The sequence below is a fragment of the Ceratotherium simum genome, chromosome 5 (assembly GCF_057802395.1).
Source record: "Ceratotherium simum simum isolate JZ-2026a chromosome 5, ASM5780239v1, whole genome shotgun sequence".
In the NCBI taxonomy this organism is placed as follows: Eukaryota; Metazoa; Chordata; class Mammalia; order Perissodactyla; family Rhinocerotidae; genus Ceratotherium; species Ceratotherium simum.
Genome location: NC_141904.1, coordinates 81,968,248 through 82,112,426, shown reverse-complemented (window position 1 = coordinate 82,112,426; position 144,179 = coordinate 81,968,248). Strand labels below are relative to the sequence as shown.

The 144,179-nt window shown below is 44.0% G+C and overlaps 2 protein-coding genes, 2 non-coding genes and 2 pseudogenes across 16 annotated transcripts in view; 3 read left to right on the top strand and 3 right to left on the bottom strand.

Moving 5' to 3' along the window:
* Window positions 1-14,714, bottom strand: part of LOC101392062 (EF-hand calcium-binding domain-containing protein 12-like) — a 58,683-nt gene extending 43,969 nt beyond the window's left edge. For both annotated transcript variants that reach the window (XM_087431390.1, XM_087431389.1), the window contains exons 1-3: window positions 14,457-14,714; window positions 8,702-8,824; window positions 7,789-7,949 (exon numbers count right to left, since the gene is read on the bottom strand). The gene's annotated coding sequence lies outside the window, so the exon portion shown is untranslated. The remainder of the gene's footprint in view (window positions 1-7,788; window positions 7,950-8,701; window positions 8,825-14,456) is intronic.
* Window positions 14,715-37,152: 22,438 nt separating this feature from the next.
* On the top strand, window positions 37,153-133,286 carry LOC147917111 (serine/threonine-protein kinase MARK2 pseudogene; annotated as a pseudogene). Of its 9 annotated transcripts, XR_015552276.1 has the most exons (4): window positions 37,680-39,213; window positions 55,566-55,942; window positions 108,876-109,011; window positions 110,386-133,286. The product of XR_015552276.1 is annotated as a serine/threonine-protein kinase MARK2 pseudogene, transcript variant X2 (transcript). The 9 variants fall into 9 exon arrangements; XR_015552280.1 differs by lacking the exons at window positions 37,680-39,213; window positions 55,566-55,942 and adding an exon at window positions 37,153-37,538; XR_015552275.1 differs by lacking the exons at window positions 37,680-39,213; window positions 55,566-55,942 and adding an exon at window positions 37,153-37,585.
* LOC147917114 (U6 spliceosomal RNA) lies at window positions 51,815-51,921 on the bottom strand. Its single transcript, XR_015552394.1, has one exon. It is a non-coding gene; the product is annotated as a U6 spliceosomal RNA (small nuclear RNA).
* Window positions 71,544-71,650, top strand: LOC147917113 (U6 spliceosomal RNA). The gene has a single exon (XR_015552380.1). It is a non-coding gene; the product is annotated as a U6 spliceosomal RNA (small nuclear RNA).
* LOC147917112 (ELAV-like protein 2) lies at window positions 81,460-82,848 on the bottom strand. 3 transcript variants are annotated; one of them, XM_087431387.1, is made up of 2 exons: window positions 81,971-82,848; window positions 81,460-81,931 (listed from the first exon to the last, which is right to left on the bottom strand). In XM_087431387.1, the coding sequence occupies exons 1-2, from the start codon at window positions 82,681-82,683 to the stop codon at window positions 81,601-81,603; spliced, it is 1,044 nt and encodes a 347-aa protein (XP_087287513.1). In that variant the 5' UTR covers window positions 82,684-82,848; the 3' UTR covers window positions 81,460-81,600. The 3 variants fall into 3 exon arrangements, with proteins under 3 accessions (XP_087287513.1, XP_087287514.1, XP_087287512.1); XM_087431388.1 differs by having other exon boundaries at window positions 81,460-81,928; XM_087431386.1 differs by having other exon boundaries at window positions 81,460-82,848.
* Window positions 133,287-135,786: 2,500 nt separating the features above from the next.
* LOC147917110 (serine/threonine-protein kinase MARK2 pseudogene) lies at window positions 135,787-138,365 on the top strand (annotated as a pseudogene).
* The last annotated feature ends 5,814 nt before the right edge of the window (window positions 138,366-144,179 follow it).

Sequence of the window (144,179 nt, the reverse complement as noted above, 5' to 3'; positions counted from 1 at the left end):
TTTAATCTAAGCACATTCTAGTACAATGAAAGGGCCCAGAGAACTTCTGGAAGTCATATCCAGAACACCTTAATACTTCTAAGTACAAACATTCTGGGCAAAAATCAGATTACTGGCTGTCCCAAAACTTATAAATATTTGCATTCCAAAATTTCTTTTACAATTTACTTCTCAGATACTTAGATGTATTTTCCTACAGAAATACTATTACAAATAGCAGTTATATTCTCAGGGCAACCCACAAGTTTATTCAATTCATAATAAACTCGAAATAGAACACTCACTATACAAAGAGTTCAACAAGCGCTCAGCAATGTTTCCATGGCAAGACTTTCCAAGTTCCAGCTTAATCCCCCAGAAGCATCTCTTCCCCAGCAGCGCACCTGGACTCTTCCTCGCTTCCCCACTTCCTCACCTGCCTCAAATTAGCTGCTGCAGCCACAGAGCTGGGAAAGGTCATTGATGCAGGCCTTAGGGGAGAGGAGCTGTACCAGACCCACAGGACTTGCCTCAGCTGGATGAATACTTGGAGAGCCGTTTCCTGCCCACGGACCCCAGGTCCCTCCCTCCAGCACCCTTGAGTCACCCACCCTCTTTCCTCCTGCTAGCCCCAAGGAGTACCCTGCCCCCTCACACACACACACACAATTCTGAAAGCAGCCTGATGAAGTAGAAAACCATGACTCTGGAGTTAGACAAACCTGAACTTAAAACCCAGGTCAGTTTCATGGTGCAACCTCTCTGACCCTCAGCCTCCTCAGTGTAAAACTAGTCTAGTGACAACGCCATCGTAGGGCTGGGTATTAGCTCTCCTGCTGCTATAACAAATTACCACTAACTTAGTGGCTTAACACCACACAAATTTATTCTCTTACAGTGCTGGAGGTCCGAAGTCCAAAGTCACTCTCACTGGGCTAAAATGAAGGTGAAGGCAGGGCTGGTTCCTTTCCGGAGGTTCTCAGGAGAATCTGTTTCTTTGCCTTTTCCATCTTAGAGGCTGGCTGTCCTCATTCCTGGGCTCACAGCCCCCCATCACAATGCCTCTCTTCCCTTGGCTTCCATCATCACACGTCCTTCTCTTGTTTCACTGTGACTCTATCACCTCCCTCTTACAAGGATCCTGTGATTAGACAAGGCCCACCTGGATAAGCCAGGCTGATCACCCCTTCACAAGATCCTTTATCACATCTGCCAAGTCCCTTTTGCCATGTAATGTAACATATTCACACGTTCCAGGCATTAGCCTAAGGAGATGGGGGGGGCATCATTCTGTCTACTCCAGGCTGTTGTGAGGATTAAATGAAATAACACAAGTAAGGCATCGAGTACAGAGCCTGACACATTCAGTAACGTGAATTTCCTTTCTCTCTGTCCCTGTTCCACAGCTGTTCCCTGTTCCTCACTGGCTGACTTCCTATTGAGAGTACATATCCTCCCTCCCCTTCAGTGTCCTCACTTGCTAGCAGGAATAAAAAGAAAGAAAAAAAACCAGGGATTAAAATGTCCCACTTCAGCATTTCACCTGGACCAGATATAAAGTCATATAATCTGTGAATCTTGGTAGACAACTCTACATTTCAGGGGATAAATGGACTGAAGTAACCACAGGCATTTCAAAACACTAATTGCATGGAGAATAAACCCAGACTCTTACCTTACCACAGCTCAAAGCTCTGCATCATCTAGCCCATCTTGTGCTTCAACCTCATCTCCTACCTGCCCCTTCTGGCTCAAATACACCTGAGCCACACACCAGACTTCTTTCCATTTCTGGAACTCCGAGCCTTTGTTCATATACAGTATCCTTCTCATCATTCAGGACTCAGTGCAAATGTCACTTCCTCAAAGGGGCCTTCCCTGGGCATCCTAGCCAAAGGAGGACCCTCCAGCCTCTCACAGCGCCCCATCCTTTTTCTTCACTTGACACTATCTGAAATTATCTTGTTTATTTGTGGTTTACGTGATTACTGTCTGTCTCTCCACTAGAATATTCCAGGAGGGCAGGAGTCTAGACTATCTTCTCCCTCACTGTATCCCCAGCACTGTGCCCAGCATTCAGTATTAAATCATTCATTCAGCAAATAGTGCCTGAGGGCCTGCTCTGGGCTAGACACTGTTCTGGGTGCTGAATGTCCAATGATAAACATACAGACACGGTCCCTGCTTTCATGGAAACGAGAAGGAAATGGTAAGAAGGCTGTTATCCCTCCTTTCTCCTCCTCCCCCTTGCCTCCAGATGCAGGCCTCCACATACAGCTATGCAACTGCACCCCACAGAACGTGAATGTGCACAGCAGGACAAGCCCCACACAGGCTTGTCCCATGCACAATCACACGCAGTGGCCCTGCTCAAGGTGGACGCTCAAGAGAAACTAAAACAAACTAAAAAGCAAAGTAGAGAAATCTGTCTAAGGCATCACTCAACCAAAGGGAAGGAAGAAAAGAAGATGAGAAACGTTAAAACTACAGCAGGAAAAAAGTGGTTCTCTTTTTTTATAAAAAGCAGTGTTGGCCACTATTATTAGAGCTATTTAAAGATGGGCATTGCCAAGAAAAGGTCCTGTAAGATTTAAATCAGGCTTATGTAAGTTTCAGCAGTGTTAAGGTAGGGACTGCCAGAGAGAAAATGAAGAACCGTGTGCACATCTGGCCAGTGTGTCTCCTGGAAACAACAGCCTCAGGCACCCAGTGCAGCTGAGGGAAGGAAAGGCCAGCAAGCCAAGTCCTGCGGCTGCCGGCAGCAGTGGTCCGGGGAGCCTGCTGGGTTGGTGCTCACAGACTCTAGGATGGTTGCTAGTGGCAGCCGCCTCTGTCAGAAGCTTGCTGTGAAGCCCTGACTTTGAGCAGCCAGGGCAGGTTTCCAAAGGCGCCCTGGTGGCTGGCAGCAATTTCGGGAAGGAAGGAAAGTCAGGTGTGTGTGGGTGTGTGGGTGGGTGGGTGGGTGTGTGGGTGTGGTGTTGAAAGAGAATTTATTTCAGCTAAAATATTCTGAGGTTCACAAGCAAACCCTATGTGAACAGTTGGAGGGGAAAAAAATGAAAGACTATACCCCCTTAAAAAGGGTTAAATTATTCATTTAAGAGAAGATATCTGCGGGCAGGCCCGGTGGTGCAAGTGTGCGCGCTCCGCTGCGGCAGCCCGGGGTTTGCCAGCTCGCATCCTGGGCGCGCACCGAGGCACTGCTTGGCAAGCCATGCTGTGGTGGCGTCCCATATAAAGTGGAGGAAGATCGGCACGGATGTTAGCCCAGGGCCAGTCTTCCTCAGCTAAAAAAGAGAAAGATTGGCAGATGTTAGCACAGGGCCGATCTCCTCACAAAAAAAAAAAAAAAAAAGAAGATATCTGGGTATTGGAATTATGGATGATGGTTTACTTTCTTTGTTATATTTTTATAATTAATATATTTTGCTTTTATCATCAGAGAAAATAAAGATATTTTTCATTTAAGAGGGAAAAAGATAAACTGTAAAAATACTGGTAAAATACAAGTAGTCAACAAAAGTTTATGGGCATTTTCTTATCCAAACGCAGAACCAGAGAAACTCTAAACTTGTGAGAAAACATTATTTGAGAAAATGGTGAAGTTTCTTAAATATATTATTTTAAATTAGAAGAGATGTTCTCAAAGCTCTTTTTTCTGCAGTAATCATTTCAGTTTCTTCTAGCTGCTTTACTAGTAGAAATAGAGTCATATTGTTAATCCTACATGATCACTCGGTTTTTAACCACATTGTATGAATGTTACAAATAGAGCAGTTATAAATGCAAAAGAACTCTGCAAGTACTATCAATGATGCAAGATTTCTGTGGCACTATCTCATAATACACATCTACCTTAATACCCCAAAGAGGATGTCCTTTAATTCTTGGCATCTTGGTTTACGTATGATTTTTGAAAGTTCTGATATTTCCTAATTGTTATGAATGACACCAAAGTCCTCAAATTCATATAAGAAAACACAATATTCTTTAAAGACTACATATGTCCATTGATTTGTCCACTGGTAAAATGTGCACATATAACAGCAATGATGCCACGACGGAATGGTCAACGCGGAGCCGATACACACGAGAGCCCAACATGGTGCCTGGCACAGGGACACACACAATAGCTCCTAGCTCTTGCTACCCAGACCCCTGAGGTCCCCGTCTGTTACCCAAATCCCCTGGAGAAGGGTGAGCTGCAGGATTCACACTTTTTGAAGAGTTCAGAAAAGTAATATGGTACACACACATACCAGATTTTATTTAACCCCCTCTAAGGAGACTGGGGCAGCACCCCGTATTGAAATATTAACTATTTCTACGGCAAAATTTTTGAATATGCACACTAAATGGGCTTAAAAAAATAACTATTAAGGGCCGGCCCTATGGCTTAGCAGAGTGCACGCGCTCCACTACTGGCGGCCTGGGTTCGGATCCCGGGCGCGCACTGATGCACTGCTTCTCCGGCCATGCTGAGGCCACGTCCCACATACAGCAACTAGAAGGATATGCAACTATGAGGTACAACTATCTACTGGGGCTCTGGGGAAAAAAAAGAAAAAGGAAGAGGATTGGCAATAGATGTTAGCTCAGAGTCAGTCTTCCTCAGCAAAAAGAGGAGGATTAGCATGGATGTTAGCTCAGGGCTGATCTTCCTCACAAAAAATAAATAAATAAATAACTATTAAAAGACTCACATCAGTTCAGACCAGGTTTGCCACCAAACTAAACATGAAAAAGCTTTTAGCTTCAGAACTTTTTGTGACCCCAGTATTGCACATGTGTGGTCAGAAACCTGTACTACTATAGTGTTACTATTTATGTTACCCTCAGAGTTTTCTCACACGCACAGCTTTTTCCCCCTACGTTGAGGAAAATATGCATTCAAATTGTTTAGTATAGCAATCTTCATTCAATTAAAATTTGAAAAACAATTTAATGATTTTAGACAGTCAAGCTAAATGCTCAAAAATACATAATAAACATTAAATTCAGTGGTTCATTTCCAAGGGGAAAACAGAGGGATGCCATCAGGAAGGGATACACGGTGGCCTCAACTATGCTTGCAATGTTTTCTTTTTTAAGCTGGGTAATAAGGTCTACAGGGATTTGGTGCATTAGTTAAGACAGTGAAGAAGATATAAAAGAATGTTATAACTTTTATCTTAAATCAACCTAAATTACTTATTTAGTGAACATCTTCACTAGATACAAGAACTTCTGACCCAACAGGGACTTGGCCTGGGCTCACATCATGGCATTCCTGCATCTTCTCAGCACCTGGCAGAAATCCCTTGAAAGGATCTTCTCTCAATAGCAGCAGCAATTAAGAAACCAAGTTCCCTGGCCTGAGGAAGCACTTTCAACCCGAATGTACAATCTGTACTTAGCCTGAGTGTCTTTTACTATCATTCCTTTATAGCTTTAAATGGGCAAGCCTAAAACAGATTGACCACAAACTAGCTCTCAGCCAAACAACTGAGGTCCATTCAGTGTAGTTTCTGCTGTAGACAAGACTGACTCTATTCTTAATACCTCAGAGATGACCAGGAAACGTCAAAAGGGAGAGAGAACATGGAGACCATAATTCAGCAGAAAAGCAAATAAGGTTTCTGAAGGAAGTATCTCATCAGCATTATTTGCTCTTAAGTAAATCCCAATTTTGTTCCCTTTAAGGAGTCTTGAGAGCATTTTATATTTTTCAAGGGAAGAGGTCTTTCTAGCATCCTATTCTTTTTTTCAAAGAGTTTTCACAACGTAGCATCTCCTTAAATTTTCTATATGGCCTTATAAAGTCAGTGAGCAAATTTATCCCTGTTTTACAAAGAGGAGACAAAACTGGTTTGTGGTCAAATAATTGGCCTGGCATCCCCAATCTAAACAGAGGTAGAGAGGGACCAAAACATAGGTCCTTTACCTCTCCTTAGTAGATTCCAGCATGTCATACTATAATAAACCACATTCTGAACAGGTTTAACATCCTCTATCCAGATACAAATGAAGTTTAAAAAAACAGTTCATTGCTGTTTCCTTCATTTAAAAAAACCATTAAGACTTCAAGTTAGTGGCTCACAAACATTTGCATCATTTAACATTCTAGGGATGCATTTTCTATAAAACAACATAAGTACAAAATAATCCAAAATCTCTCCTCTCCATTTCATTCATTTCAATCTCCCAACATAGCCTAAGATAAAGTAGAATTTCCTACGTTGTTTGAGCAAGACAAAGAGTGATGTCACTTCTTTTCAGCCTAACTGACAAATGATTAACGAGACTACATTCAACCTCGATGAAGAGTAAACAGACAAAAGTGCCTATTGCACACCAAGAACTAAACAATTTGATCAAAAGACACAAACTCATTTTCATCAAGAACACTGTGTGTCATTTACATATGTTATGAGAGGTTCAGGGGATTCGATCGGAGACGTAAAAGAAACTTTTCACTCCAAACAAATGGACCGAAGGTATATTTTATTATATAGAGGAGAGTAAAGGCGAGAGTCTGCAAACAGATCTGAATAGGTCAAATAATAAGAGGGAAAAACACCACCTCAACTGGAAAGGGAAAACATCCAAGTCGACTGAAGGGAAATGACACAAATTAACCAGAAAGAGAAACACCAGGTTGACGGAAAAGAGAACACATCAGATCAGTTACTTACAACATCCATGCCCCACTGCCAGGAGTCCCTTCAATTGACACGGCTGGGTGGGAATCACACATCCTGGGCAAGGCATCCCTTCCACAGGTGGAACTCTCACCAGGCCTCAGTTTCCAGCAGTTTTTATAGCATCAGTAATTTTCAGAGTAAGCAGTTACCGAGTTTGCAGAGCAAGCATTCAGCGTTCCCATGCACAAATGGTTATCAGTGGCGTATGTGCACTGAGCCCCCTGGCTATCGTCCCAGCCCAGCAGTTGTGTACGTGCACTGTTCTCTCTGGTTGTCATCCCAGCCCAGCACAGATGGCCAGTCCATCCCGTGCTACGACACCCAAAGAGCCTTGAAATGTTACAATTTGCAACTCACTGGGAGAATAGCCAGTGCCCACCACAGAGAAAGTAGCTTTATATTTTTTTGTGTGCTGGTGGCTGTAGGTCAATGGAACGGCCAAACATGGCTGTACTCATGTCAAGACAACATATAAAACAGAAGAGACATCATGCCATAAGTACATCTTTTTCATTTTTCACAAGTATAAAACATAAAGCTTTCCAGGAAGTATGAGAAGAGAGAGGTTCCATTTTGTATTTTGGAAACTTCACGTCTAGAATACTGAATGAGGTGGAGAAAAGAGAAAGTAACAGGACATCTTACAACTGTAAGCACAGTATGACTGGGCAGAACAGCCAATGCTACAGAATGGAGCGAACATCTGTGTAATGACTACATAGAAGGAGCTGCACTTCATGCTCTAAATACGTCACCTCCTACAATCATCATAAAAAACCTCCAAGTATGGGGGCCAGCCCGGTGGCGTAGCCATTAAGTGCGTACATTCTGCTTTGGTGGCCTGGGGTTAGCAGGCTCAGATCCTGGGTGCACATTGACGCACCGTTTATCAGGCCATGCTACGGCGGCGTCCCATATAAAGTAGAGGAAGATGGACGTGGATGTTAGCCCAGAGTCAATCTTCTTCACCAAAAAGAGGAGGATTGGCATCAGATGTTAGCTCAGGGCTACGCCTCCCCACCAAAAAAAAAAAAAAAAAAAACACCTTCAAGTATGATCAGAACTGAAATTAATATATCCCAATGGTAAAACCCTACATACCAAGGTCTTTAGAGAGACAGCATACCTGCAACCACTGAAACACTCCTGATCATAAGTTTCCAAATCCACAGCGGCACTGTGGATTCAAAGCACTTTTGGATACCTCTTCATAGGTGGACTCTTCAATTTCCCAGTCAAACTCTTCATCGTCATCTTCTACCCCTTCCTCAGGAACCTCAGAAGCACCTAAACGTGTGAAATATTAATTTGCTAAAGTACTGGATTTTCTAGGTACAACTTGGGGAAGAAAAAGTATAGGAAAAAACGCCTGTTCCCATGCACCAAAAGACATGTATAAGAATATGCACAGCCCTACTCTTAATAGCCAAAAAAATGGAACCAACCCAAAGGTCCATCAATAGCAGGATGTGTATAAATAATAAGTGCAATGAAAGCAAACGGACTTCAGCTATATATGGTGAATCTCACAAAAATGTTCAGTGACAGAAGCCAGACAAAAAAGAACACATACAGTATAAATTATGTATACAATTCAAAAACAGGCAAAACTGAGGGTAGGGGTTACCCGGGAGAGGAAGGAGGGAGAAGTCACCGGGAGGAGACACAGAGTAAGATTCCAGGGTGTTGGAAATGTTCCATTTCTTGACCTAGGTGGTGGTCACTTCATGTAACTAATCAGAATTGTACACTTCTGATCTCAGCTCAAGAGGCCAATATTTTTCCAAAGACAGAGATCTGTTTCAGTTGGTCCAAAAAGGTGACTGACCTACTAGTTCAACAGAACTCTTTATGTGTTTAAATTACATGTCACCAAATGAGCTATTTTCACATGTTTTTACATCACCTCCTTATCTTGTCACCTGAAGTATTTTCTCCTATTTCCTATTTGCTATATCCCTTTTCCCCTAGAAACACATAACATTCCAGATATTCTGTCTGTTTCTATCTTTATTTCCTCCCAATCGTAATAGACATACCTATTTCTTCCACAAGTGGTTTTGCCATCCTGGATTTTCTTGGTGCCAGAAGAGCAGTTAACAGGTTCAGGCCCTCAAAATGCTGGCCAGGAGTTTCCTTGGGTAATCAAATGGTAAAAATACCTTGAAGATAAATTTGTTTTATGCTTAGCTAGATTAAAATATGCAAAGACTTCACAAATATATCTAAGAAATATATATCTTGGTAAAATAGAATTCTATTTCATAGAGCTCCGCTGATTCAGCTGTCACCTCTATAAGAAATTTATGTGTTAAAGCTGCAGAATGTTTTAGTCTTATGCAGTATCACCTTAACCTACTGATAATATTACAAGTCCACGTCAAAACTTCTACAACTCAATGGCCTGAGAAGGTCATAACTTAGAATTAACCAATAGCTACTTATAAAATTTATTTCTGGACTAGAGGGGGAAAAATCAGGATATCTAATCCAATGGAGAATAGCAGTAGTCTCAAAAATAGACAAAATCTTAATTAAAGCAATTATACCTTAATAAAATTCTTTGATGCCTCAAGAGGTATATTCCTAAAGTCTGCCTAAGGCAGACTCAAATTCCTGAGGGGGTTTATCCACTTCATCTAGGCTCTCCTATGAACTTAGCACATTATTGACTACTCTTACATTTCAGAACACTTGACATCTTTTAGTGTACTGAACTGTATTCTATATATCAAATACAACTCAAGCCAAATATTTCCACATACACAACCTTCCTAAACCCGTGTACATTTAAAATTTAATAACTTTCCTTCAATATACAACTTATCTGCAATTAATAGCAGATTTACTATCTAGGAAAGTAGTTTCATTATACTTCATTATCACATTAATTATATTGTTTTATGGGTTAGAACTCTGTGATTTAACTCTTTCATCCCATTTTTCCTCCCTTATCCTAGTTAACTGAGATCAATAAATATTCACCGAATAAACTACACAAGAGTACACAAAGTATTCTTATTCCAGATCCAGCAACAAAGGAAAATCCAGTGGCTTCTATGACCGGAAAATAAATGGTCATGGCTAGCTGAAATGAAGGGCTTATTAACCATGAGAAGAAAATTCAATCAGCTTTTAAATGCCACCTATGGACAGTTTCTCTCTCACCTACATATTATTAAATTTTACGTTTGAAAATTGTACAAGAAAGATTTGATTCACAGCTAAACTCACCTACATCTTTTATCGCCTCACACATTTTTTTAAACACTTACTAAATGTAGGGGAAGTAGGAAATAAAACTACTAAAAAATAGAAACACAGTATTTAACTAATTGAACTTGACTTTGAAGAATATTGTGAAATACTTTAAAGGACTGAAGAAATTGTACTTGCTAAGAAATCTATCAATAACAGGCACTGGACATTAGGAAACAATCAAGAGTGACAGGGACAGACTGCACTAGCAATACATGTACAGATCCCCATAGTATCTTGAAAACTTTTTATGTAGTCACTCTAACATGAAGAATCCAAAGAAAAAACTAACAAAAATCCCAAAGGCAAAGCCTTTATCTGCATCAGAAGACCTTTGCTTGCTTCCATTTCTACAATTCTTCCAGGAAGGGGTAATCTGCAGATTTAATATAAGGTCTCATGAAGTCCTTAAATTACAAAGTAGCATAAGTGATTATCAATGATTGTAAACATTTACCATTGAAATCCATCAACCATTTTAAAAGGAAATTCCTCAGCATTTCTTTAACATTTTACAAACTAAACAACTTAGATTTCTTCCCTAAGGAGAAAGAAATCAGAGACGACTTATCTATTTGAATACCCCCTAGTCACTGATAAAACAGAGACTTAAAAAGAAAAGCTAAAGTAACTATTAGTTATCATGTGTTATAATACTTCCCCCTTCCTAATGAATGAGAGTCATTTATATACCTGGTGCCTGACCCAGCAGGGGCCCAACAAAAGTAGACTAATGGCTTTCAAAAAAAAAAAAAAAAGGGGGCCGGCCCCTTGGCTTAGTGGTTAAGTGCACGCGCTCTGCTACCGGCGGCCCGGGTTCGGATCCCGGGCGCGCACCGAGGCCCTGCTTCTCCGGCCATGCTGAGGCGAAGTCCCACATACAGCAACTAGAAGGACGTGCAACTATGACGTACAACTATCTACTGGGGCTTTGGGGGGGGGGAAGGAGGAGGATTGGCAATAGATGTTAGCTCAGAGACGGTCTTCCTCAGCAAAAAAAAAAAAAAAAAGAGCCAAAAAAAGGGAAACAATAAAAAAAAATTTGTTAAATTGGGCAAATTACTACTAAAAAAAAAAGCAGAAAGAAAAAGTGCTTTTCTCAAATCCCTCATTATTACTATACAGGGATTTCCCCCTCTTTCATACTAAACAAAATGAACTGATTTCCCTGTTTCCAGGTTTACCCTGGTTCAGTCACTCTTTCACTGAGTCACCAAAAGAATTTTTCTAAAACAGAAGTCTATTACTTTTCCATTTGAAAAAGCTTCTATGGCTACCCAACACTGACTAGGTAATTTAAACTCATCAGTGTGGCAGGCTGGCACTATTCTATTCCAAACTTATCATCTGAGCCTTCTTTCCTCCCATAACCCCCTCTCCCTTACTTCCTACTATAACAGTGATAATAATAATAATAAAACCTTGGCAGACCCCAAAAGGCCCAGGGCTTCACAACCTAGTCACCTCGGACCCCAATGTTTCCTGGAGCTACAATGCATTTTCTTTTTTTAAAGATTTTATTTATTCAGTTTTTCCCCCCAAAGCCCCAGTAGATAGTTGTACGTCATAGGTTCACATCCTTCTAGTTGCTGTACGTGGGACTCGGCCTCGCGTTGGACGGAGAAGTGGTGCCTCGGGGCGCTCCCGGGATCCGAACCCGGGCCGCCAGCATCAGAGCGCGTGCACTTAACCGCTAAGCCACGGGGCCGGCCCTACAATGCATTTTCTGAACCAAGATCCCTTCAAAGCCCAGTATAAGGAGCCAGTTTATGGATAAATCAGTTTGTTATAATGGTTACAAACACTAACTTTACTATCAGAATCAGAATTGAGTCCCAGCTCCGCCATTTACCAGCTCTGTAACTTTCTTTGTACAAGTTAATTAACTTCAAGGCTCATATTCCTCATCTGTAAAAAGGGAAAAATAACAGAATCTATCCCAGGGTTACTGGAAGAAGGAGATGATAACACAAAGAGCTTAGTAGCTGGCACAGTAGGTGAGCGTTCAGAAGATGTAAGCTATTATCAACTCCCTTCTCCTAAACTCTCTAAGTGTGGAGCTAAATTCTTACTGTGTAATAGTGAAATCATATTTGTTCAAAGATCTGTCTCCCTTGTTAGACTCTTGATTCCTCAAGGAGAGGGGCAAGGTTTTACCCATCTTTGGTATACTATAGCAAACTGCATTCTCAAAAATGACCCATCTCACATGACTCCTCCCAACAGTGGGGTCTATGTCCCCTCCCCTTAAAACTGAATGGGCTTCTGGAACTGTTTTAATCAATACAATAAAGCAGGGATGACACTGTGATTTCTGAGGTTAGGTCATAAAAGGTGATATAGATTCTGCCTTGCTCACTGGGAATACTCACTCTTGAAAACTTCAAGCTACCCTATTAGAGGTCCAACTCCCCAAAGGAATCAAAACTAGACCCTGCAAAGAGACCACACAGGGAGGTCCTGAAACTACATGAAGAGAGGTGCCTTCCCCCACTCACCCCACCAGTCCCCAACTGCTCAGGCCCTTGTGGTTCCAGGTCCTGCCACCATGTCACCAAAACTGTATTAAAGACATCAAGCCAGAACAGCCCAGCCAAGCCCTTCCCAAATTCCTGACACACAAAAACCAGGATAGGGAGTTAAATGATTGTTATTTTACACTGTTAAGTTTGACTGGTTATGCAGCAACAGACCACTGGAACAGCAGGCCCTTAGTACTAATACATACTATTTATTGAACACATGGTTGATTACCAGCATTGTAATAAGGACTATGCATGCACCATCTCAATCTTCACATCAACTCTTTACGAACACTAATATTAGTCCCATTTTACAGATTAGGAAACTGAGACTGAATTACTTGCCCAAAGTCAGAGAACTGTCAGTGTGCTGAGACCCAGGTGTGCCCAACTCCCAAGCCTCTGCTACCCAAGGAATGGACGAATCTGTGTGAAGAATACTCTTTAAATTGTTTCATACATAACCTCGTATATTGTCTTCATCAAAACTCCCAGACTTACGCACAGTGGTTTTTATGTTGAAATTTTTATTTTATTGTATTTATTTTATTTTACAATCCTATCTCATTTAAGAACTTTCCTCTAAGCCTCTGATTCCTCATCTGTAAAGTGAGCAGATACTAGAACATACTTTATAGGACTGGCTAAAATCAAATGAAGTAATCCACATAAAGCACTAACCTGGAGTAAAAATTCAATAAATGTTTGCTATCACCACCATCATCTGCTTCGCATTCTTCACGTCTTGGCTTAAAAATCACCTCTTGAGAAAGGCTTTCCCTGGCCACTTCAGATAAACACAGGCTCTCTTATTCTCTATCAGCACACTTTATTTTCTTTTAGAGCACTTAACCACAATTTGTAGTCATATGTTTACTTGTTTGTTTATTATTTTTCTCTCCCCACTAGAATGTAAACTACATGAAGCACCATCACACCCCCAATAACAACAAGAGAAACTGGTATATTCCATGAGCTTGATAAATAAATCAAAGGAATAAATGAGTAAAGAAATAGGCAAGTGCAGTATATTCAAGTAGGTGAAGCAAGCTAGTCCTAATAGAACTCTGAGCAAAACTGGTTCAGGCCCAGTGAAGGAAACAGCTTGATTTAAGAGGAAGGTTTGTATTAGGAAAGTACTGGGCAGGAAAGGCAGGCTGGAGCTACACTTGAATGCACAAGATTAGGAGAATAGATTTTCCCTCATAGGAAAGGGGAGGGGGCAAGGGGTTGACAATGTTTAGGGAGAATTGTGTCCTCTGGAAAACGGGGCTAATAATAATGCCTATCTCCGCGGATTGCTGTCAAGATTAAATGAGATAATGCACACAAACCACTTAACGCATAGCTTGCCGGCCATGTGCAAGCCGAGCTGCAACTGTTAGCTGTTACTACTGTTGTTACGGTTCTGCGTGGAGAAAACGCCAACAGACAAGTGCTGAAGGCCCCTCACTGAGACTTGGGGGACGACAACCACAACTAAAGGGCAAAACCAAACAGAGAAGTAGCAGGCGACGAGGAGGCAGGAGAACGAGGCTACTGTGGCGTCAAGGGGGCCAAGGGAGCCGAGAACTTCAGGAGGTAGAGCGGTCACAGCCAAGACATCCATCAACAGAACGTGGACTGAGAAAAGTCAAAGGGACCGGTCAGTCGGGAAGTCAGCGCGCGCTGTCCCGGGGCAAGGAGGACTAAACAGAGCGAAGGAAAGAACAGAAACAGCACGGGGACGCCGTCTCAAACGCCACGTTTTTAAGCGGCTCTGAAATCGCCTTAATGTGGGATTGAAGAAGGCTTACGACGGGAACAAGCGCCGCAGCACCCAGAGCGCACGCCTGGGAGAGGGCACTTCCTCAGCACCGAAAGAAGCCGCGAAGATCTCGGAGAAGGCAGTCGCGAAATCGAGACGCGCTCCCTCGCCTTCTCCTCCTCCCTCGATACGCAGTTATCTCACGAATGAATGAACGAATGAAGCCCCAACATATGCTCTTCCCCGGGCCGAACACCCCGAACTCGCCTGAGAAAGTACAGCTCGGCGGAGAACTTGAAGTCGACCCCCTCGAAGCAGACGTCGAAGGCGGAGACCCGGCGTACGGCACGCGGATGGCGACAGTCATGAAGTCGGGGTCCTGGCTGAGGGCGAACGCCGGGGTCAGCGTCGCCGCACCGGACTCACGTGCTCAAGTCGGTCACCCTCGCTGCCGCCACAGCGGCGCCACTCAAAACTCCCCAAAAGTTCCCCACGCGCGGGTCCCTGTTCCGCTGCTCACGGCGCTTCCGGCTCCAAGCGGAAGTGCTCCTGCGTGAAAGAAGTCCCGCCCCACGCCGATCTCCATGGAGGCAGGGCGCTGTTAGTGGAGAGGTGGAGACAGGGCCTGGCGAGTCGGGCTTTGTGACCGGGGTCGACCCCGGGTCATACTTCAGAAGAACCGGGACCAGAGTCCACCTGAGACCCACCAAGCCTCTTTCGAGGTTCTTAGAGATGATTTTAACAAGCATTGGCTTTGCAGACAGACCTGCGTGTCATCCCTTCTTGGCCTCTTCCCAGCTGTAAGGCCTTGGGAAAGTTACAAAACCTCTCTGCTTCAGATATCTCTTCTATAAAATGAGGATAATACTAGAACCTAGCCCCATAGAGATGTTGTGAGGATAACGTGAAATTATGCATGTAAAGCTCTAACAACGTACCTGGCAAGTTGTCGACGCTAAATGTGTTGGAGCAGTCGCCGCAGTAGCCACAGCAGCAGTTACTGCAGTTTGCCTTAGTTCTCACCTGCCTTGTCAACAATTCCCCTTTCTCTCTCTCTCATTCTCTGCCGATTTCTCTCCCCTCCCTTTCCCCTTCCTCTCCCCCTGTACATCCCTCTCCCTCTCTTTTTCTGCCACTTTCTCTCCCCTTCCCAATTCCTTATTTGAGTAGAGTTCTCTGCTTTACAGAGCGTCCATCCCACTAATCTCGTTTAACCTGCACTACAAACTCCGAAGAATACGACTCAGAGAGGTTAGGCAATATGTTTTATACTCATGCATTTTACAGTTATCAGAACCCAGAACGTGCGACTCTTAAACCCTGTTGGTGCCTGCAGTGACAAACTGCAGTGCCTCCGTACTTTCCCCTCTTTCCCTTTTCTCACTCTTCTTGGACTTGTTTGAGGTCCTCTCTTTTGTCTCTTTTCCTTCTCTTCCTTGCATTTCCCCCTTTTAGTCTGTGCTCCTCATACTTGCCCAATGCCTCTCCCACTAGTCCCCCTCTTCCCCTACATATTCCCTTGCCCTTCCTTCCCTCTCATTTTATTTCCTATTCTTTCACCAGTATCTAGAATAGTCCAGGAAATAGTATTTATTTCCTGGTTTTAAATGTCAGTGGAAAAGGAGTGAAAGTCATCTCCTGGAACAGTGGATCAGATAGCCTCAAAAGCCTTTTCAACCTCCAATTTTTTATGTCTTGAAAATTAATCAGGACTCAGAAAAACATATTAACGGGAGCAAATACAGTAAAAATTTCAAAATAAAAACCACTCTGCTTAAATCTGAGAGTTTTGATAAAGACAAAATAAGAGGTTATAAGTAAAACAATTTGAAGAGTACCTTTTACACATTCATCCAGTCCTTGTGTAGCAGAGGGATTAACTGAATACTTACTAGGTGTTAGCACTGCACCAAATCCTTTATAATGATCTCATTTTCCCCTCCTGACAGCTCTATCAAGTAGGCATTATATATCCCCATGGTTTGCACAGGATTACATAGCTAGTGAGTGGTACAATGGAACTTGAAACCCAAATGAGTCTGATTCCTGGACCCAGGCTCTAAAATACTACAGAGCTGACTCCTTCTAATATTATCACCTACCCAACTTGTTCACATTCTAAGGTCAAGACTCCCTGCTTTAGACCATACTGAGCCTTGCAAGTAATAGGCACTTGATATTGAAAATGAATTGATGCAAACTTGGAATTAGGAAAGCTCTCAAAAGGTCCCTTGAGATAGGTCTTTGGCTGGATCATTCCAAATTAGCTTCTTTAGAAAGAGTCTTTAAATCTACCATGGGACCTCATTCCTGTATGTCACAAGCATTAATATTTTTAAATTATTAATGCCAGAGAATTAACTGAGGCTGAAGCTGGCCTATCCTCGAGGAAACTCTAATTGAAAGCAGTTTACAAAGTAGAACTGTGCACTTCCTAAATGTTTTATTCTGTGTTTGGCAACGCACACACGCACACACACACACACACACACACACACAGGATTACAACACAGACAAAGAGACTTTTGGTTCATTGCTGCTGTTATTTATAAGAAATACATATTGCATCTGCTGTTGCACAAGATGCTGATAGTTGCAACTATATAACAGGGCTTTCTTGTTTTATTTGCAAGCTGTAGTTCACTCTATTTTTCTATTTCTAGTTTGTGGTAAATTACACAAGTTACAAGTTCATTCTCTTTTTTAAAAATAGTTAAGATAAAGTTCCCTTGATTACTGTCCAACTTTGGTCCTCTCTTCTGCTTCCGCAAAGGTAATCCCTTTGGCCACCCTTGCAGACCTTTCTATATTTCTATGTACGTTTCTAGGTACGCTGTTACTTTATGTTTGTGCATGTGTGCAAGAGTCCATTATCACACTATAAATGTCAATCTGCCACATTATTATTTTTCTTGGGTACTTTTGTTTTTTTCTTTTTTGTATGTGTGAGGAAGATCAGCCCTGAGCTAACATTCATGCCAATCCTCCTCCTTTTATTCCCCAAAGCCCCAGTAGATTGTTGTATGTCACAGCTGGACATCCTTCTAGTTACTGTATGTGGGACATGGCCTCAGCATGGCCGGAGAAGCGGTGCGTGGGTGTGCGCCCCGGTCAGAACCGGGCTGCCAGTAGCGGAGCACACGCACCCAACCGCTAAGCCACGGGGCCGGCCCCCCCGGGTACTTTTTTAGATATATCAATATTGATTTATAGATCCTGTTGAGTTCATGTTTCTAGATATAGACATTGCTTAAAAATAAATACAGTATTTCAACATTTCATGTTAACTCTGCTTTAGAGGAAAAACAAACAGGAATGAAATTTTTCATCATTTTTTGAGCATTCTAAGTTGTATTTTTGTTTTTCCACTTCCTTAAGGCTTACTTTTGGATAGCTTTTCACTATTTTTAAAAGTTTTTTCCCGTGGCCAATTTATTGAGGACAAGTACATAACCTGCCGTCTCTGATGATATTAAATTAGCCCCTCTTCTGGTCTAACAACCTTGATTGTGATCCATAAGTTTCAAAATTAAATGTTAAATTTAAAACATATTTTCTATAAACAATTCCAATTACAGCCTTATTACAAAGTTCTGTTGTTAGAAAAGTCTTTTAATGGTGAAATGCTCCTTGTTTCCAGAGGGTGGCATGCATATAGGTGAGTAAGACAATGTTATCTCAAAGAAGAGAGTTTTAACCTTGGTTGGAAATAGCTTCCTGAATAAGCTGTTTATAACTGTAGTTCATTCTCTGAGCCATTTTAGGAAGTGGTGTGATCTTACAGAGAACTTGCAAACTACACCTTAACAACTATTACTATTTTGGTATACATCTCTTCAAAGTTTTATTCTATTCATAAAAGTATAGAAAGATTTTAAACAAAAATGGTATCACACTCTATATTTTCACTTTTTCCACCTAACGTAAAATTATGATATTTCCATTTGACTACTTTTTTGTCAAGAATGTTGTAACACAACTGTATCCTTCTTATTTATCAGTGTTAAGTATTATAACTCAAGAAATAAGGTGATGATTCACTTTGAGAAAGGAAAAAAATGAAACTAATAGAATCGTAAACATAGATCACAAAACTAGAATGAAAATACAAAAGTTAGAATACAAACTAGATAACATATTTTGAAGTTTGAAAAAACGTTATCCTTTCATATAACAGTAGTCAATACAATGGGACTAGATATCCTGAATTTTGCAATTCCAAGTTACAAACTGCTTCTAAGAGGGCTTGGATGAATTCATGGATAACTTACAGATAAATACTGGATTGTAAAAGAGGTTTAAAGGATTGTGACAACAGGATACAGACAAAGCAGACCATGAGTCTGACACTGGTGTGTTTTAAACCTCTTTATGGGGGCCAGCCTGGTGGTGCAAGCAGTTAAGTGCGTGCACTCCGCTGCAGTGGCCGGGGTTCACCAGTTTAGATCCCCGGCGCACACCAATGCACCGCTTGGCAAGCCATGCTGTGGCGGCATCCCATATAAAGTGGAGGAAGATGAGGCATGGATGTTAGCCCAGGGCCAGTCTTCCTCAGCAAAAAAAGAGGAGGATTGGCAGATGTTAGCACAGGGCTGATCTTCCTCACACACACAAAAAAGAACACAGTGTTGGCAATAACACAGCACAGTAATGCGTATTTCAGGTAGGATTTTGTCCAATTCCAATTTAGATAAGCTCAATAAAGTTCTGAAGAAAATCTGAAACGGTTACAGCTGACTCCAGTAAGCTTTTTGACAACACTTTTGTGTGGTGTGTAGCTAAGGGCTTAGCAACATATGTTCCAATGCTGGTCCCACCCCTGAGATGAAGTGCAGATCACGTGGGAATGCTGACTGGCCAGCACCTTGAGCTCCCTCCATCACTTAACGTCGTGTATCTAATAGACATCTACAGAGGTGCTGTTTGGGTGCCCTGCCCACGTGCCCTTTACAGAACCAGGAGTCCATCTGGCACTAGCAGCGAGCGCTGTTAATGGCGTGCCCCTGACCCTTTCTCCAAAGAATTGCCCTGGCCCAGGGTTTCTCCACCTCAGGTGTTTGGGGCCGGGTAATTCTTTGTTGTGGGGGGCTATCCTGTGCATTGTAAGATGTTTAGCAGCATTTCTGCCCTGTAACTTCTCAATGCCACTCCCAGCTCTGCTGTTGCGACAATGACAAATATCTCCAGACTTTGCTAAATGTCTCCTAGGGGACAAGATTGCCCACAATTGAAAACAATTGCTCGAGGGCTGGCTCCGTGGCTTAGCGGTTAAGTGCGTGCGCTCTGATGCTGGCGGCCCGGGTTCGGATCCTGGGCGCGCCCCGAGGCACCACTTCTCCGTCCAACGTGAGGCCGAGTCCCACGTACAGCAACTAGAAGGATGTGAACCTATGACATACAACTATCTACTGGGGCTTTGGGGGGAAAAACTGAATAAATAAAATCTTTAAAAAAAAAAAAAAGAAAACAATTGCTCGAGATTGACGGGATGCTCCAGGAAGCAATGACCACACCACCACCCCCTCCCCCAGACTCACAACCGTGAGGACTGATGGGGGGGTGCAGAAAACCTCCTTCAAGGAACAGATGACCCAGGTGTGTTCCTTATAGGATCAGGCCAAGGCTTGATTTTCCCCAAGCGCACATCTTTGCTCAGCTCTTCCCCTTTCCCTATCCTCCTTCACTTCCTCCGTTACAGGTTTCTCCTGAGAATGCCCCCTCAATAAGTCACAGGGATCCAAATCCTTGTCTCAGTCTCTGCTTCTAAGGAACAGAAGCTTAGGCCTAGGGCACCTGACCTATAACCACATCTTAAGGAATCCCTTAACATTCTTTATGCTCCTGCAAAACTACTTAAGTATCTACAATATGTACGGAAAATACACGACTCCAGTTTTTATGTTACTTTTTTAAAAGTTCTCCTAATCTAGTTATCCTTAACCTAACTAATCTTTTCCTTGTTCAGGGTGAACATGTTTTTAGTCCGTCATGCAGAAGTCATTTAGATGCACCTCTTTCGAAAGTTTGGAGTATACATGCATACATACTCTAAAGATGATATACACTCATACATTAAATATTCCAAATTAAAGAATAGCTTGCATGATTGTCAAACATAGAAAAAATAATAAACACATTAAGATTCAGCTTTTACATGCTTTCCGTGTTTGATGTTTTGACGAAGGGAAATGAAGTGAGAGAGAAGACAGAATCTGTAGATGAAATGAGGCCACAGGATGAAGTGAGAAGAACACAGTGTTTTTCAAATCACACAAACCAGAGAACCAATGCCACCTGTGCTTCTGATAAGCTTCTTTATCTATGGATAATGACAAAGCCTACCACATAGAGTTACTATGGGAATTAAATGAGTCAATTTATGAAAAGTGCCTAGAATGCTACCTATAATATTATATGAGATGCAATGTAAACACTGAATCTCATTCTTTCACCCTTGTTTATATCAATATAACATATTATACGTCCTTTTGTGCCTAGTCTCCATTTATATGAGGAAATGTGTATTTCTTACTCTCTTCACATTATTTTCCAGCTGAAGAACTATTGTATTTATCAGCATTTTCTAGGATCATTGAAGTAACAGATTTCAGAGACTCTGGAGTAACGGGAAAGCAAACATTATCTTCTATACTCAGAAACAAATGTTAATACTCAACCAGCTGATCCTACTTGAACTCCAGGCTCAGATCATCAAATCAATTAGAATATACAGAAGTTAACTTTGGCTGGAAAAACTTTGTGTCTGCAAGAGAATATTCTGGAACTTTTTTATCTGGAGAGACAGAATTTGGGAGCATATTGCTATAGAAGACGTGTTAACACAAAGTTGCTCAGGCTCTGAGTCTTGCTAACCTACTGTGATGGTTAATTTTGTGTCAACCTGACTGACCATGGGGTGCCCATACATTTGGTCAAACATTATCCTGAGTGCCTCTGTAAGGCTGTTTCTGGATGAGGTTAACATTTGATGGGTGGAACGAGTAAAGGGAATTGCCCTCCTTAATGTGGTTGGGCCTCCTCTAGTCAGATGAGATCCTGAATAGAACAAAAAGGCTGACCCTACTTCAAGTAAGAGGGAACTTGTCTGATTGCCTTGAGCTGGGACATCAGTTCTTTCCTGACTTCAAACTCGAACTGAAGCTCTTCCTGGGTCTCCAGCCTGCCAGCCTTCAGATTGGAACTACACCATCCTCTCTCCTGGGTCTTCAGCTTGCCCACTGCAGATCTTGGGATTTGCCAGCCTCTATAATCACGTAAGCCAATTCCTTATAATATATCTCCAGGTAGATAGATAGATAGATACATATGATATATGTATATGTATATGCACATCTGTATATAAATCCTATTGGTTCTGATTCCCTGGAGGACCCTGACTAATACAGCTATCTCGGAGAAACTGGGAGAATGAAAGAGCCTGGTAAGGGTCCTCCCCATGGCACAGTTAATGATCAAGTTCACTGTAGATTATCTTCAATATTTGCTGTCTCAAGCAATGTCTCCAGCTCTTGATTGCTGTATCATGCTAAAAGCGTACAATCACTAGAAATATCTAGAAGATTTGGCTGGCCTTTGAATATCTTCCAAGGAATTGAGGTAAACAGATTTCTGAGTTGTTTCTGCAGAAATACATATTGCAGATTTTTTCTCCTTGACATATTCAGTGACTGTTTTTTTTTTTTTTTACATTTGTAAGGAAATGTTTGATCCATCTCAAAATTATTCATTAAAGACACTGTAGGGCCGGCCCCATGGCTTGGCGGTTAAGTGCGCACGCTCTGCTACTGGCGGCCCGGGTTTGGAACCCCGGGTGCGAACCGACGCACCGCTTCTCCGGCCATGCTGAGGCCGCGTCCCACATACAGCAACTAGAAGGATGTGCAACTATGACATACAACTATCTACTGGGGCTTTGGGGGAAAAAAAAGGAGGAGGATTGGCAATAGATGTTAGCTCGGAGCCGGTCTTCCTTAGCAAAAAGGAGGATTAGCATGGATGTTAGCTCAGGGCTGATCTTCCTCACAAAAAGAAAAAAAAAAAAAGGCACTGTAGAAGCTGATGCATGCTTCAGTGATTTTGAAAATAGTCTCCCCACGCTCTCTCAGTCTCTACACACATGGGCGCACACACTCCTGTTCCATCCATAGGTGTTTAGATGAGAAAAGGAGCATCAGATTTTATTTAGAATTAAAATACACTAATCCCATTTTATTGAAAATAGGTTGAGGGGCCGGCCTGGTGGCGCAAGCGGTTAAGTGCGCGCACTCCGCTGCGGCGGCCCGGGGTTCGCTGGTTCGGATCCCGGGCGCGCACCGACGCACTGCTTGGCAAGCCATGCTGTGGCGGCGTCCCATATAAAGTGGAGGAAGATGGGCACAGATGTTAGCCCAGGGCCGTCTTCCTCAGCAAAAAAAGAGGAGGATTGGCAGATGTTAGCACAGGGCTGATCTCCTCACAAAAAAAAAAAAAAAAAAAAAATACAGAAAAAAAAGAAAATAGGTTGAATTTTAGTCAACCAGCTGCTGTCAAAATCTGCACCACACTTTTTTTTTTCAGGTAGCTTATTTTCTGTGGAAATTTTTTTTCTGTAGAAAACAATAAAATTGCTATCTATGGTTCATTTTGCACAATCTTTTGGAATTTTAGTAACAGATGAGCCACAGTGTAAATTTTTTACTAAAACAGGTCTCCAGAAGCAACATAAATTTGAGAAAACTATTCATTATGTAGATAAGCTTTAGTCAATAATACAGAATTAACTTTCTGATGTGACTCTTCTAACTGGTAAACAGGGCTGGATAAACAACAAACTTAAAAACTTACTCTTTTTCTCTCCCTTACGTCTAAAGGAAAACAAGTCTTCACTTGTCCTTGTTAACAGATAATTTTCAAAAAAGATAAAATCATGGTTCTCATACAGATATAAAAATGAACAGTGTTAAGAACATTATTTAGGGGCCGGCCCGGTGGCGCAAGCAGTTAAGTGCATGTGCTCCACTGTAGTGGTGGCCTGGGGTTCGCCGGTTTGGATCCCAGGCGCGCACCGACATGCCGCTTGGCAAGCCATGCTGTGGTGGCGTCCCATATAAAGTGGAGGAAGATAGGCATGGATGTTAGCCCAGGGCCAGTCTTCCTCAGCAAAAAGAGGAGGATTGGCAGATGTTAGCTCACGGCTGATCTTCCTCACACACACAAAAAAGAATATTATTTAACTCGTAATCAGTGAGAAAACTAGGCAGATGTTATAACTTGTTCAGACAAGAATCCAAAGCTTAGACACATTTATATGTGAAAAATATTGAAATAAGTACGCAGATGGATGCAAAACTGGTTTTTCCACAAGGAAGGGAAGAGAGAGTGGAGTCAATTGAACCTCTACCCAGACAGGAAAGAATTTGTACGACTATAGACAAGAATTACTTTGCATTGTTATCAGTTATCTATAATTTACACAGTTGCAAAATAGCTTCCATAGAATCAGAATGAGATACCCAAAGAGTCATCCTCTAGGATCTAGACAATCCATAGTTTTCCTATAAAGCATAAATTTTTCTTTACATTCAAAAATGTAAACTTAGCCCAGTCCCTACAGCTGTTGAGGAGCAAAACCATTGGCATTTAAATCTGTTTTGGTTGTTTGAGCATAGACCAACCAAAAATTTCATAGAGCTTCAAAGAAACCCCTCATCTAAAGTCTCACTCCTCCATCAGCCTCCATCTCACTCCCCCATGCAGCAATTCAAGGACTCAGATCAAGTCTAAAAAAAGAAAGCCCAACTGCTTAATCTGGTGAGGTTGGACTCAGAGGAGTGGGCAGGGGTAGCCCATGAGAGCTGGTTGGAGACGAAGACGAAGAAGGGGGGTGTTGATGTTCTATTGTTTCTCTACCCCTCACAAACTAATCCAGGATTTAAAGATTTTATTTATTCAGTTTTTTCCCCCCAAAGCCCCAGTAGATAGTTGTATGTCATAGGTTCACATCCTTCTAGTTGCTGTACGTGGGACCCGGCCTCACGTTGGACGGAGAAGTGGTGCCTCGGGGCGCTCCCGGGATCCGAACCCGGGCCGCCAGCATCAGAGCGCGCGCACTTAACCGCTAAGCCACGGAGCCGGCCCTAATCCAGGATTTAAACAGTGAAAATAAATGTGGGCTTCATTATTCAGCACCATCATATTTATACAGGAATCTATTACTTCTACACTCAGTAATCTTCTTTTTAAAATTGTGGTAAAATATACATAACATAAAATTTACCGTTTCAACCATTTTTGAGTGTACAATTCAGTGGCATTAAGTACATTAACACTGTTGTGTAACTGTCTCACAGTCATCCATTTTTCTCCTAGTTGTTTATGGGGCATTTCTAAGAGGACACCGGAATGAGGCAGGAAGAGGAAGGAAGCTATAATGTGTTTGACGTAAAGAGATCTCCTTGTCAACATGTGTTTTTAAAACATCCATCTATCATTAATATTTTACCATCTGTGAAATTTAATATGTCCAGTAAAATTGGCCTGAAAAAAATGGTCTGAAATTTTGAAAAATCATGACAGGCCTGGGATCTGAGGCTTGTTCGCAAGTGAAAGTCTTTCTATGAGTCCACCTTTAAAAAATTCTCCAACATGTCTTTTTTCTGCTAATATAGAGAGATGAACCTATTGCTATACAATAATAAAAAAACAGCTAAGACTCCATAACAAAGCGCATGCGTGTCTAGATGTCATTGGCCATGATGATGTTTCCTGTTAACCTCAGTGGAGTCACACTTAGGACCTGCCATCATGCCTGTGGGATTTCCTGCCTATAATTTCTTCAATATGAGAAAATCATTTTACCGATTCCTGGATGCTTTCCCCAGCTTGAGTCTCTGCTGCCTGATTGGAGCCCACTACCTGGAACCTACCTCTAATCAGATTCTATCATTCATTTAAAACAACAATAACAACAACAATAGCTCTCAATTATAATGTGCTAAACATTCTCACAACTCATCAAGCATGTAGTATTATATTGAAAATGTATAGATGATGAAATTGAGCCTTCAGTTGGTTAAATAATTGACCCTTGTCATGAAGCTATTAAGTGGTTGTGTTACCGGATACATACCCAGGTTCTTTACCCACCACACAAGAGGGATCAAATAAAACTAGAACACCAGGCTTATGGCAAGGAAAGAGTTTTTATTTCGGGTGACGTCAGCCAGGACACGAGAGCTCTCGAATTTGTCGTGTCTCCCCAAAAGATGAGAGGCAAGTGGTTTTAAAGGTTGTGAGAGAGAGCATGTGCTGGGGTTTTAGGTAAGGGAGGGGGAGCATGTGGACGTGCTGGCTGGCACCTGCCCATCAGCTTGCGTTTGACCTTGAAGACTGAATTTCTTTCCCTTGACTGTCTGGACTTTTCCGGTTAGTTTTCATCTTCAGCCTGCATTTGGCCTTGTGAGGCTGAATCTTGATGTCTGGACCTTGATTTCCTGGGAAAGACAGTTCACTCATATACTAAGGAGGGACAGAAAGACCTGGTTAGTTTTAAACAACAGTTGATTATGCTGAATATGCACCGCTGCGGGTTAGCAAAGCTTATCTCAAAGTTTTTGCTCTCTTCTAGCCCAGGGAAGATTTTTAACCTCTTCATGCTCGGTTTCAGTTGAACTTTAATTGATAGATAATTCTTTCATTTCTTCACTCATGCTTTTATAAAATATTGCAGCTGGGCACTGACAAGATGCTAGAGCACAAAGATAAAAATATAAGAATTCAGGCCTTAAGTGGCTCAGTTGTCTGTAGAGTCAGACGTGTTTAATCAGGTACCTGATGGATCTAGACTGGAAAAATTGTGATTTGAGGAATTTATAAGCAGTTTTTGCCCTATCCAGTGGATATTGAAATATCTTTAGGGAAGTTCTTTCCTTTGTTCTTAAAAATGACCCTTTAATGACCCTTTGATGTTACACTGTAGACAAGGAATGATGAAGCAAGTCTCTACCTTGTTCTTAAGCGTCCTGATCATTGGTGAGCTGATTTCAAATCAGATGCTTTGAATCCACATATTATGTAAATCACACTTGCCCTGAATATTTAGAAAATATTTTCTACTTAATTTTGGATTTAGATCGACCCACATCTGAAGATCTTTATTTGTTCTTGGCATATCTTTGTACTTTTGCCCAAGAATTTCCTCAAAGGATAGATTGGTCTAAATCTATACTATAACATGATGGATGAACAGGAGGGATCTTTTCTACTCAGACAGAGCGAATATTGCAGTAAGTTATCAGACCAAATTTGAAGAAGGGCTACCCAGAGTGAGTGGGTTTTGTCCTAAGAATAGTGTTATTAAAGGCTGAATGCCCCGGGCTTGGGATTTGTAATTTGAGTCATTGTGTGTCTTGATCAGCTCACATGGTGAGAGTACATTCCCCGGAAGGAAGAGGACAAACCTATTATCAGTCGTCCCAGACAGGCATTGGACTCTGGTCCAAAGGGCAATTGGGCCTAGACTGTAAAATGCAGAAATGCCTGAAGCTTCACCCTGGTGGGAACTGACCCTCACTCTGCAGATAGGGCCTCTGCCCACAGCTTCTGTCTCACGGCTTCTAAGGTTTACCAATTACTGCTGGAGGTTGTTCATTCCAGGCGATGCACTCAGGCTATTCCCAAACCTTCTGTAAAACTTGGTTAAATTTCAGAGCCCAGTTTTAGTTGTACTATGGGGAATAAGCAACTTTGCTTCTTCTAGGAAGTTGGAATGGGAATATCTGCAGAGGTCACCATCAGATTTTGGCTGTCCCTACAGATCGGTCAATCACAGCTTTTTACATGTTTCTTTCACTTGTGCTTTTCATGATGATCATTTATTCATTTATATTTGTCTGTCTAAATCTTTATATTATCTTTCTCCCCTGACCAGACTCTAAGTTCCTTGAAAGAAGGGATTGTTTGTATGTGGTTTGTCTAGCACAGTGACCCATTACAGAAGAGAGGCTCAAAAATTTCTTGAATGAGTGAAGCAGTGTTATAGTGTTATTTACAGCAGAGCTGGCAGTAAGATAACAAGAAATCAACTAGAAGAAGAGAAGAAATCTCAACTTAAAATCAAGTTTGCTTAATTTTGGAATTGAAATGGGAAAATGCCCATAGGGATTTTAATTACAAAAAACAGTAGAAGTCAAGTCATAGTTCAGTATAAGGTTGCATCCATGTGCAAGGGAGGACACGGTCCCACTAAATAAATTTAAAGGAGCAGTGGGAGTCCCAATAAGAAAGTTGCTTTATGATTACATTGCATGAGGGCCGGCCCCGTGGCTTAGCGGTTAAGTGCTCGCGCTCCGCTGCTGGCGGCCTGGGTTCGGATCCCAGGCACGCCCCGACGCACCGCTTCTCCGGCCATGCTGAGGCCGCGTCCCACATACAGCAACTAGAAGGATGTGCAGCTATGACCTACAACTATCTACTGGGGCTTTGGGGGGAAAACTAAATAAATAAATAAAATAATGATTACATTGCATGAAATAGGACAATTCACTGTGCTTTTGATAAATACACATATGTGTGAGCCTAAAAAAAGTCTTAGTCTTCATATTATATACTTATTCTTAAGTCATGCGCCATGCTAATAATCATAATTGGTAGATAGCATGAACTAGGTGATTTAAGATAACATATGCTTTTTTATTTTTAAAGGAAGGCACTTCTCAAGAGGTTTTCTACTACAAGTATAACAACTAAAATTCATTATTCCACTGTTTTAAAGAGTGAGATTATGTTATAGTTGTTTCTATACTTTACAACAAACTGGAAATATTTTGGTGTCTTAGTCTGTTCAGGCTGCTATAACAAAAATACCAGACACCAGTATTTCTGGTGGTTGGAAATCCAAGATCAGATGCCAGTGTGATTAGGTTCTGGTGAGGGCTCTCTTCCATGTCTCAGACTGCTGACTTCTGCTGTATCTTCAGGGGCCAGCCTGGTGGCATAGTGGTTAAGTTTGCATGCTCTGCTTCGGTGGCCCACGGTTCACAGGTTCAGATCCCAGGCGCGGACCTACACCACTCATCAAGCCATGCTGTGGCAGTGACCCACATACAAAACAGAGGAAGATTGCCACAGATGTTAGCTCAGGGCCAGTCTTCCTTAAGCAAAAAGAGGAGGATTGGCAGCAAATGTTAGCTCAGGGCCAATCTTCCTCACCAAAAAAAAAAAAAAAAGGCAAAAAAATGCTGTATCTTCACATTTTGACCCTTTTTTGCTGGTGGAAGGGGCCAGCAAACTCTCTGGGGCCTCTTTTATAAGGCACTACTAGTATTCACGAAGGCTCCCCCTCACGACCTAATCACTTCCCTAAGGTACTTCCAAATACCATCACCTTGGGGACTAGGATTTTAACGTACAAATTTGGGGGAGACACAAGCATTCACACCATAGCACTTAGTTTTGTCAAAAATAGGAGGGCTGGAAAAGTGAGAAGATTCAGGGAAATTTCAAACAGTCACAAATTTTACCACCCAGTGAAGAGCCACCTTGATGTTTTCATCAGTAATAGAGTCAGTCAACAAAAAAATGCATCATCTGAGGCCGATGCAAGGGTACTTCACATGCCAGCAAGTTATCCCCCACTCTAAAACGGCAATTGTAAATTCTAATGTGATTGTGTAGCCATTAACGTTACGATTAAAAAATACATACTATTCTAGAATAAAGATTTTTGCTTTGTTTCTTTCAAAATCTAGCATTCTGAGTATTTGCATTATGGATTTAGTTAGTATCTGAGGAGCAGCAGAGAGAAATTCATTTTAAAGTTACAAAAACATGGGGCCGGCCCCGTGGCTTAGCGGTTGGGTGCACGCACTCTGCTGCTGGTGGCCCAGGTTCAGATCCCAGGCGCGCACCGACCCACCGCTTGTCTGGCCATGCTGAGGCTGCGCCCCACATACACCAACTAGAAGGATGTGCAGCTATGACATACAACTATCTACTGGGGCTTTGGGGGAAAAATAAATAAATAAATAAAATTAAAGTTACAAAAACATGAATATAAAGTTTAGGTCTTATCCATCCGATCTCCAAGGAGTTTCTGAGAGAAAGATAACTGTAAGGGAGTTAACATCGAGGGCATTTGTTTCCTTCTTCTTTGATTTCTCTCCACCGTTGGAGGCTGCCTTGTAAAGGAAATAGAATGCATAGGATTCTACTTCTTCAAATCTTTTTTTTTTTTTTGTGAGAAGATCAGCCCTGAGCTAACATCCATGCCAATCCTCCTCTTTTTGCTGAGGAAGACTGGCCCTGGGCTAACATCTGGGCCCATCTTCCTCCACTCTATGAGGGAGGCCGCCACAGCATGGCCTGCCAAGCGGTGCATCGGTGCAGGCACGGGATCCGCTGCGCCACGGGGCCGGCCTCTGCTTCTTCAAATCTTAACTTGTGAGAGCTCTTCTGGAAATAGCACCTTTATTATCTTCATGTTACCTGTATCTTTTCTTTTTTTCTTTTTCTCATGTCTGTCTGTTATCTCTCCAGTAATCAATTGTGCCTTCCATGCTCCATAAAGTAAATGAAGAAATGTGATTTGGTAGATCACCCCAATGGACTGTGTCGTGCTAGGCAGAAGCAGAAGTTTGCCACCCTCTCCCCACCCCCTTAATAGATTTTTCAGAAAATTCAGCCCCAGAAAAGCATTTATCTTTTGCGGCTTAATCTTCTTAAGGGTACCATCAACATTCTCAATGATTACCATATTCTAGTTCACTCGTGTGATTGCCTTTTGTGCTCTTTGAGGAAGAACAGTGCAGCCTGTTTTCTCTCAGTGTTTTCCAAGAGCAATTTTGTATCTTGAGCACAGGCTTCCAAACATCTTCTTGAACACAACGAACTCTATTCTTCCATTCCACGTGGAAGAGTTGTACCAATAACCACCCATACACATCACCGGATTGTGAGGACTAAATAGCACCCTTAAAATATCAAACACATCATTTAAAATCACATCAATCGTTTAAATTCTGTTGTCACAGTTGAAACATTTGAATTGGAAAATTTAAGCATTAACGTTAAAAATACTATAAAAATACCCAATATGAACAATTTCCCACCTTATGAAATTTCATTTCAAAGTCCACAAATTTCCAGAAGACTTTACCTTTTTTCCTAAAAGTTTTAATAACGGGATTATTTATGCTTTTAAAATTGGACTTGAAAATGGAACTCAACAGACACTTGATCTCAGTTGTGACTTTGTAACACTGTTGCAAGAAACAAACTAACTGGGCCCTGAAGAGGTGTCTAGCCAGACATAATTCCCTACATTTCTAAACCTCCTTCCTAGGTCACCAATATATTGACAATATTATTATAGACTATGTGTGTAAATTCGATATTTTCTACTTTAGTCAATATGTAATTCAATATTTATATTTAAAAGACATTAAATTTGATCATGATATTTTTCTATTTAGTTGTTCAAATGAGCCTGCTTAGGTTTTTATTTCTGTTGGTAGAAAGCTTGTGTTTGAATAATAAAGCAAATAGTAGACTAAATACTGTGTTTGATTTTTAATTGTTGGTAGTCATTTATAGCCATTGATAGTTATTTATAGCCAAGGTTGTTGACTTTTTCTTATTATTTAATCCATAACCATTTAGAAGTTTATAAAATAATTTTTATCTATCTATATGTGTGCTGAAAGCCCAACATAATTTGTTTTTTTTTTTTAAGATTTTATTTATTCAGTTTTTTCCCCCCAAAGCCCCAGTAGATAGTTGTATGTCATAGGTTCACATCTTTCTAGTTGCTGTACGTGGGACTCGGCCTCACGTTGGACGGAGAAGTGGTGCCTCGGGGCGCTCCCGGGATCCGAACCCGGGCCGCCAGCATCAGAGCGCGCGCACTTAACCGCTAAGCCACGGAGCCGGCCCCCAACATAATTTGTTGACTAAACTTCACCTTTGATTTCTTTTGAAAGTAAAAGGGAAGCAGATGGAAAACACTTTTGCAAATAAGAGACATACCAAAAAAAAATGTGTTTCAATGGAAAACTATGTGTCTTCTATAAAAATTAGATAAATATCAGTATCACATTCCAGCCCTGTTCTATTTAGTTATTCTTTATAAATTGTAGGTAATTGATAATTGTACAGCCTGTCTCCTCCAGAAGTGATTTCATTGATTTCCTCCACCCTGTGGAAAAGCTAGTTTTGTCTCCATTTGCAATTCATCTCAACATACCTTTATTCCGTACTGTTTTGACCTTTACTTTCAATCGGTTGTGGCTACCTCATACCGTGAGTAAAATAAGTTCTTTAACACATGTTCACTTTTTTGTGTGTGTGAGGAAGATCAGCCCTGAGCTAACATCCATGCCAATCCTACTCTTTTTTTTTTTTTTTTTTTTGCTGAGGAAGACTGGCCCTAGGCTAACATCCGTGCCCATCTTCCTCCACTTTATATGGGACGCCACCAGAGCACGGCCTGACAAGTGGTGCATTGATGCGAGCCCAGGATCCGAACCCGGGCTGCCAGCAGTGGAGCGCTCGCACTTAACCACTACCCCACAGGGCCGGCCTGGCATATGTTCACTTTTACATCTGTATCAGAGTCGTGATTTTACCATTTTCTGGAAATTTTCTTTCAACAGAATTTTCCAAACTAAGATTACTGCCACAAGTTGGATTATCCAGAGCAGATGCTGAGGCAGAGACTGGGTATGAGATGTTTATTAAAGATTAATAACTGACAGGGAAAGAGAGGAAGCAGAATTGGGCAGAGGAGCAAGCGGAATTGCAAAGCAGGCCTGCGATTGCCTCTGCCAATGTGGCGGGCAGCCCGGTCAAGAGTCCTCCGTCAGCCCCTTACCTCCCCTGCCCCAATCACGGGATGCAGGCTGCCCCGAGAAGCGTGTCGACCCAGGAGGCTCTCTGCCACTAAGGCAGACCCTGCATCCATCCTTCTTCCTCTTCCACATGCATAGACTTGACCGAAGGACACCTACACACCACCACGTAACTTCTGATCCGAGCATCCGCGCTGTTTACCAGGCGGCGGAGCCGGCACAGGAGGCGGCTGGAAGCTGTTTCCCCATGGGACTGCTGGCCAGCAATAACTCAGCTGCACTTGGGAGTCACTGCGAAGCACAGAAATATAGCCCACTAATCCTATACACAACGGATCGCCTTAACCAGATCCCAGAAGTGCCTGCAGGTTCCTCCAAACCGTGGACACTGGAGAAGTGCAAAGCAGGAGTGAAAAGAGATGTGATTTATCCAACTGCCATTGTAAAACATCTTCCATTTGCCCATTTCACAAAAACACGTAACCATGTGAACGTGTGGTGGGGTCCTCCCGATGGCTTGGAAGGGCTCCTTCTGAAACTTTAGCACCGGTCTCTTCCCAAGCTCTTCCAAAGTGTGTGTGTGGATGCAGCGTCCTCAGGGAGCGGAGATGACAGAGTGACTGACCCTGCCTGAGGAAACAAGAGAAAACTCGACCCAGGAGACATCTGATCCTGCAGGCAGAGAGGAGGCAGCAGGCAGAGAGAAAACACTGGCCTTAAAAGTCAACAGGAAACACTTATAATGGGTGTAGCTTTAAATATCTGGTGTGGATCAACATTCTGAATTTGCATGTTGATCTCAACTCTAGCTATTTTCTGAAAACCAACTACACGTGGCTGACAGGAATGTAAATAGTCTGAGAATAGACTCTTTCATTAGTTTATTATTTCCTCCATGAACTTTTGCCTGAAGAACACACTTGCCTTGCTTCACAGTAAGGATGAGGCAAGTACTTAGGCTGGATTTCTTTAAAGGAGACACCGCAAGTTATCAATAATGTCCTGCTTGTAACATTGATCAAAGAAATCAGTGTATCTTTAATTCCTCTCCCAGACTCTTATTCCTGTGCTGTTTTTATTTCTTTATTTCCAGTCCTCCAACCATTTCCTACCTTCGTAATACACACCACTTTTTACAACTGAATGTTTGTGTCTCCCCAAATTCATATTTTGAAATCTAATCCCCAACGTGATGGTATTTGGAGGTGGGGACTTTGGGAGGTGATTAGGTCGTAACGGTGGAGCTCTCATGATGGGGTTAGGGCCCTTGTAAGAAGAAGCCTTAGAGGTGGCTCTGTCCGCCATGTGAGGACGTGGTGAGAGGTCCGCAGTCTGCAACTCAGAAGGCGGCTCTCACCAGAACCTGACCATGCTGGTGCCCTGGTCTCGGACTTCCAGCTTCCAGAACTGTGAGAAACAATTTCCTGCTGTTTATACGCTACCCAGGCTGCAGTACTTTGTTATAACAGCCCAAGCTAAGCCACCATTAAATAGGAATCCCAATTCTCCTCCTTCCCAACCCTTTCCTAATGGGCCCTCTGGAAAACCTCCTCTGAGAGAGACTTCTCCATGTTCTTTACGTCTTTCTGCCACAGTTTTGCCTTAACTGAGATCAGATTCCTTTTCCTGTTGAGGGAGATCCTTGTTTCAGCTCCTAAGCTTAGGCTAAGCATGCAGTTTACCATCCCAGCCAGGAAACTTCCAACGGTGAAGAGAGGGGCTCTGTTTCTTATACCAGGATAACAGGCATAAATTTGAACTGTCTGGGGAAAACCAGGATGTGTGTCACTGCCTCAGCCCCAAACCACATGGGACTAGAGCTGCATAAGAACAAAATGTACAGTCTCTGCAATCTCCATTGTCACATCCAAAAATGTTTTCACTATTGCTTAACAATTCTTCATCCAGGGAACTGCATTGCTGGCCCAGAAGAGGGTGGACAACCACAGCTCTCAGGCCAAATCCCGCCCAGTGCCTGTGTTTGTGAATGAATTTGTATCAGCACACAGCCACACTCTTCATTTGCATATTGTCTGACTGATATCAGCTGCAATAGCAGAGTTGAGTAGTTGCAACAGAGACAGAATGGCTTGCAGCCTAAAATATTTACTATCTAGCTATTTACAGAAAAAGTTTGCCCATGCCTGGACTTTATGAACTTCATGTGGGCCAGGGATGCATATGTCTATAGGTCTTATTTACCATGAATATTTAAACAATATGCCAAACACGTTGTAGATCCTTAATATTTGTTTTATGGATGAATATCAAAATGCAAAAATAAAGCCACAGTAACTAGTAGAGTGTGGTATTGTACATGAACAGACGGATCAATCAAACAGAATAGAAAATACAGCATCTCTGTAATATTTGTTAGTATTTAGTATATAGAAATACAATATTTTCTACAAAAGGAAAAAGATAGCTTATAAAATAAATGAAACTGGAAAAATTTAAACTATTTGAAAAAATTATATATTTACATTAGACCTTTTGTGTGCAAAGAAAAAGTTGTTTAGTTAGATAGGACCCCGCACCTGAGAAACATCTGCCACTGCGTTAACGCTCCCTTCCCGCATCTGCAGACGTGACTCCACTTCTGCCCTGGACTGGGCTCCTCCCTCTCCACGCACTCAGAGCTTTCGCTCCATCCGTTTTGTCCTCTCCCTCCAGGACCTTCAGTCTCTGCCTCTCCTGACTTTTCCTCAAGAGGCAGAGGTTGAGCATGAAGCTCTTGAATCAAACCACCTGGGTGTGAAACCTGACTCGAGCTCTTTCCAGCTCGTTAAGTTAGGCAAGTGTCGTAAACATTCTGTACTTTACTTGGGTTCTCTTAAAAATGAGAATAGTTATCTCATAGATGCTTCATAAGTTTGTAAAGTGCTAGCTCAATGTCTGATAAATAGTAAGTCCTTGATTAAAATTGACTCTAAATAAAATAATATTTAAGGCTCTCATCTAAAAGTATGAAATGTCCCGTGACCCTATATTTCCCTCTATATGCCTTTTCCTTCACAGTCAAGCTTTTGGAAAGAGCAATATTTCAAATTCCAATACGCTCTTTTGCCTCCATTTCAATGAACTGCTTCTCACCATGGCCTCTGACGACCTAATTTCCAACGGCAAGGAAAATAGTTCAGGCCTTACATTTCTTGAAGACACTGCTGCATCTTTCCCTGTCAAGTACTAGACCCTCTTGAAACTCTATTCTCTCTTACCATCTGTGAAAATTTTGATTGTCTGCCTGCCTATCTGATTAGTCTTGGTCTCCTTTATGGTTCCTTTTACCTCTGTCAAAAATTGTTTATCTCCAAATTTCTGTCTAAGTCCTCTTTTCTTATCAGTCTATTCCCTCTCGCTGAAATCTTAGATGAAGAACTCTCTCTATAGATCTACATCCAGAGTATGTATCTTTTGATCTCTGGAGTTGCAGCTACAAATGCCTTCTGTATGCATCTAATTGGATTAAGCCACAGATACCTCAAACTCATCTTATGCAAAACTGCACACCTCATCTTTTACCTCCACCCAATATTGCATATTTTTAGTAACAGTCTCACCTTTTACCTAACTGGTCAAGTGAGAAATCTGATGGTCCTCTTGTTCCTTTTGCAGTTTTGGAGGAATTATGATATAATGGGAACAGGGTGTATTTTGAAGCAAAAACAACCTGGCTTAATTCTAGCTCTTCCAACTACTTACTTGGTAATCTTTGGCATGTAAAAAAGATTCTTTGATCTTCAAGTTCCTCTTCTGTCAAAACGGGGGCAGTGCTGAATCCTCAGATTTGTGTGGATGAGTAAATGGTAACATATATAAAAGTACCTAGTGTGAAACACATAGTAGACCTTCAAAAAATATTAGTTTGCCCTGCCTCTCTCCTGTTGACCACACATCCGATTCATCACTTCCTCAGTCCCCTTCCTATGTCTTCAAATCCATCCCTTCTTTTCCGTCCCCATCACCACTGCGTTACATTAGTCCTTCATTGTTGCTTGCTTGGATTGGCAATATCTTCAACTAGTTTTCCAATTTCCAGTCTAAACATTCTCCAATTCATCCTTTACTCTATGACCAGAATGTGCTTTTAAAAATTTATGCCTGATTATATCGTTCCATTGCTTTAAAAATCATCACTAGTTCCTGGCAACCGTCATTAAAATAAATCCAAACCTTGTGACCATGCAATTTAAGGCCTATTATATTCTAGTCTCTGCCTATTCCTCTCATCTCACCTCTTGCCACAGCCCCCTCCTGGTCTGTGCCTCCCACCTAGTTTTTGCACAAATCATACTCCTGAAATGTACTTTTCCCAATTCTACCTAAAACTCCTTATCCTACAAAGCAGTATTCTCACAGGGTGGGAGAAAACTTTCTCCAAAGTAGAGGATGCTCATCTGAGAGGTGGAGGCTTTTCCAGCTATGTCCCCTCCCGGCTTGGAGATTCTGACCCATTGCCTATAGGATGACACACCATCCCACACACTTAACTGAGAATCATTGTAATAGAAAGCCACTGCCATAGAAAGACACCATGTTGCATCCTCCACATGAGCCAGGGAAGAAAATAGTGTGTTATTTGATAACTTTGTTTTGTTTGTTTGTTATTTTTTTTATCACTTTGTTGTGATATCACTTTGTTATTTGATACCAGTTTGAGTTATCAAACTGAGTTACTTATCTTACCTCTCCCTCTCCCATAGACCCTTGTACTTACCTCCATCATATTATAGGGGAAACGAAATTATCTTTTAAAGTGTAATCTCTCTCATTAGACCGTGAGTTCCTTGAGTGTATCCCAGTTTGTAGCCCAGTGACTAGTATATAATGGGCACAATATCAATTTCAAAAGTGAAAATTGACTCCAATCGACATATTTACTAAAAGTTCAGTCAAAATTAGTTGAAATTATAAAGCGCGTGGTGGGTAGGGGCGGGGGTCGGGAGCGCGCTCCGGGAGTGGTCGCGGGGCGGCAGGGAGCGGGTGGTGGGGGCGGGGGTCGGGAGCGCGCTCCGGGAGTGGTCGCGGGGCGGCAGGGAGCGGGTGGGGGTTAGGGCCGCGGGGGACGGGAGCGCGCTCCCGGAGAGGTCACGGGGGGCAGGGAGCGGGTGGTGGGTAGGGGCGGGGTGGCGGGAGCGCGCTGCGGGAGTGGTCGCGGGCGACGGGGCGCCGTCGTGGGCGGTGGCGCGGACGCCGGCTCCCCGGGCTTCTGGGACCTGCGGGGCGGCCGGCGGCGGGAGGGCGACGGTCGTTGTACCCGGAGCCCCGACACCCGGACTTGTGGGGCGCCGAGGGGCGCCGGGAGCGGAGCGCGCGCTGTGCGGCCCCGGTGCGGACAGCGCCCTCCTCGCCCGTCGGGAGGGGCGGCGGAGGTGGAGCGCCGGCGTCCGCGGAGGAAGCGCTCACCCGCGTGGGGCGCGCGCGGCCGGAGGGCGCCGCGCTCTCGTCGGGCGCGAAGGGCCGCACGCTGAGCGCCGAGGCCGAGGCGGCGGTGGAGCGCAGTGAGGTGGGGGACGCAGCCTGCGCGAGGACGGCGAGAAGGCGGCGCGCGAGGTCAGGCGGCTGCTGCTCGTGAGGGGCCGGCCGCCGGGCCCGGGGGCGGGGGCCGAGGGGCGGCGGGGTGCCGGCGCGGCGCGGGGGCCGCCGCAGACGCCGGGGCGTGCGGAGACCCGGGGGACGCGTCCCGGCGGCCGCGGACGCGTGTGGTAGCGCCGGCGGTGGTGTCTGAGGGAGCGTGTCCGGAGCGGGGCGGAGCGGGGCGGGCGCGCCCCCCGGTCCTCGGCCCCCTCCTCCGTCCGGGAGAACGCCCGACGGCGGGGCGGGAGCTTCCCGTCCCTGCTTGTCCTGGTGTGGACCCCCCAGGGCCGAGGAGTGGATCTCGAGTAAGGCCTTTTCTTGGGAGTGGGCTCAGCCGTGTCAGGACGAAGGGCGTCCTCGCGCTGAGAGACCCCCTCCCTCCACACCCCCCTTCCTACCAGGCGCGCTGTCGCGGTTGTGGTTCCCGCGGCAGGAGCGCCGGGCTCTGTGAGGTCAGCGCACCTTCTGCGGGGCCTGCGGGGCTTGCAGTGTGTCTGCTGTCCACTTCCCACGCCGCCTGGGTCCGTGTGCAAGGAGCGCTGAGTGCGCTGAGCCCGCGTGAGGCGGCGGCTGCGCTGGGCGCTCCGCTTCTGTTGCTGGGGGCCCTGGAAGCCACCGGAGTTGGGTAACACTTGCTGCAGCGAGATGCTGGAGCGGAGAGAGCCGATGGGAAAGGTGCGAGAGGGTCGCGCCGGCGACAGGACTGTCCCCGCCGCCACAGATTCTGAGGGACCAGGTTGGCCGGGTCCTCGCCAAGGCTTGCGTTTGTTCTCAGAAGTGTTCTCCTGGTGAAACGCTGTGTGGAGGTCTTTCCGAGTTTTTTGAAAGGAGAGAACATAAAGAGAGGGAGCCAGGGTTGTGGCTGAGGGATGCCTCAGGAAATATTCACAGCCTAAGATTTGTGGCTGTGAGTTAGGGTTTTCTTTTGTTTGCTTGTGTCAGGGAAGAGGGAGAATCTCCCTCCGCCCTTTCCCTCACGGTTCTTATGGCTGGCCAAGTAATTAAAAAGACAGGTTAGTGGGAGAAAATAATACTAAGTTTAATAACATGTATACATGTGAGAAACCAGGGAAACTGAGTTTCTCAACACAACAGCAGAGATTCTCATCTTAAATACTATGTTCAGGTTGTTGGGGCTGGAGGGAGTCAGTTACTGGAGATTACCAGAAAAGCACAGTAAACAAGAGTAAGGTTATTATGCAGATTTAAGGCCTCACGTTTCACATTGATAAGTTTTTTTAGAGATGAGGCCATGCCCCTTCTTGCCAGTAAAGAAAGGGAGACACCTTTACAAATGGAGATTTCCCTTATAAATGTAAATGTTTGTCTGGCAACTCCTAGCAGGGCAACCTAGAGAAAGTGGCCGGAAAGAGACAGAATTTTTGATAAGAGGGCCCTGTCTTGACATGAGTACAGCCATGTTTCGCCGCTCCATTGACCCACAGCCACCAGCACAAAAAGAAATATAAAAGCTGCTTTCTGCGTGGTGGGAACTGGCCCTTCTCCCATGGAGATAGTTGAAATGTGTAAAAATTTCAAGGCCTTTTGGGCGCCGCAGCCTGGGGCAGACTGGCCATCTGTGCCAGGCTGGGATGATAAGCAAGGTAAGCAATGCACGTACACAACTACTGGGCTGGGACGACAGCCGGGGGCGGGGGGGCGGGCATCAGTGCACGTAGGCCACTGATAACCATTTGTGCGTGGGAACACTAGATGCTTGCTCTGTAAACTCTGTAACTGCTTATATAAACTGCTGGAAACTGAGACCCGGTGAGAGTTCCGCCTGTGGAAGGGACGCCTTGCCCAGGACGTGTGATTCCCGCCCAGCCGTGTCGATTGACAGGACTCTCCCGGCAGTGGGGCATAAATGTTATGAGTAATTGATTTATTGGGAAGTAATTGATCTGATGTGTTCTCTTTTGGGTCAACCTGGTGTTTCTCTTTCCGGTTGATTTGTGTCATTTCCCTTCAGTCGATCTGGTGTTTCCTTTTCCGATCGATCTGATATTTTTCCCTCTTATTATATGACCTGTTTGAATCTGCTGCTATCTCAGCCGATATGGATGTTTTCCCTTTCCAGTCGAGCTGGTGTTTTTTCCCTCTTATTATTTGACCTATTCGGATCTGTTTGCAAACTATCGCCTTTACTATCCTCTATATAATAAAATATACCTTCAGTCCATTTGTTTGGAGTGGAAAGTTTCTTTTACGTCTCTGATCGAATCCCTGAACCTCTCATAACAGGCCTCTTAGTGCCTTTCCTATTGTAACATCTGTTCTACATTATATTACAGCCATCATAGTAACTCCTTCCTGGAACAGGTCTTCTATGTTAAATTCTTTAGGCAGTTAGTGGGGGAGGTCAAATGTCCATCAGAGTAAACAATCGAGGTAAAGAGACATATTTCAGGGTGGCCAGATCTTGATCTCCCACACTGGTTCCCCCCCACACCCTGTAGTATTTAGGTTGATGAAAGGTTTCTCCGAATCTTTGTTTGCACTCCTAGCGCTTGCTTTTAATTTTATATCAGTTATAATAAACGACAAGTATTGCAGAAACCTGCTTTTAGTAAGCTTCTGTCTCATTGGGATAACGACTGCAAGGAAAAGGGTGGTTTTTTCTCCAGTACTAGTAGTCTGAGAAGCAGCAAACTTGGCATGACTAAGAGTAATAATGATCTGAGTCATTTTGCAAGCAAAGTGTGAAATAACTTTTCATTTTAAAGACCTGGGTGGCTTTCTTTACCCTCGCCCCCAACATAAATCTTTCTCAGTTAATACTGTTTAAGTTTTTACGTTAAAAAGTAGTACTGGAGCCGGCCCCGTGGCTTAGTGGTTAAGTGCGAGCACCCCGCTGTTGGCGGCCCGGGGTTCAGATCCCCGGCGCCCACCGACGCACCGCTTCTCTGGCCATGCTGAGGCCGAGTCCCACATACAGTAACTGGAACGATGTGCAACTATGACATACAACTATATACTGGGGCTTTGGGGGGAAAATAAATAAATAAATAAAATCTTAAAAAAAAAAAAGTACTATATTTTGACGAGGTCAGTGTATTTGTAGTGTATTGTGCGTAGAAGAGAGACACCTTGGTATGGAAACGTGTAGATGCTCCTCTTATGAATTGAATGTGCTTGAGGCAACAATGCAAAAAGAATGATTAAAAAGTTATTTTCCTGCTGTTTCTGCACTCCTGCTCTGATACATTGTTTATAGTGTATTGTAGTGTGACTCTTAGTTTGAGCCAGTGGTTCAGCATGTTTAAAGCAGTTGTAAAATGAACCCTCTGGGGGTGGTTTATGCTTTAGTTAGGTGTCTGTTAGAGAGAGATGGACTGGGATAAAGGTCCAGGGAGTTAGTTTTTGCTTGTGTTCAGAAGAGATCGGTGTTTCTCAGTCTTAGCCCTGTTGGCATTTGGGCAGGATGATTCTTTGTTCTGCAGGCTGTCTTGTGCACTGTAGGATGCTTGGCGCATCTTTGGTGTCTACCCATTAGATACTAGTAGCAGCCCCCTCAACCTGTGACCCTAGAAATGTCTCCAGATAGCCCCAAGTGTCCCCTGTGGGCAAAAATTAACGTCTGCCAAGAACCACTGTTCTAGATTAACAAGTTAATATAGCTGAATGTGTAATGAAGCACCAAAAGTTGCATCTTTATAGCCAAGTATAGAGTTATGAGAAAGTGGAGCTGAGTCGTGATTTTCAGAAGAAATTATGGAACTTTTGTTTCTCCATACCAATAATGTCAGAAAGATTTCTAAATGATTTTTAAAAATCTTTAGGTGACTGAATGCCTTCAGCTGTCTTCTCTGGCTTCAGTCTTGGCCCTGCATCTCTTCTCTGTGGAGAGATCCTGTTGCGTCCCTGTCTCGTGGGCCCGGCACTCCTCCTCCTTCCCCTCCGTGTGGGTCTTGCTCGCACTCTACTCTACCGTTTTGCCCAGAGTTCCAGCGCTCTAGTTCCTATAAACAGAATGCTGGCTTACTTATTTCGTAAATCGTCATTCTTGACATGTTTGAAAACATTTTTTTCCCCCCTGATTTGACGTTAGCAGAAAGTGTTGACCTTTGGTTCTGAAACCTTTGGTTTCTGGATGTTTAAAGTCATATGTGTAAGCAGCTCAATGAAATCATTCCATATACAACACGGCAGCTGAATCAACTAGAAATATAAAATGGTTTCTAGGTAACCTATAACCAGGGTTATTTCCATTTACATCAGGTCTTCTTCCTCTTCAGTTATTTTGTTTCTCTCATCTCATAATGTTTTTTTTTTTCACTTCAGGCAGGAAGCCTCTAAAATATATTTGATAGTATATAAATATTTCATCATATTGCATTTTTTCTTCAGGCATGTATGTCTTTTTAGACATCATGGTTGAGGGATTCAGGTATGAGACCCACATTGTTAGTAAAAAGATTTGGGGCCTGGCCCCGTGGCTTAGCGGTTAAGTGTGTGCACTCCGCTACTGGCGGCCCGGGTTTGGATCCCGGGTGCGCACCGAGGCACGCTTCTCTGGCCATGCTGAGGCTGCGTCCCACATAACAGCAACTAGAAGGATGTGCAACTATGACATACAACTATCTACTGGGGCTTTGGGGAAAAAAAGGAGGAGGACTGGCAATAGATGTTAGCTCAGAGCCGGTCTTCCTCAGCAAAAAGAGGAGGACTAGCGTGGATGTTAGCTCAGGGCTGATCTTCTTCACAAAAAACAAACGAAAAAAACCAATTTGGGTAGTGGGTATCTATTATAATTAAAAAAAAAAAAATCAGAGGTATTTCACTATCCTTATTAGGAGCAGTGAATTAGGCCTTGGAAAAGAGAAGACTTTGTCTAATCATTGACCTAAAGGAAGTTAGGTCAGCATTTGGGTGGTTCAAGTCTTCAGGTTTTAGTATTAGATTCGGTTTTAGGTATTAGTATTAGTTTTCAGGCTTTAGTATTAGAAGAATAATCCTAAATAGAGAAGCTTATTTTAATAATGAAAATTTTCTTTCCATTGTATATGGCTAATTGTCTCGGGGAAATACATTTTTTATTGTTGTATCTTTGAGGATGTTATGATTTGTTATCCTTTTAAGGGCAGCGTCAGTAGGCCTGGGCTGTTGTTTCAGGGAGACGATCTTGTATACATGGGTACATATTAAATACTATTCTATTTTAGTATTCAGAGATAGAAGGAGTTAGATAATAAAAGGAAAATGTTCATGAATTAATTCTTCATAAGTCATTTCACTCCAAAGTTTTGAGTTTTTATTCTCCTTCACTCCCCCTGATCATCCTTCCCTCCACTCCACTCCTCCTCACAAGTAAAAATCTACAGCCTCGTCTCCTCCTGTAGCTCGGTTTAAGTGTTCTAGGTTGAGTGAAAATGAGGAGAGGGGTCAGATCCCTTCTGCTTGGTGAATGTTCCCCGCCCCGTTGTCACCACCAACCAGCTGTGTGAGAGGCTCCATCGTTAATCTTTTCTGTTCCCTGTGAACTTGCCCTGTGACTTCCTTAGCTGACAAATGCTGGTGTTGCCGCACTGTGGATTTTGCATTGGTTTAGCTGTTTCTTAGAACTGGCTCAGGATCTTAGCTGTCGGAAAGCCCACTTCCTTGAGTAGATGGACCTGGTGTTGCGTGGGTTGTGTGCTTCTCTCTGTCTCATCCACCTCGTATAGAAGTTACTTTGAGAGAAGCCGCACGTGGTATTGCGGTATGTTCTGAAAGGGCTGATTTTCCTGTGTCCTCCGTTTCTGATTCTCGCATTTACAGTTGAGGTTCTGCTCCGCCTCTTTCCTGCTTCACGCCTTGGCCCCCAGCCCGCCCGTTCTTCCTACCGTAGGTGTCATGCTCATTCCTTCACTCAACCTGTGTTGACTTCTCCATTGCCTGCAGGATAAAAGCTTCTAGACCTGGCTTCCCTCTGTCTTGATACTCTTCCTCAGGGCGCCCTCCTCCTCCAGGCAGAAACAGCTGACATACGGGGAAGCACGTTTGCACTCCGGCTTCCAGTGCAGTTGAGCCTTATGCCCTGCCTGTCCCCCCACCAGCTCGAGCACTTTACAGGCAGAATCTCTGTGAGTCATCCCTTGTATCCCTGACATCCCATTTACTTTGTGATGTGCGTAATTAATTCTTATTTATGTTAATATCTTGTGTAGGAGTAGAACTTACCTAGAATATAAATCTTATACTTTGCCATCTTCTGTATTGATGGGAATATATAACTACCCAGCTAAACGAAAAACGAATAGTGATAGTATGTGCTGACCAAGTTCTCTGCCTCCATCGCTTCCCTCTCCATTCCATTCCTCCATAACAGACTATAGCTATGGCCTTAGACCTAATACTTAAAAGCATTTTTTTCCTGCAAGATCACTAAAAGCTTTAAAAGCCTCACAACAATCTTGAGATTCCTCTACAATTTACAGATGAGGAACCTGAAGCTTAAAATGTTAACGGTCTTGTCCAGATCACCCAGCTGGTATCGCCAGAGCTGAGATTTGAAACCTGGTCTTCACCCCATATCATGTTGTTGAAGATGAGTGCATTTCTTCCCTAAAGCATAGCAAGTCTTAAACTTTCATCCCAATATCCTGTAAAATAAGCAGATAAAATTTAGACTTGGCTATTCTACCGCTGATTGTTAATCTACTCTGTAACACAATATACAGAACAAGATGATTTGCTTTTTCCTGAGCTTTTGGCCTCGAGACAAGAAAGAACAGACCAACGGTCTCCATACTTGTTAAATTTGCACACCTGTCAGGAAAAAAAAGTTTTGCATACATTGCTCATATATGTTGTTTGCTTATTTGTTTATTCCTTTATAAAGAATATAAGTATGTATTAATATATATAATAGGTTATAATAGTATATAAGAATATAGTACATAATATAAAATAGAATCATAATATTCTGGTACATTGTAGAGTACATGACTACATAATAGATACCAATACTAGTAAATCTTGTGCATTCCACACATGATATAGAAACTACTGACTTTGTTTTGTGAACTTAATTCATAACGTCATCTACTCCTGCTGTGACACCTCCTGACCCTCGTTGACATCATAATGGAGAGTCTGAGGAATGTGTTATAAAGATCAGATAAAGGAAAAACAGGCTGTTTTTGTCCCCTCACCCCTCATCTCTTATTTGGACTTTAATGATCTGAAACAGGTTTTAGATGTCCTTGGAACTGAAAATAGCAAGATGCATCTTCTCTAGACTAATTTTATGATTTCATTGTCACAAACTAAGGGTGACCTAAGAAACAACATATGTAGATACTTATTTATTGCCGAAGAAAATAGCTTAGTAAGATCTAGGCAAGCTCAAAGCACTGTGTTGGATATATAGTATTTACTACTGATACTTGATTAACTTATATCCAAAAATACCAACCAACAATATTAGCCAATTATATAATGGTATATTTTCACTAATTTATTGTGGAAGATGCACTAGGAAATCACATAACTTAAAAAAATAATAATTCCATGAATGGTTAATTAAAAGTATCAAGTTGTACTCTTTAAAAAATATCCAAGCTAAAGTTATGGTGGCTCTGCTCTACGGTACATAATTTTGTCATATTGAGCAATATTTTGTCTGTATAATAGAGTAGATCCAGTATATTTTCTACTAGATATTTACAGAGGTGGGTGGTGTGATGTTGAACTTCTCGCAAAATAAAGGGAAAAGTGTCCTAATTTGTGCCATGTTCCAATTCCGTGGCCAACCAAGCTACTAACCTGCTGTTGCCGAACATGGATTTGTGAAGAGATGTGCAGAATCAGTTCTCAAAAGCTGGTACCATCAGGCTCCAGCTCACCACTAGATGGCTTATCTTGCTTGTTCTTCTGTTAATTACCCTTCCTCAATAGCTTAGTTTCACCCTGTTCTATTATTTTATTTTATTTTTTTTTTGTGAGGAAGATCAGCCCTGAGCTAACATCCGTGCCAATCCTCCTCTTTTTGCTGAGGAAGACCGGCTCTGAGCCAACATCTATTGCCAATCCTCCTCCTTTTTTCCCCTCAAAGCCCCAGTAGATAGTTGTATGTCGTAGTTGCACATCCTTCTAGTTGCTGTATATGGGACTCGGCCTCACATGGCCGGAGAAGCGGTGCCTCGGTGCGTAACTGGGATCCGAACCCGGGCCATCAGTAGCGGAGTGCGCGCTTAACCGTGAAGCCCACCCTGTTGTATTATTGATAAGAGTATCAAATGCTTTTGGAGAGTGAGGTGGAGCTTAAATAAATCATTTATGAAGAAACATCTTTTTCAAGAATCTCATTTTATGTAACTTGTTTATTATTATTTCCTCATAAGTTGCTTGCTCTGTAAACATGTTAAGTAGATTAGACATTAAACAGAACAACAAAATTCAAAACCAAACAATTTATATGTATTTTTTAGCAAAATGGATAAAATGGGGCCTTATTGGTGCATGTTAATTGTATTCATGAATTTATTTTTAATTTAATTCACCAATTCAAGGACTACTTAAGGTTAAGTAGTTACCTAAGCTACTTAACAATGTTTGAGGATGAAGACAAAGCAAATGGAATAATGTAAAACTCTTGAAATGATTTTAGAAGGTACTGATTACAATAAGCCTCTGCCATCGTAGTTATAATGGATAATATGGTTTAAGCAATGAATTTTAGACAACTCCTTTCAGATATTGCAAAATGTAACAGTACGTAGCAACCTATTAATATGCCATTTTCAATTCATGATTATTATAATATTACATTTATTTATATTTACTTTGCTTTAAAAATCTGTAAACATAAATTACACATAAAGGAAGTAGGATATCTTCAGCTGAACAAACTCAATGGAAAAATGTTTGGTTTGTAGGCACTTGTTTCCAACAAAGAGAGGTGAAAATGCAGTGACAGGGATCGGCAGTGTGCGGACTGGACTGATTTATTGAGAACAGCGGGTGGCTAACAACCAAACTTAGAAGCTGGTGTCCCTGAACACTGTGTCTGTTCTCTAGGTCAGGGCTTTAATTTTCAAAGGGAACCAAGTGTAGAAGTAGTGAGTCCAACATGAATTGAGTTGTGAATTCATCAGCAAATTAAGTATAAATCTGATATTGCAGTAAAAAATTATAAACACTGAGCATGCTATTTTTAGTATTAAATGTAATATCTATTTTAAATCAATATAGTTTGCAGATGAATATCCGTGAAGTGAGGATATGCTTTGAATAAATAACATTTCCTCACAACAATTGTTCAGGAACCAAGTGGGCTCGCCTCCTGGTGAGTTAAATAAGACTCTACACCAGTGGAAGTTGTCTCACAAAGTAAAGTGTATTTGCAGCAAGGAGGCCATGAGGAATCATTTCCAAAGTCATGGGTCCCTGAACAAAGGGAAGCAGGAACTTTTATTTCAGATGGGGAATGAATATTCAAAAGGGAGGGGCCAGTATTGGGTGCACAGGCTCAGTTGGAAAACACGCTTTCAGATAGTGAGGCGGAAGCTCCTCCTTGAGAGAGCTTAGCATTAAAAATAAGGCAGAGGGGGGCCGGCCGGTGGCGCAGTGGTTGAGGCACGCGCTCCGCTGTGGCGGCCTGGGGTTCGGATCCCGGGCACGCACCGGCCTTTCCGCTTGTGGCAGCGTCCCATATGAAGTGGAGGAAGATGGGCACGGATGTTAGCCCAGGACCAGTCTTCCTCAGCAAGAAGAGGAGGATTGGCGACAGATGTTAAGATGTTAGCTCAGGGCTAATCTTCCTCTCACACACAAAAAATAATAAGGCAAAGTTCATGAGTGTAGCCCTTGTGGTGAGGGTTGGTCAGTTTCAGGCTGGTTTCATCTCCTTAACATAACAAAAGGGAAAAAAAAAACAACTTGGAAAAACAGTCAAATGCTTCCAAACCCACCCTTGAGTTTCTCAGGGCTCCCCTGGTCGGTGACACAATGCCTTAATATTAGTTGGATAGAAAGTATGATGGAAGAAGGCAGAATGTTCTATTCTTATAGTGCAAATTGAAAAGATATCAGGAAGTCTGAATTCTAACCTCAATTTATCACTATAGGGTATATAATTTTGTTTCCTTTTGCCTTTTATTTTTCTAGTCAGATTCTTTACTAAAAAAGTCAAAGGAAAACTTCCAATGATTGAAACACTTGAATTCCTTCTGAAAAAGGATAAAATGTTTATGTAAATAGTCAAAATTATTACTCAAATTAGTTCTTACTTGTAAGTTGGGCGTTAACAAAATGACAACAGAAATCAGTAAATCTATAATAAAATATAACTCCTTTCATATTTACATATGTAAACCACCCCCTAAAGCAGCAAGTACTTTTGTGTAGTTTTAGATGAATTCAGTGATGGTGTAAATGTAGCTTTGCAAAACAAATTCCCAGACCATAGGTTTGGGAATTAGTTTGAATATGTATATATGTAACCAGTGAAATGTCAGTGGATAAACGATGAAAGTTCTTTGTGTAAAAACACTTTGAATGCTTTCGGAAAACTTAATAAGGATGAATCCCTAACAATTCCTATAACTTAGGTATGAATAAGATACCTTTAAGGATAGGCAGACAGTAACAAAATAATTAAAAGAAAAGTGAAAAAATAGTAGAAATAATAATAGAAAAAGTAAGAGGAGAATTTTAAAGCCAAGATTGTTTGATATCTTTAATTCTTATTCAACTTTAAAGAAATTGGAACGGTAAGAGATTATGCATCATGAAGTATATATAAAGAAGATATAAAGAATTAATTACAATTGCAATTATTAGCTGTTTACTTAAAGAGAAATTCTTGGGTTTATATCTGAAGATACTGGTGAATCAGTATACATCTACGTATCTGAAGATAAAGTATTTAAATAACTTATTCATCCTTCTACAGAGTGTTTTTTTTTTTAAAGATTTTGTTTATTTATTTATTTTCCCCTCAAAGCCCCAGTAGATAGTTGTATGTCATAGCTGCACATCCTTCTAGTTGCTGTATGTGGGACGCGGCCTCAGCATGGCCGGAGAAGTGGTGTGTCGGTGCGCACCCAGGATCCGAACCCGGGCCGCCAACAGCGGAGCATGTGCACTTAACCGCTAAGCCACAGGGCCGGCCCTCTACAGAGTGTTTGATACCCTGTTTTTTTTATTTTATTTATTTTTTTGTGAGGAAGACCAGCCCTGAGCTAACATCCGTGCTCATCTTCCTCCACTTTATATGGGACGCCGCCACAGCATGGCTTGACAAGCGGTGTGTTTGTGCGCACCCGGGATCCGAACCTGCGAACCCCGGGCTGCCGCAGCGGAGTGCGCACACTTAACTGCTGCGCCACTGGGCCGGCCCCTTGATGCCCTGTTTTAACTAACTTTTTCATTAACTTATCATTTATGTGTCACAATAACATTGAAGAAAGTGTTTTCACTGTAAAACATGAACATAATTCTAGAAGTATAAATTCTAGAGCTACAGCAATCAAATATCAAAAATACGTGGAGGACTAAACCAGCTTTTAAAATCAAAACGACTTGATAACAAAAGTCCATTTGAAATGTAAATAGTTAATTCCATCTATTCCTTCGCTATCGTGAATTCCAAAATACAGGAAAATATCGGTTTGTTTTTTTCCCCTCTCAGCCGCATATGTCCTTTGCTGCTCTAATCCAGTACCCAGGTCATGTTCCTAGGACCTCACCTAGGACTTCAGTTTCCAACTCATGAATTTGCTCTGCATTATGATTCAAACAGTTATCTTGGATGACTTTAGTGTCTGTGTGTATGATGATCCCTCTAACACTCTTGTATAGTCTGTTTGACACCAAGGCTCAGTCTTTATGTAAAGCTGATGTAGAAACCTTTGACGCAGGTGAGGTTTTCAGGGATAGTGTACCTTCCGAAACACAAGAATCATGAGCACGGGATTCCAAACAACACTAGAGAGCAGGGAAATACAGGACCATAAAGGACCTGAGGGGAAGCAGCCACAGAGATGGAAAGAGAGACCAGAGTTACAGCCTCATGAAAGAGAAGGGCGGTGGAGGGGTGTTTCCGGGGGCCAACTGCACAGTGTGTGCAGTGTCTTGTGATATAACCCCCTTTCTTTCTTAGCTGTTTTTTTTTCTTATGAAATATATGAATGCCATAGCTTAAAAGCAAAGATTTTAAATAAGCACAAATAGAAGGGAGACGAATTACCATTTTTGTTTCTGTCATTATGGTATTTTGTCACCAGTTAAGGAAGCTCAGGGGTTCTTTGCCAAGGACCTGCAGCTCTCAGAGGCCCACATAAACCTTGGCGTGAAAACAAGGCCCTGCAGTGCTCAGAACCTACTGCTAGGTTAATTGCCCTTAATTAACTGGTGTATCTTACTAAAAGACAAAAAGTGTTACACTTGACTCGATCTTCTGCTGAGTCTGTGGCTCCTTCCCAGAAATGTCTTCTGCTTTCCTCTGCAGTTCAAACAGAAAATCCCTGGGGCCTTCTTTTCTAACCCAAATGTTTCCCTTGAAAACCCAGAAGCAAAGGTGGCAACGCATATCTAAATCCCTGTCTTCCTTTCTTCTTTGTTCCCGATAGATCAGACTTTCTTAAGAATAACTGGTGTTTCCAAAGTGATTCGTGGTTCTAAAACTCAGTAAGCAGTGCCTGCATCTTCCCTACACCCTCAGATTCTTTTTAACATTTTAGCCCAAAGCCACTTTTAGCATTTATCCAGAGACAGAGCGCATTTAAAGACAGTTTTAAGCAGTAGTTTCCTTTTAGTGAATCCGTAGTTAGCAAAAATATTAGCATGGAAAATTGTATCTGTTTTATGTGTTGGCGTTTATTGTCCTATAGATAAAGGCAGTATCTGAAACGTAGGAGGCAAAATGGGCAGACTGGGGACCATGGAAGTAATGGGCAATAATTAAAGGGCAGCTGTTATCAGGCGCTATGATTGAATAGTTCAAATCAGAGACAAATCTTTCCTTTCTTTTCCATCTGTTAGGTGCTATATTTATGTCTCAAAATACGAGTCTAATAGATTTTGTTTCATGCAGTGATGGGAATGTAAATTTGAGGTTATATAATATAGCATAAAGTAAAATCATCCACATTGCTTTGAGTTGCCTAGAGAGATGAGCCATTGTATGTATTTTTACTGTTAATTTCTAAACTGTTTAGATTTTAATCATTATGAATGTCTTTGGGGAGTCATGAGTAGACTTTGTGCTGTGTATTGTAAAACATTAATGTTGCCTTATGTAATTTCTTGAATAAATTTGCTAATTTCCAGATGGTTATAATACCACTCACCTTTTGCCACGCCAGCTATCATGTGATTTGTTAGTTATTAAGAATGCTTATAACTCATTTATTGAAGTCTATATTGTCTCCAATATGCTTTTTTTAAATATAATTTGTGTAGGATTTTTTAGTAGGTGACATTGGATTTTTAAATTAAAAACCAACCATAGAGCAAAAGTATAATTTTGGCTCTTCTGGCATTTTCAAATAAGTGAAGCCATAAGATGATGTTGCGTTACAGGTATCACTAGGGAAGCTGCTTGTTTAGATTGATGAAAGAGTTTTAATTCAAGGAGGAAGAGTACCTAAGGGAACCTTTGACTATAAAATTGCAATATAAATATTTCCATGTTTTTTATCAGCTCAGCATCTTTAAGTGTATCATTTTAGTTGTTCATGTTTTTAACATAGGGCTTGAAGTGGAAAGAGATGAATTGACATATTCCAGTTCATATACCAACGTTAGACAAACTGAATTTAACTCAAGGGCTTTATTTCCAACATTTTTCTGTGTTATCCTGGATTAGAGGTTAATATTTTTCCTTGTTGGTTTGAAAGGAAAAAAACCTCACAGAGTGATGAAAATTTTAATATTTTACACAAAATGTTTTACACACATAATATTTAAATTTTATCTAAAGCATAGATATTTCATTAAATTTCAGCTGGAAATATTTAAAGCTCAGGCCTTATTCTAATGGAACACATGATACTGATTTGTGTCTATTCAACTGGCTGGTATTCACTGGAAAGTAGTTCACTAATTAAAAGCAACAGTAAACTCAAAGAAAGTTAGATCATGATTTTCAAAAGTTTTCTGTAAAAAGTGATAAAATTTATTTAAAAGAAGGTTGTGTACCATATAATGTGAATTTTCTATGGAATTTTAATGTTTTAAATAAAACATTTCCATATCAATAAGTGTTCATTTTATCAAGAACAATGAGTTCAATTTAAAGAAATCCCTTTTATCCTTGCACAGGGGCCATGCTAATCCTCTCTGTATCGTTCCAATTTTAGTATATGTGCTGCCAAAGCGAGCACAAGAAATCCCTTTCAAATCGTTAAAATGCTGTGTTTAATAGGTAAAAATGGCTGATATTTTTCTTTAGTGATTCCTTAATAGTAAAAACAAAATGTTTGAGGAAATTCTATTTAGTTTTTTATTTAAGATGTGTTGAAAAAACGTGTATTAGTATCTAGTTCGTTACTTCATCTATCAACCAAGATGAGCACTGTTTTATTAAAAAAAAAAAAAGTTTCACATTCTACATGCCCAACTTTGTAGTACTTAATTCTTTTCATTCCCTAGCATCTAAAAATAGTAGTTGTTTTGAAGCCAATAACTGTATAAGGAAGAGGATAGAATTTTTAAAAAAGAAAATAACTTTCCATTTTGTGAAATACTGGAGTGTTGGTTGCTGTCATATGTAAATATTTTCTTTCATCTCGATTAATATTACTTATAACTGAAAATTCTCTCATGACTATTTATTTATTTATTTTTGAGGAGATCAGCCCTGAGCTACCTTCCATGCCATTCCTCCTTTTTTTGCTGAGGAAGACAGGCCCTGGGCTAACATCTGTTGCCAATCATCCTCCTTTTTTTTTTCCCCTTTTCTTCCCAAAGCCCCAGTAGACAGTTGTATGTCGTAGTTGCACATCCTGCTAGTTGCTGTATGTGGGAGGCCGCCTCAGCATGGCCGGACAAGCAGTGTGTCGGTGCACATCCAGGATTCGAACCCCGGGCCTGCCAGTAGGGGAGCTGGAGCACTTAACTGCTAAGCCATGGGGCCGGCCCCCTCATGACTTTCTTTTTTTTTTTTTTCTTTTTTTTTTTTTTTTTTTTTGTGAGGGAGATCCGCCCTGAGCTAACATCCATGCTAATCCTCCTCTTTTTGCTGAGGAAGACTGGCTCTGAGCTAACATCTATTGCCAATCCTCCTCGTTTTTTTTTCCCCCAAAGCTGCAGTAGATAGTTGTATGTCATAGTTGCACATCCTTCTAGTTGCTGTATGTGGGACGCAGCCTCAGCATGGCCGGAGAAGCGGTGCGTCGGTGCGCTCCTGGGATCCGAACCCAGGCCGCCAGTAGCGGAGCGTGCACACTTAACCGCTAAGCCATGGGGCCGGCCCTCGTCATGACTATTTCTAATGAAATTATTTATCGATAACCTCATTGTGTGGGTTTTCTAATTTGTGATTTGAATAATAGTGCATGATAATCAAGCCTAAAAGTATAATACTATAAATATTTATGAGTTGTTCTAAATTCATGTTCTGGTAACTTAGATTATAAAGGGCCTCACATTAGTGTCCCAGAATGCCTGATGGAGATACTTTTTTTTTTTTCATGACTGAAACAGAAGAGCTAAATTTTATTTTATAAATATAAATTGATATTAAAGTTACTGTTCAATCCAGTTTTCAGGAGTGAGTTTGAATTGGACTCTATACTATTCTGCAGTTCTCAGATCAATTGGTGACCAAGATAGACAAGGTCGCTGCTTGTATGGATCCAATATTCTAAGGGCAGGGTTTCTGAAATTACTAAATTAAGAAATAAAAGAAATAGTAAATGTGAATCTTAAAACAGCATAATGTGCTAGAGTGGAGAGAGCCTTTTTTGACTGAAGAATGAAAGATGAGGTTAGCTAACTGAGGATCATCTAGAGAAGTGATATGCAAGCTTAGCAAATGTTAAGTGCAAAGGCCCTGTGGTGACAAAAAGCTTCCCATGTTTAAGGAAAAAGAAATGTCAGTGTGCCTAAAGTGTAGTGAAGGTTAGGTTGTTTCATATGAGTTGAGGGAGGAGAGTAGACAAAGACGAGAATTTAGGGGCTTTGTAAAGTCTGGTAAGGAGTCCAGATTTAATTCCAAGTTTAATGAGAGGTTAAGCATGGTAGTGACATGTAGGTTGGAAAAAGAACACTCCGGCTACTGGGTGAAGAGCAATTTGTAGGATTGCTCAGTAGAATCAGAGGAAGAGACTGTTGCAGGGTTTAGTCGAGACCATGGGGACCTGGCTAGTATGATAGGAGCAACAACAAAGGAAACTGAACAGATTCAGGATGCATTTTACAAGGAGGAGATTTGCAAGTGGCTTGGGCTTCTGGGAGTGAGGAGAATAGAGAATTCAGCGATGATTCTTGAAAGTTTGAGCAACTGGTATGTGACGGTGCCATTTGATGTGACGTATTGAAGAACAGAAGAAGAGCGTAGTTGCGGAAGGGACGTCAAAATTGTGATTTAGACATACTGAGTTTGAGACACCTATTTGATATGCAAGTGGAGACGCTGAGTAGATCATTTGGATCTATTGTGTAGCCTTGAAAACCAGGCAACGCTTAGACACGGACAAGAAGAAACTTGCTTTCGTCTCTGCTCTGGTGCTACATGATGCCAGCACGCTGCTGAGCCTCTGCTGTCACTGAGGGTTTTCTTTCTGACAGTGGCATTCAGTAGTTTTTGATGTCTGCATGATGGGTTCATACTACCTGGGTGTTCTACACCGATGGCCTTTGCTGCTTGGGTGTTCTTAGTGTAGGCTTTGTGTGTCCCCAAACACTGATTCCTCTGCTCTGGATTTCAAGTATGGCAGAGCATCAGAGATGGGGTGCATATTCCCTGATGCCCCACGAGAGGCATGAACCTTATAATGTTTGGAGATATTTTCCTCTTAATCGTCTATAAAAGCTCTCCTAGGACAACACTCTGAGATCCTCCTTGAGGATCTTGGGAACCTCACCGGTCCTTTTCTGTGCTCTCTTGCCCTTTTCCTCGTACCCTCTCCTCTCAGCCCTCATGGTTCTTGATCCCAGCTTTGTTTGCGTGAGGCCTCGTGTGTATTGGCAGTCATTGCTTGGTATTTGATAGGACTCACTGTCGAACTGTGGGAGCAGTTCTTTCAGGGTCCTCAACTCCAGAAATAACAATGCCAGATGCCTTACCCATCCCATACAGAGGTGAGGATAGAGGGACAACTACTTAAGTAATAAACTTTTCTACCCCCAAGAGGGCTGCTTACCCCCTTTATAAGCCCTTTTATATAGTTATAAATGCCGCCTATTTTATCAAGTCTTGCTCTGAACTTGAAACTTAAAAAAAAAATAACACTAGGCCCGTCTCATATTTAAATCTGTTTTGGCAGTAACCTACGATGTAGAAAAAATGATTTTAACGTACAGTTCACATTAGAATTTTACATAAGTGTGAAGCTCACGGGAAAAATGAGGATTGCAGTTACAGACTTGGTAGTCAACATAATATGGATGATATTTGAAGCCTGGGGACTTGGTGAGATCACTTGGGTTAAGAGTGCATACTCAGAAAAGAAGGTGTCCATGACTAAGGCTGGGGACACTGGTACCAAATATTTTGTAATGGGAGAAGGAGCTAGCAAATTACGTAAAAAATGATGGACTAATGGAGCAGAAGAAAATCTAGAGAGTGTGGAATGATAGGATCCCGCGAAGTACTTCTCAAAGGAGACATGGAAAATTGTATTGATGCTGCTGAGGGGTTGAATAATATTAGGATGAGACGGGAATTTGGAAAGGTTGGAGTTCAACTTAACTTTTTGTTATAAGGAACTGTTATAGGAGATGATAAGAGTTGTGAATAAAACTTATAATGTTTGGTGAGACAGATAAACAAATTAAGTAAAATAGGTTTCCTTATTTTACTTAGAGCTGCGAGGGCGGCGCCTCCTGCGCACAGTGACTTATTTCCAGGCCCCAGAGCTGCTGTCAACAGCATCTTCTGCCGCCCGCGCCAGCAGGTCTCTGTCGTGTGGGAGGGCAGCGGGGATGGACTGGAGCTCGCGGCGCTCCTGCTGGAGCAGCCGCCCCGAGGCCCCGCCGGCCCGGCCCCTGTCCGCCCGCGCCCCGCTCGTCCCGCTCGCCCCGCGCCTCGCGGCAGAGTCCCCTCGCGGCGGCACATGTGTGCGGGGTCCGCCCGCGGCGGGGACGATGGTGAAATTCCCGGCGCTCACGCACTACGGGCCCCTGATCCGGTTCGTGGCGCCCCTGGGCGTCACCAACAGAGCCATCGACTTCGGGGAGCAGGTAAGGCCCGGCCACACCCCCCGCGTGGCCCGGGCAGCGCCCCAAACCCCGCGCCCCGCTCGCTCTGCCTCGGCCTTAGACGCCCCCTGGGCGCCGGGGGATGGGGGCAGAGGGGAGTCGCCTGCTCCGCGTCCCTGTTTATCCTGGGACATTTGGTGGGGTTTGCAGCTTGTCAAGGAGGACTTGTACAGACTTCATTTCCCCCTCCTCCCAGTTATGCAGCCGACTTTTCCAGGTCTCTCTGGAAAGTGTTAGAAGACCAGAGGGTTTGGAGCTTCACTATAGAATGGTTTTTAGTGCACAGCAGGAGTATTATGTAATTTATTATGTAAACCTCAGGTCGGTGAGTAAAATGGTTTCTACTAGCGCAAAAAAATTAAGTAAAATATAAAATATTCCTTGTGGTTATAAGTTTATGAAGGAAAATCAAGCAGGGAAAAGGTGCCAGACAGTGCAGGGAGGAGATAATTTAAATATCGTGGTCAGGGTAGCTTTTCCACGAAAGGTGTGGTGGGGAAAGTGAGGGAGAGAGCCATGCACATGTCTCAGAGAAGGTGTTCCAGGATGAGGGATCACCAAGGGCAAGAACCTTGGCCACCTCTAGAGCCATTTAGGTCAAGTGGAATGGAGAGAAGCCCTTGGGGAAGGAGATGAAGGGAAGTTAGACTAGGAAATGAAGACAGTGTGTGCAAAGAGTTCTTTCTAGAAGTGTCGCTTTGAGGGGAAGAGAAGAAGTGCGGCAGTTGCTGGGGGAAAGCATGGCATGGTAGGGTCTCTCAAAACGAGTATAAATAATTTGATGGAGATGAAATAGTTTCATGTGAGAGTAAAAATGAATATTATATAATAATAATTTAATGTAAGAGTCCTAAAATACTTCTTTATTGTTAATCTGTTCCACGGTGACTCAGGTAAATGTCCCCCAAACCTTCTCTTGTAATCATTACAATGCAGGATATTTGCATTTGCAAAGTCATAGTAGCCAGACCCTATTAATAGATACTGAAGTAAATTTTGACAACTTACCAGAAGCAGATCCCCAGATTCACTTGTGAAAAGTGAAGGTAAATTTAGAGTGAAGTCCTTAAAAAAATCCCCTCTTTCCACAGTTTGTTATTGACATATTTTGTCACATTTGACCTTTTCCCTGATGGGAGAAAGTGATGGCATTTTCTTGAAGGTTAGGTGTTGACATTTAGTGCAATTCAGCGTGCAGTTACTGAGCACCTGTTATGTGCTTGTCCTCTAAGAACACTGAAGAATTTCAGATGAAGACCTGACCTTCAGGAAATTATAATATAGTTCGGTGGCCAAAGTGGTCTGTAGCGTCTTATCACAAATGCAGTATTTTTGTTGAAGTTGGTGAATGATCCCTTAAAATTCTTCAAGTATGTATTTGCATTGTGTGCTGTGCTGTATAGTAGGTGACCAATAAACATCTGCTGATAAATTCTACGCATAAAACTTTTTTGTGCTTAAAGTTGAGTAACTGAAGAAGATTCAAAGAGGAGGTGAAATGTAAGAATTTGCAAACAGAGCTTTTCAGAAAAAATTAAATTCCCTTCTTGAAACATGAAAAAATAATATAATCTCTCTATAGAAAACCCTTAATTTTGACGTAATGGAGAGACTTGAAATTCATATATACTTTGACAGATACCCAAGGTATCAATTTTGGAGATATCAACAAGGTTGTTTACAGAATTGCCTCATTTGGAAATTAGAGGTAGAACGGGCAGTAGTTGGTCTATCCAGATTATGTGCTACTCTCACTGGAAGCAGTAGGTGGAATGCAGTGACTCTTAGAATAGCCTTCCGGGCTAATGTAACCATCATTGACAACAGCATATTTTTCACTATAAGTCAGAAATACAGCATTTACTTAGCAAGAAACATCAGCTTCAAAAGAATTACCGCACTTTGAGTACGTTGTGGGAAAACTGTTAATTTTTCACTTCTAATGCTGAATTTTTGCTAAATTGTTGAAATTGGAAGATGACAATTTGGAAATAATCTCAATTCACAACTCCCCGTTGCTCACTCCCTTTCTCCCGCCAAATGTTACATCACTGTTTCTAGATGTGGAAGCTTCACTTTTTTGCAGAATTTTAAATTGCTAAAAAATTAGAATATGTAATTCTGTCTCAAGTTATACAGTTAAAAGAATGAGTAATATGAATCTCTATATAAAGTATTTTGATATCTATGAGACGTTTGGATCGGTTCACATGCCTAACACTTTATGTTGAAAGTGACTTCTTGCATATTTATTTAAACTGAATTGTCCCTTAAACAACCACATGCAGAGAGCAGACACTCCCGGGCACAAGTCGTGAATCTAAAAATGCTCTTTCAGATGTGAAAAACTTAAAAATATAAATGTGTACAAATATGTATTTTTAAAATGTTTCTTGTCTTTAATTTTTGTCAATACTCTGTAAAGCTTGATACGAACTTATTCCGGCTTTGACGTGTGATTTTTACATCACTGGAAGAATTGGCTAATTCTTTAATGTCATTTTCTTGTTTAAGATCTGGCATTCTCTCTGTTTTTGATACATTGCCTCTGAACTCTGCTGGCAAGTTTATGAATCACATCACCAGCCATACATAATTTATTGCCATTAGGTAACTGAATGTGCAATGTAGAATACAAATGTTTCAAACAACATTTCTGCACATCCTAAATTTAATAGATTTAAAAGATTTGAAATCAAGATTTCTTTTCATTGTTTTATTATTTGATTTCCTCTCATCAGTCATATATAATATATGTTATATTACATGCAGTTATGCAAGCCAGATATATACATTATTACTTAGGTTTGTGACTTCTAAGATTTATAAAACTTCACTTTGGAAATCTTATGCTTTAAATACCTACTTTGAGTTTTTTGATTTGCATTAAAATTGATGGAATTTCCTTAACAAAGTATCCTTGTTTGAATTTCCTCCAGAGATAACTGATTGTATCTACTGTTAAAAAACAAATCCTCTCGTGAGAACATCATTTGGCCATTGAGAGTTTTTTGTAAGATGGTGAGATATGCTGTGATGTTGGACATTATATGAAACATTCTGTAGTGTGAAATGGTGTGACCCTTTCTCTGTCATTGACCCTATTACATCACATGGGTATTGGTATAATATATAATCACTGAAAAGAGTCTCCTCAGTCACAATCGATGTGAATTATAAAGAGGAAATAAATAATCTAACTGCATCCCTTAAATGTTTACATTCCTTACTAAGCTGATTTTTAAAAATTGCAAGCATCAAATCTTGATTATTTTAAAACCTTTGTACAATTGAAAACGTCAACATAAAAGCATGACGTGTAAGGGGCTGGCCCCGGGCACGCAGCGGTTAAGTGCAGGTGCTCTGCTTCAGTGGCTGGAGGGTTCGCAGGTTCGGATCCCTGGCGCACACCTACGCACCGCTTGTGAAGCCATGCTGTGGCACCGTCCCATATAAAAGTAGAGGAAGATGGGCACGGATGTTAGCCCAGGGCCAATCTTCCTCAGCAAAAAAAAAAAAGAAAAAAAAAGAAAGTGGAGGATTGGGCATCGGATGTTAGCTCAGGGCTGATCTTCCTCACGGGGGGAAAAAAAAACATGACGTGTAATTGTACCATAGAATATAGCTTGTCTTTTTATTTCTGAGATCTTCATATTTATTGATCTGCTTTAGTATGGGTTGTATTTACATGTTTCCTCTTTTTAAAAAATAATCACTGTGGGCTGGCCCTGTGGCTTAGCGGTTAAGTGCGAGCGCTCCGCTACTGGTGGCTCGGGTTCGGGTCCCGGGCATGCACCCATGCGCCGCTTCTCCGGCCATGCTGAGGCCGCCTCCCACATACAGCAACTAGAAGGATGTGCAACTATGACATATAACTATCTACTGGGGCTTTGGGGAAATAAAAAGTAGGAGGATTGGCAATAGATGTTAGCTCAGAGCCGGTCTTCCTCAGCAAAAAGAGGAGGATTAGCACGGATGTTAGCTCAGGGCTGATCTTCCTCACACAGACACACACACACACACAATCACTGTTGTTAGTTGGTGTGTCAACATTATGTAAAAAGCAATTCTGTACTGAGCAGTGGATGGGTCATTGTTAATATTAACACAGCTGACTTGCATATGGGAAGCCCCAAGCACTTTCTTTTAAGGAGACAGAGAACATCAAAGACTGCAACTCAGTAGTCAGGAGTGGCGGAGATTTAGGCTCCCAAGTATTTTGCTTGCTGCTCTCAGGTGTCTATGATCATTTTGGAGAGTTCTGAGATGTACAATATCAAAGTGCATACGACTTCTAGCAAAGATTTCTAAATTATTAAATGCTAATTCAACAATTTTGATAGAGGAAGTCTTCAAACTTGTAGATTTTGAAAATCATTAAATCAACTTAGTGTAATTACTTATTCACGTGACTTGAACTTGCTGGCAGAAGGTAAAAAGTGAAAGCCAACACAGGACAAGGAAGAACAAGCCTGCCGAATCTTTCATGGTTTCTGTTTCCCTGCTGTCGTCTTAATATTGCATCACCAGGATAATGCAGATCCAGGGAGTCTACCTGACATGTAAAATCAGTGTAAAGAATAAATGAGATCATGTGTATTAAGACGTTATACAAATTTAAAGGAATACATAAATATTGACATTTAATCATCTTTCTTTTTAATCCAGAGTATCCTTTCAGAGAATATTGCATAATGGTCTAAAATACTGCTTTTTTAAAACTTGCATATAACTTTGACAAAAACATAAATTCTTCTTGATTGTAAAAAAGAAATATCTATAGAGAAGCCTTACGTATTCATTTCATGCCACTTTGCTGCCAGTGAGAATTGCAGTTATATCAAACTGTTATGGTGTGTGACTCCCGATTGGCCATTATTTAAGCTGCCTTATTTCCTTAGGAAGTCTGTCTTTCGTCTTTGGCACACTGGATAATCATGAATATAAAAAAAGAGAGAGAGAGAAAACTCTATAAGATGCAGACCTGGTTTCAAAGAAAACATGGTAGTATTCGGAAACAACGTTGTGTAATTATCTCACTGCACTGCATCAGTTGTGGTCTCTGTGCCCTTCGGTTATGCCTGCTAAGGTACATGTGACACCCATCCAGACCTACGCTGATTATTGATAGAGTTGACTGCACACCACTAAGGGATAATTAGTAATAAGTTGTTCTGCTATTCAGTAACAGTCTGGAGTCATGTATTTAACTGCTACGAGTGACCAGTTATCTAAAAAATTTCATGATTCCTGAAATAACTACAAATAATTTATTTTAAATTTCTAGGTTTAGAAATTTACTCTGATTGTCAGCACAAGATAACCCACATTTCTTTTCCTTTTTTCATTGTTTCCAATTAGGCAGTTTGATAAAAAATACAACTGTGGGATTTAATTGTTCAATACTCTAGGCTTTCATTATGGTAAATTCAAAAATAGAAAAATACCCTCTGATTGTTTAGGAATTTTTTGACAAGGTTTAGCAAAGAATATACTGACCATCTGTGTGGTCTGGGTGAGTAATTCAGTATATACATGAAGTAAACCTGTATATATTTAGAAGGTGACAGTGGTGATGGGGAAACAATAGAACAGGGTGAAAGGTGTCAGACCTGCATGGTTGGGGTGGAGTGGGTGACGATTTAGAATCTAGTAGTCAGGGTCAGTCTGACTGACACAGTGATATCGGAGCAAAGACGAAGGAGGCAGCTGGGTGACCAGTGAGAATACTTGGTGGAAGTGCTTTCGAGAGTGATGGAGCCAACAGTCCCGATGTTTTGAGGATCCATATTTTTTTTCTTGGAACTACTTGAAGAAAAGATTTGTTTGTTTATAAAACATTGAAAGTTAAATACATTCAGTCATTTAAAGGCAGGCAAAAGCAAGAGTTACCATTTGCAAAATTTTCAGATACTTTGGTATAAAATGTAGGAAAAAACCATGGAAAAACAAAACTTGTCTTATAATCTTTTTGAGACTCGCAGTTAAAATTTGATGTTTGGTATTTTCACTTTCATCTAAAACTGCTTTTTTTTAACTGAAAGCAAAATGATGTGGTTAGTGCTTCCTGTTGGTCATATGCGATTAAGTTGAATTTTAGTGTCTGGAAGAACGTGGAAATAGTTGTAATTTTCCGTATTAGCAGAGGTATGTTTTCTCTGAACCACAGTCCAAGTTCCCAGGGTCTAGTTCAGTTCAGATGTTACGAGAAATCTTGTACAATATATAAATTATTCAAATTGGTAGATTTATAATTGCCTTATTTAATAGTTAAATTTGCTTTATAGTTTTTGTTTCAATTAGAGAAATATGATCAATGATTTTAATTTAGAAATTATAGATGAGAGTAGAATGAGACTTTAGTGGCATATATGCCATTGCCTTTACATATTTAAAGGTATCCATTTGGAAGAGTTAAACTTACTCCACTGTTCCAAAGGTTATGTTAGGAAAAAAGACAATGTGAAACGTTTTGGTTGAAATGAGTGAAATTATTCAAAACTGCACAACTATGGGAGGAGCTGTGTCAATCAGGAGTGAGTAACCGATATTTGAAGACAAGTTTGGATAACTGCATGAACATGTTGCAGCAGGCATTCAGACAAGCATCAGAAGGTGGTTGATCTAAGTGTCCTAAGCGTTTTTTTAGACTTCGTATTCATCAGAGATTTAGAAAGTGCTAACACTTTTACCTTTGTGCTAGACTTTGTTTCTCTGTCCTCAAAGAATAATAAGACAAGTAGACAAATACTTAATGTGGTTTTGAGATAATTGCTCATATAATAGAGGCAGTATAAAATGTTATCCGGTCAAGAAGGAAGACAAGTTTCACAGAGAAATGACATTTGAGTTGAACCTTTAAGGATGAGTAGCAATTCACCAAGCCACTTGGGCAGGAACAACATTTCAAAAAGAAGAAAAAGGGCCGGCCCCATGGCTTAGTGGTTAAGTGCGCGTGCTCCGCTGCTGGCGGCCCGGGTTCGGATCCCAGGCGCGCACCGACGCACCGCCTCTCCGGCCACGCTGAGGCCGCGTCCCACATACAGCAACTAAAAGGATGTGCAGCGATGACATACAACTATCTACTGGGGCTTTCGGGGGAAAAAAAGAAAAGAAAAAAAAAAAAAGAAAAAGCAAAAAGAAGAAAAAACAGCATAAAGAAAAATACAGAAAAATAAGATGCAAGGGCTGTTTGGGGAAAAACTGGAGACATGGAAATGAGTTAAAATAATGATGGAATGGTGCAAATCAGTGATTTTTGAACTTTGGTAACGTGTGGAAGACGTTTATGTTCATGTATTCACAGTTATGTGCCAGTTCCAAAGCACTAGTGCTAACTCCAACATTTTCTTTGTTACTCAAGAAGGCATACAAGAATTCAGTAAATTTTATATGAAGGGAGTTAAAGTTTTGGCTATTTTGTTTTTTGAGCCTTTTTTTTTTTTTTGTGAGGAAGATCAGCCCTGAGCTAACATCCATGCCAATCCTCCTCTTTTTGCTGAGGAAGACTGGCCCTGGGCTAACATCTGTGCCCATCTTCCTGCACCTTATATGGGACGCTGCCACAGCATGGCCTGACAAGCAGTGCGTCGGTGTGTGCCCAGGATCCGAACCTGGGCTACCAGCAGCGGAGCGCACACACTTAAGCGCTACGCCACGGGGTGGGCGCCTAAAATTTAGGCATTTTAATTGTTAGTAGTCAAAAAATTACAGCATACTATACAATAATTTCTGCACCATGTCTCTCAATATCGGGGCCATTGTACCATGTATCTCAAGAGAAATACAATCAAAATAGAAAAAACAACTTGAACAATTATTTATGGATTTATTCAATGGAACTTACTGAGTGTCTTGTACATATTAGGCGCTGTTCTAGGCACTAAAGATAGAAATACTCCTTTAAAGGGACGTTAAATTCCTATTGAAAATTGAAAAAGAGAAGGAAAATAAACTTTGGTGTTCCATGTTTCTTATTCCCAATATGATTTTCTGCTCCCTTTTGGGCTTTTAAAACTTCTAAGTATCCTCAAAGTCAGAATATCTTGAAATATGTCTCAGATATTCATATTTCCCATTTCTTCATCTTTTCTATTAGAGTTTATTGATGTCAGGACTCCCCTTTTTATCTTATATTTTTAGTGTCTAGTCTGTAATAAACATTAAACAAAATGTTATTGATTTAAATAGCCAGTGACCTAGAAGAAAGGAATTTAGAGTAGGGCAAGGTGAATTCGTGTAAGTATAAGATTTTACTTATTTTAACTTTTAATTTCTGCTTTTTAAAATTATACAAAAGAACATGCTGGGTTTCTTCCTTGGGATTTCCCGTCTCTGTGGTTGTACAAGTATATTTGCCTAATTTTATATCATGGCTTTATCCTCCAGAATTCTTCATTTTTATCCAAATTGAATTCTAGGATATACTTGATCATATTCTTGGTGTCAGTGGTTCAGATTCTCAGCATGTTTCTGCTCTTGCTTTAGCTCAAGTTTTGTGACCTGTTCTACTGAGAATCACATTTAATAGCAAAACATTTTTGAGAATAATTCTCTTAGGCAAAGTCCTAAACAGTATGGGAGAGAGAGAGAGACAGGGAGACAGGGAGAGAGATTCCCATTCTAAAGTTTCTTATACAGTGTGATAAATGTTATGACCAAGGGATAGTGAAGGTATTGTGGGAGCACTGAAGAGGAGCAGTTAACACAGCCTGGAGGATTTCTGGAAATATCTCTGTTATGATGATGCTTAACCCGAGTCTCTAAAAACAAGTTATTGGAACAGAAGGCATTCCAGGAAGAGGAAAAAGCATGTTCAGAGGCGTGGCTATGACAGAGCACATGTCTCCATGAACGTGCAAGAAATTTATTGTAGCAAGAACAAGGTAAGGAGGGGAAGGAGTTGAGAAACTGAGATTTAAGAGATAGATAAAAATCTGATCTTAGAGAACTCTGGGTATTTATATTCTGGATGTGTTTGAGTACCACTGAGGATTTTAAGCAAGAGATTGATATGACAGGTTAGGTTTTCTTTTTTAGCACGAATACTACAGTGGCAACATGTAAAGTGACGAGAAATTTGTCTGCAGATTGTGAAACTAGTTAGGAAGCTGTTGTAATAATTTTGATTATATATGTTGAGGATCTGCTCTAAATCCTGATAGTTCAGAAGGAGAATATTTAGGAAGTAACAGTAAACAAAAATTGATGCTAAATTAGAAGTCGGTAGATATAAAGATTCTGGAGTGATTCCCAAATTGCTGGATGGAAGAACAGTGTAGAGATTGGCTCCCTTCATCCGGTTAGAGGCTGGATTAGGAGCAGCAAGTTTAAGCTCCAGCTGGCTGAGTGATCTGTGATATTTTCCTTCAGCAGTCTTAGTTCCCTTTCCTTCTACTTTTCTATTCGATGGAAAGTTCCCAGCTCCAGTTGTATCCCTGTATTTGTATTTAAAAGTATACGTGGAGGGCCGGCCCCGTGGCTTAGCGGTTAAGTGCGCGCGCTCTGCTGCTGGTGGCCTGGGTTCGATCCCGGGCGCGCACCAACGCACCGCTTCTCCGGCCATGCTGAGGCCATGTCCCACATACAGCAACTAGAAGGATGTGCAGCGATGACATAGAACTATCTACTGGGGCTTTGGGGGGAAAAATAAATAAATAAAATTATAAAAGTATACGTGGAGGGTATTCTGTTAAGTGAAATAAGCCAGAAAGAGAGAGACAAACACTGTATGATCTCACTCATATGTGGAATATAAACCAACTCATGGACAGAGAAAACTGTATTTTGGTTACCAGGGGCAGTGGGGGTAGGGAGTGGGCACAAGGGGTGAAGGGAGACATATGTATGGTGATGGACAAACAAAAATGTACAACCCAAAATTTCATAATGTTATAAACTATGAAAACATCAATTAAAAAAAAAGTATACGTGATATTTAACATTGTTCTAGAAGCTCTGTTTAAAGAAATGAAATGTGAAATTGAAGCTTTTTTTAATTTAAAAGGAAAAGACACATAAATCTGAGAAAGCTAGGAAAATTAAGTAGAGAACACTTAGAATTAATGAGACAGCAAGAAAGTAACTAGACATAAGGTAAATACACAAAATTCATTAGAAGAAACAAGCAGAAGATATGAGGGCAAAATAGCAAACTCTTTAAAATGTAAAATAGAGAGGGTTGTCCTAAAAAGAAATGTGAAGCAGCTGTGAGGAAAACAACATAACTTCATTGAGAGATATCAAAGAAGACGGAGATAACTGCGTCAGGCTGGTACTTTTGTTGTCTGTTCTAATTGACTTGTGATTCTGCTGTAGCAGTTAACTATTGTTAACCATGGTCCAGACTGTTAATTCTTTCCAAATGAGTGTAATGAAATTCTAATCAGAACCTCAAAATTATTTTTCAGAAACTTGACGATAAGTTTGGAAACAAATACAGGTGGAAATAACTAAAACTTTTTAAGATAAATATAATAATGAGGCTGGACCTTCGTACCAGCCATGAATGTAGAAATACCAAGAGATGTAATCACTAAAGCAGTGTTGTAGGTACACAGGAAAACAGATGCAGTCAGTGAAACTAAGTAGAAATTCTAGTATATATTGGAACATAAGGTTTGATAAAGCAAACATCTTCTAAGAAAGTGGAGGACAGAGTATTTTCAAATGGTTCTGGGAAAGTTGGCAGCTGTATGGGAAAAAAATTCAATCTGTATCTCAACCCCTGCTTTGTGCCAAAATATATCTCAAATGGATTAAAGATTTAAATGCATAAAATGGAAACAAAACGGTATTGGAGGTACACATGAAAATTTATTTAATTTCTGAATAGAAATGGCCTTCTAAACATGAATGCAATTTAGAATATCACAATGAAATAATACAGACATAACTACGTAGTTTTTTTCGGAAAAAAAGACATTACAGACAGAAAACAAAGTGGGGGAAATAAAACGGAGATTCAATATTATTAATATAAAAATAATTTATACAAATTGATAAAAATAATACGCTTCCAAATTAGACTGTGTGAGTTGACACCAAACTCTACCAGCTCTTTAGATTTGGGATGGAGGGAGGGCAAAAGCCTCCCCAAGGTTAGTGGTCCTCACCTGTTTTTCACAAAGCCTCACTTGCAGCTGAGGTCTAAGGGACAACTCTGTGTCATGTTAGCAAGAACAAGGTGAGGAGGAGGAGGAATTGAGGAACTGCTCCCTGTGTAGAAGCAGCACACTGACGTCCCAAAGCAAGAGGGGATGAAGAGTGAGAGCAGAGTTCTAACATCTCTCTTCCTGTTTTTATTCTCACCCGCCAACCTGGCTGCTCCACTCCCTAACACACAGAAGGATTCAAGGCGGGACTGTCCTATTCCATTCTTGGAGAAACCTTTCTCAAAGTTCTCCTTCCATCTTTCCCTCTATAATTCCTCTGGGGTTGACCCTGGGGGATGGAACCAGAGGCAGAGTGAAGTCTTGGTCTTGTCTTCTCTGTTTGCACTCATTCTCTTGGTGCCTCTATCTAGAAATGTGGCTTTAATTGCCATATGTATATACTAGTGACTCCTGTATCCAAGTGAGTATTTGAAGCTCTGCTTGGACTTCTCATAAGCATTGCAAACTTCACGTACCCAAAACTGCTTGACTCTGTGTGTATACATGTGCAAGAATGTGTATAAATTATGTGGTTTTTTTGTGAATATATTTCTCACATGAACTCATAAGCTAATTGTATACCGCAATTGAACTTTCTTCTAAAAGTGAATAATCCGTTTACTTGAGGTTCTTATTTAATATTGTTTATCTGAAATTTGGCTATATAACATAACATTATAAATATAAATATTTATAAGATGCTAAGTATAAATGCCTATATTCATCTTCATAAACATATGTTATCTTTAACTCAAACTGATAGAAGGGAAAATGTAGATACAGTATGCTTAAATTTGTTTTACTCTGGTATTTATTTGATGAGCATTACTTATTCAAAGATATTCATAGAGCTGTACACCATGAAATGTTTCTACTATGATATTAATTCAGCGAACACTCCTAATTCAAGGGATTTTATAGAACACTATACCATAAAAGATCAGTTTTAAAATACATTCTGGGCCGGCTCCGTGGCTTGGCGGTTAAGTGCGCGCTCTCTGATGCTGGCGGCCCGGGTTCGGATCCCGGGCACGCCCCAAGGCACCACTTCTCCGTCCAGCGTGAGGCCGAGTCCCACGTACAGCAACTAGAAGGATGTGAACCTATGACATACAACTATCTGCTGGGGCTTTGGGGGGGAAAAAATGAATAAATAAAATCTTTAAAATACATTCTATTTTTAAAGTTAGATTTATAGAACTCTTGAGGAACAAAATTGTGTCTGAGCTGAAAAATGACATAGAAGAGGAGAACCCATTCCAGTTGGTCATGTTAATAGTTGTCAGCTTTAAAATTGTCTAAGAAGATAAAATGGCATGAACAAAAGGAAATATCCAAAAAGGAAGCAATCATTTTCTGACTCTAACCATTAAATATTCTGTCGCTTTAGAGATCTATTTTTAGGGGAAACTCCAGAGACAAAAATGCATGTTGAGAAGGAGGAGTTTTCTGGTATGTCTCCCCAGAGTTGTTTTTCTCTCAAGGGCTCCTCTCCTTCTGTGGGAGCCCAGCTTTGCCGTGGAGACTTCTGCTGGACACTTCCCAGAGCTGCTGGAGAGCGCACACTCACCCCATCAGGTGTCCTCCCCGAAGAGTATAAGGGGGGGTGAGAAGTAGGCCGTGCACCCCTTAATTGCCCAGTCTCTTATTCTCCTCTGCTTCATTATGCACAGATTTACCGTTTCTTCTCTTAATCTGGCTAAAATCTATTATATGATATTCCTTCACTACAGTGAAAGAGCTGGCCCTGTGTTCACTGATGTATCCCCACCAAGAGTGCTTGGTGTGTAGCAGACTCTTGGCAATTATTTGTTGAGTGGCTTCTTAGCTTAGGAAAAAAGACCTCTCTAGAAGCATTATTTATCCTTATGTGGTAGTTTTTATGTTATCTTTATGAATGTTTGATTTTAAGTGTTCTGGTACATATATATTCTGTATTCAGACTACGGTTTTCTTCTATTGTTACTAGACTTTCACCTTTGGTGTCTTTAAATAAACTGTGAGCATGTTGATAAGTGTGCTGTTACTGTCTGCCCCTTCCCTTTGCCCCCAGTCCACATTCACCTGCCCTGCTCTGCCTTGTTCGCTGCAGACTCCCTTGCCCTCTGACTTCCTTTTGAGTTTAGCCGTAGAAGGAACTGATTTTGTCCCCTGTAACAGTCCCAGCACCAGCTCTCATTGTGTGCAGCTGTCCCCATTTTTCACAGGGTAGAAATCAATTCCCATGGGGACTGTGGTCCTTAATATGGAAACGTGTTACCTTTGGCGCCACAGCATTCCATTCTGGTTCCTGTCCCACAACTCTTAAACGGTTCCTTTATTACATTTTCTTCAAAATTCTCCCTGAGTGTGCTTGCATTTTTTTGCTGGGAAATTAATAAAACGTGGTTTTACGTTTTGTTTCATTTACTAATAATAAACTATTTAATAAACTGTTTAGTCCTTTCCTGATGTCCTAAGCAGAAGTAACTTGAGATCTTGGAGTTTGGCGGTTTTATAGGTATTGATGCACAATTAATATTAAAATTAAAGACATAATAAAGAAAAAATGATAATTATAGTCATGTCTCTAAAGGAATCCAAGTATATTAATTTTTTCAAATAGAGTCATAATTATATCAGAAAGTCTTCAGTGTAGTAGAGGACACTGTACTTGAGGTAGTCTAAAACTAGACTCTGCTTAAAAAATAAATTGAGAGGAAGAAAAAATCACTGAACCTAATAGAGGTAGATAATGTAGAAAATCACATTTCTTTTATCAGGCATCCTTTGAGAGGTCCCAGGCTTGACGTGATATAAGTAAAATGAAAACAAAAGTAATAATATATAAAATAAAAGATAACATTGAACATATACTAAAGTAATTACAGTGAATAACGGTATGTATTACTTTGTATGTAAAGGTATGTATTAGTGAGTTCAGGCTTTTTGAGAGCTGATTATAAGCCTAGTCTTAAACTGTCAGACACCAGATGAGTAAAATAAATCACACTGGATTTAATACACACTGGATTATGTCTCTATAAATTGTAATGCCCTCTTCTCTTAGAATAACCGGAATAAACACTGTGATGGTTTTCCAGTTAATAAAATAGCAGTATTTACAATATTTATCTATTTCACAGCAATCCACCATAATAAAAGTCTCTGCTTCATTGTATTTTGTCCTATATAAGTACTATTTTCTGGAACTAAATAAAAGGAGTATGCTTAGAGTAGTATGCACTTAGAATAGAATAGTAAGTAGCCCTCAATAAATATTGTACATTATTATTACTAATATTAACCTGGCAAAAGGTACGAGTAGTTCAGTTGTTAAAATCTCTACTTAAATGTTGTAGGTAGAGAAGTGAGAAAATCAGAATTTGTGAAAATTTTAATAGCCGCTATAAATCATATTTAACAGGTTTTGCGGATTGTGTATTTGTCTACGTACTTATTTATAACTATGGGAACCTAAATTTGAAATAGACACTGCTGAAATAGAAGTAATATTGTGCTCTCTTTAAAGAAATTCTACTCCAAAAGTTTTTATTTTAATTTGCTTCTGTGATTTTAAGAGGGGTGGAGGGAAAGGGAAGTGGAATGGAGTTGATATACACCTTCTCTTAGATTTATCAGCCATATCCTTTCTCGACACATATTTTCCTACAATAATCTTGAAAATTTCACACATTTTCCTTAGAAATAATTTACGTATAGATGGTATTGGGAGAAATAGATCAGTGGTGCTCTTGAGTAGGTATTTGAAGATACTTACGTCTACCTTTGAGTAAATCTGAAGCTGTTCAAATTCTATTCCTAGAAATGTAGAAATAAGAGCTGTGTTTAGTGATGAAGGTAGAGATGTTTAAAATTCAATTGTTAATTCAAAAGTACTCATATATTGTTGTGCTTAATATGAAAACAGTTATGGGAGAGTTAGGACTTGAACCATTCCTTGAGTGAGTATACACTGGTCATTTATATTTAACATTTCCTATGTGCTTTAACTGCAGTGGTTCTAAAAATTATGAAATGAGAAAAAATGAAGTCTAGGTCCAACATAACTGTTTATTTTATTTAGTCAGGTCATTGAAAAAGACAAATGAAATTATTGGACTCAAGTAGATAAAGGAAATGGCTGGCTTATTGACATTTTTTGTTTTCAACATTTGCTTTTTAGATCATTCTCTTAGGGTCAGTATCACTTCAGGAGGCTTCAAGGAAAGTCATTGTAAGCAATGATATAGTTATGGAAATGGAAATATATTGGGAATGTAATTATGAGAAAATGATGAAAGTATTCCTCTACTGTGCAAGGATAAACAATTCAGAATATTTATAGTTTGAATGTATATTTGCACATATATAATAATAGTTGATGTTTAATTCTTCTAGTCATAGGGAGGATCATCTTTTTTAGAGAATTTAAAATAACTTCCTATCCCGTGCTCGCTTCGGCAGCACATATACTAAAATTGGAACGATACAGAGAAGATTAGCATGGCCCCTGCGCAAGGATGACACGCAAATTCGTGAAGCGTTCCATATTTTTTGGTGATGGGTTGTAATTAGTATTTTGGTGGTGAACATGATGTAGTCCATGCAGAAATAGAAGTACAATGATGTACACCTGAAATTTTTACAATGTTATAAACCAACGTTACCGCAATAAACAAAAAATTAAAAAAAAAAAATAATAAAATAAAATAACTTCCTATCCTTTCCTTTGAAAGAGTAAGCTTATTTTGTTCCTATCTTATGCCTCCAAGCACAAGAAATATATGAATTATTTTATTCATGTTATCGACAGGCAAGCCAAAATGTCTTAAAATTATTTTTGTTTTCTTGAAATCAGTTTATTGAAGTGTAATTTATAGTAAAATTCACCCGTCTTAGGTGAGCAATTTTATGTATGTTGATGAACATATACAGTCTTGTAGCCACAAGAAGGATACTGAATGCTTCCCTCACCCCCAAAAGTTGCCTTGTGCCCCTTTGTAGTTACTTCCCCCTCCTCACCCCCAGCCCTTGGCAACCATTGTTGTGATTCCTCTGTATAGTCTTTCCTTTTCTCAGAATGTCATAGAGAAAAATCATACACTATGCAGTCATGTAGTTTGTGGTGGGGGATTCTTTCCGTTAACGGCATTTTTGAGATTCCTCTATGTTGTTGCATGTAGCAGTTCGTTCCTTTTTATTGGTGAGTAATGCATAATTGTATGACTATCAAATTTATTCACCATTTGTCAGTTTTTGGTGATTATGAGTGAAGATGTCATCAACATTTGTGTACGAATCTTTGTGTAGACGTTTGTTTTCATTTAGATGAATAACTAGGAGTGCGATTGCTGAGTTAAGGGGTAAGTGCATCTTTAATTTTCCGAGAGGTTGCTGGACTGTTTTCCAGCGTGGCTGTAGCACATTGCATTCCACCACCCATGTGTAAAAATTCCAATTGCTCTTCATCCTGGCCTGACTTGCAATTTTCAGTTTTTTAAATAATAACCATTTTCATATAGGTGTATCAGTTCTTAGTGTGATATTGTAATTAGTCATTCTCCTAAGTGGATAGTGGTACCTCATTTTAATTTGCATTTCTCTAAGGATCAGCGATGTTGAGCATCTTCTCGTATTCTTGTTTTCTGTATCTCCTCAGTGAAGTGTTCAGTAACTTTTTGCCTATTTTTATTGTCATCTGTTTTCTTATTACTGAGTTGTGAAAATTTTAATACCAGGATGACATTCTTATTTGAACATACTTTCTCATGTTACAGTCTTGAAGTTTATAGTTGCAAAGCCACTTCAGAGCATTTTGTTGGGAGTCATGGGGCCCATGTGTAAACATCAGTGTTGTCAATGATTTGACAGGGGCTTGAGCAAGGCACTTCCATAGATAGGCCTAAATTTCCTCATCCTTATATGGAAGTGTTGGGGTAGATGATAATCAAGATCCTCTTTTGCTCTAATGGACTATAATCTATTTAAAACTGCTAATGGTACATATTTATTTTTAAATCGAGTTTCCTTTGGTGTACCTCTGTGTTTTGACTGCCCAACATCTGTTCACCTTGTCACTGGCTTAGTTGGAAGAGGAGAGGAGACCTAGGGGAGTTCCTTAAGTAGAGTTTTATAAGTTTTTGTTATGGACTGAATTTTTTGCCCTCCCCCTCCCCCCTCCCCAATTCATATGTTGAAATGCTAACCCCCAATGTGATTGTATTAGGAGATGAGGCCTTTGGGAGATGATGACGTCATGAGAGTGGAAACTTCATGAATGGTGCTTGTTTAAAAGGGACCCCAGGGAGCTCTTCTATACTTTCTACCATGTGAGGACACGGGGGAAGATGGCCATTTGTGAACTAGGAAGGGGTCCCTCACCAGACACCGAATCTGCCAGTGCCTTGATCTTGGAGTTTCCAGCCTCCAGAACCGGGAGGAATAAATATTGTTTAAGCCACCCAGTCTCTGGTATCTTGGTTATAGCTGCCTGAACGGATTAAGCCAGTCCTCTTCTTTTCAACTGAATCACCCCTCGCTGCTTTTCCTCTTGGCAGTTCATTCCACCTCCCCCTTTTTCTCCCCAAAGCCCCAGTAGACAGTTGTATGTCATAGTTGCACATCCTTCTAGTTGCTGTATGTGGGATGCCACCTCAGCATGGCCAGACAAGCGGTGCGTCGGTGTGCGCCCGGATCCGAACCAGGACGCCAGCCGCGGAGCAAGAGCACTTAACCGCTAAGCCACAGGGCCGGCCCCTTGGCAGTTCAATTAATGGAGACTTGCTGAGATTCTGACTGGCATCTCTCCCCCACACCCCTTAGGTGCTCATGTTCAGTGCTCTGTGAAGTCAGATGTCTCCTCACTGGTGGGCATCTCTCCTCTGCTGTTTCCTCTTCCTGTTGTCATTGTCCTTGCTGGTTATGTTTTTTGAAATGTCTTTACTGTCCTTTTAATACGGTTTCAGGAAGTAATGGAGATAAACACATGTATTCGGTTTGCCACGTTTAACCAGAGACATCACCTCTGTGACATCTGATTAAAAGAATGAACTGGAAAATGTTGGGGGACATTATTTTGGCAGCCATGTGTGAATACTGGAGTAGAATAGGTCAGGAACCAGAGACAGGGAATCAAAGAAGGCTGTTTCCCTAAGTGTAATGTAAGGGGATGAAATAGGGGTTCCTGATGAGAACAGCTTGAATCAGAAATTTATATCTGGAGGAAGAGTAAAGTAGGGTTTAATAACTTTTAAGGTGCTGAATAACCATGGTCAAAGGGGAGAGAAATTGAAGTAAACTCTTGTCATTTAGAGCTGGTAGAGTCCTGTTGATGGGAGTCAGGTAGACTGTGTTAGTATTAAAATGAAGCCAGACTTAGATGAATTGTTGAGAAGTTGAACTCTGAAAGGAAAAAGCACTAGGGCAAGAATTAAAGGTATTAGGAAGGAATTCAGAGCAAGATTTTACTTTTCTTTTCAGGCAAGTGAGACCTGACCTGAGCCTAAAACCAGTGAAGAGATAGAAGATTTGGGTATGTGGGAGGAAGTGGGTATTTGATGGGAGGACTCCTGGTTAGGCAACCCAGAGCTCTTCCCAAAGCATGTACTTTGATGCCGTGAAGGCTGGTTTGCCTACAGGATACTTTCTGAATTTGATGGTTGTATGCTGAGCATAGTAGCCTTGAGACAAAGCTGTTGTAAATCCTTGGGATCATCTCACTTCTTCCTGGCTGGTCCCCTTTGGGTTTGCCGCCAATTAGTCCCTGCTGTTAAAATGATCAGAGCTACCTAATTAGGTGCTTACAACTAGTTATACATTATCTAAGCTATGTTTCTTGCACATGAGCTCTGCTCCTCTATACAGATTTTTGCGGGGCTCCAGGAACACCACCCTCCCCGCTCCCCGCAGAGGCGAACGTGCGCGTGGGCGGCCGAGCTGCAGCTCAGGGTTGGGCAGAGCAGAGGACGCAGTTCGCCTGGGCGGGCGACTGCTGCGCGCCATCCCCTCGTCCTCGCCGCCTCCCCCGCGCTCTGCAGCCTGCGCCGCGCTGTCGCGCTCCCGGCTGTCCGGCTGCCGAGGTGGACACCGCACATGTCCTGCCCTCCGTCGGTGAGTGCTCGGGGGCCGGGCTGGTGGCGGCGGGGTCGGGGGCGGGAGGCGCGTTCCCGGCTGGTGCAGGAGCCCCGCGCCCTCAGCCTGTCCCTGCGGGGAGTTGGGGCTCGGGCTGGGGGCGGGGCTGGGGGGGGGTCTGCCGGATGGGGGGTCGGGGAGGGCGTGTGGTTCCTGCCCGCCCTTGGCTAAATTTAGTGCGCCCCCCGCCCCGCAGCCCGGGCGCCCCGCTCCGCCGGTGCTGGTCCATCGGCTGTTTGCCGATTTCTGGAACTTACTGTAGAACTTAATTAAGCAGGGGGGTACAACTTATAGCTGTAAGTTTTCTTTCAGCTGAAAAGGGGGCGTCACGTGAACTTCTTATTTGCACGTTCTATACGCAAGAATAAGTACTAGCCACAGACTAGCGTGGTAGCGTAAATAGAAGTTTAGGATTTAAAACAATGTTGGAGTGTCTGAACCATGTTACTTACCTTGAGTGATTTTCAAGAGGAAGACTATGTTAGATTTCAAGTAGTTATAAAATTGAGTATATATCATTTCTTACTAAATTTAATTGGTCTAATTCCATTTTAAACTTTTGGATCTTGCATATCCCTAATATGTAAGTCTCTACAAATGAATTTTTGGAAAATAATTTTTCAGTGCTCTTGAATATATTTAGTTGACGTGTTTGTCATCAAATAGTGGCCATTATAGTTTCTGTTCTTTTATTTTAATATATTGTGAAATAAAATATTTTTCCAAGATTCAGGAGCCTCTGGTTAATATGCTGCTGAATCTATTATGAGTTTTTACTGTGTAATCCAGAAACGTGATCTAATTGCAGTATACTTCTAGTCACTTTTTAAAACTGCACTGCAGAAACATTTGTAAAGCAAATAGTTTTTTCTCAGAAATTCGTATCCAGTGGTAAACCTTACCTGAAAGATGGTGAAGCAGACACCATAGGAGTAGTACCTAGCTTTTATTCTGGTATCAGTGTAGTTTCTTCATCTTTCTTCTAAGGATGATATGGAAGGAGTGACCATTTAGCAGCCTCCATGCTAAATATGTTCTGAAGAAGTGTTTTGTTGTGCCAGTACAGGATGTAGAAAAAAGTCTTACATTTTAATGTTTTTAGGCCTGTAACATGGAGCCGCCATTTACTTTTAAAGGAAGAAATAGGGCCGGCCCCGTGGCTTAGCAGGTAAGTGCGCCCACTGGGCTACTGGCAGCCCCGGTTAGGATCCCGAGCGCGCACCGACACACCACTTCTCCGGCCATGCTGAGGCGGCGTCCCACATACAGCAACTAGAACGATGTACAACTATGACATGCAACTATCTGCTGGGGCTTTGGGGAAGAAAAGGAGGAGCATTGGCAATAGATGTTAGCTCAGAGCCGGTCTTCCTCAGCAAAAAGAGAAGGATTAGCAGGGATGTTAGCTCAGGGCTGATCTTCCTCACAAAAAAAAAAAAAAAAGGGAGAAATGAACAAAATTTATCCTCATAACAGTTATGTCAAACTAAAAAAGCAATAAATAATAAAAATGAACGGAAATTGTTTAGCGTGTGAAAAACAGAATAAAACAAAGGAGATAGCTCCTTGTGCATATGTCTACGTCTTACATTTAATGAAATTTGTTAAAAATTTATTAGCGCATACATAGTTTTTATGTGTTCAAAAATAGCTTTACACATGCAAGTGCTTCATCTTGAACATTCATTCTTCTATTACTTCCTCCTTTTCTAATTCATAATAAAAAAAGGAAGTCCTCCCAACCAAATGCCGTTAGTTAAATGAGCCAAGATCGACAAGATTGCATCTATTCATTCAATCATAGACTCATACGACGAGTACCATAGGAGTATACTACTATCCCTGCCTTTGGGAAGCCAGCAGGACAGTGGAAGGAATGGACGCAGACCATGTCTTGGAACATTTGCTTAACCTGTACGAAAGACCACAACATAGTTTATCTCTGATGAAAGAAGTTTTACATGCTTATTACTGAAACATACTTGTTAAAAAGATCAGGTTAGTTTTATAAGTTAAACATGGTCATAGAAGCACTTACTGCTTGATGGAATGTTGGTAGTTAATGCGTATACCTTGTAATATGTAATGTCTTAGTTTTTTATAAATTTACAAATTTATATTTTTATGGCACGTACTTGAATTTAATGTTTCTCTGATGATGATTTAGAGCAGGGTCTTGCAGTTGGTACTTGCGATACCTGTCCTTTCAGTTTGTTCATAGAGAAATATACAGTGTGTGTTCTTTTGTTGAAAGTACAAAAAGATCTCAGGTGTGTGTGTACTGTTAACGTATTTTAGAGTTTTTTGTGAATTTAAATTTTATATTTTGTCCCATTCACTCCTTTTATTTCCTAAAATGGATATTCTCCTGGCCTTCCATCTTCTGCATCTGTATTAGAATTATTATACATTTTAATTTAAAAAAATATGGATTTTTCCTTCATTTTAAATTGATAAATAGATGCTATAGGAAAAAAAGGCTTGGGTCCGTTTAGCACCAGGGAACTCTTTAAAACTCCTTGGTCTGAGGTGACACTTTCTTAGCTAGGTGTTTTCCCTGACCTCACCCAACCAAGTAATCAAGTTTAGATATAAGCATGTTACGTAAACCTGCCCTTTCTATACACCACATACACACACCCTCATCTGTAGTTTTCATCATCCTTTATTCCCACTAACACGTTATAGAACTGAGCTGTTTGACGCTCTGGGCTTTTCTTCATTTTTCTCCCTTGGGTTTATAATCTTTTCGTTTATTTTTCTTTATTCCTTAAGAATTCCAGATTTGTGTTAAAACTACCATGGAACCTTGAGACTTATTTGTAAAAGTTAAAGGCAAATCTTACAATGCAGAGAAAAGTAGAGGCAGAGTTCCTACTTAGAGTTCGTGTTTGGATTGGGAGAATCTACGATTATGCCTCAAAATACAAAATGCCACTTTTGTTTAGAAGATTTTAAGACAACAGGAAAATTCACAAGTGGCAGAACTAAATTTAGAATGGTTGAATACTTAGTGGAACTAAACTTTAGCTTACCACGGGGGTGGGGGTGTGGCAGAGAATTACAACAAAAAGCGTAACTTGAGAGAAATGTAGTCATTCTTTCACTGTAAGTAAAGCGTCACAGATAAAGAATCTCAGAACTATAAAGAGACTGAGCAGTTATGTAGTCCTAGTTTCTTATTTTGAGAGAAGAGACTGAGGTAGAAAGGGAGATGCTTGTCCCAAATCACACAACTAATAATTGCTAAGAATCAGGTCTCTTAAATGACCGTTTTCCTGTTTTTTTAATGTATAGTGTGTATAGATGGTTCATAACTATATATTCCGGAAAACCATCAGACCCTATCTCTACTTTTCTACTTGTGAAGGTATTTACAAGAAAAAAATCACAAAAGTCACCTTAAAATGTTTCAAAACCAGTAGGATATTCATAATTTGAACTAACTGGGTAAAATGTCAAGTCAGAGTTAGTGAAACGATCATTTTAAACTATCTAGCAAAAATTAGTTTTGCTTTTTTCAAATTCATGGCATGAACAAAACCTGATTGCCTAACATTTCAGGCTGTCATCCCTACCTATAAACCTCATAAAAAGCAATATGTGAAAAATGCTAAATTATAATTGAGGAAGTTAAATAATCCCTTGCATTCTTGTTCATGCTGGTATTTTTGAAGAAAATAGTTGACATTTAAGTGTCTCCGATCAGATTATATAACATTTTTTACATTAGTGGGATTTCAATTAAATAGATTTTCTTTGTTTCACTTGGTGTCATTAAAAATGGAAATAAAGTAGTCTTCTGAACTATTGTTTATACTTTTAAAAATACATAGCAACCATAGTTAATCTAATGATTCACACTTAAAGGGAAATTATTCTTCTCCTTCATCCAAAATACTTGAAAAAATGTTTTTTTTTTTTTTTTTTTTTCCCTTCAACTTTGTTTATTGATGTACTGAACATGGAAAAGTACAAAGAATCCAAACACAAAAGAAAACATGTACAGCCTCTTAAATACTCAACAGAATATATTTTCTATTCCAACAGATGTGAATTAAGTCATACTGTACAACTTCAAATAAATACCAGCCTTACATTTTATTAAGTGCTCTGATAAACACTGTAAAGTGAAGCACAATTTGCATGCCCTCTCATCAATGCCTTGGTTTGCTACAGTAGTATAGGAAAGAAGCATGTAGCCGCTGTTTTCCCATGAGGGAAACCTTATTTTTTTTTAAGTATATACACTTATTTTGTTTTTTTTATTATTTTTTTTAAACGCAGAAGGTTAACTGACAATCTAAATGCACCTAAGGATATGAGAAAGTGCTAAGCCAATTGATTTCTGAATAGCATTGAGTGGGTCAGCATGAAAACTCGCTTATTCACTTTAGCACGCGCCTCACAGTATATGTACTGTACTATACTGAAAAATTTTATAACTACAATTTTAAATGATAAAAAATAAAACTCAACGCAACCGCAAAGATAATGTACAACTACGTTATGCATAGCACATTGCCTGTTCTAAGGGGAAGCATGTGAGCATCTCAGTTTATACAAAAAGCAGGACGTAACTATATAGTTCTCAGTGCATCCTGATGAAGGCATTTTTGCCTTCAGCTTTTTTGAAAATTTATTATAAGCTAGATGCTAATCAGAAAATATTTTGTATTTTTTAAAATTTCTTTCATACATGGTAAAGACTTATTTTATTATTTCCCCAAATAGTGGTTTAAGCATCATACAAAGTTAAATTTCAATAGCATACAGATATTTATGATTTTTGTATGAAAAATGTAAGGAAATTTGTTCAAAACCTATGGTTATACTCATTTTTTTTTTTTTTACCACAAACATATTTATAAACGAAAATGTAGCATCACCATAAACAGCTGAAGCTAGACTATCTACAGACAAAATTAGCAACAAATCTGATGCACTGTAAATTCAAGTCCTCAGGACAACAAAAGTGATTAAGCAAGACCTCAAGTAACAATGTTAATGCCATTTACAAAGGAAAAAACTGATACAAAAACATTCAAAACCTGAACATCACTTGGCATGTAAGGGAAAAAAAAAATCAAATTAGCTGAAAGGTTCATAAACACAAGGTCTTATTTACATTACACAAAGCTCAGGTGTTAGCCTTGAACGTAACTTTCAAAATACCTTCAAATATATCCAACTCAGGTCACTTTTGCCGATTTGCTGCAGTACAAATCCTGTGCAACATCTTTTCTCCTTAAGACAAAACAATTCTTCAAACAATACTGCAAGTACATCACTAAACACCATGAGCTCTATCTGAAGGGATTTCTTTAGGAAGAACAGATTTTTTTTCCCCCATCTCTTGGTAATTTAAATTTCTTGCCTGCTCTTATATATTCTTTTGTAAATTTTTTTTTATTTGTTTCAAAATCACAAATCAATGTGAGCCACCTATCACATAATAACCAGGATAATCAGACGCTCCACTGGTGATTACAAAAACAAAACCAGCAGTGTTTCCCCCATTGATTCTACTCCTTTCATACAAAGATCTCAAAAGTATTTTCTACATCATAAATCTTTCTAAATTTTCCAACCGCTGCAAATTTCCTGGTAAATTTTAAAAGCTCACTAGGTGTCATATGAAGAGATTTCTCAAAGTATTCAAGTCAAAATATTTGTTCCAGGACCAGTAAAAAGTTTCTCCAAATTTTCTTTTTTATAAAAATAGATGCTTTTTTTAAACCCACATCAAAGAGGCTCTTATCTCTTTGGCAAGGTACTGCTTTACGAAAAGTTCTCCAGTATTCTTACAATAAGCGTTTATAATGTAGCCCCCCCCTTCCCCAACCCAAATCATAATTACAAAATAAATACTGTTTTCAACTTCATAAATAAAATGTAAACTTCAAAATACTTTTCTTAGACATAACAGCAATGCTTTAAATGTAAACCAAACACAAAGCTAATCGGAAAAAGAAAAAAAAAAGGGGGAAAAAAAGACACAACCAACTGAAGAATTACAACACAAAGCCTCAATATTTACTCACAGGTTCAAGGCAGTTATGTAAAAGAAAAGAAATGTCTTCCCTTAGCTGAAACACTTTAAAAGGTCCACCTTCTTCAAAGAAGGCAATAGAATGCAATGTGACAGGTAAAAACCCTGTACCTCTTGTCCATATTCAAACATAAAAGATATTTAAGAAGTTTTAATTCAAATACTAGCAATAAAAATCTCACATATTTCTTAGGATGCTAAGTAGTCGTATTATCCCCATCTCAACACTGACTTACAAAGACATTTACTAATGTATAAAGTTTCTCTTAACTTGCCTTTGTTGTATAGTTTTCATATATAAATGGACTGAGGACAAGAGCTCTTTAGGCTTTGTGCGTTTTGTTTGTCTTAAAGGAGACCTGCAGGACTCTGTCTCCCAGACGGTATCCATTGAGGCTAGCTATCGCCATGGCAGCCTCATCATAGTTTGTCATAGTCACAAATCCAAAACCTTTGCATTTATTGGTGTTAAAGTCACGGATGACCTTCACATTGGTGACAGCTCCAAAAGGCCCAAACATCTGCCAGAGGATACTCTCATCTGCATCAGGAGCCAGGTTGTACACAAAAATACACCACCCTGTTCCGGGGTGCCCAGGGATATTAATTCCAGCCAAACTGGTCATTCCATCAATGGTCATTGGAGAAAACCTACTCTTTACTCCATAAGCCATATTGAGCAGATTGTCGAACCTAAAACGCTGTGCCTGCTGAGCTAGAGGTCCTGGATACCTTCTGTTTGGAGACTGGTACAGCTGGGAGAGGATGGCCTGATTGGTTTTTTGGCTTGGATTATTAGCAAACTTTACAGTGATTGGCTCTGTGGCACCAGGAGGCTTCTGGCCATTTAGGCCTTTGATAGCTTCTTCTGCCTCAATCCGCTTGTCAAATCGGATAAACCCTACACCCCTTGATATGCCAGTGACCTGGTCAACAAGAATGCGAGAAGTAATAATGCGTCCATATTGTGAAAAAAGCTGTTCCAACTCCTTCTGGGTCATTGTTTTCGGAAGTCCGCTGACATACAAATTTGCATCTCTGATAGAAGCTGAACTTGGGCGAGCGTAGGAAACTTTTATTGTTTTGGTTTGAAGTCTCAATCCATTCAGGGTGTTGATAGCTTTTTCTGCATCCTTAGGGTCAATGTAGTTCACGAAGCCATATCCCAAGCTCTGCCCTGTTATTTTGTCTCTTACAAGCTTACAGGACTCGATCTCACCGATGCTCCCAAAAAGACTCTTGAGCTCCTCCTGTGTCATGTTCTGAGGAAGGTAGTTGACTATTAAGTTGGTCTTGCTGTCCTCTGTGTTCCCAGAGTCAACTGGTGACGAGCAGTTGTTGTTGATGGTGGTTGGACCATTGGCTGTGTTATTGCAAGTTGGTCCATTAGACAGTTGTGTTTCCATGGCAGCAATTACCTGCTGCTGCCCCTGGCGCTGCGGCGGCTACGGCTCGCGCCGCCGGCCGGCAGCACAGCCGCGGAGGAGCCGCTCCGGGCGGGCTCGGCGGAGAGGCGGTGGCGGCGGCGTCCCCAGTCCTGGCGGTGGCGGGAAGGCGGGCTGGAAGCCGGTGGCACCCCCGCCCCACCCGCGCCGCGCCGGCCTCCTCACCGGGCCGGCAGCTGCCTCAGTGACGCCCCGGCGCCGCGGGCCCGCCGTTTGTAGCGGGGCGGGGAGGAGGGGCTTGCCTGGAAGAGCGCCAGGAGGCGGGGCCGGCGGCGAGTTCGCGGCGCCGCATCCACCGCCGCCGGCGCGTGCCCTGCCCGGCCGCCCCGCTGGTCGGGGCCGGCGAGGAGACGCCCGGCTGCAGCCGCCGGGCTCCGTCCCTCCCGGCCTCCGCTGCCCAGCGAGCTCCCTCTTGAAAAAATGTTTTTAAAATGTTTTGAGTAACTTCATTGAATTTATATTTTATTTATTTTTTTAGACCAATCCGGTCATATCTGTTTTAATATAGTGCACAATGAAATACGCCATAATAGCAAAGATAGTAGCAAGGTATTTTAGATGAACTCCAAATAGTTGTACTTCACTTTCAGAAATTTTGTACAGTATGGACCGACATCAATCATAGTGTCAAAAGCAACGATTATGAAAGGAAATGTTTATTGGCAGAAATACTAAAGTGTCTTGTAAGTTTTTCCAATTATGCCATTTTCTTAAAAGTGCCCTAATATTTCCGTTAGGCTAAATTACCTAAAATTACATTAATTTTAAAAACCAAGTTCATTGAATCCTTCCCACTTTTATAATGTCTCAGTATTTTTATTTTCTAGTTTAATTTATTCCATAAACTTGGATGAATTCAAGTGATTTATGATAAAGCGTTAATGTTTTGCTCTTATATAAAAACTTGGATAGTATTAAAAAATACAGATCTATACATATGTGCAGGATTCTCCCTATAGAACACTTAAAATCCTTCTATACTGCTTGGTATTTTATTACTTAATGATTACATTGCTATTTTTTCTTTTTTCTTTTATTCTGGGTACCCTCTATCAGGCTTAAGAAAGCCGTTTCTTTAACTTGTGTAATTCCATGCTAACAAAATTCGTTGACTTGAATTTCATTTTAAAATTGTATATTGTGATATATGTTTTTGTTTTGCTTTCTTAACTAGTGAAAAAGGCCATAGATTTTAAATCTAGAGGATGTAAATTGTTTCCAGGGGAAGACAACAGCAACAGGTTTTCTATCTGTAAGTGTACTCCTTTTTTGTTACTTTGATCTCTAGTGCAAGAGTGAAGTTTGTGATGTCTGTGTTGTTTGTGTGTGTTTTATAAAAATGTGTATTTCCCAAGTTAACTGCATTAACATCTATATAACATGCATGATGATTATTCAATATTTTCTTGTATTTAAATGTGTATTGAGTTAATGGATTAATGTGGTCAGCTCCCAAGCTCAGATTGTTTCAAAATGTAAGAAAAACTTCTGGTCTAGTGTGTTACCATTTGAGTTTTGTAATTCTAGGATATGAGATTGAAAAAAATGAGTGAAATTCCTCGAATTGGTGGTTTCTTGTAGGAATTTCTGTTTGAACATATCGAAATTTCACCATAATTATTTTTCGAAAGAAAAAAGTTGAGTTAACTTCTCCAAACTCTTTGTCAGTACCTTTTGTAAATTAATTAATTAACTTATTTATTTTTGTTTTCTTTAGAAAATCTCATGAAATGACCTGAAATAGACATATTTATGTGCTGCCCCAATACCCAATTTTGCTTCACATTCAGGGATTTAGAGATGATCTGAAGTTCATCCATGAATCTCAGATTAAGAATCACTGAATTAGAGCATTCAACTATACTTTCATAAATGAACATAAAATTTTTAGGAACTCTATGCATTTTTGTAGTATAAATCAATAGCAGTTTATAGAAATTCTCTGCCTTACTGTTCATACAGATAGATATTATAAATTTTGAAAGAAGCCATTCATGATACATCTGACTTCTAAAATGACAGATTGATAGTAAATAAAATTAGTGATTGTAAATAACGTTTTTATTTTTTAGCAAGAGTATTTTTTAGCATCATTATTTTTATTCAATTCCAAATCCTCTAAAGAAATGAGTTTATAATTATTTATTTAATAAAAGTCATTCATTATAGTTATATCAGAAAAGGATTTTACCTACATGTGTATTGACTTGTATATGTGTGTATATATTATACTGTTACACATCTGTATAATGGTAAATGACACAAATTGAGCAGTTACATCAATTACCAAGAAAGAAGTTTGGAGCTTGTATGTTATCAAATATTTTAAAGTGTTATAATTTTAAGATATGATTTTTACATTTTGTTAGATTTGAGAATACTAAACCCAAAATGGCAGGTATCAGTAGTAAATCATTCATCAAATTGGGTTGCCCGTTTGGAAAGCGCTGAACAGTTCATTTCCCAGTATTTAGCTGTATAATTATGATTTCTTGTTCTCGTTTTTGGGTTGAGAACATATGTTCAAGATTCATACTGTTAGTTTATAGAGAAGATAAACAGTGCTGCAGTATTTTTTTCATGTGTTAACTATTAGATACATTTTGGAGAGAAAGACATTTTCCTATAATAGAAAATAGAAACAGAAAAGTTGTCAGATGAAATTATTCTGACACATTACACTTCATCATGTCTGCATGAAATAAAAGTTAAATGTTTGCAGACTTAAATGTTAGGTTTACTACCTTTTTTTCTAATATTTTTATCTGGCCAGTGTACTTATTTTGGAATTCTAGGTAGAATTATAAGCTATGCCTGTTTTACTCTTTCCTTATTTTGGCTACGCACCTGTTATTTTATATGCTGCATGCTTCAAACTTTCAGATGTCTTGGGAAATTCAGGCTGTTTATACTAAAATATCTAAGATTTATCATCGTGTTAAGATGTGTGTAAGTCTCTGTATTTAGTATATTGCCTTAGTGTACAAATATATTATTTTCATTGTTCTGGTATGAGGATGATGAGGGTGAACGAGAAAGGAAGTGTAGACATAATAGTGTATCTGTGGAAAAAATCCTTGGTCTTTTAAAAAATATTTTATTTGAAGAACATTTGCTTTAAAATGGTCAGTAGAAAAGTTAATGAGGCAAAAAAAAAGTTAATCATGAAGCAAAAAATGTTAATTTATTCATAGTTTTTAAACAAGTTTTGCATTTATCTATTACATTTTATGTAAGAGATAAAAATACTCTTGTGCTTTTTTATTTTTATTTTTGAATATAAATAATACCACTTTAACCAAAACAAATTATTTTACCCATTTTGTCATAGTCACAAAATAACAAGCCAACATTATTTGAAATTTAATTTTATTACAGTTTTTTCAAACATTTAATAACTAGCTGCAAAAATATATTCTCCATGGTAGTATATAGAAAAGAGTTATATTGTTTTAATTTCTGTCATTATTATATGTTTATTATCAAGTAAGCATTTGGGTCTTCATCTCTTTGGTATCATTTATTTAACACAGGGCCAAATAATTTTTAAAGGAGATAATATTTATCTGACATTTACCTTTCAAATGAAAAAACAAATAAAGCTTGTGTTCATTGGAAAAAAACAGTTCTATCACTGGAACTGCCAGAAGTAAGCATAAGTGTGGAGGATATGAGCCACCTTTAAAGTTTAACTAAGAAACAGATTAATAAGAGATTCAGGAAGCTGCAGTAGTGTTTATAGGGAGCATTTGGTTTTTATATTTTAAAATGTTGAACTTAGGGAACTAGTAGTCTTGCCAACTTTTCTACTAGGCTACTCTAGAATATTAAAATGGAATTATAAACCAACTGTGAATTTCCCATAATGTATTGGGTTTTTTTTTTTTATTATTTCAGCTTCAAATGTGTACTTTGATTCACTCGTATTATCCATTCACTCCACAGTTCTGTTTGAACTACTTCTCCATGGCAGCACCATGCTAGGCTAAGAAGGTAAACAGAGTGAGTGAAACACTCTCAGCTGGCAAGGATCCGACATTTTATTGGGACTCTTAAGTGAGTTAAGAGGCAACTCTTTGTGGAATATAAAGTTAGTATACAGTAACATTCCCTCAACATCCATGATGTTTGAGTTCAGACCAAGATCCAAAAGCAGTGTATTTTATAAAGTGTTATAAAATTTGAAATCTAAAATAAAAAAATCTAAGGCAGCTAGATGAGGTTAATGTGGAGGTGACTTTTAGTCAGAATCTACTTATTTTACTTTTAGGGTAGATTATGTGCAGAGTAGAATATTTATCAAAGATATTTTTAATTCTCTATAGGTAGGATACTAATCCAATTAATTTTTCTGTTGTACTATTGGTAAAACATCAGTAATTTAATTTCAGTTATTAAAATAATTTTTTCACTTTTTACCTGTTGTTAATAAAAGAAGACCATTTCCAATTTCTCCATTTAAAAAGTCTTTTAACGTTGAGATTAAAAGAAGTAAAAGAGAAAGAAAAATACTAATAAATATTGGTTTAGTTCTCCTTTAAACTATGTGTTAACACCACACTGCACTTTCCTGTATTAGTGTCCAATAGTCCTCAGAATGAAAATTCAGTTTTTATTGACTGGATTTGAGTCTGCTTTTGCCACCTACTATGTGTGAGACCCTGTGCATGTCACATGAATTATAGAGCTCAATTTCCATATCTGTAAAATAGTAGCATAGTATTACGTGAGGGTTATTGCGAGGATTAAACATGATATTGAGGGCCGGCCCCGTGGCTTGGTGGTTGGGTGCGCGCGCTCCGATGCTGGCGGCCCGGGTTCGGATCCCGGGCGCGCACCGAGGCACCACTTCTCCCTCCATCCTGGGGCTGAGTCCCACATACAGCAACTAGAAGGATGTGCAGCTATGACATACGACTATCTACTGGGGCTTTGGGGGAAAAAATAAATAAATAAAATCTTTAAAAAAAAAAAAAAAAAAAAAAACATGATATTGAGTGGAAGTGCCCAAATATCTTAGGTATTTTCTCCCAATAGAAAGATACAACCAAATTGCCCACCGTTGCTGGTTAGCTTTGAGGTCAGAGAGCTGGGCTGAGTCTCACTCTGCCTCTTGTTAGCCCCTTGTTAACTTCTTAATAACTGAGAATACCTGCCTCAGAGGGAGTTGTATGAAAAAATTTAGCACAGTTGCTGACTTGTGTTCAGCAAATACTAATTATTATTATTTTTATTATTATTCACCACATTTTTTTTTAATAATTTTATTTATTTATTTATTTTTCCCCCAAAGCCCCAGTAGGTAGTTGTATGTCATAGTTGCACATCCTTCTAGTTGTTGTATGTGGGACGCGGCCTCAGCATGGCCGGAGAAGCAGTGCGTCGGTGCGCGCCCGGGATCCGAACCCGGGCCGCCAGCAGCGGAGCGCGCGCACTTAACCGCTAAGCCACGGGGCCGGCCCAACCACATATGTTTTAACTCTTGCTATGCACATGACATTGTACTATAGTAGGAGTATAAAAATGAACAGTGCAGGCTCTGCCATCAAGTAGTCTATATAACTTTTTTTGTGTGTGTGAGGAAGATTAGCCCTGAGCTAACGTCTGTGCCAATCCTCCTCTTTTTTGCTGAGGAAGACCGGCCCTGAGCTAACATCTATTGCCAGTCCTCCCCCTTTTTTCCTCCTCAAAGCCGCAGTATATAGTTGTATGTCATAGTTGCACATCCTTCTAGTTGCTGTATGTGGGACGCCGCCTCGGCATGGCCCGACAGGCGGTGCCTTGGTGCACGCCCGGGATCTGAACCCGGGCTGCCAGTAGCAGAGCGCATGCACTTAACTGCTAAGCCACGGGGCCGGCCCCCTATATAACTTTTTTTTTTTTTCCTTTCTTATTAATTTATCTTTTTATTACTATATTTGCAGTAGGTTCAAATTGGTCTTCTGGAGTATAATGAGTTAGGCTATTTCAAATAGAATGAGCAAGATCCTTATTTAAAATAACTTGAGATATCAAATTTTACTGCTTTAGCACCAACATTTAAATACAAATTCTTTTCCCTTTTTCAACTAATTATTATGCATCTCCTGTACACATATTCATTTTCTAATGTACAAAATTAAATGAGGTACATCATATCTTACTCTTTTTTGTTTTGTTTTGTTTTTCTGTTTTTTTAAATTTTTTGTTTATTGCAGTAACATTGGTTTATAACATTGTAAAAATTTCAGGTGTACATCATTGTACTTCTATTTCTGCATGGACTACATCATGTTCACCACCAAAATACAACATCACCACACACATGTACCGAATTATCCCTTTCACCCTCCTCCCTCCCCCCTTCCCCTCTGGTAACCACCAATCCAACCTCTGTCCCTATGTGTTTGTTTATTGTTGTTATTATCTACCACTTAATGAAGGAAATCATACGGTATTTGACCTTCTCCCTCTGACTTATTTCACTTTGCATTATACCCTCAATGTCCATCCATGTTGTCACAAATGGCTGGATTTCATCGTTTCTTATGGCTGAGTAGTATTCCATTGTGTATATATACCACAGCTTCTTTATCCATTCGTCCCTTGATGGGCACTTAGGTTGCTTCCAAGTCTTGGCTATTGTGAATAACGCTGCAATGAACACAGGGGTGCATGTACCTTTGCAAATTGGTGTTTTCAAGTTATTTGGATAAATACCCAACAGTGGAATAGCTGGATCATATGGCAGTTCTATCCTTGATTTTTTGAGGAATCTCCATACTGTTTTCCATAGTGGCTGCACCAGTTTGCACTCCCACCAGCAGTGTATGAGAGTTCCCTTCTCTCCACATCCTCTCCAACACATGTTGTTTCCTGTCTTGTTAATTATAGCCATTCTGACGGGCGTGAGGTGATATCTCATTGTAGTTTTGATTTGCGTTTCCCTGATAGTTAGTGATTTTGAACATCTTTTCATGTGTCTGTTGGCCATGTGTATATCTTCTTTGGAGAAATGTCTGTTCAGGTCTTTTGCCCATTTTCTAATTGGGTTGGTAGTTTTTTTGTTGTTGAGATGCATGAGTTCTTTATATATTTTGGAGATTAAGCCCTTATCAGATGTATGGTTTGCAAATATGTTCTCCCAATTGTTAGGTTGTCTTTTCGTTTTGTTGATGGTTTCCTTTGCTGTGCAGAAGCTTTTTAGTTTGATGTAGTCCCATTTGTTTATTTTTTCTATTGTTTCTCTTGCCCGGTCAGATGTGGTGTTTGAAAAGATGTTGCTAAGACCGATGTGGAAGAGCGTACTGCCTATGTTTTATTCTAGAAGTTTCATAGTTTCAGGTCTTACATTCAAGTCTTTAATCCATTTGGAGTTAATTTTTGTGTATGGTGTAAGGTAAGGGTCTACTTTCATTTTTTTGCATGTGGCTATCCAGTTTTCCCAACACCATTTTTTGAAGAGACTTTCTTTTCCCCATTGTATGTTCTTGGCTCCTTTGTCAAAGATTAGCTGTCCATAGATGTGTGGGTTTATTTCTGGGCTTTCTATTCTATTCCATTGATCTGTGTGTCTGTTTTTGTGCCAGTACCATGCTGTTTTGGTTACTATAGCTTTGTAGTATATTTTGAAATCAGGGAGTGTGATACCTCTAGCTTTGTTCTTTTTTCTCAGGATTCCTTTAGCTATTCGGGGTCTTTTGTTGTTCCATATAAATTTTAGGATTCTTTGTTCTATTTCTGTGAAAAATGTCATTGGAACTTTGATAGGGATTGCATTGAATCTATAGATGGCTTTAGGGAGTATGGACATCTTAACTATGTTAATTCTTCCAATCCAAGAGCACGGAATTAACTTTTTAAAAAAAGAGTAATCACAACTTTATTAAGAAAAAAACTGCCATAGCAGTGTTTTTGAAGTGTTATTGAAGTAAGGTAGAGGGACTGACTGCCTCTAAAATGTAAAAGTCAAAGAAAGCTGCACAGAGGGTATTTGGACTAATTCTTGAAAGATGAATAAAAGTTTCCATCTAGTTGAGTGTGTTTATATCGCTAAGATGCATAGAGAATGATTTGAGTAGGTACTTGTGCTGAGTGGAAATACGTTGAGTAAATAAAGTGTTCAACTAGGCCTAAAGGAAGATTTACATTCATATAAATAAACCTAAAAGCAATTGATGTTTTTAGTTTACAAAATATCCAGATGTTTAAAATTAGATAACATAATACCTAGTAATATTTTAAATTTCATCAGAATGGTTTGTAGCTTTAACTGTAAGATCTCTTTTGAAATTTTTTCTTAGTATTTACTTAAAATACCTTTTTCAATAATCTCTAATCCCCATAGTTCGATATTACAGCCCTAAGAGATTTCAACTCAAAGTTGACTTAAAATATCAGGACTTATGTAATAATATGATTAAAAAATTATAAGTGAAGTGTCCTGTATTTCTAGAATGATATATTTTAGAATTAGATGGAATCTTTCAGATTGTCTAACACAAACACCATTATTTTATAGAGGCAATTGTGATCTGGCAGAGGCCATGTGAAAACCCAGTCTTTGTATTGCTAGACTAGTATTCATTCCTTCTTTCATTTATTTAAGATTCATAAGCGTCTAATGTATCAAAGCCTTGTATTATTAAGGTTAAAATAATATACGTTATAAGCACAATTGAGTTTTCTTCCTCAAGAAGTTTATAGTCATACCATGTTAAAAATAATCATTAACATGGGTTTTACTCTACATAATTTATTTTAACATTGTTTTTCTTGTATGTTGTAGTAGAATGATATGTCTGTTTTTTTCAATATGTAGACAAGTTCAGTTAGCTATTAATGAGCAGCCGTGGTAGTTGCTCTTTTCAAGTATAAACTGTGAATATATTCTTCTGGAAAGGTTCCTAGATACATATATAATAATTACAATCTCTCTTTTATTGTTCTTGCTAGTGGAAATTTAACTTAGATGGCTATAACATCTTGTGGAGTCAAACATGTGTTATGAGCATTTACAGCAATTGCCGCTGTTTGTTTTGACAGAGTGTAGTCAGTTCTTTGATAGTGTGTTCAACAGCTTAGGACCATATCAACAGGATCAGGCAGGGTTTTAGTTTAGTTTGTAGAGTGACCTGGAATTATGTTGAACTGAGATTGTCTATGATGTAGACTTCCCTCCTCAAAAGAGAAGCTTAAAAGAAAACCTGTTTTAATCATCAGTTTTTAAATAGAAGTTTTTACTGTTTTCAGCTTTATGATAAGAATGGTTAATTCAGCATAAAACTAGTCATTTTTAGGTCAGAGGTTTTAATCCAAACAAAAGCAGGAATTTTTTTTATTTTTAGCGTAAGCTCATCTGAACATTTACATTGCTCCACAAAAAAGGGAAAACAGCCGACTATCAGATACATATCCAAACTAAATTTGCAGTTTATTTCAGAAGTCAAATTCTATGATATGTAAGAACTTTGTTCAAAAAACTGGACTGTAATATGACAAAAACTCGATTGTGTGGAAGTAACGGTTTTTGGGTGCCTAGTATATACGTTTCACTGATAGACTATTTGGCCACATGTAAAATATATTTTAAATATTTTCAACAGTTTGCAAGAAACTAATACTATTTTCAAAAATTCTGTTAATACTTTTATAGGATATAAATCTGTAAATCCAAAGCATGTTCTTTTTTTTTTTTTTTAATCTTCATAAGCCATGTCACAATGAGGAAGTTAATTTATGGGTGGTTACTTAGATCTTTGTGGATACTGATAGTTGTCTATCAAGTATCAGGATTTTATTGAGTGTATTATTTCTGTGCTAAGCGTGTGATGAATTCAAAAGAAGTATAAGATACAGTCTCTGTTTTCAAAGGAAAAGTCATAGAGATGAGACTACCGAGAAAAATTATTGGTCAATTCTAAGAGAATTACTACAGAATGAGTATGACATGTGAGTGGGATTGAATCATAGCTGTCTTCAAATGTGTGATGCGTTGTTATCTGTAAGAGAGATCAAACCTGTCCCGGCATAGGTTGTAGAACTTAGTGTATGGAACCTCAGGAAGATACAAAATAGTTTCTTGTAAAGAAGACTGTTCTAATGTTGAGTTTTTTCAAATATACATTGTATGCTTCAGAAAGCAGTAACTTCTTAAATCACTAAGAAGATATTCAGGCATAGCTTGATGGCCAAATTGGGTATTTAGAAAGCATTAAGGGCCGGCCCTGTGGCTTGGTGGTTAAGTGCGCGTGCTGCGATGCTGGTGGCCCGGGTTCGGATCCCGGGTGCGCATCGAGGCACCACTTCTCCGTTCATCCTGAGGCCGAGTCCCGCATACAGCAACTAGAAGGATGTGCAGCTACGACATACAACTATCCACTGGGGCTTTGGGGGGAAAAAATAAAATAAATAAAATCTTTAGAAAGCATTAAGCATCAAAGAGTGTGGCAATGATATGATTGTTACTGTCCCTTCTAATCCTAAGTGTCTGTGAATCTATCTAGAGATATCGTATGTTAATGTGTTTATCATCTTCTATTTTCTCTTGATGTTTGAGTTGACACGCACTTATCTTTATGGTTATCCGATTGTATAGCCAATGTTAAAACGAGTATAGAAGTATCCAACGCTGCCATCATGAAAGTTAGAGATGGGCACTCTCCTTATCCCAGTAAATGGGAACTCAGCCACGTATACATTTCTCCCAGGGCCCGGGGCCTACATATATGCCTTCAATTTCAAAATCTCTCTGTTTGAGGATCTCACTCTAGGTTGTCTTTTAGGTGGTGTCCAAGATGACAGTGTTACTTTCTTCAAGACCTCTCTCTCTTTCTTTTTTTCTCTCTTTCTTCCCTTGTTTTCTTTCTGAGTGTCTTTATTTTTCCTTTGATTGTTTCTTTTCTCCCTTCTTTTCTTTCTCCTTCCTTCCTTCTTTGATTGCTTTTTTCCTTCCTTCTTTTACTTTCTTTTTTTCCTTATTTTCCTTCCTGCTTTCCTTTCTTGTTTCTTTCTTCAACAGACGTTCACTGAATACTTATACTCCAGGCTTTCTTCTGCTTCTTGAGTGTACAACATTGAACAAAGCTGAGTAGACCCTGTTTCATTGAGTTTATATTCAAGTGGGGAGAAAAAGACAACAAACAAGTGTATAACTAACTGATGGTAGCCAGGGCTGTGCAGAAAATTAGAACAAGCTCTGTGATGTATGGGTGATTACCTTAGTTTGGATGGTCAGTAAAGGATTCTTTGAGGAGTTAAAATGTAAACTGAGACCTGAATAACGGGAAGGAGACAGCCACACTAAGATCAGAGGAGAAAGCACACCAGGCAGAGAAAACAATGAGCTAGAAAAAGCTTGAGTTGCGCTTGAGAAAAAGAAAGCCCAGTGTGCCTGGAGTTGTGGCCAAGGAGAATGGTGGAGATGAGGCAGGGCACGGGCAGGAACCAGGCCTGTGGGATCTGAGGCCTCGGTGAAGAGCTTTCTTTTAATCTAAATGAGATAGGAAGCCACGGGTGGGCTTTAGCAGAGAAGTGATATTATCTAATGTAACTTTTCTTAATTCATTTTAGCAAGAAATGAAAGAAGAAATTTTAAGTAAATAGGAGCAGGCAGACAAATTAGGCATACAGAGGTGCAGTTAACAGTTGATAGAGACTTGGAGTCTGAGTCTTAGAGGCTGCGTCCAAAACTTGAATGTGAACAAGTCACCCGGCAGTCTTGTTCAAATGCAGATTGTGACTTGATGGGATTGGGGTGGGATCTGAGATTCCGCGTTTCTAACAAGACTGCAGGTTATACTGATACACTGAATAGCGAGAACCTACATGAGGATGATTATCGTGGACAGAGACCAGTACGTATCACACAGTAGCTGTCCTCTGTCCACTTTCCATGAGATCTTGTCCTCCACTAGAATCATCACAGTGCTGATAAGCTACATCAGATAACGTAGCAAAAGCTAAACTTTAATTCTGTAAGAATGACTCTAACGGTGGGAAACTCATGCGTGGAAGGGATATTTTAGGGCAGATGGATTTTCTGGGTCAACCTTAAGGACAGTGATTAATTATGCCAACACTTAAGAATGACTGAGCTGATTATATTAGTTATGACTTTACTGGAAAGGTCAATGAATGTGTGAATAAGGGATGAAAGCATTCCCAAGTGAAGTTTTAACTCGTTTATTATTTTTAATTTTTATCCTAAATTCTGTACTTTGAAATGATTTTATTGAATGTGTTATCAAAGAACAGAAAGACAAAAACATAAGGTTTTAGTTTCCCTTTACTACCCGTGGTTCATATCTCTGAAAGGCTGACTGTTAGATGGAGGTAAACCGTAGTGGAAAGAAGGATATAAAAATTGATGTTTTCCAAAATCAATTCCAAATCAAAAATTTTTATGATTGAATGATTAAGCATTATCTTCTATTTTATTGAAATGGCGAAGTTGCATTTGCCTGCTTGAATTCCCAGGTCATTCTTTTTTTTTTTTTTTTTTTAAGATTTTATTTATTCAGTTTTTTCCCCCCAAAGCCCCAGTAGATAGTTGTACGTCATAGGTTCACATCCTTCTAGTTGCTGTACGTGGGACTCGGCCTCGCGTTGGGACGGAGAAGTGGTGCCTCGGGGCGCTCCCGGGATCCGAACCCGGGCCACCAGCATCAGAGCGCGCGCACTCAACCGCCAAGCCACGGAGCCGGCCCTCCCAGGTCATTCTTTATGAGACTAACTGGTGTATGGATTTTCATGCATGTTTAGCATAAGTAATAGAATGGAGAATTTATAACTTTAAAAAACTTATTTGGTTACATATGATTCTTGTGCAGTATTTTCATTTATTAAATTAATTATTAATTTTTTCTGTAAGAACTTCGATATTGGTAAAGTAAATATATATTTAATAGACGGGGAATTGTTAACATTTAGGTGGGTGTCCTACGTATAAATATTGACTATTGCATGTTTCATCAATATCTTGTCTTTTCTGTTGTTTTTTCATTGTTCTCTTTCTTTTTCCTAATTATACTATTTTGTGGAAAACTGTGTTCAGTGTTGATATTTGCACCAGTTTAAAAATCCATGTCCAGAAATGTACCAATTTATAATTTAAATACGTAAGTATTTATTGACTATCATCCTCATTTTCTATTCCATTACCACATTTCATCACATTTTTGAAATTGTCAAAAGTATGTCATTCATAACAGTAAATATATTTTTATATTTCTAATACTTTTATGTTTTGTTGAATAAGCTGCATTAGGCAGAAAGAAGATAAAAAATAAAATGTTGAAATTTACTTGGTAACAGGTTCATGCATTTTTAAAAGGTATTAGATAAAAGTAAATACTCTGAATGCCTGAAGACTATTATGTCAATATTAAGCAATGAAAAATTTTTTTTTTCACAAATGACAAATCTGCAAGTAACCGTTTTAACATTTTTATCCACTGCCACCCCCCTCAAGCCATGCTTTTCAGTTTTCTTCTTATGCAGAGATTTTAAGAACTTCTGATGACCCAACATTTTTGTTTTCCTTTGAGTAGATCTTAGGAGGCATATATCTTTTCATATTAACTGGAGCCATCATCTCATAACAGTGGTCTTATTTCATAAATGCTGTTTTTTCAGATTTTCAAGCTCATTGTTATGCTCACCAGTAATCGTTAATCAGATATCTTGGAAGCTAATTCCTTATATTGACATACTATTTCTCATTTGTCATGGAATGGGCAAACAAGGGAAGATGATGATAACACGTACTGCACTGAGTAAAAAGAAAGCTTTACTTCAAAGATTGGAGGTGAAAATGGGTTTGTGTGTAACTGATTTCCCCAAATGGTTACCAGAGCTAATTGTTTTACCTGTGAATGAGATGGTCACAGGGAATGTGACCTTTGTGAATTTTCAAATTTTTCCTTGTTAAAATATTTTGAAGGGGCTAGACTTCCCATTTGTGTTGAAAGCTGATGCCCAAGTGGACTCCTCTGCCTTTGGTGTATGAAGAAATGGTCCTATGTTAGAGACATTTTTATCTTGTTCAGAATTATTTCAGGGCATTTGCACCCACTTTGCAACAAGCTGCTTCCCTTGCATGTAGTTTTCTAGAGCATATGGCTGCCCTGCCGTGCACAGAATGAAATCACACAGTTAAGCTTTACAATTTTAGGAAGAGCAGAACCTTCGTATATGGGAGAACAGCATGGTGTTAGCTGTAGGCTACATTGCAGAGAGTATTTTTCTCTTCATAATTACATCATTTGTGTTCTACGTCATGGACTATTGCTTTTAGTGTTGATGCTTGATTTTTCTTTGTTTAAAATATTCTTCAAATGGCGGTTCTTCACAATACCAAGTGGGATTAAAGTGACAGAAATTTCTAGATTGATTTTATCCAGAGCCCAAAGAGGATAGAAATTTTTCATTTAGTAGGCTTACATTAAGGGAAAAAAAAAGTTCATCAACTCTTCTGAACTTTCCCATTAGAAAGGAATGGAGCCAAAGAAAGGAATGGAGCCAAAGATGATTTTACTAAAACAACTATATGATGATTTGAATTTCATGTAGCAGTTGGCTTTTCTACACCATTTTTATTCATCTATTCACACTTTTTTTGTGTGTGTGTGTGAGGAAGATCAGCCCTGAGCTAACATCCATGCCAATCCTCCTCTTTTTGCTGAGGAAGACCGGCCCTGAGCTAACATCTATTGCCAATCCTCCTCCTTTTTTCCCTTCTTCTCCCCAAAGCCCCAGTAGATAGTTGTATGTCGTAGTTGCACATCCTGCTAGTTGCTGTATGTGGGATGCGGCCTCAGCATGGCCGGACCAGCAGTGCGTCGGTGCGCGCCCGGGATCCGAACCCCGGGCCGCCAGTAGTGGAGCGCGAGCACTTAACCGCTAAGCCATGGGGGCCGGACCACATTCACACTTTTATTTATTTATTTTTTATTTTTTAAAGGATGCTTTATTTATTTATTTATTTATTTATTTTTGTGAGGCGATCAGCCCTATGCTAACATCTGCCAATCCTCCTCTTTTTTTGCCGAGGAAGACTGGCCCTGGGCTAACATCTGTGCCCATCTTCCTCCACTTTACATGGGACGCCGCCACAGCATGGCTTGCCAAGCAGTGCGTTGGTGCGTGCCCGGGATCAGAACCGGCGAACCCTGGGCCGCCGCAGCGGAGCGCGCACGCCTACTGCTTGCGCCACTGGGCCGGCCCCTAACACACTTTTAAAATAAAGTGTTTTAAGACCCTTCAAGCCATAGTATTATGCTTGGCACTATCAGTATATAATGTCTTTTCAATATGAAATTCAATTAATGAAGCCGATTCTGCTCTGTACTAACGTAAAACATGATTCAAGTCAGATACTGTCGACTACTTAAGATTTTATATTAGCTTTGCATTAAAAAGAATAAATGAAGATAAAATACACTAATCCCATCTATTTGAGGTTTTCCAAGATAGATCCTTGGCAGTTCTGATTGAATATATGGAATGTTATTAGTTGTAGTCAGGTCGTGGTGTAGATGCTAGGACTGAAGTTTCAGAATCAAACGAATGAATGTATCTTACTAACATATGTATGACCTTGGGCAATCTACGTAGCCCTTCTCCATTTTTACATCTGTAGAGAGGAGAGAAATAATCCCATTTTGAATGGGTGTTTTGTTTAAATAAGACAGTAGGCATAGAGTACCTGCACTTGAGACATACAACCAGTAGATGATACTTGCCCCCTTCTGGAGCATTTAGAAGAAGAAAATATACTCTAGTTATATAAAAATCTCATAAGGTAAAGAAAGATATGTGAACAAATTAAGAGAACAATTAGCATACAGTTTTAAATTTCTTAGCTAATTTCCGTAGAAATATATAGTTTAATGCAATATTGATAGAGAATAATGAAAACTGATACATTCAGCTCTATTTAGCACTATTCATATTGAGATCATGTGTAAGTTATAGCAAAGTAGTGTAACATTCAATTCATCTCAAGTTTCTATTAGCCCCATGTTTTTTTCTTGCCAGCTTTACCCCTTAATTCAATTACTCTCCAACTTCAGTGTAGCCAACTCTCTTCACTTTCTTTTTATCTACTCTCCTTGTGAATTCTCTATGCTTCTTGGGGTGAAAATTGGTAGAAAAGACCGTACATGTGTGATCTAGATCTTCAAAACATTCCTTAGGAAACAAGCAACCCATGGTAGAATGATGAGCAACAGCCACCCATATTTCTACTTCGATATTGTCTTCTGAAGTATGAGTGGTTATGGACAAATTAAGAGATGTTTAATACAGTACCTGAACAATAAAATCTCGAATGATTTCCTTGTACCAGTGGTATATACTTCAGAGTCCATTGGGAAACAGTGGAACGTGGGGTTAATTCAAGGAGGGCTTGCTTACAAAGGGATTATTTCTAAATAATTGGAGATAAAGGAACCACAGGGATCATGCTATAACCTAGGATAGTAGCAGCTAGGCTGTCACCATTCCTGACCCATTGGGACAGAGAGAGAAACATAAATGAGTCTGGCATGAAAGGAATAGTGACCAGTTAAGGGTCCTAGTCAACTCCAGTCAACGTAATGGTGAGGGACCCTGTGGAATAATCCTGATCTTACTTTCCTCCCTCCCTCCCTCCTCCTGCTGGAATTCTCCAGGAGATAAGGGAGTATGTTGATAGAATCTAGTGCCTCACAAACTAAAATGTTCTTAAGAATTACCTGGGCATCTTATTAAACTGTAAATCCTAATGCAGTAGGATTGAATAGGGTCCCGGGTGGGGCTTGATATCGTCTGCTTTTTTAACAAACCCTCCAGTGATGCCACTGCTGCTAGTGTAATGGCACAATTTGTGTAGCAGGAAACAGCTTATTCAGATCAATCTTCTGTACAAAGAACAAGGAGGAGAATGGATCTGGAAAGGCATATGGGCAATATAGAGCATAGACGAGTTATGATGAGTGCTCTGCTGTCTTCAGTAGCCACGAACCTAGCAGCATAACCCTGCATCAAATAGAACTCGCAGAGCCCATCAACACCTTTTTAAACAGAATCCAGGTAATGATACCAAGGCTTCTAGTGATGAACTTGGATAAAATATACTAATCTGAAATCAGAGGGATGAGGTAATATTACTTATTAAAGTTACGTAACTTTTTTTGGATTTTTTTACTTAAAATTATTCACTGTACTAATGAAGTTTGTGGTAGAATAATATATTCCACTGCCTTCAGTCTGATGATATTCATTAACTGTGGTCACTATTATTTAAGCAGTTGCTTCTTTCCCAGTCAGTCTCGTATTAGAAGGCATTATAGTGTACCTAGGTGATCTCTGATGTTGAGTGTAAAACAAATATGTGACATAAAATTACTTTGTTTATTTTGAATAAGAATTTTTTTAATAAACCTTCAGGTATATTTTTGTTGTTGAGATTCTTTGATAAGTTTTGCCTAATTTTCATGTTCTCTAAGGCATCCATCCTGGTGAAAACCAGGCCCATCCTAAAAAAAAAAAAAAAAAGTTTGGATGTTATCATTTTTCATGTTATATTCTATAGTGAAATTATCTTTGGTAAAATTAATTCATGAAAAGAGAAATTATAAACAAAACCAACAGAAAATCATTTCCATTAAGATAATGTGGTATTTCAAAACTAAAATGGGCCTAAGAAAACAAATGAATTGAGTGGGTCTTAATAGTTAACTGTAGGATGAAAGATAGTTCATTTGAAGCTGTCAGAAAGTGAGGATTAAAACTTAATTAAATTAAAGGCTGAGACAATTTTAAAAGTATCTGTGAACCATACCAGTGGTAACTTTTCCCATAGGGTGACTTTTATTATGCTAATTATAAGAATCCCTAAGAGAATATAAAAATTGCACATTTTTCGTATAATCCTGACATTTTACAGCATACTGTAACTGTAAGACCTCTCACGCCAAGCATTGCGAGCGCATCTGCTGCTATCTACATGATTGTTACAGATTCCTGAATTTGTTCCATTTCTGGGAGGGAAGAAAGTCCATATACAAATTTTAGAGTAGTGATCCAATGGTTAGTTGTGTGATTTTCAACCAGTTGTTTAGTCCATCCACTGTCTCTTTTTTTTTTTTTAAGATTTTATTTATTTATTTTTTCCCCCCCAAAGCCCCAGTAGATAGTTTTATGTCATAGCTGCACATCCTTCTAGTTGCTGTATGTGGGACGTGGCCTCAGCATAGCCGGAGAAGCGGTGCACGCCCGGGATCCGAACCCGGGCCGCCAGCATCAGAGGGCGCGCACTTAACCGCTAAGCCACAGGGCCGGCCCCATCCACTGTCTCTTAAATAAAAAGTAACAATTCGGTTAGAAGAGCTGTGAAAATTAACAAATTGATTTTATAAAATATGATTTCTCGTTTTCGCACTTGCCACTGTTCAGTTTTCCAGGTAAAAAAAATTACTGATTTCTTAGTCTGAAGCGGTTGAAAAATAATATTCCAAATTGAGACCTTGTAGCTTCAGAATCTTCTTTTGTACAAGTGAAAATGGGCCTGTTACAAGAATACTTTAAAATAAGCTGAATAACTATACATATATTCATAGAAACTAATATGATTATGTAAAGGTGTTTCCATACTTTCCTACTGGATTTACTATTTTGGTCAAAGGATTTGGGGACGTTCGTATCCTTATATTAAAAAAATAAAATTTAAGTTAGAAATCCAGGACGATTTAATTGTATACCATCCCTACACAGTGAGAAAAAAACAACACAAAATAGTTGAAAAAGTTTGAATATACTGCACCACCAATTGGAATCGCTTCTGAAACTTAAAATTACAACTGGTAATAACAGTAATAAAAATGAGTGACATTTACCGAACTCTTGCTTTGTGCCGATTTCTGGAGTTTATTGTAGAATTTAAGCATAGTGGTACAGTAAGAAACTGTAAATTTTCTTTCAGCTGAAAACGGGGCATCACATAATACCTTTACCTCAGTTACCCTTTGACTGTAACGTAGCCAACTCAGCTTGCTTTTTATCTGTTCCCCCCGGCCGCCCGCCCCCGCGGAGGCGCAGGTGCGCTGGGCGGGCGCTGCTGCCGTCGGGGGGCGGCGCGGGGGGTCGGGTGGGGGCGCGGCGGGGCTGGAGGACGCGGCCCTCGGGGGCGGCGGCGGCTGCGCGCCCTCGCCTGGTCCTCCTGGCTGGCCGCGCCTCCCCGCGCGCTGCCGGCGGTGCCGACGCGTCGCGCTGCCCGCTGTCCAGCCGGCGGGCGGAGGGCCGCGGTCGCGCAGGTGCGGCCGCCACACGTGTCCTGCCCGCCCTCGGTGAGTGCCCGCGGGCCGGGCCGGCGGCGGGGACGGGGCGGGAGGCGCGTTCGCGGCTCGTGCAGGAGCCCCGCGCCCTCGGCCTGTTCTGGCGGAGTTGGGGCCCCGGCTCCGGGCAGCGGGACGGGGTGGGGGGGTGGCCGGCGGAGCGGCAGGTCGGCCGGAGCGGGGCGAGGGCAGCGGGCGGGAGGCGTGTTCCCGGCTCGTGCAGGAGCCCCGCGCCCTCGGCCTGTTCTGCCGGGAGTTGGGGCTCCCGGGCGGGGCGAGGGCCGCACAGGGTGGTGGCTTCTGTCCCCCTGGGCTAAGTTTAGTGGCCCCCCGCCCCGCAGCCTGAGTGCCCAGCTCCACCGGGCGTCGCAGGGACCGGGCCTGTGCGGGCAGAGCCAGTAGTGCGCTCCCAGCCTCCAGCCGCCCTGAGTCAACTCTTGATCTACAAGGAGATAGGAGTAGGTGAATAAATGCATCCTCCTCCATTGTACAGTGTCTTCTCTTCTGAGGCATTTTACAGGTTTCATCAGAAATTTCTGTAGGGTCTAATACCGGTTGTCCGTAGTGGTAGCCCATTGAATGACATATCCTGCGTTGTCTTTCCTGCGTTCCAGGCCTGTTTCACTCCCACCCGTTCCTCGTTTCTGCTCCCGGAGACCACATTACCAATTAAACCTCTCAGGCATAAGCCCTTGTCTCAGGCGTAGTTTCTGGGTAAGGGTGACACAGTCTGAGATGTGATTTCGTGGGTGTCCTCCTTTAGCACCCCTTTGGCCTTCAGTCTACATCAGGTAGCTCCAAGCAACCGTTGCTTGACCTTTGGCTGGGGATCATGTAATTAGATTATCCAATCTTGGGGAATATTCAGAAATTTATATCCCCAGAGAATGATCTTACGGGAAACTCAGGGATAGCAGACACCTCTGTCTCATTCCTCTCTGGCTCTGCATATGGCCGAAATCCCAAAGGAAATTCAGATTGTTTTCCTAACTCCTGTGGGCATTGTTTGTGCTAATCTCCGGTAAGTGGTAAAATCACTATGTTTCTAGAGAGTAGACATTGAAGTCCATTTCTTCAGAAGATTTATAGTGTTTTGGTTTGGCTTGGTTTCAGGTTTATGTTTTTGGTGGTTTTCCCCCACTTTTCTGTGGTTACGTATACACATAAGGGAAAAGAGCGGTTGCTGAGATAATTTACCGTGGCTTACTACAGAGGTGAAAATGTCACACAGCGTCCCCCCACCCAGGAGTGCGTTGTGTACACATGTCACTGACTAACAGAAGGTCATTACCAGATAGAATGCTAACTGTACTGATTTATGGACTAAACAAATGTGATGTTATTCTTGTCTTCTTTTTGGTAATGATCTGTACACTGTGGGAAATTCATGACAATACTGAGTTCTTGGACATGCAGGCTACTTTTCTACGTAAAGACTTTTGTCAGTTTATTAGGTACTCAACTGTCCGTTCTTTGTAGGCCACGTGATCTTTAAAATTTTATTAAATGCAGTGTCCATATCATAAAAATAATATGCAGAAAATGAGGAAAGAATTACGCATTATATTCAGAAGGCTTTAGTCTTCAAGGATCAGGGGATTAAAAAGTGGGTGTAAGTATTGAAATCAACAGCATATATTATTAATGAGAAATCTTCATGTATTCAATCATGAAAAAAATTGACATACTATAAAGGTGCATAAATAATGGTATAATGATATTTGTACTAAAGTATGTTCCTAAATGCAAATAAACAGCTACAGTGGCTAATTGGAATATTTTCTCAGTAATATTCTATTATAATAGAAAAAAACCCCAAATTGACAAAAATGTAACATAGTTATAGCATACTAGATAAGTCTTTGCCATCTAGCTGCTGTGAATTCAAATAAAGTCAGGTGAATAATTTAAATTCTCTAATCTCAGTTCCATCCTTTGTGAATTTCAAATAATAATAATATGGCAGCTAACACTTATACAGCGCTTCCTATATGCTAGACAAGCTTTAAGTGTATCAGTTCATTTGATCTTCTCAATCTCTAGGACACACTATATTATCATTTCCCTCTTACAAATGAGGAAGTTGAGGCACAGAAATGCAGTGATTCACTGTAGTCAAATTGATACTAAACAATAGAGCCAGGATTTGGACTTTCGATCTATTTATTTACTATAGTAAATATTCACGTTAGACGAAGAATCAGAGGCCTAGATAATCACGCAGTCTGTGCGTAAATTACTTCACTTTGTCTTTTAGTTAATTTGTCATCAACACATTATAAAATAAAGGGTAAAAATACACCATTGAGGTGGCTGGAGCTGGGAGAGGTGGTAATGTGAGAGGAGGCTGGAGAGACACAGCGCCCAGGTGAGGGCCTGGGGTGCTGGGTTAGGTATGTGGGGCTGGGGGCTGTGGGGGCTGGGGGCGTGCGTGGTGATGTTACTAATTGGAATTAGGCCTCCGGCTCTGTGCAGAGGGTTGGCTGGAGGCAGGAAAGCTGGAAGGAGGGGGAGTCCCAGGTGGGCTTGGAGCCTGCCTTGGCTACCTCTGTGAGTGGGCTGTTCCTCTTGCCCTGGCTGGGCCACTCAGCACAGCAGCCGGGGCCGGGGGCAGTGACTCCCAGTGACCACTGGGCTGGCCTGGGGATCTCTACCTTCCCTCAGTGTGGGTTGGGAGAGGACACTCCCATCCTCCTGCCCTGGCTCTCCTCCTGTCTCCTTCTCCCTTTCAGGCCCTCATACCCTTGGCCTGTCCTTGGAGAGATGCTCTCCATCCTCCCCCCTACCCCCCATGTTAACTGAGATGCCCCAGGGCCTGGGGTGTTAGTGGCTTCAGTGAGGGGGCTTAGGGTCTCTGGGAAGGGTGATGGAACATTTGGCAGTCAAGAAGGCCCACGCCCAGGCCTGGGAAGGATGTGCCAAGCCCAGAGCACTGGATGAAGTTGTGGGGACAGGCTTTCCGTAGGGGACAGGGCAGCTGGGCCTCTTGGGGTCAGGGCAGGGACCTGAAGGCCATGGTGGGGCCTGGCCTTGGGGCTGAGGAATGGGACATTGGGGGTCCTTGTGGGGCTGGAGCCACTGAAGGCCTTGGTGTGAGGCATTACCTTGGTGTCTTCCTTCTGGAGAGTCACACTTGGCCCTTGGCTCTGAGTTCCTGAGACAGGTGGCCCAGAGCTCTGTCAGCTGTTGCTAGGGATGCAAAGGGGAGCCCTGGGTCTGCTTCCGGGCCGACCCAGAGTCTGATCCTGGCCTCCATGAGCCTCTCTGGCCCATCTGACCAAGAATGGTTTACAGCTGTGCCTCAGTTTCCCTGACTACGCCCGGAGTGCGGGCCTGGTGGTGATGGGTCTTGGCAAAGGATGCAGCTGGCTGTCCTGAGTCTGGAACCTGTCGCACTGCGGGGGAGGGAAGGAAAGGGGATACTGGTTGGGCCCAGGCCGGGCCGTGTGTAAATCCTCCAGCAGCCAAACCCCTGTGAGTTTGAATCCAGCCCTGAGTGTGGCCGCAGGGCTGTGATGAGGTTACTAATTTGGCTGGCTTCCTGGTACTGCTGCCCAGAACTGCTTAGAACAGGGGAGGGGTCTAAGTATCCCTTAATTACCAGTTTAGTTAAGTGTTGGCCCTGGCCCCAGGCAGAGGTCAGGCGGTGACAGCCCAGGGGGCCAGAGTCGCTGTGCTCGTGGGCTCCCGACGCATGGCCCCCTTGTCCAGACGCATGGCCCCCTTGTCCAGAGCCCTCCGGAGCAGGAGCCCCTTGGGCCTGGCTGGTCCTCTGCCTCCACCGGGAGCTCCTTCTCCCCTCTGCCGTGTGTCTCCACCTGCCTGCAGGGTCAGCTGTAAAGCCAGGTCCTCCCGGAAGCCTGCATCCTTCCCCAGCGGGAGGGAGCCAGCCTGGCCGTCCTCAGTCGTTTGTGCACGGTGTGGAGTGTGGGGCGGTGGGCACCATGTTGGACTTGGTGCTGGGCTGCCTGGGTTCACGCCCCGCTGTCAGATCCTCTGGTCCTTTGCCTTCCTGCTTGCTCGTGTGTACCGTGGGGTAACCCCGCTGCCTCGTAGGGACACGTGAGGATTAGCTGATTGAGCACACAGGGTGGGCTTGGAGGCCATTCTGGTGGAGCAGGTGCTTGGCCAGTGCGGGCTCGCAGCGGTGTGCCGGCCGCCCACCCCGCTGTCTCGTTTCCGAGGCCTCTTGAGGGCGGAGCTGGTCGGAAGTGTGTGCAGCCCTGCAGCACCCAGTGCAGGTGTCCAGGAGATGCTTGCTTGACAGAGTGGGATGGAAGACACCCCACGGCTGGCTGTCAGTGGCAGCTCCATACCCACGCTCTGGAGGATGTATGTGCCCAGTGCCGTGGCGAGGGGCTGATGGGCCAGTCCAGTCCCCTGCTTTCCGGTAAAGTCAGGCCTTGTGTCCCGAGCACTCGCCTTGCTGGCCGTTTGCCCCTCAGAGGCAGGGCCGGGGGGTTGGGCAGCACTGCTCAGTGGTGGCCGTGTGCTGAGCTGTCCTCGAGCTCAGCTCTCCACATGGACAGGCCCACGAGGGGTGGGGGCTGTCATGTCCTCGTTTTCAGGATGAGGGTTTCAGGCTTGAGGAGCTTGAGTGATGTGCCTAAGGTGCCCTGGCTGGTGAGGGCCCAGAAGGCCAACAGAGGAACCAATTGTGGCTCCTACCCCCAGGAGTTCCCAGATGTTGGTAGCCTCAGACAAGTGGGCCGGGACCACCCTGCGGCGTGGTGAGTGCTCTCGGGGGTGTGTAGCCGAAGAGGCCCCTACGCTGACTGGGAGGATCAGGAGTGCTTCCCGGAGGAGGTGTGTTTAAACTGGGTTGGAGTGAGCCGGCAGCTGCGGAGAGGGAGTTTCAGGCCCAGGAACAGCCTGTCCAAGCCTAGAGGTTAGAGAGCTGGTGCGCTCCTGGAAATGACTTGGTTCCCAAGGCTAGGGGTGGAGAGCGTGGGGCTGTGTGGGGAGGGCCGGGAGCCCCCTGGGTGGGTGAGGAGGAGGGCAGGTGGTGGCTGGGCACCCCAGGAGACCCTCCTGCTTCCAGAATCACGGTGACTTCTGGGCGCTCAGCTGCGCCACCATGACCACCCATCGGGGTGTGGAGGGAAGGAACATGGTCTGTGTTTGCAGCTCGCCAGACTTGAAGCAGGGGAGTCTGACTCACCCTGAAAACCAGTGAAACCAGACAATCCCGCTTGTTGAGAGGGCAGAAGGACCCCAGTACGTGGAGACCAGAAGCTGCAGACTGGCACCCCACAGTGTGTGGGGGGTTTTTAGCCCACACGGTGGTTTTTTTTTTTTCTTTTTAATTTCTTGCCAGTGCTTTAAAAGCTAAATCTTTCACATAAAAATCTGGTTTTCTGGTTTCTCAAAAATAGAAATAGCTAACATCTAGCAGCACTTTCTATGTGCCAGACACTATTCTAGGAGCTTCCTGACTAAAAACCCTAGGAGGTTTCATTGCCATTTGCATTTCACATATGGGGAAGGTGAGGCGCAGAGAGGCAGAGTGACATGCCTGGGTCACAGAGCTGAGTGTTTCAGAGTGACATTTAAGCCCTGGCTGCCAAGCTCCGGAGCCCATGTCCTTGGTCACTGGGACACACTGCCTGCTGGAAAAGCAGAAGGTCCCTCAGCCCCGGGCCCCCCTCCCGCCCTTGGTGACCCTTGGCCCCAGGAGAGGAGGTGTTGCCCCATTAGTCCCTACCCAGCTGGCTTCATGCATCTATAGGACCCGCCAGGCCCCCACGGGCATTGGAACTTGCCACCAGGTCTGAACCAAGCCTACCCAGGCAGGGTTGCCCTGGCCTTCCTTCTCTGCTGTGACCCCACTGGCCCTTCTGGTCCATTTTGAGAAACCGTTCTGGTTGGACAGTTTGTTAAGTACTAGCTGAAATGTAACTCTTTGCCTCTCTTTCACCCTCCTGGAGCCTCAGAGCAAGCCCCTCCCTCGTTGACAAAGCCTTCCCATCTTCAAAGAGCTGTCTGGGCTCAGGTCTGGCCTCTCCCCTCCAGGCCCTCCCTGAAACACCAGATCCTCTCGAGGTGTTCACGGAGAGGCTGCCCTCAGAGAGGCTTCCCTGAGCCCCGGCTGCAGAGTCCGCTGACGGCACACGCTCCCGTCGCGCTCTCCGTGCAGAACCTGCTCTGTTCACACCCGTTCACTCCCGTCTCCCCTCGACCCAGGAGCAGTTCTCATCCTGTGTCGTAGATGCGGAACCGTGGCACTGACCCCAGATACTGCCCCCAGTCACCCGGCCCTCCGTCATGTTGTTCGAAGGCCCGTCTCTCCGTGGGAAGTCATCTCATAGATTTTACTGATCATTTGTCTGTGTGTTCATCTGCCTTTCTCACCCCTTCACCGTAATGTCTCCTCCGTGACTGATTGTCGTTCCAGTTGGTGATCCCCAGCTTTTGTAGACGTATTCGGGGAGGGAAGCCAGCGTCTGGGAGCCTGCTGTGTGCCAGCCTGGCTCGGGGGTCAGCAGGAAGACACGGCGTCTCCTCACCAGACTCCACGGCGGTGTTCCCGCTGATACGGAATTATTTCCAGGTCCCTAGGATAGTCTTGTAAGGCCCCTGTCCATTGAGCGCTGAGGTTGGTTCCCAGCGTTCGGACTCTGGTTTGGTTTGCTCAGTGGGCGGTGTGTGGCGGTCCCCACCCTCAGGTCGTCGTGCTCCTGTTAGAGGGGCCTCGCCGGGCCGCATCTCTCCTCCGGGTTTGAAGGTGGTGGAGACTGCCCGCCTCGACTCTGTGAGTCTGGGACAGAGCCTGGATGAGGAGCCGCAGCTTTGGTGTCTGGTCCCAGCTGTGCCTCTTGGGGTGGCTCCAGAGAGTAAGTTCTCGTCTTCTCCCTGCAGGTCCTCGACCCGGCCGGAGGTGGCCAGCATTGAGCCGCTGGGCCCGGACGAGCAGCAGTGCTCCCAGGAGGCGGTGGTGCAGGCCCGCCCGTCCCAGCCCGCCGCCTGACGAGCATCCTCTTCGCAGAGGCCATCAGTAAGGGCTTTGAGCACCGTGTGACCCCCAGCGGGGACAAGAGATAGGAAATACCCCCTTGAGACCTCCGGCCACAGGCCTGCCCGGGCCCGTGGCAGTGCTTTCTCTGTCTCTTGTTGGGTTGGAGGCCGCCCAGGCGGCGGGTGGGGGCCCCAAGCAAGCAGCACCCTCCCTGGTCCCTCCTGCCAGCACTTTGTGCTGGTTTCCTTCTCCTGGAGGCTGGCTTTCACGTCTAAATTACTATTTATCACCCAAAACACTCTTTAATGGGTAGCCAGTCAAAATGAAGAGGGTTGTTGCAATCCTTTCACTTCCCCACGTTAATTTGCCATATTGTTTGTAAAATGCCCTGGAAACAGTGAAGAAAATTTCTTATCATGCTTTTCCCCAGGAACGTGATATGAAAAGTTTTTCATTTCGATGTGGATGAAAGTTCCACATTTCATCGTGGAATTACTTTTAATGGCTGAATACTAGTCTTCACAGGAGGTTGTCCTCGAAGCCTTCTCTTACATGGGCATCTAGATTGTTTTCAGATGTTTGTTTCAGTGTTTCATGGGAAAATAAATGTTTTTATACAGAGAAGAATTTGGGTTTTTTTAGGTTATGTCCTGCCAAGGAAGGGTCCCAGTTTTACTGGGTCCCAGCATATGAATATTTTTCAGGCTTTTGATAAATGGGGCTGCAGTGCTCTCTAACAAAATCCCATTAACAGTGCACAAGTAGTTTTATGTGGGGTCTGGAGAGTGGTCAGAGTGATTTTGTGTCACATGCTGTTACTTTCACACTAGAGAATCCTCCAGGTAATGTATCCATTTATGTATCTTACTTATGGAGCGAGTGAAGGCTCTGGGCGCATGCCCTTTTGTTCTGTAGTATGGTTGATAGTCTTGTGTGGAAACTCCAGTGAGAACAAGCTCCGGCTGTAGTTCCTGATCTCGGTGTCGGGACAGGCTTCAGAACAGTGTTACCTGTTTGGATGCTAACTCGTCACGCTGGAGCCCTCGTCGTTTAACTCAAGGGAGTTAACTCAAGGCCGTCGTTTAACCCCTGAACAAAGCTAGATTGTCCGGGAGGAGTGTTTTGCGCACAGCTGTAAATGCTGCTGCTCACGTCGGAAAAGTACAAGATGGGCAGTGAGCTTGCCTCCGAAGCCCCTGCTTTCCGGAAGTCCGGTTAACCTTCAGAAGGGCCGTGCGTGACCAGCGGCTTGGCTCCCGGGTTAATTGGGCTCTTCCCGCCCCATTTTGGTGGTTTTGTTGATCACGCTAGTCTTTGCCAAAACGTAAGACCGCCTGGCCTGTGAGGCCCTGGAGGTGGGGTGGCGGTCGGGGGCCGCCCTCTTTGCTGACCCCTCCATTCCCATCCCTCCAGCCACCGGCCAGGTCCTGCGGTGTGATGCCATCGTGACCTCATCCACGGCATTCAGATAGTCTCCACCACCCTCGAACTCTGCCTGGAGGACTCTCCGCTGGAGCTGAAGGTCCGGGCTCTGGACTCTGAAGGTGGGATGTCCACCTGCTGGTCTCTGTTTCTCTCTCCCCTCGTGTCCGGCCCTGCTGTTCTGCACGGAGGGCTGCGTCAGCCGGGAAGGTGCAGTTGGTATGGGGGGAGACATGGACCAGGTCGAGACCCTCTCTGAGGTGGACCCCTGGCCCTTCGTGGCAGCAAGGCCGTGGCCACTTCTCATGTGCACTGGCCTCTGTGGCAGCCCCTGGAGGCCAGCTCCGTGCCTGTGCACAGGGCTCTGCGTGGTCAAGCACGTCTTTGGGAAGCCGACATCTGGGTGTCTGGGCAGTGACAGGACGCTGGGAGGGGCTCAGTGGGTCACACGCTGTAACAGTGAGAGGCGATTTCCTTGCTCACCGTTGAGGGCTGGTGTTGGCTTCCGGACCCCGACTGCAGAGTCGGGTCGGGGGGACGTGTCTGGGTCCCTTGCACCATCCTCACTTCTCCACCAGAGTCGAATGTCGGCTTGTTGAGGCTGGAATTCTTCTTAAAAGACTTGTTCTGGTGGTAGGCAGTATCCTGGCTGTAGCCTGACGTCTTGGTACCAGAACAAAGGGGAAGTGTGTAGGTTAAGATTCTCGTTGAAGATAGTAAGTCAGGCAAAAGACGTCTTTCAGACGAAGGGTCTTCCGCAACTTCGAGTCCATACCTTGTCTTTGAAATCTTCCCTGACCACTCTGGGCCCACCCCACTTTTTAAACAAAATTTCTGGATCAGGGTTTCTTAGCCTAGGTAGTATTGACATTTGGGGCCAGATAATTCTCTGTGGTAGAAGGCTGCCAGTACGGTACGGGATGTTTAGCAGCATCCCTGGCCTCTACCCACTAGATGCCAGTGTAACTCCCCAAGTTGTGACAACCAAAAATATCTGCAGCCACTGGCACATGCCCCTCGGGGGCAAAATGACTGTTGTGGAGCATCTGTCAAATCCTTTCTTCCTCTGTGTATTCGTTCATCAGAGAAGCTACCTGACTCTCGGAACCATTTTCTGATCTGTGAAATTGAGACAGTGATGCTTACCCGGCGGTTGTGAGGATTTGGTCATAAGTGTGTAGAGGCTTTTGTGCTGCGTGGCGCATGGTGGGTGCACAGAAAGCCGGGTTGCCTTTGAGCTCTTTCTACCTCCTGTGCGTTCTGCCGGGTCCTGGGGGTGCTGCAGGGGAAGGAAGGGCCTGGCCTCTGCCCCCAGAATCTCAGGCCGTGGGGAGGTCCACTGCACGTGACTCAGTAGATGCCGTTCGTAATCCAATGGGATGCAAAATGTGAAGGGACTGCAGAGTTGGGGGGAGTCAGCCCAACTCTGGAGGTGAGGGAGCTGGAGAGGTGAGCAGGGCCAGACCCCTCGGGCCTCGTGGGCTGTGGGCGGACTTTGGGTTTTGTTGTCTGAGGGCAGAGTGTTATAAGAGTGGCTGGAGAAGGGGGTGTGATGTCAGGAAGACGGCAGAATAGGAGGTCCCAGCCCTCATCCCCCACGGAAACACCAATCTGACAACTATCTACAGACAAAAATACCTTTGTGAGAAGTCTAGCGTCCAGGTGGGAGGTTCCAGCACCCCAGTGGACCTCAGAATCCAAGATCAGTGGCACTTAAAAGGGTAGGAAGAGAGCTTCACTTGGCTCACATCAGCCCTCCCCCAGGCTGACAAAACTGAGAGCTGAGAGAGCTCCCCCAGCCTACTTCTTTCACAGGAGAGAGAGCAAGTGAGGGTTCAGCTCTCCAGCCTTTTGAGGTGATGTCCAAAATGCCTGCTTGTCTTGATGCACCCAGAACACTGAGGGCATCAGCGTGGCTGGATCCTCCGGGAGCAGCTAAGAACAAAGAAAAGTAGAGAGTCATAGCAACCAGCGCCTGTGCCCTCAAAATCACAGTGCCCCACAGGTGGTGCCCCGCACACTCCCACAGATGGCTCACGCATCACAGCAGCCAGCAAGGATCTCAGCAACCAACTTGACTCTGCAGGATTGGGAGAAGGCCACAGCCCTGAGACTGTTCCTTCAGGAGGGAGGGATAGAAGTGGAACTTGTGCCCGTTGTCCTGGCATCTCAGTGCACTGCCTTAGGGAAAAGGGATGGGTGACCCTTGGCACTTGACATGGCTCTGTCAAGTGGGATAGGGGGCAGGCATCAAATCCTAAGACATACCTTTTGGGAGGGAGGGAAATGGAGCTCGCACCCAGTGCCCCAGCATATCGGGGCGCTGACCTAGGGAAAAGGAATGAGCAGCTCTCAGCACCTGACAGCTGTGTGGGATTGCGAGAAGGCACACAATCCCAAGACTACCCCACCCCCCGGAGGGAGTGAGAGGAGTGGAGTGGGCGCGTCTGTAGAAAAGCTTTGAGAGATTCCTGGAATCTCTAACCAGGGTGTCTGGTGAAGGTCTTTCCCTCCTGAAGCCAGTCCATAGAGACTGGAAGAAGTCACTACTTCTCTGGATGTTCAGACACCAACCCTGAAGTCACTACTTCTTCAGATGTGCAGACACCAACCCAGGCTACAAGGATCACCAAGAATCAGGGAAACGTGACACCACCAAAGCAACAAAATAAAGCTCTAGTAACTGACCCCAAAGAAATGGAGATCTACAGGTTGCCTGACAGGAGATTCAAAACAGTCATCTTCAAGAAGCTCAGTGAGCTACCAGAGGACACAGACAGACAACTGAACGACACCTTCTGGAGCTAAAGAACACAATGACTGAACTGAAAAATTCAGTAGAGAGCTTCAGCATCAGACTTGAACAGGCAGAAGAAGGATCAGTGAAGTCAAGGACAGGTTATTTGAAATTATCTGGTCAGAGGAACAAAAGGAAAAAAGAATGAAGAAAGACTGTAAGACTTCTGGGACACATAAAGAAAACCAATATAAAGTAATGGATGTTCCAGAAGGAGAAGAGAAAGAGAAAGGGGCTGAAAGCATACTTAAAGAAATAATAGCTGAAAACTTTGCAAATCTGGGGGAGAGAAATGGACGTCCCAGGTCATGAAGCCCAAAAGACCCCAAAGAAGTTGAACTTAAAAAGGGTCCACACCAAGACACGTTAATTAAATTGTCAAAAGTCAAAGACAAAGCCTTTTTTCTTTTTTTTTTTTTTGTGAGGAGATCAGCCCTGTGCTAACATCCGCCAATCCTCCTCGGTTTTTTTTTTTTTTGCTGAGGAAGACGGCCCTGGGCTAACATCTGTGCCCATCTTCCTCCACTTTATATGGGACGCCGCCACAGCATGGCTTGCCAAGCAGTACGTCGGTGCGCGGCCGGGACCCGAAGCAGCGAACCCCGGGCCGCCGCAGCGGAGCACGCGCACCCAACCGCTTGCGCCACCAGGCCGGCCCCAAAGACAAAGCATTTTGAAAACAGCAAGAGAAGAGTGATTGATCACATACAAGGGAACCCCGTAAGATGATCAGCATGTTTTTCAAGAGAAACCTTGAAGGTCAGGAGAGTGTAGGGTGATATATTTAAGGTGCTGAAGGAAAAAACCTGCCAACCCAGGATACTATACCTGGCAAAGGAGAGAGAGCGACTTCCCCAGCGAAACAACAGCTGAGGGGGTTTGTCACCACTAGACCTGCCTCACCAGAAGTGCTTTAAGTTGAAATGAAAGGATAGTAAACAGCAGCACAAAAGCACCTGAAAGTATAATTCTTACTGGTGAAGGTAAATACGTAGACAAACACAAAACAACGTAATACTGTAGTGGTGGTGCATAAATCACTTTTAATCCTGGTATAAAAGTTAAAAGACAAAAGTATTAAGAATAACTATAATGACAAAAACCTGTTTTTGTGGATGCACACTATAAAAGATGTGAGTTGTGACGTCAGTAACATAAGATGTGTGCCCATGACCAGATGCCTTCCCGGGTGAATTCTACCAGGCATTTAAAGAAGAACTAAATACCACTGCTTCTTCAACTCTTCAAAAAAAACAGAAGGAACACTTCTGCACTCATCTGTGAGGCCAGCCTTACCCTGACACCAAAGTCAGACAAAAAAGTAAAAAAAAGTGCTACCGAGTAAGTGATCCCGCAGTCCCACTTCTGGGTTTATACCCCATGGAATTGGAATCAGCATCTCAAAGAGATATCTACACTCCCATGTTCATTGCAGCATTATTCGCCAGAGCCAAGACGTGGGAGCAACGTAAATGTGTATCAGTGTGGCGAATGGATAAAGAAAAGGTGGTATGCACACACAATGGAGTATTATTTGGCCTTGAAAAAGAAGGAAATCGTGCCATTTGCAACAACTTGGATGAATCTGGAGGACATTATGCTGAGTGAAATCAGCCAGACATAGAAGGACAAATACTACATCATACCACTTACGTGAGCCATCTAAAATAGTCAAACTCTTAGAAGAAGAGAGTAGAATGGTTGCCAGGGGCTGAGGAAAGGGGAAATGGAGAGGTATTAGTCCAAGGGTACAGAGTCTCAGTTACTCAGGATGAGCAAGTCGTAGAGATCTGCTGTGCAGCAGAGTGCCTCTGGTTAATAATGCTTGGTTGTGTGCTTAAAACTTTGCTCAGAGGGTAAACCTGATGTTAAGTGTTTTTATGGCACGCACGCACAAAATAATAAAAAGGGTGGACGACACTTTTGGGGGTGATGGATATGTTTATGGCGTAGATTGTGGTGATGGTTTCACAGAGGTATACTTATCTCCAAAGTCATCAAATTGTATGTGTTAAATACATACAGCTTTTGTATGTCAATTACACCTCGGTAATGTGGTTTGAAAGAGTAAGAGTGGGTGGAGAGGAGACTGACTTGGTCTAGAAAGCTGCTGGAGGCCTCCTCGACCAGGCAGCTGGGACACTTTTACAACCCATGTTAAGTGAGCAAAGCTGGCATAGAATGATACAAAGTGTCATTTTGACTGTAGAAACACATGGATAGAATACAAAGCCCAGAAGTAAACATGCACAAATATTACAGTGATTACCTCCAGGTGGTGGGATTACAGATGATTTTTACTCGTTTTTCTTAAGCTCGCCTGTATTTTTTTCACACAAGACACACAATAGAGGTGATTTCAGAATCTGAATTTGTGCCGGTCGCAGTGATTAGTTGCAGACGACGGAATCCACTCTTCCTGGTTTGAGCAGACGGGAATTTATTTATGGGCGTTAGGACTGAGATTCCAGGACTACCAGGGGACCGAGCTTGGATGCCCCATGGCCAGGGACAACAGTAACAGTCACCTGGACAGTCACTAACCCCACCCAAGACTGTTGCCATGGAAACCCCCCTGCCTGTGATGCTCAGGCCCAGACACTGGAGCTCGCTGCTGTGGGAGAAGCAGACCTCTGTGTTCGCTGCCAGCCAGGAGCCGCATCCTCCACCACCTTGGGTCGCTCACTTCCACCTTTTAAGTCTCGGGCAGGTGTCTGTCCAGAGGAGCTGAGGCCATTGGCAGAACCCTGGCTGCCAAGGAGTCGGAAATGTAGATTTCGACTCCCGTGAGACTCCCGTGCAGCCAAGCATCGAAGGAGGGGGTTGGCACACATGTTGAAGAGTCAGCCTGCAGGGTCCAGCAGAGAAGTGAAACGAGTGACAAAAATGATCACTTGTCCCGTTGACCTTCCGGAGGCCACGTGAAGGCTGAGTTATCCACTGGGTTATATGATAAGGACAGCAGGAGGCTCTCTCTTAGTCCAGGGAGCACCGGCTGTCGGAGTCCCTCCCCGCCTCAGTGTACACTGGCCTGACTGCCAGCTGCCAGCACTCCTCTGCCTGGGAACTCTCCTTACTGCTGTAGGCTCCTTGGCCGCCTGTGTGACAGGCTGAAGTGTGGAGACTTGCTGTCCCCCAGGAGCACCTTCAGCCGCACCCGTCCGGTGGGAGAGCTCTGAGGGGCGTGCTCTGCCCCGGCTGCCAGGCCTCCCTGGTCGACCGAGCCTGTTGGCCACAGTGGTGGGTGTCCAGAGCGGGGGCCCCCGCGGTGGTGGGCAGCTTGATAGTAGCTGTTACTAGCCGCCTTCTCTTCCTTCTCTCGCTTCCCGACCTTCCTGGCTTCACCTCCCAGCTAAACTCCTTGCTCCAGAATCCTCCTCTCCACGTCTGCGTCTGGCATTGCGCAAGCTGAGGCGCCCGTGGCCTGAGCGTGCACACGTGTAAAGCCTCGTCTTGGCTCTGAAGACCTTCTGGGCGCGGTCCCCTGGGCCGTGAGTTCACAGGTGTGAGGCTGCTTCTGTGACCTCGCATCTGTTCACTGCAGTCTGGGAAGTCATCCTCTTCCTGGTTCTCACCCTCGTGGGCAGGAAACCAGAGGGCCCCGGGACACTCTCAGCTGCCCGATGTCCCACCCCTGCTGCCGCCAGGACCACGTGTACACACAGGTGTCATCCACCCGCAGGTTCTGCCCGGCCCCTCTCTGCCTCTTCTCCCCACATCAGTCAGGGCTCCTTCTGCCCTGGGACCGGCAACGATACTCCCTGGGATTCATGGGCATCCTCTGAACGTGCCATGCTTGGTTTAAGTGGGACTCTGCTGTGTGTTGCTGTTAGTGTGTGAGCTTGGAGTCAGCTTTGTCATGGGTTCACACAACAGACATTCCCCTGGAGCCTGCTCTGCTCGGTGCACGAGGACGCTGGCTCCGGGCCTGGGGATGCGTCATTTCCTATGGACATCAGCTACCCTCCTCACGCTGTAGGTGTGCCCTTTAGCAGTCGCCCAGCAGCCTAGTGGCAGGGAGCTCACATTCTCATATTACACTTTCAGGCAGGTGGTGAGAAAAGGGGCTTTACCATCAGCTACTCTGTGGCAGGCCTGTGCCTTGTCTCCTCACAGCATTCTTTGGGGGCTAATGGTTACTCTCATTCCCAAGCCACAGATGAGGAAACCGAGGCTCCTACAGGTTGAGTGACTTGAGGTCGCTTGGGCCTGGGGCTGGGGCTGGGGCTGGGGCTGGGGCTGGGACCGGGAAGGTCTGACTCAGGGTCTGTGCTTGTTCCCTGACGTGTTGTGGCGCCTCAGACACGGGACACCCCAGAATGATGGGGCTCCTAGTTTGCTGCATTGCTGCACCTCAGCCATTTCACAAGGAGCCTCTGTGTTGTTTTGGCACTGGGGACCCTACAGTGAACCTAACAAAGCCTTTGTCCTCCTGGGGGTTTCCTCTTAACGAGGAAGAGAGAGACAGCAGACAGACATCAGTCAGACGGCGTCAGGTGGCCCTGAGGGAAGGCTGTCAGGCGGGTGATGGTGGACAGGCTTTGAGGAGGAGTCTGTCTATTGCTGGGTACCAAACGACCCCCACCCTTGGTAGCCCACAGCAGAAATGTTTATCGTGTTGGTCTCTGGGGGTCAGGAGCCCAGGAGCAGGGTGGCTGGGTGGTTCTGACTCAGGGCTCTCGTGAAGTCACGGTCAGGACGTCGGCTGGGGCCGCGTGGTCCCAGGGACTGGGAAATCTATTTGTCAGCTCACGCGTGTGGCTGGTGGCAGGAGGCATCAGGTCCTCTCCACGTGGGCCTCTCCACAGGGCCGCTCACAGGCAGGGCAGCTGGCTTCCCAGGGAAAGAGACGGAGATGGAGATGGAGACTGAGGTACACACGCACGCACGCGCGCACACACGCATATGCAGAAGCACCCCTGCCTGCTTTCCTTCCGCGTGGCTATGATGAAATGGGAAACAAAACAAGGAACAAGCACCCTCTCCCCGCTGCTCCCGGGCTACTCTTCCTCACCGCCCGTGGCTTGCTTTCCTTCAGGCTGCCTGAGGATGGCCTTGGAGAGTCGTCCAGCTGACAGAGGGCTGTCTGCACCTTGTCCCTGTCCCCTGGGGCAAGGGGACAGGACAAGTTTCTGCCGGCCATTCCGGTCTTCCGTCACTTGCCAGCGCAGGGGGCAGTGTGGCGGGCACCGATGCACGCTTGGAATTGCTGGATGGGGAGTCCACTGTCCTTTTAGAACAAGGGGTTTACGTTCAGGCAGCTGGAACTTACATTGCTGGGAACTACCTGCTCTGGGTCTTACTTGCTGCTGGCGAGAGTGCGGGGGAGATTGGGCGCTGCCGGGGGATGCCAGGTGGTCCCCCTGGGACAACGGGCCTGGGTGTTCGAGGAGCGAAGTGGGGCTCTCTCCCCTTTTGTAAAAATAATAATCCATCACTTCGTTGAATAATTGCTCATTTTTTCCGTTTTAAAATTGTGACATGCACACAGGAGACACACACACGATATATATGCATACGTGTGTGTGTGTGTGTGTGTGTGTGTATACAGTTTAAAGATTCACATTGCAGACATCCGTATTCACCACCCAAGTCAGTAAGTGGGACATTTTCAGCAGCCCAGAAGCACTCGTGTCCCTCCTGACAACAGCCCCTCTCCCCGGGGTGCCCGGTGCCCTGACTTTTGTGACGGTCACGTCTTTCCTCGGCCTCACAGTCTCACTCCCCGGTGGGCACCTCTTGGCTGAGGCCCTGCGTTTTGCCCGTTTTTCTCCCTTCATGTGGATTGTGATGCGTGCCCTCTTTGGGGACTGGCTGCTGGGGGCGGCCAGAGCGCCTGCGTTCCCGTGGCTGTTTAGTGTCCCTTGTGTGGATGGGCCACATTCATCTATTGGCCGGTTGAGACACACTGGGCCCATTTGAGCTCAGGGCTCCGGGAGCGCACCGCCCCGGGCCATGTCCCCCACTTCCCTGGCGTTTACAAGAAGGAGCAGAACTTCTGGGTCAGAAGGTGCCCTTACCTTCCTGAGCAGTGCGGCTGTCCCTTCTACAGGGGAGCACTTGTGTGTGCCAGGTCCTGTGTTGAGCTCAGGGAGGGCAGCGTTCCCCCAGGCATCTCAGCTGCAGACTGGCCTGTGCTGTGGGGGGGTCAGGCTGCTTGGAGAGGATGAACGGGGAGGGAGGCCTGGCCGAGTGTGTGGAGGGCGGTGAGAGAGACGGTTGCTGAGAGTGACCAATGGTCAGACGTTAAGCACATGGAGCGTTGCAGGCAGGAGTGTGTGCAGAGGCTTTGAGGCGGGGGTGACCCGTCAGCTTAGCTGCCACAAGAAAGTGCCAGAGACTGGGCGGCATGAGCAACAGAAGTTCCTTTTCCCACAGTTCTGGAGGCTGCAAGTCCCAGGTCAACGTCTGGCAGGGTGGGTTCCTGGTGGGACCCCTCTTCCTGGCTGGCGCTTTCTCCCCTCGTCCACACATGGCAGAGAGAGAGCTCTCGTGTCTCTTCCTCTTGTGAGGGCACTAGTCCTGCCGAGTCAGGGCCCCACCCTTATGGCCTCATTTTGCCTGTAGCATCTCCTCACAGGCCCCGTCACCAGATACAGCCACCCTGGGCGTTAGGGCTTCAACATATGAATTTGGGGGGCCACAACCATTCAGTCTGTAACGGGGGTTAAGGGGAATTTGAAGAACCAGAGTGTGCATGGACCAAGGGGTGAGGTGGTGTCTTAGTTACCGGTCGTTGTGTAAGAAACCACCCCTAAACTTAGTGGTTTAAAATGAGAATCATCACTTATTTACTCAAGATTTCAGTTTGGGCAGGGCCCGGGGGGGACAGCTCCTCTCTGCCCTATGTGACGTCAGCTGAGGCCTTGCTCACAATGGCTGGCACGTTGGTGCTGGCCGACAGCTGGGAACTGAGCTGTGCTCGTGGCCGGGGCCTTGGTCCTCCTGCCCGTGGCTCCGTGGCCTTCCTGAGCCTGGCAGGAGTGTCATTCCTGTCATTGTAGAAGTCCAGGTACAGCTACTGGCCGTTCATATCACAGACCTCTTCTTTTGTGGGTTTTTTTTGAATACAAATGATGGATATTTAAGGCATACAACATGTTTTGGTATAGAGATACATAGTGAAATGGTTGCTACAATAAAGCTAATTAACATGTCCGTCTCTTTACATAAGTGTCTTTTTTTCCCGTGGTGCAAGCACCTGAGATCTCTTCTTAGCAAATTTCCAGTATATGAAGCTACATTAACTCCAGTCATCGTGCTGCACGTTGGATCTCTGGACTTATTTCTCCTCCCTCATGGCAGCTGTGTGCCCTTTGAACGCCCTCCCCCCATCTCCCCCCCACCTGGCCCCTGCTGTCCACACAGACCTCGTCTTCTCTCGGCCACGTGCTGCAGGAACCGCGCCCCCTTTTGTGTTGGGCATCACCTCCTAGGCTATATAGCTCCTTGTCCTTGAAGCGCATATTGGCCGGCTCTTGCCCCAAGCCAGCACAACCTCAGATGGTCAGACACGGGGCGGGAGCACACCAAAGCCGAGAAAGTCAGGGCCAGCTGGAAAAAAGAGAAAAGTGGACCGATCACCCTGCTCAACGGAGAACCTTCCCTTGTCCCCCCTTCCACAGCAAACCCTCCTGAAATTAGTGGGCAGAGGGGCTGCATTTGATGACTCAGAAAGGCGATGTGGATTTCATCAGCTTGGCGCACTAAGGTATTGATGGACGCCAGGAGCTGGTGGTCTTTGCTAAATGTGAAGGAAATGAACCCTGAGAGTCCCTCCTGTGCCCCACCCCTTACCCCAGGGGTCCCTGCTTGCTGAGGTTATTTTTCTTTAGACGCAAGTGATCCTAGCCGCCACCTTTCTGGCTGGCTGTTGCAGCCTCCCGGGGCAGCAGGGAACTGTTTTTGCCAGAGAAGCCTGTTTGTGAATTCGTGTGCACTCTTTTCCCCGAGGTGAGCCATTTGCAAGATCCGATGTATGCGTTTTCCACAAGTGAAACTGTTACCGATCCGGAAGTGGGTTCGCTCACCCGTTGCACAGCAAGCCGATCTCTGACTCCGGGTGTAGTGGAAGAAAGTAGGAATTGTATTGCCAAGTGCTGAGCAAGGAGAACGGGCAGCCAAGGCTGTAATCCCAAACTCCCTGAAAAGCTACACGCAAGGGTTTTTATTTGGGGTTTTAGGTGGGAGAGGGGGAGCATCCACGTGGCCTTGGGGGTGAAGTTTTAAGAGTCCTCTGCAGGCACGACTGTCTTTCATATTTCATCATGGGTCGCCTGTGCAAATTCGAGAGCGTTCTATGTGTCACAGGCGGTGGGTTTTTAGCCTGTGACATCTAAAGTTTGCGATCAGTCATTGTAGCTTATATCTTCCTGCTGTATTGAACCTCTTGTTAATAGATGATGTCCTTCTTTGTCTCCTGTAAACTTTTGATTTAAAGTCTATTTCGCCTCATATTAATATAGGAACCCCAGCTCTCTTTTGGTTACTATTTGCGTGGACTATCTTTTTCTACTGTTTTTGTGCTCAATTTTTTTGTGTCGTTGGGTCTAAAGTCAGTCTCTTGTAGACAGCAAATAGTTGGAGAATGTTTTTCTATCCGTTCTGCCAATCGGTCTTCTGATTGGAGAGTCGAATGCATTTACATTTAAAGTAATGTCTGGGCCGGCCCCACGGCTTAGCGGTTAACTGCGCGTGCTCCGCTGCTGGCGGCCCGGGTTCGGATCACACGCGCACCGACGCACTGCTTCTCCGGCCATGCTGAGGCCACGTCCCGCATACAGCAACTAGAAGGATGTGCAACTATGACATACAACTGTCTACTGGGGCTTGGGGAAAAAAAAGGAGGAGGTTTGGCAATAGATGTTAGCTCAGAGCCGGTCCTCCTCAGCAAAAAGAGGAGGATTAGCACGGATGTTATAAATAAATAAATAAAGCAAGTGGTGTTAATTTCCTACCTATGGATGTGTTATGAGACTTCTTTAAAAAAATAAATAAAGTAATTTCTGACAAGGAGGGACTTACTTCTGTCATTTGCTGTTTGTGTTCTATACGCCTTATAGCTTTTTTGGTCATTCCCGCATGACTGTCTTCTCTTACGTTTAGTTGACTTCGGGTAGTGGCACATTTCAATTACCTTCTCATTTTCTTTTGTGTACCTTCTATAGCTTTTTTCTTTGTGGTTACATTGGGATTATACTTAACATCCTCAAGTTACAGCACTCTAGTGTCAATTCACACCAGCTTAACTTCAGTAACGTACAGAAACTCGGCTCATCTACAGCTCGGACCCCACCCCACTTCCGTTATTAATGTCACGAAGTTACGCCTTTAGGCATTGTGTGTCCAAAAACGTATACTAACAATTGGGTTTTTTGATACTTTAGTCTCTTAACGTAGAAAACAGAAAGGGGAGCTACACACCAAAGTTCCAATAGCCCTAGCTTTTGTAAATCACCCACGTGCTTGCTTTGACCAGAGATCTTCATTTCTTCATAAGACGTTGAGTTACTGTCCCCTGTCCTTTGGTTTCAACCTGAAGGACTCCCGTCATCGGAGGGCAGGTCTAGTGGCAAGAACTCTCTCGGCTTTGATTTATATGGGAGTGTCTTAATTTCTCCCTCATTTTTGAAAGACGGTTTTTCCAGATACAGCATTCTCGTTTGGATTCTTTTTTCCTTCAGCACTTTGAATACATCACCCCGTGCCATCTGGCCTCCAAGGTTTCTGATGAGAAATGTGCTCATGATCTTCCTGGGGAAGAGACGACGAAAGCTCTCCCCCTCTCAGCTTTATAGAGGCTGATGATGTCCCTTCTCGAGTCTTATGCAGCAAAACGCTTTCCTATAGTATTTTAGTATCAGTTAAGATGTAGGATCATTTTGAGACTAATCAGAGTTTAAGGAAAAGGAATTGAATATTTTAAGTGTAGACATTATGAGGTCTTTAAAAGCCAAAAATTATTAGTTTTTTAATTTAGAAATGAAAAGGCCACTGAAGCATCCTACAGATTTTCATTTCTAATAAAGTAAATATCACTCTCTAATGTCCCACATAAGAAAAAGGACCCCAAGGAGCTTTTTATTAAAGGGTAAAGGGGTCTTGAGACCAGACACTGAGAAAACCACTGTGGGTTATCCCCTGCCATGACTGGCCCATTTCTTGCTTTGACCTCATAAGGAGCCACTGTGATGGATTTTACAAATCCCTATATGAGTGTCTGGCCGGGCCTAGGTTTTTGGTCCTTATAGCGGAGGAAGCACGTTGGTGGTGACCTGTAGCGCTTGGACTGTGGTTAGCTTGTTTTCTTTATCGTTAGTACAGTTAGTATTGTGAGTATCGTTGGTACAGTTCGTATAGTTAGCATATTTAGCATAGTTAGCATATTTAGTATAGTTAGTATTATTTATTAGCACAGTAAGCATAGGTGGCATTGTTAGTATCATTAGTTAGTATTAGTTAGCATACTATAGTTTTGTTTGTTAGCACAGTTAGCATAGTTAGCATTGTCAGTGTAGCTAGCAGATGACCATGCTTCCGGACCGTGCGGCCACCGCTGCTGTTGACGTGCCGCCCCATGTTAACAACTATGAGTTCATTGAGACGGTGGGTGAGGGGGGCTTCGGCAAGGTGTGGTTAGCCCGCCACATCCCGACCTGGACGGAGGTGGCCATTAAAGTCATTGAAAAGAAGCAACAGACCCCCTCCAGAATCAAGAAACTTGGCCGTGAAGTGCAGATTATGAAGGCTGTGAATCATCCGAATATCGTTCAGTTGTTGGAGGTGATCGACACTGAAGAGTTGTTACTCCTCGTTATGGAGTATGTTCCTGGAGGAAACATGTATGGTTATATACAAACCCACCGCCACGGCTGCCTGACAGAGGAAGAGGCCCGAGTGATGTTCCGGCAGTTGGTTTCTGCCGTCCACTACTGCCATGGGAAAGGCATTGTGCACCGGGACCTGAAGCCGGAGAACATTCTTCTGGATGAGGAGCTGAACATAAAACTGGCAGACTTCGGTCTGAGCACTGTGTTTCTGGGCCGCAAGCTGGGGTCCATCTGCGGTACCATGTCTTACGCTGCCCCGGAGATCTTGCTGCGCCGGAAGTACCACGGCCCCCCAGTCGACGTCTGGAGCCTCGGTGTCGTGCTCTATGTTATGCTCACAGGTTGCCTGCCTTTCCCAGGAGAGGACGTCGCAACACTGAGGCAGCAGGTACTCAGAGGGCGAATCCGGTTCCCTTATCTAGCCTTAACACCTGACTGTGTTCAACTGTTGCACAAAATGATGACCATCACCCCCAGCCAGAGAATAACTTTAGAAGATCTCATGAACGACCCGTGGGTCAACACGGGCCAGGAGGACCTCAGGCCTTACGGGGAGCTTCCTGGTGATTACAGGGACCCCTGGGTGATAGAGGAAATGATGAACATGGGCTTTAAGTGGGGCAAGATCCGACATTCATTAAAAAGAAGGCAGTTTGATGAGGTAATGGCCACGTACCTAATATTAAAGTCACAGAAACCCGAGGGAGAGTTCATCACTGTGAGGTCCTGCCTCCCACCTGTCCCCAACACCCAGCGTTCTCTCCAAATCCTGGAGGTGCAGCCAGAGGTCTCTGCGCCCACCGGAACCGGCAGTCAGAGTGCGCCGGTGCTGCCCACCTGGTTCCGCAGGGCAGATGAGCGGCCTGAAGAGAAGCAGGAGTCAGGGCTGAAGGCCACAGAGCCTGCCAGTCCCCTGCCCAGCCTGGAGTCGAGGACCGCCACCCCCAGCCCAGCACCCCAGCGTGGCCCTGGGGCCTTCCCCTCCACCCACTGCACCGGCAACCGTAGTGGAGCCCCGGGGAAAACCAAGTGCCCCCACGGTGGGTGCGGCAGTGGAGACTACGCCGACGCTGGGCAGCCTGATGGGGCGACCCCAGCTTCTCCCTCTGGCCCCAGCCAGGACCGACGGGGGGCCGCTGGGAGACTCCTAGACTTTATAAGTGGGTTCTGTTTTTGCCTGCCCAGCAAGAAGCATGGCAAACGCAACAGAGTGAGGCCACTGTGATGTCGGGCAGGGTTCAGATCACAGACTGTGGGGAGGTCAAGCCGCACTCCTGCAGTTGCAATGGAGAGCAAGATGCTGAGCTCCAGGGAGGCTGGCAGCGTGGCATGAGAGGTTGGCCAGAGGCTGGAGGCGTTCAGCTGTGAGTGGGAGCAGGGCAAGCAGTCCAGGCCGTCTGTGCACGGACGTGCGGGAGAGAGGGTTTGGTCCGCTGGACGACGGAGGGGTGAAAACTGCTGCGGCGTTCTCTTCCCGGGCTTCAAATCGCAACAGTATCTGGCACCTCTGTGGCCTTCAGTGGCCTTCAGAAGCATCGTATCCAGAACGCTTGGTGAACTTAGAGGACAGCCTGGAGGCGCCTGGGGGACACGAGGAGAGGCCTCCCTAGCTACAGCTCTGCCAGACCGGACTCTTCTTCCGGGGGCACTTCTTCCCTCCCCTGTCCTCTCCGTCTCTTCTGCCATGTGTGTGGGGAAGAGGGACGGTTCTTGTAAACTACTTGGTTTTCCAAGTGTTACAATAGATTTGAAACTCCAGAAAGATGTGTCACAGAGACGCTGTTTTGCATCCTCCCTGCACAGGATGGGGCTGTGCATGCTGCAGTGTGAGAAGTGGGCAGTGATGTAGTACTTGGAGTTAGTCAGAACGACTAAATGGGAAAGTGACTTAGAATTACGATGGTAACTCTCAAGAGCAACGACCGTGGTTCTGAAGGGAAGAGGCTGTGAGCCATATTGCAGGGCAGAAAGGCAGAAACTGGGCACTGACGTTACCTAACATCCTCAGAAGGACCAAGGGAAACTTCTGATCCTGTGGCCTTGATTAACTACAACCAAGAGGTCCGTGATAGCATAACCAAGTCCCGTGAGCCAGCCTGTGTGGGGCGTCAGAGAAGTGGCATGGGTGTGGGCCCCCAGAGTGGCTTCAGGGTCGCTTACAAGTGCAGCTGAGTTTTCTGACTACAATGCAGGAGTTCCACTCTGAGGATTTCTCCTGTATATGACAGTGGCACAGAGCAGTCCCTCTAAGAGTCCTGACCGAGGTATGGGCTGTTCAGCCAGCTCAAGGTTCCAGGGGAGCTCCGGGGGCAGCCAGACATCCTGGGGGGTCCAGAGGGAGGGTTCCTCTATCAGGGAGCTTCTGCGTGGGCTCCTAAGAAGCGTGAGGAATGTCCAGGAGGCCCCTGGCTGCTTCTTGCGAGGCTGGGTTGCAGTGTGTGCAGAGTCTGTCAGCGTGCTCACGAGACCGCCCAGGGGCAGTCCCAGCATCTGAAGGAAAATCAGAGAAGATTTTCCTTCTCCCTCTGAGAGCAGGGCCAGGGGAAGTAAGAAGAGGGCTGGGGCCGGGCTGGGAGTCTTGTCACTCCCCCTTCACGTCCCCCGTTTTGGTTTTCTTGACACTAAACAGCCCGATGTGTGGTCAACCAGTGTCGCTCTCCTTGAAGTCGGTGCATGGCTCTCATTCCCTTCAGGGCAAGTCCCAGTTCCTTAGTGGGCTTTCAGGACCCTCTGTGACCTGTCCGCCTGCGGACCTTTTCACTACCACCCCTTCCTTGCGCTTTACTCACACTGAATTGTTGAGTCTCCCACAGACACTCTGCCCATGAGGTTTACTCTCTGGGAAGCCCTCATGCCGGGCACTTGGCCAAACTCCCTCGCGCTCCCCGAGATGAATCAGACGTAGCTCCCGCCGGAAGAGCACGGTCCAGCTGGGAGACAGGACAGGGACCTAACTGTAGTGCAGTCACCTGTTCACAGGTAGAAAGGAAGGACATGCACAGCACAGCACACACTCACCTGCTGCTGGTGGTATCAGGACAGCGTCTTTGAGGGTGGTGCCGTCTAGCGGGGCCCCGATGCATGGCTCTGACCACAAGAAATGGGGAGGAGGCATTCGAGACCAGAGGAAGCTGGAGGGTTAGGCACGTAGAAGACAAAGGTGGGGGGCGAGGCTGGGGAGTGGGGGCTTGGACCAGCACCCTTTGTTCTAGGACCACTTCCTACTGGTGCGTTTTGCATTTTAAATATCCTGCAGCTCACAGCCTGGACAGCAGTCAGCTCCGATAGTAGAACCATCTGCTAACGAGACTTTCTCCTCCTCTCCTGTGAGCTTTGGGCCCTGGCTGGCTGGGCCAGCGGCTGCCTGTGATCTCCCGTGTTAGTCCACACTCAGTTCCACGGGAAGGGCTTTGGGTTTGGTTCTAAGGAGCAGGGGAGTGACATGATCGACTTCCGTTGGAGAAGACGCTTCTGGCTGCTCCTGCACAGTGCGCTCTGGGAGGGAGAGACCCTCAGAGTTGGTAATGGAGTCCCCCCAGCGACGTGCCAGCAAATCTAATGAGAAGCAACCACCGGCCCATGATTTTCAGCTGGTTCCTGAATTATGAATTACTTAATGCAATTCGTCTGACGGACCATTTTTCCTAAAACTTGAACTCAGCTGGCAGGGCGTGGCTGGGTGGTGGGAGGGACCATTAAAAGGGGTGTGGCAGAGAGGTCCAGGCAGCTCGCAGTAGCAGTGTCCACTTCTCAGAGCAGCCAAACAGCTGACTTTTAGCTGGGCATCTGGCCACCCAAGACTACAGAGCTCCCAGCCTCCTCTGCAGCCAGGCTGGGAGTGTAACCGAGCTCTCCCTCCAGGCCGGGAAGGGAGCAATTTGTGCGGCTTCTAGGATGCTTCCTAGGAGAGAGAAGCAGGCCCCTCTTTCTGCTTCTCCCTCTGTCCTGCTGCTGGGAGCACGAGCTCTGAGGCTGGAGCTCCGACCTGACCCACGTGGATGAGGGCAACTGCCCTGGGGTGACAGGGCAGCAGGGAGAGGAGCCTCCTGGAGCAGCCCTGCCAGGCCGGCCCCGGACCGTCTGCCTCCAGACTGAGCGTGGGGGCGAGGCCACCTTCTCTTGGCCACTCTCCTGGGGGGGCCCTTTGTTACAGCGGCTGAACCTGATCCTGACCAGGACAGCAGTCTTTTCGCAACTTTCTGCGGGGTTCCCTTGGGTCAGGCTGCTCCCAGGGCCACAGCTGTCTGAAACTTTCAGCCCTCCTTTCCGTGGGGTGACAGCCAAGCTCAGCTCCAACCCACTCCCCTCTCCGGGCGCTTCTCTGGAAATCTCACACGTGAAGGTCGATGCCCCCGGGTAGACGAGTCTGGAGCTGGTATCTCCCAGGGCGTCCTCTCGTTCTGTCCTCCCACACCGTGCACCCCCCCACGCTCTCCCAGAGATGCACCTTCTTTTGAAATAGGCTGGGCTGACTCTTTCCTGGTTAATATCTCTGGAGTCTGGTTAAATAACTCAGGGAACAGGCCATCTCACGCATGGTGTAACTTGATTATGGCTAGAAAGAAGAGTTTGGAACTGACAAGTTCCCTGCTACGCTGACAAGTTTAAAAGCTGAATTTGAAAAAGCAATTTCCAGTCACAGTGTGAGGGCAGAGACAGATATTTAGGACTTCGAAGGGGTCTGGTCTTGTCCGTGTAACTTCTGCTGTGCCATCCGGTGGAGCCTCCTAAGTTTCCAGGGCCCATGACCAAAACCTAGCTGCAGACTAGTGCAACAGGGACACCACTGCTGCTGTGGTGGTGCCCGCAAGTGTGTGACACGGGAGGCGGGACTCAGCACGAGGAGCTCTGAAGACAAACTTCTACTGCAGAGATAAAGGGGCAACCCAGAAATCACAAGGGGAGAAAGAAAGATGGGGCAGTGGGAGGGACCTGTAGATTAAAAGCTCATTTCACCCAATTGCAGTGTGTGAACATTACTTGGATCCTGATTCTTCAAACACTAACAGTGAAAAAAATCACGACCTCTATGAGACAGTTGGAAATTTGAACTCTGACTGGATGTTTTATGACTGAGGAATTGCTGTTAATGTTTTAGATGTGATAATAGTATTGGGGGTACAGCGTTTATATAGATGGGTCCTTATCTTTTAGAGAGACACACTGAAATGCAGATGAAGTGATAGGATGTCTGGGATTGTGTCAGAATTACAGGGGCGGGTGAGGTTGGCTGAAGTAGGAGCAGGACTGGCCGTGGATTGTGGTCACGGGACTGGATGGTCACGGGGCGTCGTTATTTATACTCTTCTGTCTGCCGTTGGGAATGTTGGAGATTCTCCACTGAAAAATTTTTAAAAAACATTTGTTACAAAAGATGGTGGATAGTCTCTAATATGACAACATCCCACTAGGAAAAAGTTATTTGCTTTTGAAATTCTCTCTCAACCCTTATCCACTCCAAGAGAATGGCCCAGGCCGGGTCGGTCGTGTCTTCGATATTAATATCGTCTGGGGCTCGGTCATCTCCCAGTTGAAGGGTGAGAGCAGGCCCTGGGCTCTGAGCCTCTGGCGGGAAACAGTGTCTACTTGTAACTTGATGGCATCCCTTTGTTTCATTCTAGTTATTTTTTGGCTACTTCTGTTTTGGCAACTGACGCTGGTTTTTTTATTTACAGAAGTGACAAAGCTTTCTTCTTAAGTAAATATATGTAAACATCTTGATTTAAGGACAAATAGGAAATAGTATGGGTGGTACTTAGATATTGTAAGATTTTTTTAGGGTAGTAGGACATGACATAAGTTTGGGAGGCACTGATACAAGTCACGGGCAACATTTTCTTACCTCATTTTATCCATCAGATAGACAAGCGTCTCACACACATCTGGGGTCCCTTCCATCCCTGAGGGGCTCTGTGTCCAGGGCAAGACAGTCTGCTCAGGCCATCACTGCTGTCTCCCTGAATTTCAGATAAAGCACTTGACACCCAGAGAAGGGGGCCCAATGGGAGGGAGTGGAAACAGACCACACAGAGAAGGTGGGGAGGCCCACGTGGCCCCCGGGCTGGGTCCCAGACACCATCCATTACCAGGTTCATAGGCAACTGAAATGGGGGAGGGGGACAAGTTTAAGGATAACATGAAGGGGAAAACCTTAAATGGGAAACTGTTTTCTCCATCACTTTGTTTCCCATTGGTTCTTTTCTGCTGGGGAAATTTCCTGACTGCTTTAAATTACAGGTGTCAGCAAGCTGTGTCCACCCAGATTATGTTGTTAGGCCTGTTTGTATGTTTGCTTTTTTGTTTGTGTAATTAAACTTTTTTTTTTTTTTTTTTAGATAATTGTAGATTCACATGCAGTTGTAAGAAATAATAGAGAGGGATCCCATGCACACTTTTCCCAGTTTCCCCCGGTGGTACATCTTGCAAAACCAGAGGACAGTGTTGCAGCCAGGACACTGACGTTGATACAGTCAAGATACAGAACATTCCCATCCCCACAAGGATTCTCGTGTTGTCTTTTTATAGCCACATCGCCCCCCACCCCACCCGGCCCAGCCCTCACCCCTGGCAATCACTCACCTGCTCTCCATTTCTATAATTTGGCCATTTCAAGAATGTTAGATGAATGGAATCATATAGTATGTAACCTTTGGGGATTGGCTTTTTTCACTCAGCACATTTCCCTGGAGAATCATCTGAGTGGTTGCGCGTGTCAGTTTGTTCCTTTATTGCCAAGTCGTATCCCATGGTTTAACCATCACCCATGGAAGGACCTCTATGCTGTTTCCCCTTTTGGGTTATTATGAATAAAGCTGCTATGAACATTTTATATACAGGTTTCTGAACGTAAACTTTCATGTATCTGGGATAAATGTCCAAGAGTGTGTATGTGTGTTTTTAATGAATGAATTGCATTCAGCTACAATCAGGATGTTTCACCTACAAATCCATGTTACTGATTTCTCCTCAGTCATCAGAAGATCTGGAAAGATGGGGCCATAGGACTCATGATCCTAATGGGCCAGAGTGCCTCAGTCCCAAATCCCTGCCCAGTCCCTTTGACTTATTTACCTGCTGGGCAAGGCTCCTGATTTGCCAATTTTAGTGGGCAGAATTGGAGCACGATGAGATATCATTTAAAACACACACACACACACACACACACACACACACATTTTTGTTTGTGTATGCATACAGTTTCTCTGGAAGTATACTCAAGCAGAAAACACAGTTGTCTATGGGGAAGGGCACTGGGTGACGGGGCAGTGAGAGGGAATCACTTTTACTATGAGCCCTTCTGAGCCTCCTTAAACTATCTGGATTAACTACTCAAAATTTCCTCATAGATACCCCCTCTGGGGCTGCTTTTTCCATGTAACTCTTCTCTTTCTTTGGAGAAGAGGACCCGTGGGAATGTCCCCTCCCAGAGCTCCTGGTTGCACACAGGGAAGACCCCCCCCTCCCAGTTCTGAGATCTCTAGAGATTTCCCCTAACGCACACATTCCCTGATCTGGGGCCCTCCGGGTTTGAGGGTGACCCTAAAACACCGCTCATCACCATCCAAAACCAGATGACCCCTGAGGGGCAGGCTCAGACCCATGTGGGTCTCTCTGAAGCCCAGTCAGGTGTCTCTGTCCAGCCCAGGGACCACCTCCTCCAAGAAGCCTTCCTCAGCCTGATTGAAATTCAGCCTCCCCCTCGTCAGGCAGTGGCATCACTGTGTGCCTTCCTGATTACAATTCAGTGGACACTTCCTGAACCCTTTATGCAAGCGGGCCTGTGCGCCCTCACCCTGCCCTTTCCTGACCTCCCGCTAGGCCGGGCCCTCCCTTCCACAGATGAACATTCTAACGGCACTGTGCACGTGGTGCTCACTGAACCCACCCCTCATGCTTCGTGACAGAGACAACTACACACCGTAGAGCACAACGTGTCATTGAGTTCAAGCACCACGTGTAGCTTTCTGCTTGCAGATGAATTCAGTGATGCTGACTGTTCTCTCTGTTTTGGGGCGGCGGGGGTAGTAGAGCGTGCTCTGGCAGTGTTGGGGCCCTGAAGGTGCACTTGGGGTAACCTCCCTACGGCTTCTGGCAGACAGTGGGTGCAGCACAGGGGACACGGGCTTTGGGATCAGAGATCTTGGCTGAGTGATCATCGGCCAACTCAACCTCTGTTTCCTCCTGGAGAAATGGGGGTCAGAGCACCTCCCTGGAAGATGTGAGGAGGTTGAGGGGGAGGAAGCAGCCACAGGGCCCTCGGGGCTTCGGCAGGTCGCTTCCCCTTGCTGAACCCAGGCTCCCTCTTCCGGAAAGCACGGGCCAGCACTCCGCATCCCAGCTTTCCCAGGTGCCTGTCCCTCTGCGTGTTGATGGTCGGCCTCTCAGACTGAGCTCACGGTCGCGGGAGCCTGGTGTCCTCTGCGCTGGGCCCTGGCTTGGCTCAACCGCCAGAGGCGCCCAGCACGGCCGAATGAATGACCTCGGGGGTGCTGGGAGGTTCCACATTACTGCTGGAGAGTTTGAAACCACAGGGTAGAACGTGGAGGCCAGAAGACCGCGTAGTCAAGGGGTGCCCCCCCAGGCTCGCGCGTGTTGAGGCTTTCCCTACGCGGGCATGTGCCCCATGCCTCTTCCCCACCTACCGTGGCTGGGGCACACGGCCCCCCCCCCCATGCTCCCTGTGTCCCAGGGCGCCCGTCCGATCTCACTGATACCAGCTCAAGACAAGGTTGACATGAGGGAAGCCATGTCGTAGAAAAGAAAAACTCTACTGTAACTTTGAAGGACCTCTGACAAACTAACCCAGCTGGACATGCACCCTCCAGGGGATCTAACTGCTCTGTAGATTTTACGATCCCTTCTTGTGCATGTACCTCCCAGCTGTGATAAGATGATAACTTTGTCTTTTTGAGTTCCTTAGGAATGTGATGACCCCCAAACGGAGAATCTATGCTGATAGCCATCATCAGTGAAAACTGAAAGATCTGGCGTGGCACTCCCAGTCTGTAACACTAGAAGGTCAACGGTCCTAACCCCCTCCCCAACAACCCAATGGTCTATATAACTGCTGTAAGACTTTGGGCCCTTTAAGATGGTTCTTTTGGACGTGAGTCGGCCATCTTCTCTCTTGCTAGCAAGCTGTAATAAAAAAGTCCATTTTCTCCTACCACCTTGCTTCTTGACCATTGGCACGTCTTGCGGCGAGCAGAAGGCCCCACATTGGGTGGTAACAATTTGGCACCCCAGATGGGACGTTAAGTCCTGCTCGTGGCCAGCTGACCTGGGATGGGCGGCCTGTTGGGTAAGTCCCTAGTGGCTGCTGAGACTCTCTTTGTCTTGGGGGATCTGCCCTACCTGCTCTCCCGTGCCGACGCCGGCTGCCTCCTAACGCTGATGTGGTGGGAAGAGAAATGGCTACATCTGGTGGGGTCGACGGGCTCCCATCTGGAGTAGGGTGAGTCACTTCCGGGGTCCACCACCGAGAACTTTCCTTCCCCTCCATCTGGTGTCCCCTCTTTGAGAAGGGGGACCATCTGGTAAATAGGGTGCCCTGCCAGAGTGGGAAGAAGAATAGGTCTTCACCCGGAATCTAGGAACCAGTGTCTAGTTTGTCTGTGTCTGTCTGTGTCTGTCAAGAGCTCCAAGATCAGACGTCTTTTGCATTTGGGTGAGTGACCTTGTTAAAATGTGCCTGTGCCTAAAATTGTCTAATATCTTGCCAGGATTGTGGGTTAGAGCCCCCACTGGTGAGATTTGGTTGCTGGGTTCAAGTCCCAAGGCTAGGATTGTGGGAGACGATGTAAAGGTGACAGCCGCTGGGGCACTCAAAAGGATCGGGTTCGAGTCCCGAACTCTGGGGTAGGGTTCCAGGGTACCCTGGGTTAGAGTCCCAGAGATTGGATTTCTATATCTGTTCGTGTTTGTCTATGTTTGACTGTGTTATTTGTTAAAATTGGCTGCTTGGGGACTGAGTTTCTCGGTGACTGTAACAAACTGCCTTTTAGACTAATCTTAGGAGGGTCTTGTGACCCTGAAGAAAAGAGGCACTGTTCCCTCTGGTCCTTCGGGACGTTCCCAGGTGACTGGGGACTTTACAGAGGTGTCGGGGTGTCTGCCCATGATGTGCAGGGGCCTCATAGGGACCCCTGCTGAAGAACATATCTTACTGGGCCCTCATTGTTCGTGGTGAGGCAGTCGGCAGTGGCAGCTCGTCCGGGGCTTAAATGAGCTGCACTGTGTGGGTGCCAGGACACTTAAGGGAAAGAGCCAACCCCTTGATGATTCTTGGGGGAGCTGCTCGCCCTGGCTCACTATCAGACCTTGTTTGTTATGGCCACCTTGATAAAAGCCCCCCGAAAAGGGAGATAACTGTAAACAGCTGGCAAGGTAACCCGGGGTAATTTAAAATTACAGTGGCCATTTTGGGCTCTTTTTGAGCCGCAGGAGGAAGCAGCAGCCTGTCGCCTTGTAGCCCTTTGCAGGTGCAGTTGGGGGGAGACGTGGGGCGCAGGGTTTCCTCTGGCTCCTCCAGGAAGCCCTCCAGTACTGAGGCGAGTTGGAAGAGCATCCAGCCCGGCTGCCTTCTGCTGGCTCACGGACTCAGCCTGTAGGACGGAGGCAGTTCACGGGCTGGGAGCTGGACGGGGGAGGCGACAGGACCTGAGGGAAACTGGAGAATCGGGCTCTGAGGTCAAAAGAAACATTTACCATGTGGAAGCTTTACCACAGGAGTGGGTTTAATTCAGCCGGCACCCGCCCCGCGCCCCTCCCCCCCCAGTTTGCAACTCTGCACCCCATTCGTTTGGCCTTCTCTGACCCTGTCACTGCAGTTCTGTGCCCTAGTCAAGAGTGTTTTTCCGGAGACACCCCACTTGTGGGCCCTGTTCATCCACACACCCCGAGACCACCTCTCTCGCCTCCTTCCTTCTGCCGGGGGTCTTAGACCCATAGGCCTGGGTCGTGTGTTCTCACCTGGGGGCTGTATTTGGTGTTTTTTCTGGCAGTTAGAGGGTGGGGCAGAGGTGCCAGCAGCCTACAGTGCCCAGGATGGTCTCACTGGGAAGGACCGTCCTGCGCGAGTGCCCCAGGGGACGAGCACGGGTTGACAACCGTGTGTCCCAGATGAGGCCTGGGGGTTCACCTAGCAGACAGGTGATGACTACTGGTGACTCTTCTGTGAGCCAGGCGCCGTTCCAGGCCCTGGGGCCCGTGACCGTGAGCAAGCAGGTGAGGCCCTGCTGTCGTGGAGCTTGACTGTGGGAGTGAAGATGAAATGAGCGGCTGCGTTTTGCGTGGTGCTAAGTCTGTGAGGACGTGAATAGCATGCTGGGATAACGGCTGTAGGAGATGGACTGTGTGTTTGGATAGGGTGGGCGGGAGAAGCTTCTTTGGAGCTGAACTGGGGCCTGAGCAGGGAGCGGCGACAGGGAACAGCAAGTGCAGAGGCCCCGAGGAGGGCTGAGCTCCTTGGAAGAGCACAAATAAGGCGTGACTGGTGAGGGGAGGGGGGTCAGGAGGTGAGGTTAGAGAGGATGGCGGGGGCGGGACTGTGTGAGACCCGCGGGCTGTCGTCAGGAGACAGGAAGGGGTTGCCGGGGTCAGGAGTGGGCGGCGTTAGCTGGGACTGGTTCTCTGGGCCCTGCTCTTCCCTCGGCACCTTTGGTTCCCGCGGGCCTGGGGGGCCTTGCTCAGCTCCCCTCACCAGGCCGCAGGGGTGTGGGGGAAGTGTGTGGTGACTCGAGTTGGCCTGGTTCCCGGGCTGTTTTCTCCCTGCTCCCCTTGTGGGTCCCCTCTCTGCCTGGGTCCCTGCAGCCCCTGCCTCTGCCCAGGGGGGCTGGACCCTGCAGGTGGGTGGAGGGTGGGCTGCGTCTCCGCTGCCGCCATCCACCCCGCTCTTTGCACAGCTCTCACTCCTCCTTCCTTCACTGTGGCTTTTGGGCCTGTCCCTCCCGAGTCCTTGGGCTCCCCCCTCCCCTGCCCAGCTCCTGCTCCTGAGGGCGCTGTGAAGAGTGGGGACCGGCTCCCTCCAAAGCGGTGCCTCCCGGAGCGCCGGACGCCTCTCTGTGTCAGCGGGCCTTGTGCGGGACATTGGGAGTGGGAAGGGTTGACCCTTTCAGAATTCACCATCAGTCCCTTAGAGTTCCTCAAAATGAAAGTTTATTTCTGGTGCCAATATGTTGTTTACGTTTTTTCTTTTTAAAGAAAATGTGGTAAAATACGCCTATGAAATTGACCACCTACACCATTTTTAAGCGTGTACAGTTCAGTGGCATCCAGTCCATTCCCGTTGTTGTAGCCGTCACCACCACCTGTCTCCAGAGCTTTTCCATCTTTCTGACCTGAAGCTCTGTCCCCAGGAGACACCAGCTCCCCTCGCCCTGGCCCCGCCCCCTTCCTTTCCCTGACAGCTTCTCCTGTCTGCCTGTCTCCTGAGAGAGCAGGCAGGTGGGCTGGAAGCTCTGCAGGCCACAGTGTCCCCACAGACTCGCTGTTTTGATTAGTGTTGCTTCTTATGGTTACCTCACATGTTCGGCAAATGATCTGGGCGTTCTGTTGACACTAGTGATGTCAGGTTTCCTTTTTTGTGAGCAAGATGAGCCCTGAGCTAACATCTGTGCTAACCCTCCTCTTTTTGCTGAGGAAGACTGGCTCTGAGCTAACATCTATTGCCAATCCTCCTCCTTTTTTTTTTCCCCCAAAACCCCAGTAAATAGTCGTATGTCATAGTCGCACATCCTTCTAGTTGCTGTATGTGGGACGTGGCCTCAGCATGGCCACTATTTATTAGCACAGTAAGCATAGGTGGCGTTGTTAGTATCATTAGTTAGTATTAGTTAGCATACTATAGTTTTGTTTGTTAGCATAGTTAGCATAGTTAGCATTGTCAGTGTAGCTAGCAGATGACCATGCTTCCGGACCGTGCGGCCACCGCTGCTGTTGACGTGCCGCCCCATGTTAACAACTATGAGTTCATTGAGACGGTGGGTGAGGGGGGCTTCGGCAAGGTGTGGTTAGCCCGCCACATCCCGACCTGGACGGAGGTGGCCATTAAAGTCATTGAAAAGAAGCAACAGACCCCCTCCAGAATCAAGAAACTTGGCCGTGAAGTGCAGATTATGAAGGCTGTGAATCATCCGAATATTGTTCAGTTGTTGGAGGTGATCGACACCGAAGAGTTGTTACTCCTCGTTATGGAGTATGTTCCTGGAGGAAACATGTATGGTTATATAGAAACCCACCGCCACGGCTGCCTGACAGAGGAAGAGGCCCGAGTGATGTTCCGGCAGTTGGTTTCTGCCCGAGTGATGTTCCGGCAGTTGGTTTCTGCCCGAGTGATGTTCCGGCAGTTGGTTTCTGCCCGAGTGATGTTCCGGCAGTTGGTTTCTGCCGTCCACTACTGCCATGGGAAAGGCATTGTCCACCGGGACATGAAGCCGGAGAACATTCTTCCGGATGAGGAGCTGAACATAAAACTGGCAGACTTCGTTCTGAGCACTGTGTTTCTGGGCCGCAAGCTGGGGTCCATCTGCGGTACCGTGTCTTACGCTGCCCCGGAGATCTTGCTGCGCCGGAAGTACCACGGCCCCCCAGTCGACGTCTGGAGCCTCGGTGTCGTGCTCTATGTTATGCTCACAGGTTGCCTGCCTTTCCCAGGAGAGGACGTCGCAACACTGAGGCAGCAGGTACTCAGAGGGCGAATCCGGTTCCCTTATCTAGCCTTAACACCTGACTGTGTTCAACTGTTGCACAAAATGATGACCATCACCCCCAGCCAGAGAATAACTTGAGAAGATCTCATGAACGGCCCGTGGGTCAACACGGGCCAGGAGGACCTCAGGCCTTACGGGGAGCTTCCCGGTGATTACAGGGACCCCTGGGTGATAGAGGAAATGATGAACATGGGCTTTAAGTGGGGCAAGATCCGACATTCATTAAAAAGAAGGCAGTTTGATGAGGTAATGGCCACGTACCTAATATTAAAGTCACAGAAACCCGAGGGAGAGTTCATCACTGTAAGGTCCTGCCTCCCACCTGTCCCCAACACCCAGCGTTCTCTCCAAATCCTGGAGGTGCAGCCAGAGGTCTCTGCGCCCACCGGAACCGGCAGTCAGAGTGCGCCGGTGCTGCCCACCTGGTTCCACAGGGCAGATGAGCGGCCTGAAGAGAAGCAGGAGTCAGGGCTGAAGGCCACAGAGCCTGCCAGTCCCCTCCCCAGCCTGGAGTCGAGGACCGCCACCCCCAGCCCAGCACCCCAGCGTGGCCCTGGGGCCTTCCCCTCCACCCACTGCACCGGCAACCGTAGTGGAGCCCCGGGGAATACCAAGTGCCCCCACGGTGGGTGCGGCAGTGGAGGCTGCGCCGGCGCTGGGCAGCCTGATGGGGCGACCCCAGCTTCTCCCTCTGGCCCCAGCCAGGACCAACAGGGGGCCGCTGGGAGACTCCTAGACTTTATAAGTGGGTTCTGTTTTTGCCTGCCCAGCGAGAAGCATGGCAAACGCAACAGAGTGAGGCCACCATGATGTCGGGCAGGGTTCAGATCACAGACTGTGGGGAGGTCAAGCCGAAGTCCTGCAGTTGCAATGGAGAGCAAGATGCTGAGCTCCAGGGAGGCTGGCAGCGTGGCATGAGAGGTTGGCCAGAGGCTGGAGGCGTTCAGCTGTGAGTGGGAGCAGGGCAAGCAGTCCAGGCCGTCTGTGCACGGACGTGCGGGAGAGAGGGTTTGGTCCGCTGGACGACGGAGGGGTGAAAACTGCTGCGGCGTTCTCTTCCCGGGCTTCAAATCGCAACAGTATCTGGCACCTCTGTGGCCTTCAGAAGCATCGTATCCAGAACGCTTGGTGAACTTAGAGGACAGCCTGGAGGCGCCTGGGGGACACGAGGAGAGGCCTCCCTAGCTACAGCTCTGCCAGACCGGACTCTTCTTCCGGGGGCACTTCTTCCCTCCCCTGTCCTCTCCGTCTCTTCTGCCATGTGTGTGGGGAAGAGGGACGGTTCTTGTAAACTACTTGGTTTTCCAAGTGTTACAATAGATTTGAAACTCCAGAAAGATGTGTCACAGAGACGCTGTTTTGCATCCTCCCTGCACAGGATGGGGCTGTGCATGCTGCAGTGTGAGAAGTGGGCAGTGATGTAGTACTTGGAGTTAGTCAGAACGACTAAATGGGAAAGTGACTTAGAATTACGATGGTAACTCTCAAGAGCAACGAACGTGGTTCTGAAGGGAAGAGGCTGTGAGCCATATTGCAGGGCAGAAAGGCAGAAACTGGGCACTGACGTTACCTAACATCCTCAGAAGGACCAAGGGAAACTTCTGATCCTGTGGCCTCTATTAACTACAACCAAGAGGTCCGTGATAGCATAACCAAGTCCCGTGAGCCAGCCTGTGTGGGGCGTCAGAGAAGTGGCATGGGTGTGGGCCCCCAGAGTGGCTTCAGGGTCGCTTACAAGTGCAGCTGAGTTTTCTGACTACAATGCAGGAGTTCCACTCTGAGGATTTCTCCTGTATATGACAGTGGCACAGAGCAGTCCCTCTAAGAGTCCTGACCGAGGTATGGGCTGTTCAGCCAGCTCAAGGTTCCAGGGGAGCTCCGGGGGCAGCCAGACATCCTGGGGGGTCCAGAGGGAGGGTTCCTCTATCAGGGAGCTTCTGCGTGGGCTCCTAAGAAGCGTGAGGAATGTCCAGGAGGCCCCTGGCTGCTTCTTGCGAGGCTGGGTTGCAGTGTGTGCAGAGTCTGTCAGCGTGCTCACGAGACCGCCCAGGGGCAGTCCGAGCATCTGAAGGAAAATCAGAGAAGATTTTCCTTCTCCCTCTGAGAGCAGGGCCAGGGGAAGTAAGAAGAGGGCTGGGGCCGGGCTGGGAGTCTTGTCACTCCCCCTTCACGTCCCCCGTTTTGGTTTTCTTGACACTAAACAGCCCGATGTGTGGTCAACCAGTGTCGCTCTCCTTGAAGTAGTCGGTGCATGGCTCTCATTCCCTTCAGGGCAAGTCCCAGTTCCTTAGTGGGCTTTCAGGACCCTCTGTGACCTGTCCGCCTGCGGACCTTTTCACTACCACCCCTTCCTTGCGCTTTACTCACGCTGAATTGTTGAGTCTCCCACAGACACTCTGCCCATGAGGTTTACTCTCTGGGAAGCCCTCATGCCGGGCACTTGGCCAAACTCCCTCGCGCTCCCCGAGATGAATCAGACGTAGCTCCCGCCGGAAGAGCACGGTCCAGCTGGGGAGACAGGACAGGGACCTAACTGTAGTGCAGTCACCTGTTCACAGGTAGAAAGGAAGGACATGCACAGCACAGCACACACTCACCTGCTGCTGGTGGTATCAGGACAGCGTCTTTGAGGGTGGTGCCGTCTAGCGGGGCCCCGATGCATGGCTCTGACCACAAGAAATGGGGAGGAGGCATTCGAGACCAGAGGAAGCTGGAGGGTTAGGCACGTAGAAGACAAAGGTGGGGGGCGAGGCTGGGGAGTGGGGGCTTGGACCAGCACCCTTTGTTCTAGGACCACTTCCTACTGGTGCGTTTTGCATTTTAAATATCCTGCAGCTCACAGCCTGGACAGCAGTCAGCTCCGATAGTAGAACCATCTGCTAACGAGACTTTCTCCTCCTCTCCTGTGAGCTTTGGGCCCTGGCTGGCTGGGCCAGCGGCTGCCTGTGATCTCCCGTGTTAGTCCACACTCAGTTCCACGGGAAGGGCTTTGGGTTTGGTTCTAAGGAGCAGGGAGTGACATGATCGACTTCCGTTGGAGAAGACGCTTCTGGCTGCTGCTGCACAGTGCGCTCTGGGAGGGAGAGACCCTCAGAGTTGGTAATGGAGTCCCCCCAGCGACGTGCCAGCAAATCTAATGAGAAGCAACCACCGGCCCATGATTTTCAGCTGGTTCCTGAATTATGAATTACTTAATGCAATTCGTCTGACGGACCATTTTTCCTAAAACTTGAACTCAGCTGGCAGGGCGTGGCTGGGTGGTGGGAGGGACCATTAAAAGGGGTGTGGCAGAGAGGTCCAGGCAGCTCGCAGTAGCAGTGTCCACTTCTCAGAGCAGCCAAACAGCTGACTTTTAGCTGGGCATCTGGCCACCCAAGACTACAGAGCTCCCAGCCTCCTCTGCAGCCAGGCTGGGAGTGTAACCGAGCTGTCCCTCCAGGCCGGCAAGGGAGCAATTTTGTGCGGCTTCTAGGATGCTTCCTAGGAGAGAGAAGCAGGCCCCTCTTTCTGCTTCTCCCTCTGTCCTGCTGCTGGGAGCACGAGCTCTGAGGCTGGAGCTCCGACCTGACCCACGTGGATGAGGGCAACTGCCCTGGGGTGACAGGGCAGCAGGGAGAGGAGCCTCCTGGAGCAGCCCTGCCAGGCCGGCCCCGGACCGTCTGCCTCCAGACTGAGCGTGGGGGCGAGGCCACCTTCTCTTGGCCACTCTCCTGGGGGGGCCCTTTGTTACAGCGGCTGAACCTGATCCTGACCAGGACAGCAGTCTTTTCGCAACTTTCTGCGGGGTTCCCTTGGGTCAGGCTGCTCCCAGGGCCACAGCTGTCTGAAACTTTCAGCCCTCCTTTCCGTGGGGTGACAGCCAAGCTCAGCTCCAACCCACTCCCCTCTCCGGGCGCTTCTCTGGAAATCTCACACGTGAAGGTCGATGCCCCCGGGTAGACGAGTCTGGAGCTGGTATCTCCCAGGGCGTCCTCTCGTTCTGTCCTCCCACACCGTGCACCCCCCCACGCTCTCCCAGAGATGCACCTTCTTTTGAAATAGGCTGGGCTGACTCTTTCCTGGTTAATATCTCTGGAGTCTGGTTAAATAACTCAGGGAACAGGCCATCTCACGCATGGTGTAACTTGATTATGGCTAGAAAGAAGAGTTTGGAACTGACAAGTTCCCTGCTACGCTGACAAGTTTAAAAGCTGAATTTGAAAAAGCAATTTCCAGTCACAGTGTGAGGGCAGAGACAGATATTTAGGACTTCGAAGGGGTCTGGTCTTGTCCGTGTAACTTCTGCTGTGCCATCCGGTGGAGCCTCCTAAGTTTCCAGGGCCCATGACCAAAACCTAGCTGCAGACTAGTGCAACAGGGACACCACTGCTGCTGTGGTGGTGCCCGCAAGTGTGTGACACGGGAGGCGGGACTCAGCACGAGGAGCTCTGAAGACAAACTTCTACTGCAGAGATAAAGGGGCAACCCAGAAATCACAAGGGGAGAAAGAAAGATGGGGCAGTGGGAGGGACCTGTAGATTAAAAGCTCATTTCACCCAATTGCAGTGTGTGAACATTACTTGGATCCTGATTCTTCAAACACTAACAGTGAAAAAAATCACGACCTCTATGAGACAGTTGGAAATTTGAACTCTGACTGGATGTTTTATGACTGAGGAATTGCTGTTAATGTTTTAGATGTGATAATAGTATTGGGGGTACAGCGTTTATATAGATGGGTCCTTATCTTTTAGAGAGACACACTGAAATGCAGATGAAGTGATAGGATGTCTGGGATTGTGTCAGAATTACAGGGGCGGGTGAGGTTGGCTGAAGTAGGAGCAGGACTGGCCGTGGATTGTGGGCACGGGACTGGATGGTCACGGGGCGTCGTTATTTATACGCTTCTGTCTGCCGTTGGGAATGTTGGAGATTCTCCACTGAAAAATTTTTTAAAAACATTTGTTACAAAAGATGGTGGATAGTCTCTAATATGACAACATCCCACTAGGAAAAAGTTATTTGCTTTTGAAATTCTCTCTCAACCCTTATCCACTCCAAGAGAATGGCCCAGGCCGGGTCGGTCGTGTCTTCGATATTGTCTGGGGCTCGGTCATCTCCCAGTTGAAGGGTGAGAGCAGGCCCTGGGCTCTGAGCCTCTGGCGGGAAACAGTGTCTACTTGTAACTCGATGGCATCCCTTTGTTTCATTCTAGTTATTTTTTGGCTACTTCTGTTTTGGCAACTGACGCTGGTTTTTTTATTTACAGAAGTGACAAAGCTTTCTTCTTAAGTAAATATATGTAAACATCTTGATTTAAGGACAAATAGGAAATAGTATGGGTGGTACTTAGATATTGTAAGATTTTTTTAGGGTAGTAGGACATGACATAAGTTTGGGAGGCACTGATACAAGTCACGGGCAACATTTTCTTACCTCATTTTATCCATCAGATAGACAAGCGTCTCACACACATCTGGGGTCCCTTCCATCCCTGAGGGGCTCTGTGTCCAGGGCAAGACAGTCTGCTCAGGCCATCACTGCTGTCTCCCTGAATTTCAGATAAAGCACTTGACACCCAGAGAAGGGGGCCCAATGGGAGGGAGTGGAAACAGACCACACAGAGAAGGTGGGGAGGCCCACGTGGCCCCCGGGCTGGGTCCCAGACACCATCCATTACCAGGTTCATAGGCAACTGAAATGGGGGAGGGGGACAAGTTTAAGGATAACATGAAGGGGAAAACCTTAAATGGGAAACTGTTTTCTCCATCACTTTGTTTCCCATTGGTTCTTTTCTGCTGGGAAATTTCCTGACTGCTTTAAATTACAGGTGTCAGCAAGCTGTGTCCACCCAGATTATGTTGTTAGGCCTGTTTGTATGTTTGCTTTTTGTTTGTGTAATTAAACTTTTTTTTTTTTAGATAATTGTAGATTCACATGCAGTTGTAAGAAATAATAGAGAGGGATCCCATGCACACTTTTCCCAGTTTCCCCCGGTGGTACATCTTGCAAAACCAGAGGACAGTGTTGCAGCCAGGACACTGACGTTGATACAGTCAAGATACAGAACATTCCCATCCCCACAAGGATTCTCGTGTTGTCTTTTTATAGCCACATCGCCCCCCACCCCACCCGGCCCAGCCCTCACCCCTGGCAATCACTCACCTGCTCTCCATTTCTATAATTTGGCCATTTCAAGAATGTTAGATGAATGGAATCATATAGTATGTAACCTTTGGGGATTGGCTTTTTTCACTCAGCACATTTCCCTGGAGAATCATCTGAGTGGTTGCGCGTGTCAGTTTGTTCCTTTATTGCCAAGTCGTATCCCATGGTTTAACCATCACCCATGGAAGGACCTCTATGCTGTTTCCCCTTTTGGGTTATTATGAATAAAGCTGCTATGAACATTTTATATACAGGTTTCTGAACGTAAACTTTCATGTATCTGGGATAAATGTCCAAGAGTGT

Coding starts and splice junctions, on each gene's coding strand:
- LOC147917112 (XM_087431386.1), bottom strand. CDS start 82,683: ATGGAAACACAACTGTCTAATGGACCAACTTGCAATAACACAGCCAAT.